The sequence below is a fragment of the Fringilla coelebs genome (genome assembly GCF_963513975.1).
Source record: "Fringilla coelebs genome assembly, chromosome: 7".
Taxonomy (NCBI): Eukaryota; Metazoa; Chordata; class Aves; order Passeriformes; family Fringillidae; genus Fringilla; species Fringilla coelebs.
The window spans coordinates 31,643,119-31,787,297 of NC_140035.1; the positions used below are offsets into that span (position 1 = coordinate 31,643,119).

General features: G+C 39.1%; 2 protein-coding genes across 5 annotated transcripts; both read left to right on the plus strand.

The window, feature by feature from the left end:
- The first annotated feature begins 9,434 nt into the window (after positions 1-9,434).
- TFPI (tissue factor pathway inhibitor) lies at positions 9,435-41,779 on the plus strand. Of its 4 annotated transcripts, none has more exons than XM_084209161.1 (9): positions 9,435-9,532; positions 19,272-19,391; positions 25,771-25,971; positions 31,248-31,286; positions 34,221-34,397; positions 35,343-35,462; positions 35,940-36,032; positions 40,891-41,111; positions 41,433-41,779. In XM_084209161.1, the coding sequence occupies exons 2-9, from the start codon at positions 19,277-19,279 to the stop codon at positions 41,466-41,468; spliced, it is 1,002 nt and encodes a 333-aa protein (XP_084065287.1). In that variant the 5' UTR covers positions 9,435-9,532; positions 19,272-19,276; the 3' UTR covers positions 41,469-41,779. The 4 variants fall into 4 exon arrangements, with proteins under 4 accessions (XP_084065287.1, XP_084065285.1, XP_084065288.1 ...); XM_084209159.1 differs by having other exon boundaries at positions 40,891-41,073; positions 41,433-41,778; XM_084209160.1 differs by lacking the exon at positions 9,435-9,532 and adding an exon at positions 12,381-12,401 and having other exon boundaries at positions 40,891-41,073; positions 41,433-41,778.
- A 5,357-nt stretch (positions 41,780-47,136) lies between these two features.
- On the plus strand, positions 47,137-109,925 carry CALCRL (calcitonin receptor like receptor). The gene is made up of 13 exons (XM_084209498.1): positions 47,137-47,350; positions 79,797-79,896; positions 80,905-81,049; positions 82,522-82,632; positions 83,569-83,681; positions 85,706-85,797; positions 90,833-90,959; positions 92,352-92,505; positions 93,690-93,750; positions 93,863-93,929; positions 99,329-99,547; positions 99,913-99,954; positions 105,833-109,925. The coding sequence occupies exons 2-13, from the start codon at positions 79,846-79,848 to the stop codon at positions 106,052-106,054; spliced, it is 1,404 nt and encodes a 467-aa protein (XP_084065624.1). The 5' UTR covers positions 47,137-47,350; positions 79,797-79,845; the 3' UTR covers positions 106,055-109,925.
- The last annotated feature ends 34,254 nt before the right edge of the window (positions 109,926-144,179 follow it).

Genomic DNA, 144,179 nt, shown 5'->3' on the forward strand with positions numbered 1-144,179 from the left:
GACTAAGTAGGAAATACTCTGTGTGCTATTACAGCTCATTGAAAAATAAAACTGTAAGGCACAACTGAAGCAACAGAGCCTTTTTAAAGGAAGCTGGTAATCACAATCTGTCTTTCTGCATATATAGTTCTTGTCTTAGTTTTCATTCCTGGCTGGAATCTATGCCAGTGTATTCCAGAACTTCAGGGTGGCAGGGGTAGGATGGACCTATCTATTATAGCTGTCCCTCAAATTATTTAAAATTGGAAATACTTAAATCCATCTATCAGTTACATGCTTTCTTCGCATCTAGCATTAAAGTAAGGTGCTGCCTCTATTTATTATTTTTGTTGTTGTTATTATTATTAGAAAGCATTTAAAGGAAAAAATTAATTTGGTCAAATTATATGTGAATATCTTGATAGGATGAAAAGCCCCCATGGACAGGTACCTTGTAACTATATAGCAGCTATTTCTCCAACAAGCAACAAATTTTTAAAATAGAATTTGAGGAAGGAAATCTGTTGGGGAGAATATTTAAACATCTTGAATATGGTCCAAAACAGCACTCTGATTGTAAAAAAATCTGTGTTCAGTTTGTATTTAGCAAACACACTGTTTCTGTATTTGATTTACTGCAAGTAGCTTGTATTAAAAGCTTCTTTGAAACATAAGTGCCAGCAATTGTAACTTGTTTTTGTGAGGGTTATTCTGTCAACGAAATTTATATGTGTCTATTAGAAGAGTTATCTGTGCATTAGAGCAGGGTGTATGTATTACAGTGTCTTAGATCTGGGCAAATTTTCTTACCCTGTGGTATAAGTAAGCAAAAAATATCACCCCAGCTATCTCCTAGGCTGGAAAGAAATCAAATAGGCTGACAGGCTTCTGTCAGAATCTAGTGGAGATTTGTGTAGTGCTAGAAATAAATTGCAGAGGATCAAAGAAAAATATTGAGTAATTCTTAATCTTCTTTTACCAATAGCACACAAGCTTTATGAAAAATCCTCCTTCACTGCCTGTTTTCTTATTAAAACAGGCTAATTCAGGAAAGGTGATGAGAATATTGCAGTGAGAGATTCTTGCCAGTTAAAAATTTGCCACTCAGCAAACTAGGATGTTACTATGACTGTTTGGATTTTCCCACGGAAGCCACACAGTTTTCCATACGTTGTGAATACAGCTGCTGTAAGCATTCTGAACAGTTCTGTTAAACTCTGCTTTCCTAAGGATGTACTTAGCACCCAGGAAACACCTTCAAATCCTGGGTTTCTTTCTAGTGAGGATCATTGCATTGTTCTCAGTCCTCCAGACTTCGCAGATTCCTTTCTGACTTATCCTCTGGTAGCACTGAGTAAACCCAGCGTGAGAGCCATCATTAGCTCATTTCTGTTAGAGCACTGCTGTGGATGCAGTTTAAATTGCTTCATTCATCCAGTTACTGAGCAGAGCAATGTGTCTGAACTTGCTGCATGAGAGAAGAATGCAGCAACCTGTTGTGTTCTTCTCCTTTCAAAAGCACTGCCTTATTCCAGAGTTATGTTTAGAATTAGGCACGCACTTGAGAGACTTTGGCTGCTCAGCATTCCGGATGTTTACTCCTTGTTTTGAAACCATCAAGCCAAAATGGAAAACTCCTGTGGAAGGCATTATATTCCATTTTCTGTTTCCTGGGAGAGGTGATCTTGCCAAGGATCTGTTTTGGTTTGTTGTTGTTTGGTGTGTTTGCCATGAAACAGTTGCATGGAAGAGATGTTTTGAATCCAGCATCTTCCTTGCAGTAATTTTGCTTCTGAAGAAAGGAGGAAATTATTTTAGCAGTGACTAATTTGATGGATATCAGCCATGTAAGGTGGCTCTTGCCTAATGAGTTGGAAAGGGCTTTCCCACCTGCAGCAGTCTGACAGGACCTCTGACACACAACTTTTATCATGTCATGAGTTTCAGTACCACAGTGTATAAAGTATTTCATGTTTGGCACAGTCTTCTCTTGATTGATTAGTTTTGGACTGCAAACGAGATTTTTTTCATTCATTTCTGATCTGGTACTTCTCCCTTTTTTGAAGTGCAATCTGGTGTTTAGTCTTCTTCCACGTGTCTAATCTCATTATTTATTACTTATTTTCTATTATCAGAAAAGTAATATTAAATACTTAAAGAATAAAAAAATTTTTCTCACTGCTAGACAATGTAAGCTTTGCTGAAGATGGTGCTCTGTCATCTGTGGAATAAAAATTGTTTCCAGTTTCTTGGAGGGCAGGAACTTGGGCAGGCAATTGTTCTGAGAGTTGCAAGCTGTGAGAAATTAATTTGTAAATAATTTTTAGAACTTTATAGAAAGTTTATGCAGTTTGAATATTTGTATGTAAATATTGAGATGAGGTGTGTTGATTTAGGAAGTAAGTTATTTATGCTATCATTCACTAATAGCAGCATTGTGTGGCATAAGTTAATAGGCTAAAGAACATTTACATAATATTGTAACCAAGAAATAAGTTAGCTTCTTATAGAATGGCATTGAGTTTTACATCTCTTGTGTCTCACTCTTCATCAAGACTGATAATGGAATAAAATCTTTTAAAAGACCTCTCAGTTTCCCCATCTCTAAAAAAACTAAGAAAACCAACAGTCAGCACTGTGTAAATATCTGTCCCCTGTTCCCTGGTGAGCATGTGCACTGCAGTAACTCTCACAGGAACAAGTGGCTGGGTTTAGCTGTCTAATGACTTCTTCTGAGCACTCTGGAAATGTTTGTTTTGCTTAGAGATGCTGTCTTAGATACTGGATAGCAAGTGATAAGAGCCAAAGTTTGCGCGGTGTTTTCCAAAGGACTTTGCTGTCTCTGATTCCTAGAGAAGCCTTTTCCTCTCCAAAGGGAAGACTGCAAGTCAGTGATCTGGGGAGGCAGCAGCCAGCCCCAGGAAGTGCAGATCTTTATCACAGTAGTTGTTGGTAATGCTTTATTTTGGATTTCAGCAGATTGGAAAACAGGTTTCCTGCTTGTGTGCCTGGGTTGCCTTCCTGTGTCTGGAGCATGAGCAGGCAGGAGGTGATGGAGCAGAAATGACAAGTGGGGCAGGGGTGCTGGGAGGCTCCAGGGTACCCTGGTGGGGCTGGGGGGAGCAGAAGGCAGCAGGTCTGGCCCTGTGGCAGCTGGGGCTGGGTCCAGCTCTGTCTGCCAGGAAATGCCTCTCACGGGCTGCTCAGGCTCCCCAGAGCTGGCAGCACGCGGTGGTGTCCTCAGTTGCCACCTCCTTCACTTAACCAAACCCTTAAAATACTTTGCTGAGAGTGTTCTGTGGGGCTCCTGCTGCTGCTCCTTATGGCACGGCTTGTGCATCTCCTGCACCTGATTTATTCACCAGCCACAGCACAGAGAAAAGCTCAGCCTGGGGGAAAGAGGCACAGTGCAAAACCCAAAATGACACACAAGGTGGCCTGGGTGCAGTCTGGAGGAGCAACCGTGACTAGTGCCTCCCAGTCACATCCTCTGAAAAGAAAATAACTTTCACTTCTGTTCATCCTGTGCCAAGACAAAACACAGGCGTGCTCACAGCTTTCTGAGAAATCAGTAGAAAGTCCAATGAATGGGAAATTCTGCTTGTTTTGTGGTTTTCTACCTAAAAGCACACTCTGTTTAATTTCAATTTGTTTCATTTAACCAAGAGTTAGAAACAGCTAAATAATACTGTCAGAACATACTTCTAATTGATGATTTTGGTGCTGCTAGAATACATTTCAAGGGGGGGTTGGAAAAACCCAAGTAAGGAGTCTTTGACAATGTAAGCTGCTTATATGCATGCTTAAATTAGTCAATTTTCAATATTCTGAGCATGTAGAGTTGTGTTTCTTGCACTATTTAGCCTTGTCTCAGTTTTGTTAAAGCAAGGAATAGGTTTTTTAGGTATTGCAGTAGTCAATCATTTAAATTTACAGCTCATGTGAACCTACCAGAAACTGTTTTTGAATTATTCAGGAAATATTATATCAATTTCATATGTGCATGTGTTCATAAATAAGTATATTATTCTGGTATAGTGTGTGTATGTATATAAGTAATGGCAGAAATATGTATAATGTGCATACATAAAAAGATATTCAGAAATAAATCTCTTATCAGAGCAGTGGAAATAAAAATGGGCACACAAATTAAAAAGGAAAGAGTTTTAAAAGTTTAATGGAATATTTTCCCCTGAAAGCAGAAATTATCCTCAGGCCTGAATACTTCTAAATATTTAACTTATGCTAAAACTCACACTGACTGCGGCCTGAGCAGGAATGCAAACCAATAATAATAATAATAATGAAGGAAAAAGTACAAGTGTTGTTGCTGGCTGTTTCCACATAGAACACCCGAGCTCTCAGTGCTGCAACAGTGACATCCAGTGACTGAGGCAGCCAGTGCTGGGCTCAGGCTGCGCTTGGAATGAGCACTAAAGGACATGGGTGGAAAGGGGTGTTTGTTTGCCAAGATCTTTAGTGCAACACTGGGCTCATTAAGAGGATAATTAGAAATGCCATGGGAGAATGAACAGGATGATAAATAGGTAATCAAGAAAAATGATGTATTGAATTAATCCATATCTGTTTCAGAAATAGGTATTTGCTGAGCCAAGTGAGGAATGTATTATTTTAAAACAAGTGCTTTTTCCAGTGAGGCAATTTGTTCCACGAGCCTACAGACACCCCCTCTTTTATTGTTTAACAAAACAGAATTCAGTAGGTAACACTTCTAATCTATTTTGCTGCAGATATGATCTACCTCAGATCTAAATGCAGATGTATGATGGAAAGTTCTTTCCATTTTTTGAATTAAAGAAATAAAAAGACCAAAAAGAAATAAGAAACCTGCCTTTTGTAGGGAAGGTAATAAAGTTCTTACTGTCCTTTTACATAAGACATCCCTTTCTCTGTTATCTCTCAAAGATATTGTGAGGTTTAATGAAATTCACACTTTACAAAGCTGCTGGCTCTAAAAATGAGTGGCATTTGATTTTGACCTGACCCCTACTTCCTTAGTTATCCTTTGTATTTTTAATTGGGTATGAGTCTTGAAATCTCCACGTTATTCCAAATGTCACATGATATCTGCTGTACTTTGATTCCTGTAATTGAACTACAGAAGTAGCTTATTTGTGGGTTTTTAAAAAAGGTAGTAATGGGAACTAATTTTTTAGGATTTCAACTTCAAAGCATGGTCCAAGCTGTCCATGTTTTACTTTTAAGAAATTGGTGAGTTAAAAAAAAAGTATATGAATTATATAAGGTCATAAGGAAAAAGAAATGCACAGAAAAATGAATTAAGAACTACAAGGGAAACAAACTGCCCAGATGAAAACAAGAAATGGGAAAGTTTCTCACATCTGTCCTCTGGCAAGAGGCAGTAGTTTGATTGTGATACAGGAAAATAAGAGAAATTAAATCCTTAGGGTTACATTGTTTCTCCCTGCTAGTTCTGAACAATATTCAGATTATTAAATATGCTGGGTATTTAACCTCCTTTGTTCATTTCAGTTTCAGTCTTTAGAAAACCCTTGAGTTAGCTATGGTTTTTAAACAAGATCAGAAAGTTACAGGAATGAAACAATAAGAAGGGAGAGAGGAGTGCATCAGACAGCTCTTCAAGTGACAGCTGCTGGATTCTGATCTTGCTTTCACTGAGGAAGGTCTTTCACTTTCACTTCCATTCATGTGTTTTTAGTCAGCATTGAGGTATTTAATACTACAGAGATCACTATAATGGAACAAGTATAAGCCAGTAATAGAGTCATTTGTAAAACTCATACTGAAAGGAAATGAAGCTATGTTCCTCTGTTAGAACCTAGCCAGGATTTTTTGTGCTGTGGTGACAGTGACTGCCACATCTTAGCTCTCACTTTTAGGCTCACTGGGCTGAGCCAGCTGCGCTGGTGGTGGTTCTCCTGCCAGACTGATCTCGGGTTTCTTATCCTTATGAGGATTCAGAAGTACCCGTGCTGTCCCATCTCCTAGCACCAGTAGGAGTATTAAGTTAGGAGTCGGTTTGTTGGAGGCAGGAGGCAGGCAGCTTTCGGCTCTGAGAACTAAGCAGCGGGAAAATCAAGTGGCATCGCTAGAGGGCAACAAGACATCACAGACTTTGCGTTGTTAAAGATGGAGCAATGTCACACCCTCACCGAGGAACAGCTGTTTGAGGAACAGCTTATGTAAGCCTTTGTGTTCTCCCAACTGTGTGACACTGCGAATCTTGCTTCAGAAATGATAGAGCTTAAAATATTAATTTCATTATGTCTGCACTGACAAAATTTATAATACAGTTTTGTGTTGCTTTATCTCTGTTCTGGTACAGTAAAACAATTACAAGATTGGATACTGGTGCAGCATTTTAATTTCTGAACAACATATATCTAGGGCTGTATTGAAGAATAGCATATTCTCCTAACAACCCATGGACTATACACAAATAAAAATGTACTGGTTAGGGAAATTTGAATTTGTAGTTCACTGTCTCACCCTCCATCCCTTTCAGTCAGCATGAGCACCCATCCAAACTGGTAATAGACATTGCAGGGGACAGTGACCCTGCCCCAGTCCTCTGCAGATTTTAGGGTAGTTATCAGCTCTTACCTTCCATTTCCTGCTGGCACTAACAATGTTGTCAGTGCAAAACCAGCTTGCCACACTGTGGTAAAAATGTAGGCTGTGTAATAGAGACACATGGTGGAGAGGAGGGTGGAGAACCTGGCCTTAAGCTACTGCTGTGTCTCAAGGGAGAGTCAGGTGTTTTTAACCTGTGTGTTGTGAGCATTTTGCAGATGCCAAGACTTTTACCATTAGTATTGTCATCCTTGCTTACCTTGTGCAGGCCAGCAGTCAAGACAGAGCTCCAGGCTAGGGATTTCCTGGCATTGCACATTGCCTCCTGTTTTGGCTCTTGGAAAAAGTAGGGCTGTCACCAGAAGCAGCTTCATTGTGAGAGCTCCCAGCTGACAACATGGAGTAAAGGGATTTTTCTGTGGTCAGAGGGTAGCTGGCAGTGTGCCTTTTTAAGCAGCGTCTGTTTGTTCATCAGGCTTGTAATGATGCTGACCTCTTACATAGACCTTCCTTTAATTCCCTCATCTCCCAACTTGTTGGGAATAAATCTGTGCACTTTCAGAAGACTAATCACATCAACCTTGGACTCTTCAGAGGCAAGTACTGAGTACTGCATACACAAACCATCTCTTTCATGGCCCCTCTTTTTACTTTGCTCTAGCTGTACTATTGTATGTGTCTGCTAATTGGTACCTCCTCAGGTAGTGACATTTTCCACTGTGGACAGACAAGAGTTAGCAGCAGGCTTCAGGGCAGGCCAGAGATTAGTGTGATTGTCTAGGCCAGGTCAGAGCTGAATGGAATTCTCTGATCACACTAAAAGGTTCAAATCAGCTCTGTTTTCATCTTCAAAGTCTGATTCCAGCTTCAACTGAAGCCTTTTATGTTGTAGTTGTAATACAAACTAAATTAGGAGGACAAGTAAATTGATTCCTGGCAATTGAATTAGGAAGACAGCGTGTAGGAGCTGGAGAGGCATCAACAGAGTAGAAAGCAAAACTGCTCATCTGAAATTGAAATAGTTTTCTTGGAATTTTTCTTTTGAGTATGCATTCCTTGAGCATATGGTGGCATTTTTACTCTCATCCCATTTTATTATTTACTAAAGATTTTTTTAGTCCAACTTTTAATCAAAATCAGGGTTTCATTCTCTTATATGTTCTTTAAAGTACTTTTCTTTATATGTTTTCCTCATCTTATTGACAATAAGATGTCAAATATGTTTTAAACTGTAGCTTTTCCCTTTTATTTTTTCATGTCTGTGTGGACTATATCTTTCAGAATTCCTTTGGTGTACATGAGTAATATCTTGTGAGAAAAAGACTGATGTTAACTCATTGACACAAACTATGAAAATTTTTTTTTTGTGTGTTCATTAAAAAATAAAATCATAAAAACAGCAACACTTGAATTTATGGCCAGGTCCAGTTCTTAAATTCGGAATAAATTTGCATGGATTTGTAATTTTAGACCAGTCAGCATCCAGTACAACTAAAACCAAAGCAACTTTCTTTGTAAATTGCTTGTAGATTGAAGCTATCCACACGGATTCTTGTCCATCCATCTAGATGCATTATCAAAGTGGAAAAGTATGTACATTTTTTGAAATCTATTGAGTTTTGTTTCTACTGTAAATGTACAGACATTTCTTTAAGTCATGGTGTAATTTTCATGCATCTGCTTTGGACTGTCATTCTTGTGACCCTCAAATAGATTTTTGGATAGCACTGATAGACACTAATTCTTAACAGAATGATTTTCATTAGCTGTGCTGTGACACAAATGACAGAGTGGCCAGTTCCTTTTCACTGACCTCTGCAGCTGGCTTGCCTCTTGCTTTATCTGAGCTGGTAATTAGTAACTGCAGGGTAGAACCTGGCCCCCAGCATTTGAACTGTCCCTTTACTTTGGAAGTGCTTCTACTCCATTTCAGCACAGTTAATCCATCTGATAATTGACCCAGTTAATAGTAAGTAAACTCAGCTGACTACTGGCTTTGTTTTGAAAGGTATTACAGACATTTTTACAGTCAGGAACAGCAGCCAGGAGATCCAAGGGACTGTGTCGGGAGCCCTTCTGTTTGTGTCAGAGATAGTTAATCCATTAACTGGCCAGGACAAACTGCCAGTCTGTTTCAGGATGGTGATGAGCAGCTGAATATAACCTTCAATGAAAGCGATTTAACTACCTGTTTGTCTTTGCCCAGAAATAATTACAATGAGTTGCAGCTACTGACTGTGTAGGTTATTGTGCTTCAGCTGCTGTTTCTGTTTCTCTTACTGTTTAGCTCCTTACCTGGGAAATTCCTATCCTGTGTGTCCAAGACTGAGATTCTGGACATGTGTCTCCACACACGAGTTATAAGGTTTCTGAGGGTCCCCATCCCTACCATCGGCCATGGTACTCTTAATGACGCTGAACTCGAGTTTTAGCTCCTACTGGTGTGATCTTTAAGTAGGTGGGATGTTGTAGCTGCAGGCAGAGCAGCCTTTGTGAACAGCTCCAGACAGCTGGGTGAGCGGCGTGGCTTCGTTTAAAAAGAACAAAACACAGCAGTCCATCACCCTGCATCCCTTAAACTTGCAGAGAATAACAGGGCATCCTCACGGGCCATGTCAGAGCCTGCCAGGGACAGCGACTAAACCATCTCACAGTCCCTCGTGCTGTCAAGGTGCGCTTCATTTCAGCCCGTGCTGTTTGGAAAGCAGCTGCTCCCAGCCAGATGAGAGCTCCAGGAGGAAGCAGCCCCGCCGCTGCCGGGGATCCCTGCCTGCTGCCCGCAGCCAGCCCGTGTCAGAGCTGCGGCTCCGAGCGGCGAGAGCGGAGCAATCCGCGGCAGGCAGCAGCCAGACCCGCTTGCAGCCCTGCCTTTGTAGCTTTACACCACACCCCTCCAACGGGGATTACTAGGGGAGGATCACACTCAGCTCTGATTCAGGAATTCCCTCTTTCTTCAAGAGCTGTTGCTAGGAGTTGGGTGAGTACTTTGCAACAGACTTTCTGTTTTAACAGAGTAATTCTTTTCCCTTTAGCTGCCGAGAGCAGTTCATCTGGTGGCTTTTCTTTAGATGCAGTAGCCAGACGTTTAGATTCAAAGTCCAGCAAAGAGTGCTGCAAAAAGGGAGACACTTCTTTTCCTCCGCAGATTTGAAACAGCAGGACAATGAATATACTTTCATGAGTAATGCAACTAACATTTGGTTGCCATAATCTCAGTCTCAGGTATTTTAAACTCTAAGTCAGTTCTTGGAAAGGAAGCCATCCTAAAGCTGAATAAGCTAATTCTGATCAATAGCTTGAGTTTGAAGAAAAGCTCTTGCTTTTTTTGAAGCAATTTCTCTTCTGCAGTGGATCCAAGAGGGGCTTGAAACAGTCTGCCAGGCTGTTTCAAATCAGTCAGAGGCAACTAACTTCTGAAGCAATTCATATTTTGAGGAGTACAGGAAGATTTTAGGAGAATCAAAATGAGCTGTTAAGATAGAAGCCAATTTAATTCACAGTATAGTTGAAATTTGCAAGAAACTAGTGAATGAGGAGTCCAGTCATATCAGTGTAACAAACACTGCACCCCAAAAAACCAGAATATTTTCTGTGACTTATGTAATATTTTACTTAGAATAATTAATGTAAACTTCAGTTTCAGTAACTTTGTAAAACAAAGAAGTGATACTAGCCTTTATTTTAAAATGTTGCTAGAATTGGCTAATATGTTTAAAAATTTGCAATTTTAATGAGGATAAAGCCCATAACAATGGGAAATTAGGGGTAGGGAGAAAACCAGCAATTTGGATTGGGGGAGGAGTGTGTGGATGGTCAGTCTGACTCAGTGCTCCGGGAATTAGCCATGAAAGTGTCATGGGAAACATGTAAAGATATAAACCTTCCTTCCTGAGTGTCTTATGGGCAGACACGGAGACAGGAAGTGCAGCTGTCAGTGCAGATAGGGACAGCAAGGGCGTGCTGGAGGAATTGCTGGGCACCTACTTGGGCAAAGCTGTCAGCCTTTGCCCTTTGGAACCTTCTGCCCATGATTTAATTTCACTAGGAGACATTTATTACTGTCTGTGAAGGCAGCAAGTATCTGTATCCACGTCAGATTCCTCTGAATTATTCTTTAAGCTGAATTTCGGAATTATAATCAAGTTTACTTTGGTGTAGTGTACACAGAACAGTGCTGAGGAGGTAAAGGTGATTAAAGCACATCCTGCTCTGACCTTTTCTCCTGTCATATAATGCCCCATGTGAAATGGCTCATTAAAAAGCAGCCATGTGGCCAATTGCTTGATGAATCCATTTATTTGAAAATTTTGTGACTTTTATGCCAGGGAGTCACAGAGTGCCCTTTAAATTGCCTTTCAGTAATCTGTGTGTTTGTCCTCACATTGTGCATTGCCAAGTTTGTAATTTTGGGGTTTTAAAGCGTTTCAGCTCTCTGGTGTAGCTATGTGACATTTAAGGAGCATTTAGCTTTTTATTGTGGTGCCCACTTTACTAATATTGCTCATGAAAACTTAATTGTTATTCATTTAGTAAAAATCTAAAAGCTGAATTAGAGTTTTGCTTCTGACTCAGGACAGATAGAAATTTAATGGCATTGAGTTTGTCTATTCCTAATTTCATTGGAGAGTAATTTTGAAAGCCCTTTGGTGAAAGACTCTTTGGTGTCTATTTTAGATCTAAAGGGAAGTGAGGGACAGCATTCAAAAAGAAGGCAGATTTTCTGGGAAGAGGAAATTTCAACAAATAGGAGGAAAAGTGATCTTAGAAACAAAGGGTGTAAAAGGAACATCCTAGCAGACTCAGAACATGTCCAGATCCATAGTTAGAGAAGGAGAATTACTCCACTCCTACCTTCAAGGACTGTCTGTTTCTCAAATAACTCTTCCAAGTGCGTAAACAGAAGCAGACACTGGTACCCAGGTGTTCACCTGCATAGGGACACTGATCTCCTTTATGCTATTCTGATTCTCTGCATCTTGGATCACTTTTAGGGCACAGAACACAGACTTTTCCCACTGATATATCAGTGGGATTAGGATTGCTTCTGGAAAAAAAAATTAAATCTCCTCTGGAAAAAAAACCAACCATTACACAGTCTTTCACATTCTGGAAAGTTGCTTTAATATCTACATTTACTTTAAAAAGGTGATTCTGGCAGTAATTTTAGCTTGCATTGTAAAATATGGTGGTATCTGCTTTAAGTGCTTTTTGACTTTCGTGATTTTGTTGGTGTGCATTCAGTTCATTCTGAGAATGTCTACCAGGAGGACTCAAAGTATTTGTGTAAGAAAAAAAAATGCATTTTAAAATTAAAAAAATAGAATATTAATAGAACTTAGTATCACTGAGGTTTACATGACTGCCATATCTCAATTTTGGAGCAAAGTGTTTAAAATCTGTTGAATTCCATTATTTACTGGTGTTGTTTGTTTGGCCTGCATTCTGAACAGTCATATTTTCTCTCTAGAGGGTCAGGAGAGGCTGATGGGCTCTTACCTATCTGAAGTTGTTCTTCACAGTGAAACCAGAGAAAACTGTCTTTAAAAGCAGGGACAAATTACTCACTTCTCTGTGTTTGTTTTATTAAACCAATTTAACTTTACAATGGGGACAGAGTACCCCTGGGGACAGAATGAAGCAAAACCATATGGAGAATTGTATAATTCCTTTCCCCTCGTAGTTACTTCACAGAAAAATATATTTCTTTTAATCCTTTTCATTTTCTCTCACAACTCTTTGTTCAGTTTCTTAATTGCTTCCTGTGCTGTTAATACAGATATTTATTTCTCATCCTTAGTATTGCTGCCACCTTCCCTGATGAATAACTGAGTGAAGCTCTGAATCAGGTAATTAGATTTACAGTTTAGTGAGAAATTAAAACTAGGCTTACTGTAGGGTATGAGTTGGATCACAAGAAAGTTCAACTTTCTTTCAGAAAATTTATCCTTACTTCAGAAAAGGAATAATTCCAAGAGAACTAATTTTAAAGTAGCTACACTGAAAAGAGTAGCTGCAGCAAGTTAGAAATACAGATCTTGTTTTTATGAACTTCAAGAGAGCATGTTGGCATTTGTTCTGTGTCCAGAGGAGCTGGCACTGTGGGGATGAAGGGAATACAATCCTTTCTTCTATGGCATTGTTATTTCATGTTGGTTTAAAGTGGCTGTAGGGTGATGATCTGAAGCAGTCTGAGCCCTGGGTGATTCCCACTGATGGCAGTTTCAGCATTTCTATCCATCACACATCCACTGCAGGAAAAGTGTCTGTGGTGTCCCCAGCTGGGAAGCCGGACCAGGTGAGCTAAACTTACCTGACAGAGCAGGGAAATTTGTGTTTTGAACCTCTGTATGTGTGAAAATGTGATTGATGTGATGGTGAGGTTGAAAAAGGTGAATGGGTGTGACCACAACCAGTCACAAAAGGCATCACTGTGGCAGCAGTTTCCTCCTGTGCCTGCCTGTGGTATTTTTAGCACCTGCTTGAGTAGTCATGCTTCCACAGGAAGTGCAAATGGGAAATTACACACCACTGGGTTATATATATATAAGATAGTCCTGAAATTACTCTCCCCACTAGAAAAGCAGATTGTGCTAAATTAATTGACATCTAAATTCACTTCTGTTTATCCATAAGGACAGCTGAGACTTAAACACGTGGGCTGGACTTTTCCAGTCCAAACTGCTAGGGAAAAAAAAACAGGTCAGACATTTTACAGTGCTTAGATGTAACTAATATTGCTGCTTGTTTGTTTTGCTTGTGGATCCTCTGCTCTGGAGTGGTTTTTATTAGGACACTGAAAGCACTCCCTGTTTGAAAATGATGGCCATTATCAGATGGCCAATATTTTTGCTACCAATGGGTAGTTTCTGTCTGAGCAGCTCAAGCCTGAGTGTAGTGGGTTTGATTTGTTTACTAAGATTTCTGAAATTATGTAAACAAGTTATTCACTTTACTCCACATGTAAAAATATTTTGATAGGAGCAAGAGATTTCTTTTCCCTGTTGAAAGCTATATCACAGTGAAAATCAGTTAGTTATGTGATTTGCTGCAGACAAACCCAGTGGTCCTGTGAAAAGTGCAGTTATTTTAATAAATCAGTCCTAATTTCAGAAGTTCTAATTCCCTTTGTCTGTTGCATCAGGTGCTCTGATGTCAGGCAGTTAGGAAAATTGTTTGCAGCCTTCTGTAGGCAAGGCTTACTGTCGCTACAGCTCTGCCTAGCTGATTACATCCAGTTCCCAGCTCTTGGGTTATGGATACCATGGATGGGACACCTGACTGAGCCAGGCAAGAAGAAGAACTCAGTGGAGGAGGAGATTAGAGTCTGGAGCTGTGTCACAAGAGAAGCTGGGTTGAGACAGGATGGCAGAAGTACCTAGTGCCAGATGTGAACTGACCAGCAGAAGGGAAAAAATAGGTCCTGGACCTAAGTTGGGGAAATGGAAAACAATTTTAAAGCAGGAATGAAAGAAGATAAAAAGGAAAATGAAATGGCAAGAGGTCCACAGGCATATAAGAAAGAAGGGACTTCTTGTGCTGGGTTTATTATTCAACTTATTTTTTTATATTTCCATTTCAAAATATGACAAGGTTTTTCTTTTCACTTATTTTATTAGGTGTTCTTGGAAAGCAGCCTTCATAACCTTCATAAAAGCAGAAAGAAGGTGGGAGGTTAAATCTGAACCAGTGACATCAGGTTGTGCAACTTTTCAGCATAAAAACTAATCAAAACATTAGTTTTTCCAAATTTTCTCCATAGTTCCCAGTTTCACTTCACTTTCCAGTTCTCACTAGGTAATTTCAGAGACTGGAATAGTGCAGCAGCAACGTATTTATGCTAAGTGGTGAAAGGTAGGTAACCAACCAAAATTCTCTTTCATGACAAGAAGGAATTTGAAGTTCTTGGAGGAAGCACCTGGAGTCCCTGGTCCCAGCACTGACACAGACTGAAAGCTGCTACAGCAGGGCACAGAAAAAGGGAGATGATTTGGAATGGGATTGGGATTTCCATAGCTTTGCTTTCAGTCTGTAATGTTTGCATGCTCATGATTCACAGTGCACTGCCTGAACTTATTAAGCTGCTGCGCCAGCACAAGGCTCTGGTGGCAGTCAGTTTAATTGACAGCTCATCACTGACTCAGGTACCACCATCAGAAGAGACATGATAGAATTCCTGCTCACTCCATTCTTCATATTTACAGCTGAGGGAATGAGACAACAGCTCCAAAAGGACACATACAATAAAATAATTTTTAAGGGAACACTGACTCTGCCAGCTGGGACAGAATGCTGCAAAAAAGACTAATGAAACCTGTGTCACACTAGTCCTGGTAGGCAGTGCAAGGTATCACTGGACAAAGGCAATGCCTCTGAACTATAGTGAACTGAAAAAGGTCTGCTTTTATATCAGAAGGGCTATAATCCTGCCTATTTAGACCTTTCAATCCTTAATTTTAGGCTGTGCTAAAATGGATCTCTGGCCATGCACATCCTACCTTCTGCTATTAATTCCTCTACTTAATTATATCCTGTGCCTTTTTGTGTGTTTCTGTTTCCTGGGCTGTCAGTGTGAATGAGTCACTTTTACCATCAATGCAATGTCACTTTAGGCCTATTTCTAAGGATGTCTTTTTTTGGCTACTATGGGAAATGCTGGTTTTATTTTTCTTTTTCCAGTTAGCGTGTTAGAGATAAATGCCACACTGAAAAAAAAAAAAAAAAGCTTGTGACTAAACATTTAAGGAACTAAGAAATTGGTGTTGAGGAGACTACTAGGTTAAAAAATAAAAAAGAAGTCCTATCTCCAAAGGCTGCAAACTGCATGAACAAGACACTCAGTTTTATACTTTTCTGGTTTTGGCAAAAAACATCTTGAGATCTTCCTTCTTTTTTTCTTTTGGGTGTCAGGAGGAAAAAGTCCTGGCTATAAGGCCAGGTAGTAAGGATCTGAAGGATCTGTAACTGGGAGCTTCCTTGATTGCTTGTGGTCTGCCTTGGCTACCTGTATTTCAGCCTGAGGGAAGCTAATGGCCCTAAATGAAAGAGTTTAATAAATCAGTAAACAAATCAGAGCCAATTATTACCCATAGACCTTTGATCTCCTTTGTCAAGTAAAATTCTTGTCTGTTATAAAATGTCTCATTAAAAGGTGGGGAGTTTGGGAGCAGTAGATGCCAGTTCCTAAGGAATTGTCCGTATGAAATATACATTAATGACACCCTGATGTAGAATACTAATGCTGGACTGACATCTGGCTGTCCTAAGATAGAATCCTTTTGAAGGAAAAGGCTTTATTTACTCTCAGAAATTTTCAGAATGTGGCTGAAATAGTCAGGCAGTTAAACATGACCTGTTTAAAATTGAAATATTTCCTAGTTATTCTCATGACACACAGTTTTTCACCATTGTATGCATTTGACATTTTACTAGTCAAATATCATAGTTTAAGTATTTTAAATTTTTCACTCCATACAAATACAACAAACACAAAACAAAACAAAAAAAAAGAGTGCTTTAAAAAAAAAAATTATGCCAGTATCATAAGAAGCTTTAAAGTTCTGTTATTGGGCAGATGGATATCCAGTCAGAAACCTGGACTTTTTCTAGAGGGTTTGGGTTTTAATTGAAAATCCAGTGCCAAGTATGCTTTGATCTGGGATTTTATTCTTCCTTTGGGAATAATAAGAAATAATTAGACTACGGAAGGATTTAAGCATTTTATTACCAAAACCTTCACCCCACTCATCCTACCTCCACCCAAACCTGACCCAATGTTCTGGGACTGTGTGACCTCCAGGGAAGGGCAGCAGGAAGATAAAGGAGGTTGTGTTTGCTCAGGAGGGTTTGCAGCAAGGCAGATATGCTGCTGCACAGCCTGCATTGTTCCTGTTGGGAACTGGCCCAAGCATGGAGATGCCCAGCTTTTGACACACTTTTGACCCTTCCTTTTAAGGGAAATGTAGGAGTTGAGTGGAAGAATAGAAATACTGTACCCTGGGAAGATTTTTGTTCTCTGTACAAAAGCAGTAATTTGTCCTCATAAACACACAGTGACAGTGCTGTATGGTAGCTCATGGTACACACAATTCTATTTCCAAATGGAAAAAAAAAATATAGGAACTTATTGAGGATTTCCATTTCTGCCTGATTGCCTCTCTTCTTCTTGGGGAAAAGGTTTTGAGAATATGGGATAGCTGACTAAAAAATGATAACTAAATTTTGCAGTGTAAATGTATACTCTGTGGATTCCTGGAAGAAGGAACCAGAGCTTCAGTTTAAGTGATAAAAACCCAAATTCAAATAGACTTTTGCTGAACTAGTGAGAGTTTTGATGGCATGCTTGGAAAAACTCAAACATGGAAAATGAGGGCTCAGGGACAAACATGGAATTAATCCATGGGTTACTGAGGTTGTGGATAAATAGCAAGTTCCTTTATGAAGAGCCACAATTGGGCCAATGATTACTTCTAAGGAAAACAACGTGCTAGAAATTTGCTCTTTCCCATGGAATTTCAAAAACAATAACTGCATTTTGTAATTTTTTTATTCCAGTGACCTCACTGGAGCCAGGCAGTTTGAAAGTTATTACTTTATATCTAAGTATCAAATCTGAATATTTGATGGTATTTCTGCTTTAAGTGAGGCTAGACAATGTCAAATTATCACCAGTTTTTTATATTGTAATGCTAACTGTGCAGTTCTTTGAATTTTTAAACTTAGCATTTCTCCCCTTACCATTTTTATTAGTTTGGATTCATTTTAATTTCAGTTTATGTCAACATCACAAATCAGACATCTCTCAGATCACAAAGACAGTCTTAGACAACTTCAGGATGCCACGTACATAGTTACTGTCGATTTTAAAGCATGACTGGACTTTTTATCAGGGTGAATTAAAAGATTTGTTGTAACTCTTTTTTTTTTTTTTTTAACATTTGGATACAAATGCAAAACTCCTCGAAGGTCAGGTATTACAAAACTTTGTATATAAAGGATTGTAAAACTGGAGTTCCAGTTAGAATTATGATAAAATATGCTACTTCTATTTCTTTGAAAAATGCTCTTGCTCATTTTTTCCATTTAAGGAATATTTCAAAACTGTGCATTGGTTTCTAATCCAAGAGAAGTTATTCTATCTCTGCTAGAAAACAATAATTTTCGAATTTGTTTGCAGAATTAAGGAACGGTATTTGAAGAAAGATTTTCAAATCATGATTAAAAGCACAAAATGACATCTGTATCAGTTTGCAAAAAGTTTTGCCAAACTGTATGTGGATAAAGACTTTTATATGTTCCTGTGGAAGTTAGGCTTAATAATTGAGTCTAGAAGGATTCAAAGGCATGCAATTTTTTTGTTTGTTTTGGCAGGAACACATTATAAATTTACCATGGTCATATTTTCTGGCTAAAAAAGAAATTCCTTTAAAACCAAAATTTTTGCTCCATTATAAAAGAAAAAGGAGAAAAAGGAAGAAGTCTCAGTGTTTTTCCCTACATTATATACTGCAGCCTTCTAAAGGGTATTGTTGAATTAAAGATACCTACATAGTTAATGCTGCTCATGATTTCACCAAGAGTTGTTTTTGAGAATTAATTTCCTTTTTGTTATGTGCTGCAAGCTGGGAAAACACTGAGTATGCAGAGGAAAAAATTGCAAAGTTTTCTAGAGAGAAATGAGAATTGTGGCTCTGATTTGGTGATGACCATGCTGTCTTCATAAGCGTGTAAACAAAAACACTAAAGGCCAAAGAGTGTCTGATGGTGAGAAACTTCCTAGCCCTTAGATCTATAGGTTTTATTTTCTTAATATTAATTCACATAGCAAATAGAAATTTAGTACTGTACTTTAAGAGAAGAGGGTAGGGAACTATGTTCTATTCCCTATTATGAATAGGGAATTGATCTGTTGGTAACAAAGACATTGGGTCTATTTTCTAATTAAAATCCAGAGATCCTTAAGAAACTTTTAGTTAGTTGGAAAATATGTATTTCTAAAAAGTTAAAGCAAAAGTTTTCTGGAGGTGATTTCATGTGTGCATGCATAACCTTGTCTTTAGTAACCTCATCATGACAGCAGCCATGGAATAAAAGTGTTTTTCTTCTGTCAATGATTCAAAGTGAAAAATAATAGCTCTGAACTTAAGTGAAGTTCTCAGTACTAAAGAGATGCATAAGATGCAAAATTCTGCTTAAGGCACTGAAGCCTATGTTGCGAAAAGTTCACAGATTCCTCTGAAATGCAGCTTAGCAACTTGGGAGCTTGGTAATTATAAATTGATTAAACATTTGTTAAAAAGTTTTGTGGTAATGAATCTAGGTTCTGCAGATGGAGTAAAACTTCAATGATTTGACTTGGCAAGCAATACTACATTGTGTAATTAATGCCAGGACATTAAAAGTACCAAGTGTTATATTTTGTGTCATGATGTGCTCCAGGAGGTGATTTCAGCTGGGGCTTAGAAGGAAAGCAATAGCAGTGCCTCTAACCTGGACTGGAGTTGGGACAGGAGACTTGCAATCTGCTGAGCACAACTGCAATCCTTGTCTTGTGTCTCATTGTTCTTACAAGAGGATTATACTAAAAGAGCTCACATTGTCTCCAAAGCTCCCAGTTTTTGTGCCTGCCCACAGGGCTGTGCATGGCCCTGCCAATAACTTTTGCAGAATGCTCGAGGAATCTGACTGTATTTGTCAATTCTCACTTTTATGTTTCACAGGAAAAATGAAGGGAAGAAAAGAGGAACATTCCTTATCTTCACCCTTTATCTTGTTGCTCTTCTGTGTCGCCAGGCATGCAACTGCTGAGCTGGATGACAGCAAAGAAGAGCATGTTGTGGGTAAGAGATCCTAGAAAACACCCAAAACTCAACCAACAAAAGCCAAACACTCAAGCAACAAAGCCCACTATGTTAAAATGCACTGTAAATCTAATTCTGTACCTGAGAACTTTTGTGGGACTAAGCTAAAAATGGTGTCTAACTAGGAGAGAGATGCTTATAACTATCTATTAAGCTTTAGCAAAATTGCTTTCTGCTGGGGCTGCTGTTTCCCTAGCTGTTTGGAACATCTAATCCTAATCAAACACTGGGTTAGATGTCAAGATGATTCCTTTAAAGCTCTGCTTCAGGCACATGGAAAAGTTCAACATTCAGGCAAGGAAACATAGAGCTGGTTACTCAGGCTTTATTTCCTCACACAGAAAAAGCAAAAATATGATTAATAACATTGTAGATTGATGTTGCTCTGTTCCATGCACAGATCTTTTGAGTCAGATAATTGGCAAAGTTGGATTTAAACATGATACAATTACTGTCCTGGTAGCTTTCCTGGGCCTTAAGGAAGGTCTTTGTATTGCCCAAGTGATTTGATATCACTGAATAAATAAAGAAATTGGACTTGATCCTTGTTAATCCCTTCCAACTCTGGATAGTCTACAATTCTATGACTAAAAACTCACCAGTTAAAAACTTTTGTTAGAAAAGCAGTGTGACTGTTAGAAAGGGAGATGTTCTTCCTTTTTCACCATGCTAAGATCATTGTTTACTTCACTGAAATTAAGATGTATCAGAATTCTAGGCTGGATATCATTGTGAAGGGTATTTCAATTTCTTCCCAAACAATTCTGAGAAAGATAAGGGAAAAATACACTGCTGGGGCCACAGTAAAATATTCCTTTTTCCTTTGAGGAAATGACTTGAAACTGTGATCACTTCCCTAAGCTGCAGAGGACTCTGAAGTGGATGCTTTTGTTTGACAAGTCTGATTTTGAAATGCAAATGGAAGTGAAGCTAAGGGGAACCTTTTTGCTGTGTTTTCTCCTATTTGCATCCAGATTATTGCTATCAGACTTTAGCAGCAGTATTCTTTGAGGCAGAAATAGTAGCTGTACAGCTATGGCTATACTAAGACAGGACCATGTCCCAATCAGTCGCTCCAATTTATTATATGTGCTGTTCAAGGTTAAGTGTATGACAAGAATGGCTTTGTAGTAAAGACTGGTTCATGCCCAATAAACTTGTTTCTTTTAAACTCTGAAATACAAAAATGCCATTTTGTTTGAGGGCAAAGCTACATTTCTGTTTGCCACACAACTCTTAGTTCTGTATAAATTCTTAGCCAAGCTTACAGGTCATGAAGGCCAAACCAGCTTGCACACTTTGTCACCAGAACAAGAAATCTGATGGCTTAATTTTTTTTCCTCTATTTGCTTTGTTTATGAAAGAAAATAAGTAAATAATCTCGAGGAAATTAAATAGTCATTTTACTGGGGATTATTTTTTCACTGGTTATTTTGCAACTCGTTGCTTAGGATTATGTGACCACTAACGGATTTAGCATGAGAAACAATTCTGAACTTCTGGCTTTAATTCTGAAGTAAAAAGCCATCAGATGTGAGGATTAGCTATTAAACTAGGATCCGGTTTTTGTGACTACTGAGAAGTCAGTTGCAGTGTTTACAATAAAAAAGCTTTTGCTGTACTGTTTTCACTAAATATTTAGATTGTTGTTAATTAAAATTTTATTAGTGGTTTCTCAAGATTTAACATCTGGACTCAGACTTTAAATGTCAAAATTTTGTGGGCTGCAATATCATTGATAACATTTGTTTTTGAAGTTAGATGATTATAAAGCAATAACATTTTACCCCAACATGCCATAAATTTCAGGTATAAAGGATAAAAATAATTGTGTGCATCCATTATTTTTAATGTCATACTTTTGGATCACATTGAGTATAAGTGCTTTGTGAATTTAAGAGGTGGGGTTTTGTCTTTTTTAATTACAGTAATAATCGAGATTGCAGGGTCAAGCCCAATCCAACAATAAAAATATTTTTGATTTGCTCTCTTCCAGCAAAATCTGTCATTTTTCCATCAATAGACGAGTGTAATAAGAAAAATGAAAGGTATAAAAATAACCAGGCTATGCATACTGTTCATTAATCCCTTATGTGGTAGGCAGCACTGTAGCTGATGTTCCAAAGCCTGAAGAAAATGACTCACAAATTGAATGTGCTTTTTATTCATATGGGAAAGCTTGCCAAGAATAAATGTGCCTGCCTATTAAAAAATGTAGGAAACACAGGGTAGGAAGAGCACTGAATAGTGTGTGGGTGGGAAGCTGTCATATTGACAAAGATTGAGAGAAAAGAAGCAGCTATTCATTAGTGACAAGGTGCTTAGAATTGATACCACTTATCAAAGGGAGACATTGCCAGGGAAGGCTGGAAAGATGACAGCATATCTTTATAATTAAGGATAACCATGGAAATTCTCATAAAGTTAAGAACACATAACCTAAGCAAACGAAAACAAAGTATTTTTACATAAAAATTCAGAAATATCTGTGATCTTTATTCTCCCAATTCATATCTCTCTGTTCTGAAGGGCAACTCCTCCATAATGCTTACCTTTCATATTTATTGTGCTGCAGGTGTAGTATAGAAATCAGTTCACTTCCTAATTAAAAGGAGATCTTTTTATCTAGCAGCCCTCCAGATTATCCACAAGAGTCTGAAAGACAAATTAGTCTTTTGTTATGTCTGCATCCAGAGGAGAGGCATTGTTTTCACAGGTACTATTGTAAGAGGATTAGAGGCATCGTTCACCACTCCTGCTTTTGTAGCACTGCCCTGCTTTCTAGTGAAGTGATAACAGAGCCTTGCCTGGATCACCTACAGCCCCTGTGCTCAGAGCTGGCTGCAGCTTACTGGAGCTCTCTCAGTGAAATGACTGCACTGAAATGAGGAGTGGTGTCCCCTTGAGTGGCAAAAGTGCCATGAGAGTGACAGCAGAGGTGAGAAAAGTGCTGTATAGGAACAGTCCCGGCCCCATCTTGTTTGACAGCTGCAAAAAGCAGGAAGGCTGAAGGACTGGAGGAAGAAAGTAATGGCAAAAAATGCCTGCAAGGAGCTCATTGCCACTGTCGCCCATTTCATGGTCATTACTTTAATCTTAACAAAGGCTAGGGGGTACAGTTGCTGTTAAACAGAGCAGTGGGTGTTTAGCGCTCACGTAGCTGATGTAAGGAAGTCATTACATTAAAAAGTTGGAGGGGGAAGAAAAAAGGGAGAGGAGATTTTGCTGGAGTTTTTTTTAGGTTTAATATGGGAAGTAATAACTTCTGTGTGACAGTGAACATCAGCTGTAATCATTATTTAATGTATTTATAACAAAATGTCTTGGTCTAGGCTAGTACAGTCCTACAATTATACAGGAATTCTTAATGTATTTGGACCAGGTGTCTAAATTGGGTGAGTAATAAATATCCAACAGAACCAGATCTAGCATGGGGGTTTAATTAATTTTTTTTAAAATGACAATTGCAACGTGCTATACTTTAGAAGGAGAATTAAAACAATCATAAATACAAGATGGAATATTAATGTTGAAGCAGCTGTATAACAAGGTTCTATTTGCTGAAAAGTCAATGCAAGTTACAGAGCATTGCAAAATCAATTCAATATTAAAGTGATTAGTATTAAAGTCAATTTCAAAAAGCAAGTGATTTTGTATTGGATTAAGGAAAAAACCAAAGGATAATTATTCCACTCTATTTGCCACCAGTAATGTGTCAGGTAGGGGATTATATTGAACTCTCAGCAGCACATTTTACCAGGAATCCAGACCAACAGGAATCATCCAAATAAGTTATGAGAGGATTAGAAAGAAAGGCCAATAAAAAGATGAGAAGAAAGGAGTTTATTTAGTATGGAGATAATTAAGAGGAGACAAAATATTCCAATAAAAAGAGAGTAGAGAGAGGTTTGGGCTAAAGAAGCAATGCAGTGAGTGCAGGGCAGCTGCTGCACCACCAAGGCTTCAAGCAGCCAGGGAAAACTTGGAGAGTCCAAAATCAAGGTTAAGAGTATAGGAAACAACCTTCTCTCCTGCAGCAGCCTTGAATTGAAAGACACAAATGGTGGATTGGAAAATCAAAACTGATTCACCATGTGTGTATATGTGGTTTTAGATTATATTGCCTATGCATGAGGTAAAAATTATTTAATATATAATAAAGAATATTCAGGCAGTATATTACCAAAAAAAAAGGCTCTCTTCCAAGAAGAGTAGTGACATCCTAGAGCTGACTGCTTCGGATTGTTTGGAATTTTACTTCACTTGGATGAGAAACTCCATTAACATTTGTTCAAGTGTTATCTTCCTCTGTTTCTGCTGAGGAATTTTCACTGACTTTCCTGACAGATATCTTCACTAAATGTCACATCCTGTGCTTTTCACACAGCACCTAAAATGAAATAACACTTTGTCCCAGTGTTCAAGAGCAGAAGATGAGTCCTTACTCTAGGAATTGGTTTTGTCAAGGTATATTCCACAAATGAAACAAGCACAGTCAGATATGTGTCTATGGGCAAATACTCCTGCTTGCCTTCTCATCTGCTGCTCTAATCTGAGAAGGAAAGCTAATTTTATATCATCTGTGTGAGTTAAGTGCTCCCAGGTGTAAAATAATGGGGAAGAATTCTTTCACTGTTTCCAGACAGAAGAATGATTCAGTTCCGACCAATCCCTTGGAGACCTCTTTCTTCAGAGTCACTTGGTTACTGTTTGGAGTTGGAGGGTTTGGCCCCTGGGGCTTTGACAGGGTACAGATTTTACTCAAACTATGGCAGCTTTCTAGCATTCCTAGGAAACTGAGTGATTGCCAAGAAGTGTGACACAGTTAGTCATTATGTTCTCAGCAGATGTCAGGACATCTGACAGTGGTTAACAGCATCCCTGTGACTGCAGGGGAAAGGCCTTAGGAGGTAACCAAAACAATGACTTTGTTCCGTGGGTCTGATGGGAAGTGGGCTAGGAGTGGAGAGCAGAAAGTTCCCAGGATGAACTCTGCTAAGCCATTTGTCCATCCTCTTGGTGTAGTTTTGCAACAATGCTCGCATGCTGTTTTTGTTTGGACAGCCCACCACACTGGGGTGGTGCAATGCACCAAGAAAATGAGCTGACATAACTCTGTGTCTGAAATGTCAGTGGTTAGGAAACCTGGGCAGTTTTCACAACCTCTTGTAGACTGAACTGGGTCACTGGCAGAGGTCACAGAGGGGATCTCATTTCTGGGTGCCAAGAAAATGATGTGTTCATAAACCAGCTGCCAGCCCTCACCCCGACCACAGCTGAGTTGGATTGGTTTCTGTGGAGCTCTGAGTGTTTGATTTTAGCATTTTAGGAGTGAGTTCATAACTTACTGAAAACTTCGGTGTTTTTAAGGCATTTTTTCCCCCTGGTACCGAGCAGGGGAAATCCAAAAGTTCATTTTGCAATGCAGTATCCTCTCAACTTTTTAAGTTGAGCCTTTTGAAGTCCCTTCCAAAGGATTCCTAAGCCTTTTGGAGAACTTTAGAACCTTTGAAGTCCAACTTAGCAAAACCCTCTAGGGTAAAATCTGACTTGGAAAACAGTAACATATAGTAAAGTATAGTAAAGTAAAACAGAAACATATAGTAAACCATATATTTGTAAGGGAATGGTATCTGGAATGGGACTGTTGGTCAATTTCTTTATAGACATTGACAGGGTGAAACTTTGCTAATGGTCTTCACAATGCTTATGAAAATTTATATAGCACATTCCCTGACCTAATATATATTGAAAGACAGAAATGACACAATTTGTTTTGCCTTGACTTTCTAGTTGTTTGCTGTTGAAAGCTGTAACGCAAGAACAGTGAGATGAAAAGAAAAGGAGTCTGGTGCCTGTCAGTGGTTCCAGCAGAGTTTGTGTCCCAGTGAAGTGCCATCTGACAGGAGAGGGATGCCCTCTGCAGGCCTCTGGCCATCCCACACTGCTCCCTGGCAGCTCCTTCACGAGCCAAGTTCTCCGGGAGCCCATGGAAAGGAGCCCAAGGAAACTTTTCTGCCCTGATGGTCTTCATCTCTTTGTGTGTTTTTGTTATTCAGTGTTGCACCCCAGCTCCTGTGACTAAGCCACGCTCCATAACTGTTTAGAGGTTTGTGATGAGGAGCTGAAGTTTATACTACGAGCTGTTTTGGTGGAAAATTGAAGCCACACATTTGAATTGATCAAATGGAATTTGTGTTCCAATGCAGATGATGTTTTTCTTTTTGCATCTGTTCAGTGTGCTGAGAGGTTTGCAGGCAGATGTTGTGCAGTGTCTCTCTAGCAGAGCACACAACCAACCTCATCTGGGAGTTACAGCAAACTAACTCAGCTATTCTGCTTCTCCTCTGTGCTCCAGGTGCTGGTTTGCCACCACTGAAGCTTGTGCACTCGTTCTGTGCCATGAAAGCAGACGAAGGTCCGTGCAAAGCCATCCACATCCGCTATTTCTTCAGCATCAAGAGCCGCAAGTGTGAAGTGTTTGAATATGGAGGATGCCATGGCAATGAGAACAACTTCCCAACGCTGCAGGAATGCCAGGAGAAGTGTGTGCCAAAAGGCCAGTACCCATTCTCTCACCCTCCTACCAGGTCTTCATTTGCAGCTGTTATTTCTCATTCACAAACCACTTGAATTTGGGAAGTAGAAGCCCTCCTCAGTTCCTATTATGACAGAAATAAGATTCCTCTAATTATGTTCCCAAGTAGGTTGTAGTGATCTGAATGATTTTATATGGTGCAAGCAGACATTCAGGGTGTGGAAAGACAGGTAGGTTTTGTAGTGTACCTGTGGAATAGAGGCACCGATGCAAGGAATCTTATTTTGTAGCTAGAGCTCTGTTTTGGATGAGTTCTTAAGTGAAATTGAGGCTGGGATAAGCTGGTGGGTAGCAAAGATGTTCTTTATTGCTTTTGGAATGTCTAACCCCAGTTTTGATTCCAGGTTTGTCCTTTACTTGAGAAGCTGATAGAAGTTGTCAAAGATTTTGGCCATCTTCTCTGTTTCAGCATAATTACTGCTACAGTAGTAGATAATTCTCATTAAAAATGCCAGTTATGGCCATTTTTCCATCTTTATTTTATTGAATCCTCCTCAGTTAATCACTGTAAAAAAGAAAATGAGATCTAACATATGATACACAGCACAATGTGCACCAAGGGCTTTGTGAATGCTGGTATTGCTATTAAAATTCATCCTTGTAATTAAGATTTTCAGCATTGTACATATTCCTCACACAACTGGATGAAAATTAGAAGACTTGTATCTTCTAGGATTAGCATAGGCTGCTTGCAAGCACACCAAGTTCTTATAGGTTACAAAAAATACTTCCAAGAAATTTCAGATTAAAAAATTGATTTCAGAAACTCCTTTTTGGCTTTTCTGGCCAAAGCTGGCTGCATATGTGACAAGGTAATTTATAGCTTCAGGTTTTGGCTGGCAACAAATGTAAATGGCTCTTACCTATTTTTTCCATCCCTTCCAGAATTTATGCCTACACAGAGTTTAGATCAGGCTTTAAATCTGTTGCATTGTCTGTTTTTTAACACATCTGTATTTCCTGATCAAAATTGCTCTGCATCTTGTTGGTAAATTTATTTAGAAATCAAAGTACCTGTCTCCCACTGCAGTGTTACAATAATGGCTGAAGCTGGTTACACATTACCCAAAGTAGTATTTCAAGAGTATTTGTTAGTTTTAATGCCTCTAATTTTACCAATCTGCAAATGTCAGTAAGTTATTTCCATATTCCTTGAAAGGATCCCTGGTCTTGATGCCTTTGGTCTTTCCCAGGAGGAGACTTCATGCATTTTATTTACTCATCACATATTTACTCAAGATATTATTTACCTCTAAGATCTATTTTTCTGATCTACTGGTGCCACCATAATTTCTGTTTAGTTAGGTTTTGCTTTTAAATAACTGTATTCTTATTAATCTCCCTCTTTCAGGATGGAGGGAAAAAAAAAAACCTGCAAAGTTTCACTAAGAACTTCTCAAAGTCAAAAATGTTACTCCATTTTTTGAGTAGATCACAGTTTTCTTGTGATCCACTTAAAAGGAAAAACCACTTAAAATCAAATTAAACTAAGGATTAATTTGAAACTTACCTTTTGATGTTTTCTGGACAGATCCTACTAATAAGCCTCAGAAGTGCTCCAGGGAAGAAGTGGCAAGGATCAGCCATATCCTTGCTCTGTTTTCAGGTGTAATACATGGGTAAACACAGTGGTAATTATATTAAAATAATGTTAGTTATTAAAATGGCATCCCATCAAGAAAGAAGTATATGGAAATCACAATTCTTTAGTTACTAAATAGCATCATCTAGCATTTCAAGTTTAAAAAAAGAAAAAGGGAAGACATGAAGTAAAAATTTTTGCCCTAAATGCAAGCACACACAAAGTTCATGAGCCTCTGTTCTACTTGGATCTGAAATGGATCTTAGGCAAACTTTCCTGAAGTGGCTGTAAGAAAGAACCTAATGAATTTCTTTTTATGTTGAAGTCTCAGGTACTTCCAGAAGTGCAGATTACTATTTTGGTGCTCAATTATCTGTATTTGGTATTTTAGCAATTGGTGAGGATAAAAGCTGTTTACAACACTGTTCCTTCTCCAAACAATACTATTTGTGTCTTTGATTCATCATACCTGAGTTTAAAAAAAATCCCAAAGTAAGATAGAATTTAAGTAATGGGTTTTAAAATCTTCCTTACAGACTATTGTATGGGAGCAGATCTCATTTCTGGGCAGAAAATCAAAGAAAGAAGGAATTCATTACAGATCATGAATCTGTTTCTAGTTATGACTCCACCAAGCTTGAAGAATAAAGTCTTTCATGATAAAAAATTGAAAATTATTGTTTCCTTGAATAGCATTCATTTTCAGAAAGGTCTGGAGTCTGGGATGTGAATTAGCTCTTCTTTGTCTGACACCAGGCTGGCTCTTGGTGGTTTCCAGCTAGTATTTGGTTTCAGCAGGACCCACAGCATCTTTACCATGCTTGGAGTGGGGTTATTTGCACCTGCCAGAATCTCATCCATGACTTGGCACTTCCTGCCACAGGAAATTTGGGAGTGTTTGACCTCAATTGCAGTTTAAAGGCTAAGACAGAGGAATAAAAGGGAAAAGTCTGGGCTGATAGACGCAGAATTTGGAGTTAAGTGTCCAAAAGTCATAATCAGGTGTCATGACTGAAGATTTATCACATTGTTTCTTCCATCTGATATTGCTGTTTTCACAGAATAAGCTAAGTTGGAAGGGATCCAGTGTTACTTTGATTCTGACACACATGTTGGATCTGGAACAGATCTTCTAGACCAAATCCTGTACTGGCATATATTTAGCATAACTCTATAGTATAAAACTGAAAGTTATTTAAAATGAGAACTGGCTTACTGTCTCCATCTTGGTGCTCAGCCCAAGAACACTTTTCTGTGTATGAATAACAGTGATCCAAGACTCTCCAAGAGCTGGGTCTGCTTGGAGGAAGAGGAGAAGCAAAGGCTCATAATCTCTGTATTCTCTGAATGGATAAGAGCGGATAAAATGATTTGGTGTAACGTACAGTGTGCTGCAGACCATCAGGCACAAAGCAAAGTAAACCTTTAAATTAATCCCTTTTGCTAACATAATACAGCAAAGCCCTGTGTAATTCTGTGAATTTTTATTAACTCTAACTTGGACTGTGAGTATTGTAGTATATATTTGTATTCATCTTACTCACATTTCCAGTATTTATTACTGTAGGAGATCACTATTTAGTGACTGTAGAAATGGGCCTGAAGAGAGAGTATGAGTGACACAAAAGTGCTTAAAGAAAAATCTGAAATACTAAATTATTACTTTGAAGAATGTGAAGACCAGTACTGATAGAAATAAGCTCAAGGGCAGCTACGTAATATATGTAGAAATTCAGAAGAAATAATGCGATCAGTCAAAGTTTTTGATTTTCAATATTCAGCACAAATAAAAGAATAAATGAGCCAGCATGAGGGACTTACCAGATCAGGATAACTTGTTAACAGTTTGGAATCAGTAAGCCACCAGGCAGAACTCATTGACCTCAGTTCAACAGAGTTGAGAGAGCCCAGCTGCAGGCTGGCCACTCTAAGGCTCTCCAAAACAATGTTCAGATTCAAGATGAGTACTTCTGAATCAAGCTTCCTAGAAATCAGCTGTATTTTATGTTTCTTGTGCCCAGTACTCACAACTTCAGGGAATGAAAAAGTACTTTCTAAGAGGAATTTGCCTATAGGTGCCATTGTTTACTGGATATGAATATAATCTCAAATGTCACTTTGTGTCACTACCATAAAGACCTTCATTTTCAAGTCATGAATATAAATTTTAGGCTACTTAAGTTTTCTACTATGTGGAAATACCTGCTGATAAATGGTTCTGGTCACAATTGCAATTCTAATGCCTATTATTTAGAGTGGATCTACTAAGAAATACAGTTTGTTTACAAAAAAGAAAACAACTCAGACGTGGATTTGGATTTTTGACTGAAACCAGAAGCAAAACCAGTGTTGACATGGTACTAAGATTAAGATATTCTAGGCCTGTATAAACTCATAATGAAATTTTCCTTTTCTCTGCCAGAAGAGTAGAGATCACATGCCAAAGTATGATTGCTGATTTTGCCCTGAAGGGGACAGCTGAGTGAGATTAGTGAAATGGCCTGACGTGCGTGTCCATGTTTAGGTCGTGGGTTTAAATGCTGAGGGCCAAGCCTCCTGCTAATAGGAAAAACTGGAAACCTGTTCAAAGAAATGCTACGTCACTCTGAAGTGTGTGCCATGCCTTTAATATTTTTTAAAGGGTAACAGCTGCATTGTCCCAGAGGTGGAAGGAAAAATGTGTCATGACGGAATTTCTACCCAATAGATCTGCTTTGAAAATATAACATCAGCACGTTTCCAGAGAAATCTAGGGCAGAATTATGATACAAAAGGGCAGTAAAGTACAAAACAAGAATTATGAAGCAATGCAAATAAGGTGACTAAGGCAGAGTCCAGAAGCTGCTGGCCACCTTTCTCTCAGCTGTCAAAATATTGTTGGCCTTTCTCAGACATTGTACGATCTGCTCTGCCCTTGGACTCCTTTGCAGTTTTATGATTAGACAGTCTCCTACAAGGAGAAGGTTTGTTTTCAATCTCTAAAAAGGAATTTGGGGTTGAATTAAGATACCCAGTTTCTTGAGCTGATACAATAAAACCAAGGCTCCTGCATTAAAAATGACAATAACAACTTTGCTGCAGGTCATGAACAGAGAGAACCAAGCAGACAAAGTTTTAATCTACAGCCCCCTGGGATACCTGGGGGTAATTGGCCAAAGGAGCTTTGATATCATTAACTGCATGAAGAAAGCTTCACTCAGGCCCTAGATGGCAGAGCAAAGGGAATTGTATAGGATGAGGGAAGTCTTACTGTCTCCATCAGCTCCAAAGTATGAGCAGTATTAGTAGCTACAGCAGTCAGGTTCTTCATCTGCTAATTATTCCTCTTTTGAGGAGTGAGATTGCATGATACAGAATCCTGGATGCAGTAGCAAGAGGGGTAATTTCCCTGTTCAATTGTAAATTGGCATAATTTGATTTCAGTACTTGCTATGTTGTCAAGTTTCCAATACAGCAGGTCTTTCTATACAAGGGAAATGATACTTCAGTTCTCCACAATGAGCTTTTGTGCTACTTCCCAAATAAAGAGAAAAAGAAAGAAATTCTGTATTCTTGCTTCTCATTGCTCACTGTCACTGCTAAACACACTGGTATCACAGGTGAGACTTAACATGTCTGCTTTTGCTGAATACTTTTATTTTTATTTATCTTGCAGAATTTCCTATGAAGATGGGATTAACAAAAAATAAGAAAGGTAATTATATTTACATCATAATTTAAGATTTCTCTACCACAATAAGGAATGTATTTTCTTCTTTTGTTAGCTCAGAACAATACATAATTTATCTTCTAATAAAAACAGCAATGTCAGTTTAAAATGAGTTCTTAGGCCGAATCTTCTTCTGTCTTCATCAAAGAATTTGAGGACAGTTGTGGTCACTGAAGATGGTAGCTGCAATCTCTTCTCCCCAAAATAAATACATAAATTCCCTTTTTTCTGTAAAAAGAGGAGCTCAGCAGACATTCAAGCATGGTGTAATTAGCCACGATGGGGAGCTCTTATCATGTATTTTGAGAACAAGATAAATGCTTTGTACTAATGCCTTTTTACTTATCTAAAGCAAGGAAAAAATTGTGGGCAGCCAGAGCGCCACAAACACAGACCGGAGTACGCTTTTTCACAAGTCAGCTCCTCTTTATCTGCTTATTCTCCTTCATCTCTCCTTCCACTCAGGACTTCCTGAATGGGTGTGCATTTAGCAACTTGCAGAAATGCAAATATTTGCACATACATTTTGAAATATGCTATAATCAAATCACCTATCTTTACAGAATGGTATTTGGAATATTTTTGTATGAGATGATGGTGTTCTTTTCCTGTTCTCTACTGTATTTTCTCTTCTTAATGTGTTACAAAAAACCCATGATTATACTGTGGAAGCTAAGGTTGATTTTCCATATATGCTGCAGACTTTGGCACTACTTCCTTTAAGGGCTGACCCTAATTCCCTGCTTTTAATGACAAACCAAAACACATCCTGTAAAATTCAGCCCATGGCTATCATCAGCATTATTGCACATGTATTGTACTTTCCACTAATGTAGTCTTGGATACTGAGTCCTTAGAGAAAGATGTGGCATTTAGCAGTACAGTACTGATTTGTGTGGTTAGGATTATTTTGCCTTCATGAACTCGCTCTTCAAAAGTGGCTATAAAAGTTAGCCATGAGCTCAGCTAATTTAGACTTAATTTCATTTGTAAGAACCATTTTAATATAAGAATATTCTAAATTTAAAACATCTGTTTTTAAGAAACTGTCATAATCCTGTAGCCTACTTTGCATAATCTTATTTTTACATGCCTTCTTTTTCCATTTACTATCTATTTAATAATCTCTTTGTGTTATTTCACAGTATTGTGCAATGTTTGATGAGAGAATTTCTTCTGTAGCTCCTGCTGTCTGTGAGCTCCTAGGAGATGGAGCAGATAAACCTGGTGCAGCCTTGCTGCTCCCTGTCCAGGCACCTGCCTCACCTCTGTTTCCAGCTGAAAGCACAGCACGTGCCTTGCACATATTTCTCAAATTGATTTCTCTGTGTGTGCTTAGCTTTCTGAATCTGTGCACATCAACAGGTGCTGCCTTTGCATAGTGAGAGAGGTGAAGCACCTGAACTGTGGATTACACTCACTGGCAGAGAATGAAATTTGTAATGAAAAATCAAAATGAAGCCATTCAGGAATGCTGAAAACAGTTGATTTGGTTGCTTTATTCAGTGATATTTTAGTGATTTATTTTGCATGTTGAAATTTTTTTTCTCTGTTCATGAAGTATTATAAAAATTGAAATGCAGTTTATTGCCAATTAATTCTTAGAAAAACACCCGTTATGAGCTATTATAATATTTTTTATAAATTCAACATGTGTATCAATAGCCTTTAATAATCACCTTGTTCTAGCAATGAATTTGAATATGTACCTATCTAAAATAGGTGTTATAGGATTAACTTCTTTGCAAGTGGATAACCTCCTTCTAAAATGTTAGGAATTTCAAAGTAATTGTTCTATATATTTTTTTTTTAATAACAGCTGGCTGCACACCATTTTAGTCTCAATATATTGTGAATTTTCATAGCTAAGCAAGGCCTTTATATGTTACACTTGCTAGAATTTTCTTATATGGTGTTTAAGTAGACTTTTCTCAGCAAGTCACCTCAGACCAGAATCATATTTCAAACAATCTGTTAGCAAGAATCTGACAATTCCTCCATTACTGTTACCATGATTTTATGCATACTATTTTAAGAAAAAACTGAATATGGTGAGGAGTTGACTTTTGGGGATTGTCATATGGCTGTGTGCTTTTCTTTCCTGCCAAAGGATATGATATCATGCTGTGATATTCAGTCAAATTATGCAATATTTATTTGTTAACTTTCCCTTGGTTGATATTGTAGTTACTGATTGCAAACTCAGAACTGGGACTGAAATAATGCAGGATAGCTGCTCTGCCTCCCTGTTCCCAGTATCCTCTTATAAGGATAAACTCCCCTAGACAAACTGCACTGCTAGATGTTTTTTCTGTTCTATTTTAAAATTGCTTCCTTTTTATTTCGATTTGAGCATTGTTTTGTGTTAACATTGAGGGAAACATAAATAACAAGGATGTGTACTTAGGTGCAAGTGATCCAGCTGAGGTTCAGGTCTTCTTTAAAATTGGAATAAAAACTAATTTTCACTTTAGAACGTCAACGTTTTGGAATTTTGAAGGACTCATTAGTTGAGTCCTTGTCAAGATGTAGTTTAGTGGCTACTTGAACAAAGCAATTAATACCCCTATAATGTTCCAGTTTAAATATAAATAATTAAATATAGAACAAAATAAATTATTACTGTGAATAAATAATAGATTATAATACAATATATTTAATCAATATATTTATAATTATATTTACTAATTATTATAATAACTATGTTTAATAGTTTATTCATATAATTATTAAATTAAATATTATTATAGTTAAATATAGAACAAAACAGCACAAAAAAGCAGTAGTTATTTTATAGTTGGCCTTTAGCCCAAAGTCACAGGTTTATTTAGTAAAATTCCTCCAGTTCTGCTGTTGTCTTGGGATGCATTTTAGTTTTTTTCTTCCCCCATGCTGTTCATCATTTTGCATTGTTTCCAGGACAGCCTGACTTCTGCTTCCACGCCCAAGAGCCCGGGGTCTGCCGAGGGTACTTTACCAGGTACTTCTACAACAAGGAGACAAAATTGTGTGAGGCATTCAAGTATGGTGGGTGCCTAGGAAACCAGAACAACTTCAGGAGTTTGGAGGAGTGCCAGAATACCTGCGAAGACAACTGTGAGTTGATGTTTTTAATCACACTTAGTTTTGCTCTTGTATAAAAACACGGCATGTTTTGAAGGTATTTTGAATGGAAAAAAGGCAATTTAGGGTGCCCTGAGGTGGCAGTAATTTATATATGAAATTTACAGTAATTATACATATTTTTAAATAAAAGTACCAAAATGTAAAGTATGGAGTAAAAAAATTGGTAGGTACTATTTATGGAATGTTACATGACTCCAACATTTTTACTTTTCCCATGGCAGCTTGGCAGCTAACCTAACCTAATCCAAAGATTCCTGGAACACCTGTGTGTCCCTTGGGAATGACTCGGCTGTGCAGCTTAGGCTACCAAAGCCTCTCAGACTGACCAACTGACCACAAGCCAGTCATTTGCTTCCTTGTCCTGCCCATTCCAACTAATTGTTCTACATCAGCATATACAGTAACCTTCAGAGCTCCTCTCCCTTCACCAGTGCCTCATTTTATTCATAACGTGAACACATTTTCCTATCAAGAGCCTCCAGACCTTTTTATCTTGCTTGTCTCTAGTGGGCATTTTTCCAGCACTGTTTCATAAGCTGTCATTTTGGCAAGGGGAACCCGAGCTTATTCACACTTTGAGTAGAAAAGACCACTATGCTTCTATACAAAGATTTTTTTAAAATTATAAATATAGAGTCATGTGCAGTTTCCCTACTTTTGCTGAAGCATTTCTTCCTGGACTGTGATTCCACTTTTACCTTCTAGTCTAAAAGCTGCAGAATATTCTTTTTCATGACTTTAGTCTAAAATAACACATTCATGTAAATTTGCATGAACACCCAAGAAGAGAGGGTTGCCATGGTCTAAATAGATTAAAGCTTTTTTTTTTGAGACATTGAATCATTGATACCGATTTTTGTTTGTTTTTTCTTAACAGTTTTTGCTATATTTTTAATTTAACAAATTTATTGCCAGCTGTTACAGGCGAAGAGCATCCCAGCAGTGTGAACAGCAGTTCCCCAGCAGAAGAGCATCCCAGCAGTGTGAACAGCAGTTCCCCAGCAGAAGCACCCAGCCAGCCTCCTGGGATTTTTGGTAAGAATTTGCTGTTTATAATCAAGCCTTTGATGCTCCTTGGTTGATCCACTGATTTTTCCCCTGTATTTGAAGACATGGATGTCACTGGAAGTACCTGAGCACAGGGTAGTCATTAACATTAAAAGCAATTCAGAGCCACTATCTTGCCAGCAATACTTTTTTTGCAAAAGGCTTGCAATTGCAAAGGTTAGAATGTCTGCTGGCAATATAAAAATAACCTTACCAAACTGTGTACAATCTAAATTTTACATCAGTAAATTTAAGGAAGAAAAAGGAACCCATTGCAAAGTTGTTTCAGCAACCTGAGTTTCCTGAGCCTTCAGACCTTAGAGATGTTGCTTGGCAACTGGCATCAGCAGCGGGTTTGAGCAGGGCCAGCAGGTACCAATCACAGCTGATTTCCAGAGCTTGGATTTGTCTACATATCCCACCCTTGACTGTTTCACACCAACTGTCTCTATTTTTTTCTTTTAGTTAATTCATTGCCAGATGCTCCAAATGAGAAGTCCAACATCCTGAACAGCAGTTCTCCAAAGGAGGAGCCCAACCAGTTCCCCATTCTTTTTGGTAAGAATTAGCTTTTGCTGTTCTTAGCTCTCAGTCTTTTATAATTGCATTTCCATTTCAACCCATTTTCTCACACACTGAGACTAAAGAATGGACTTTGATCTTTGCCAAAGGATTTGATAGGCAGAGAAAGTCAAAGCAAAAGAATACGTCACAACTTATGGATCTTTCACAAGTATCAGCAAGTGAAACACTGATCACTCTCTTTAAAGAGTGTGCACTTTCTAAAGGCCTGATTATTACAAAGAGCAAAAGCAGTGCTGCATAATTCTTTCAGTCTAAATATTTTTGTGAGGATCTAATAGGGAATTGATTTAAATTCTTTTCATCCATCAAAGAAGAACGACATTTGGATTTTAGAACATAGCATAGTATAATATATTTAATACCAAAATGTTTGTATTTTCACTCTGACCATATTAAACTCACTTTTGGGTTGACTATAATCACAGGGAGTAGAAATTAATTTTAAATACTTCAATTATTTAATTAATTTTAATTTCATTTATTTAAAATGTCTCTCCAAGGTATTTTTGCACTGTGTACTATAATGCAGATGGGACTCTGGACCTTTACTGAGGAGGGATAAGCTTTGACAGTATCAGCAGCTGGACACTGTCCACTGTACGTGGCTGCTGCTTGCTCACACGGTACAGGGTGATTGAATTTGAAGTGTGTCGTTTTTATGATCCACAGTTGTGCAAGAGGAAGCAACCAACAGCTGGAAAGAGCCTGAGCATTCTCACCAAGTATTCATGTTGGTTTTTTGCTTTTGCACTTGCTTGCACTTTTGAGGATTGAGTGATGACGTAGAGACTCACTAAGGTTTTTGCATTTTATATATTCTGTAAGATAACGCGTGTGGAGGTGGCATTCCTGTGCTCTTTGCTTAGAATGGAGTGTCCAATAAAGCATGAGTGTGTGTTGTACGCTGTTTTTTGCCTGCACTGTAATCTACAAGCACTGCTGGTTTGATGTAGGTTACTGTACAGTTGTGTTGTTTACCACATGCAAAGCATCAATGCACTGTTATTTAAATGAATGAATATAAAACAGTAAAGCTTTTGGCAGCCTATTTTACTGAAAACTATGTGAATTACATCAGGTCTGGTAATAAGTCTAGGGGCATTAAGGGGCATGCACGTTCCCTGAAGGTTTTTATTCATAGTATGAATGCCTGAATCCTCCAAACAGCTAACCTATACCAGGAAAGGAGCATGCTTTGCTATGTTTTCTCAGAGGAAATTTCTCAGAAGAAATGCTATTTAATCTTGATTTTAAGAAAAAAAAGTTTTTTTGGTATGTGTAACTCTTTAAAAATATCAGGTTTTTAGATTTACAATATAGTTGTAGATCTTCAGAAGATTAAACTGTTCTGTGGCCAAATAAAGCAAACCATGGATACAGACATGAACTTTCTGCAGAGATTGAAGATTGTTCTGGTCTCACTCTGCTGAAACATCTATAATAACTTTTACTCTCTGCAAAATAAGAAAGAGTGAGGCTAAGAATCAAAGCTTTCATTTTATGTGATCTATGGTAGAAAATTGCAAGCACTATACCTACATTTAATTTGTGAGATTTGAGTGGGAGACAAGATCAAAAGTCAATTTTCAGCTCAGTGAATTTGGAATGGCACAAGGATGCAGGTCTTGTGAGTACAGAGTCAGGGTCATCTTTTGCTGATCTAAATTGGCACAGTTCTGTTTGCTTTAATGGATCTGCACCAATTTATACCTGTGGATTACTGTCAAGTGCAGATGACTCATTATTTTTGTAATAGCCTGTCTGTCCACTTGAAGATTCTTTTATTTTTGCTTTGCTGCAACCAGAAATGAGGAGCTGAAGTCTGCAGATATTGAAAATCTGGCAATAAACCTGAAGCTTCACGAATGTCACACACTTGCATCTGGCGAGATACAGTGCTCACTGCATTCCCTTTCCCCCCAGGATAATTTCAAACTTGTTTTCTAGTGTGAATAATTAGCAGTCCATTGTCACACAAGCCCTGCAAAGCCTGAGGGATAAGGATTATTACTGCAATGCAGAATTAGGGTTGTTTCTGATAAATGTGAGTCTGTATCTAGATGTGCATTTTTCAGAGATTCTGAGATTGATTAATGTCTGATTTTTCAGAGGTTATGATCATGTCATCTGTTTATACCTCCAGGGGGTGGGATTCAACAAAGGGCTATATTATAGGAACTGAATCTTAAACCAGAAGTAGAGGTATACAATGTATACCTCTACTTTTTAATGTGGTTTTGTGGCTGGTGGGACTTTCACTTCTTTCATTTTCTTTTTTTCTTCATAAAAAAAAAAGCAGGAGAGAAAATTTTTCAACAACTCTCAGAAAAATGGGGCTGTAAAATAGAAACATTTGGGAGAGAAACTCAAGAATAGGCATAACAGCTCAATATTCTGTCCATCACATCCACAAATACAGCACTAGGAACTGGAGCTGAACAGAGAACTCACCTGCTGTAATGTCCTGGTGACATTGTTTACACACTGCCTCACAGGCTTTCATATTGTCCTGCCAGGAGACATGCTGGGCATGACACAGGGAATGTTTGCTGCTTACCTGTAGTAAAGTCTTTTTGTGACCAGTACACTCAAATAAATTCATAATTTTTATGATCTTCAGCATAGAGGAAGTTATGATAAGTTATTTAGTTTTTATTTTAAAATACTGTTTTGTTGGGAAAAAATGGGTCCAGGTGGCAAAATTAAGAGGTTTTCTTCATGGGCTGGTTGCTTCTGTGAGTGAAGAACATGCAGGTATTTTGAAGATAAACAAGGAACAGTGTTTGGTATTTGGGGCATTTATCTGGCAATGATACAGGCAAGGAATAACATCATTTTTGGGAAGAATACAAGAGGGGTTCTGAATAGCACCTGGCTCTCTCTGGTGCTCTGTACGTACACAGGCAGTCCTTGTTTACCTCATCACTGGCTCCATGGTTCCCCCAAATCTTGCAGTCATTGTGGGAACTCCTTCCTGAGGGGACTGTGGACTCCCTGGAGAATTCTACATGGCAGATAAGTAATTTGCATTACAAAGTGTATATTTGAATTCTCTGTTATAATTAACAAGCCTGTGCTGTTTGGCCCTTTGCTCACTGGCAAGCCTTTCTGCTCTGCTCTTTGTAGGTTCAGAAATTAGCAGGTTTAAATAGGCAAGCTATGCTGAACATATGCTTTGGGAACTAACCTCCTCTCCCGCTAGAGAGAGATGAAATTAGTTCCAGGCTCGAGAGTTCTCACAGCAGTACCAAAAGCATTGCCTTCGTTAATTTATCTACCTTCTTCGTTATAAAAAACAGTAGGTTTAATAGAGATTTTACCAATTGTGGACTTCTACTCTGGACCCAGAGTGAAATTTAGTCTTGCAATTATGAAAAGAAGTTGAGGTTCTTATTTTATAACTTGAAACTAATTTAGTCTGCCTCAAAAAAGCAACCCATTACTTGGTTTTTAAATTTCAGAATTATTTTTTTAACAGTATGATATTGCTAATGTACCATTCTATTTCTCTCCCAGCAATTTTTCATTCTTTTTCACCACACCAGTTCAGCAATTACACATTTCAGATGAACCTTTTTTTTTTAGCAGCTGTAGCATATGCAAGACACCTAAGATGCAGCATATGTCCTTTTGGATATTTTGTCAGCCTCCTACATTGCCCAGGTTTTTAATGCATAATTTCTTGCTTTCAGCAACTCATCTGCTTCCCACTTTTGTGACCACAGGATGTCTTCAGCTTTGCTGTAACCCGAATGATTTCCTCAAATTTTTACTTTGTTTTTCCACTGAACTCCTTCTGTGTGGCTTTGTATTTTCAAGAGTTCCTTCTGACTGGCTTCATATGTGCATTTATGTATTCATTTATTGCATTTATCCACCCAGTTCTGGTGCTTCCTGAGGAAAAACGGTGCTCTTTTGGGTCCCACATAACTGCTCCCATGATGGCTCCCATTCAGCTTCTTGCAGCCTGTGCAGCAATTTTACTGGTTCCTCTTTTGTTTATTAGTCACTCTGGGGTGATAGATGGTGGAGTTCTTCCAGGTTTGGGAATTCTGGCATGGATTTGCTTCTTGAACTTCTTCCAGTGTCCGGGTCCTTTGGCTAGCCAGGTTCATCCTCCAGTGTTTCAGTTCTCACTTGCAGCCACCCTGAAGGAGCAAACCACCAGCCTCTCCTTGGAATGATAAAATCCTGCTAGCAGCACTAACACACCAGCCTCCCCATTGATTTGTGCTCTTGCTCTTCACATTCAGTGCTTTTTTTATTCTGCAAATTGCAAGCTCTTGTTTTATAACTGCTCAATGGTTGCTGACAGAGACCCTGTTACTTAGGTCAAGTTTTCTGTAGTCATTCAACAAACTCAGCACTGAGGTATTGAATCTTACACTGGAAATGCTGGGTTCTTTTACTTTCTCCTTGATTCCAGAATGTCTAGCAGGGATTTGCTCCATTAATTATTAGAAATAGTTTCCATATTTTTTAAAGCTGTCCATGCTTAATTTATTTCACATCACTTTCTGCAAATGCCTCACTTGAAACTCCTCAAAATGAATTTTTGTGCTCTCTCCTGTGGCAGAAATGGCAATTTTATCACCAACAACACAAGTAAAGGTATAGCTTTCAGGTAAGCTTTTGCTGGCAATCCAAAGAAAGGATGGCATTTTACTGTGCTATTTTTCTTTTTTTGTAACCATAAAAGATGCTTATGCCAAGTATCTTGGATTTTCAGGAGAGCTGAAGTAAATTTGCCAGCAAAAAAATTTCAGACAATATTGACATAAAACAGAAACGCTGCAGTGTTGTCTCACCCTGTTTTCCTTGGTACTTCCAGAACCCCCTGCTATCCCTTCCTTGTGCACCACCCCCATGGACAGAGGGCTTTGCAGAGCCAAAGAATTGAGATTTTTCTACAACTTCTCGACTGGAAGGTGCCGCCCCTTTAGCTACAGCGGTTGCGGTGGGAATGAGAATAATTTCATCTCCAGGAAGTCGTGTTTGAGGATCTGCAAGAAAGGTATGGGAAGTGCTACTGCCCCCGGCTATCGCTCAGAGGTAAATATTGCGCGGGTCAAAGCATTCTCTTGCCACTTTTGGTAGTAAGGATTGGCCTGGTCAAATGTAACAGCTGGAAGTCTCAGGAAAGTGAAAATGGAAATCAAGAGAGATACAGAGCTAGAGAGAGAAGGAGGGACAGTAAGTGCAGTGTAAAGGAACAGCAATAATACAACTCGGCATTGGTCAGGCATATGAAGATTTTAGGTAAGACAATGGTTTTTTTCTTTGTTTTTTTAAGATTAATTGAAACGAGCCTCGTCTCTTATTTCTGATAATCTTGGATGTCTTCTAATCTTACTTTGTTAATTTTACCTTTAGGATTTAATAAGAAAAAAGGTGAAAGAAGACTCATAAGAATCAAGAAAAAAAGAAAGAAACAGCCAGTAAAGGCCCTGGGCATGGAAATCATCCCTGAAGCAATGCAACTTTGATTTTTTTATGGAAATGTGATGTAAACTGCTCTTCACCTGTGAATGAAAACCTTCAGCGTACACCATTAAAATATATTTACTGATTATTTTGATTATATATTACTAAGCTGCTTATATTTTTTATGTATTCCTCAATCATGTTAATAAACATTACCTCTTACTTTGCTAAAGGCTTTTAAAATGCAGTTTGCTTGTATATAATTGTCAGAGCTGCAGCAGGACAATAAACGGTGTGAGTGAATGGTTAAAATGCAGAAAAGATTCAAATTTAATTTCTTACCCCATTATTCTTTTTGAATTCTATTTTTGTATTAAGAAAAGAAAACATAATACTTGTGAAAGAATAATCACTAGTCAAGCATGATTGTTTCAATCATCGATTAAAAGATTAGGTGTATTGCTATAAAAAGGAAATAGGCACTGGAATTGTTTTAATCAGATTTATTTTAGGTTGTACAGGCCTAGATTTAACTCCATTGAAGTGCATATAATTACAGTACTGTAAAATGAATATGAAATCAGAATTAGCCCACCAAAATCCATAAAGGGAGTGTTAAAGCTGTAAAGGTGCAAAGCAGAGTGGCAAATTTTTGATAAGATTTATAATTGTATGTGTTTGGGTCATTGATTTTTATCCTTGTTACTCATCTAGACTCATGGCTAAGCTTTACTGCTGAAATTGTAAAAAATTATGCACTCTAAAAATCAGAATGAGAGGATAAGTGAAATCAGATTTTTATACTGAAATTTTATCCAAATCTGTTTTCTGGTGATTAAATCCTCTCATGGCTCTTTCAATCTAGGATACATTAATTCTTATTTGAAAGATTCTCAAGGAACGGGAGTGTAGAGCAGAGAGCGTTTTTGTAGAGCCTTGTCATGTAAAATGTGTTAGCACCAGAGAATACCACTGCAATAACCGCACAAATAAAGTGCAGTTCTGCCAGAGAACCTATAAACTCCACAAAATTAATTTGGCACATTTTGTCCCCCGGTTTCAGTTCCAATTTTCTATCTTCTTGTTCTGGTTCATCACTCTGCCCTTTCTCTCCAGGTTTTGCTGTCCTTCCTGCACCAGGAGTGGAGTCTGTAGGTGTGGGTGCCCTGCACAGGAGCAGAGCAGTAGGATAAATACTCAGACCAGCTGGAATCCCTCACTGCAGATAAGTGGAAAACCCATGGATTAAACTGCTCCTGGACCTCTCCACTTGTCCTGTGGCACCTGCCGGAGTGCAGCAGGTCGTGTGGCCTCCCCAGGGCCAGGGGATTTAGGCACATTTGGGGTGGGAGGGTCAGGATTTGCCCTTATGCCATGGTAACCCTGTTTGTGTCTGCCTGGCAAGGGATGCAGGTGAGGGTACAAATGTCTGCATCTTATGGTCAGGCCAGTAAAATATCTGATCTTCCACTCTTAGCTGTAAAAATTTCCCATGGGCTGCCAGTATTACAATTTACATGATTTCTAGATTACATGATGTTCCTCAAAGGGAGGCAGAGCTGAAGTGACTGCATTAAACTAAAACATCTAGGGCTTTCATGTAAAAGACAAGGAAACTCATTAAGCCATCCCACCAAGAACATGGAAAAGGATTTGTAAGCTTTGTGAGATTGATTAGATTACAAACTAGAACGATGAACTTTCTAAAACAGAAGGTTTTCATATGAGACAATAGATATAGAAGGATAGGAAAGAAAAGATGGATTTGTATGCAGATTGTCTTGTGATTCCTGTGTCCTTTCATGACAGTGTGTCTCCTTCATGCTCCCTCTTGTTCCAGCAACTTGTCCCTGGCTGCCTGGACTCAACACCTACAAAACCCACATAGGAAAAAAAAAAATCCAGGGAAAAATATCATCCTTTCTGTCCCAGGAGAACCCTGGCTGTGTGGCTGCCCTCCTTTATAAATTTCCTTCTTGCTGAGCTCTGCTGCCAACTGACAGGGCCTCCTCCCTGAGAGGGATCAGTTGCTCCCAGGACTGTGAGACTCCTCCAGGACTGCTGTAGGTAGGACAGGACTGACAGGTACTCTCCCATCCTCCCCTACCCCACTCACACTGTACTGAAGAAACTTCTTGTGCTGCTGTAGTACATTTTGTAATAACAGCAATTAAGGGATCCAGTGAGGTCTCTGTTGTGTCATTGTTGAAACAGAAGGGAATTTGTACCGCTAGCATCTCAAGAGTTCCTCTGCTTCAACTGACTAAGAAAACATTTCACGGTGATTCATCTGTCAGGCTTGTTGCTTAGTGCAACGAGAATCAAGGCTGCAGTGTCACAGACTGTAAAAACCTGATTATAATCAAGATTTGATCAGAGAGTGCAGGCTGCTCTCAGCTGTGTGTGCACTCAGATTGGCCACCACACCAGCCATCCAGCTGTTTCTGTTCTTGTTTAGTTCTACAGTACATAGAGCTATTTTTTCCCATAAAAAGTCCAAACTGCAGTGTGATATGATCTTCAGCATAACAAGAAGTTTCTTTTGTGCCCTTCTGCTTCATTCACTTCTTTTTGCTCCTGTACCTCCCATAGCTGCAGAACAATCAAATCCAAGACTAAGAAAAAAAGATCTACGCATTTCCCAAAGATAACTAAAGGATGAGCAGGGGCAGAATTGAGAAACAACACAGGAAAAGGTATGGACCAGGTGCCAGAATGCTGAAGCAGTCAGAACATGAGGCTGTGCTAAGCTGTTAGAGTGACTGTATAGTCCCACTTGACCAGAGTCCATTCATCCAGTCATTTCATTCCAGAACTTTCTCCAGTTCCTTTGGAGGGGAAATGCAGAGTGTTGTGAAATTTCTCCCATGCTGTATGAAAACAGCCAATAAGCTGAAGCAGTTTCACAGAGGTTTAATGAGTTTCCATACATCATCTGACCTGCAATAACTTAGTATGTGCCCATAGTCCATGCAAATGGTAAAACAAAATATGTTTGAGAAATATTTTAATTTTGTTCATTTTTTTGCTCACCATTTTTTACTGCTATGCCCTCCTTTTTCTCCTTTTTATTTTCCTGCTTCAGTTTTATTTCTGCTTTTCTCCCTGCATCTCCAATCCACTTATTCTCTCAAATCTGATAGTTTTTTATTCACATTTTGAGCAAGTCTTCATCTTTCTAGCTTCTGTCTTCTGAAACTTAATGAAGGGGATCTAAGGGTTACGTTTCCTAACCGGTTGTTTCAGTGTTTCTCCAAAGAAAGAGCGAGGTTCAGGTAAAACAGAGTTGTACGCGCGTGGTTAGGGGGTGTTCACACAGGATAATTAATTCCTGAATTAATTAATTCTTGCATTAATTAATTCCTGAATTAATTAAGGGGGTAAATCCGCCTGGGTTTATGCCCCGGGCGGCCGCGAGAGGGCGCCAGCGGCGCGGCGAGCGCCGGGCGGGCTGGCTCTGATGGAAAAGGGGGAATTCCCTGGATTTACCATCTTTTCTCGCTTTAAAGCGTTCTTTGGTCCCAGTGCAGGTAGCTTTGCATATTTAGGTCCCCTTGAACTGCTCCTTCCTTCGCTGTCGGCAAGTAGGACAGCCTGTACGGGTGTGATTTACGCTTCTCGCAGCCAGGGGATGGGGAGATGCCGGGGAGGCGCCTGAGTGCAAACTGCACCAGCTGAGTGGTCTCTGTAGAGTACAAGTAAGTTTTAATGTTACCTAAATCAGTAGAATATAAAACTTTGTAAAAATAAACTCCAAAACCCCCCAGAGCAAACAACGAAGTAACAAAAAAACAACCCACAAACAAAAACGCTCACACAAAACTCTATTGCCTTTGACCAGCCAAATCAAACATGGCCTGTGCAATATGTGTCTAGCTAATTCAGGTGCCTGTCTTGGAGCTGTGAGCTTGGCTGGAAAACGTGGATTATCCTCTAAGCTAGAGTGTGTAATGTACCCTGTTGCAATCTACAACCGAGACCTAATTTGTCTAAAGCAATGCTACCGGGATCACTCCTGGTGAAATTCCTGTACCTGAGATGACACCACTTCTTTTAGAGAAGTTAATTTTCATCACTGTTCAGAATCAGAGCTAATCCCCAGTTTGTATGCTTACATTGCCTAGGGGTTTAGAGTGCCAGTCCTTATTTTTTCACTGATTATAAAACTCAAACATTCTCCTGTTGATGAGGGATCTGAGAAGCATCAGTTCTCACATGTGCCAGATAAGTATCCAAGCCTGCTTATTTGGTAACCCTGGAGTGGGCTGTCACAAATTGTATTGTCTAGGGGACATTTGGATTCAAAGTATTCCTGGCCCTCTTTTCCCTCTTCCAATTTTTTCTCACCCTGGATTGGGACTGGGTTTTGTTTGAAGTTTTTTGTTTGTTTGTGGGGGTTTCCCCCTTAGCTTTTTGTTTCTTGCTGTTTTCCTTCTTGAGGAAAATGTTTTCAGTGCCCAGGTAAATTCCTTCATTCAGTTCGCTCCACAGTGTGTTCCACAAATGATGCTGCTGGTAAAAAAAAGTAGGTAAGTGACAGGTAGCAAGAACAAGCAGAACATTTTATGTTGTTTTATGAGCAAATGCAGCGGTATAATTTTGATAGATCCTTGTCACAATGTGCCTTTTGGGAGGCTCTTGTGGGGTTCCCTAAGGAGTGCTGGTGTTACAGGTGTTCATATAATTTGAGTTTGATGCTCCATGAACTCCCCCTTTGTTCAGCATAGCGTTGTCCTGTGCATACAGTAACTGGTTATTGGTTTAGAGGGCACAGATTCTGTCCATAGTACAGGGAATATAGAAACATTTTTAGTTTCTGGTACAATATTCTTTGAAGCTTGTAGAAAGACTGCTATTCATTTTGTTTTGTCCTCCCTCATGGCAGTTTTCAAACCATTCATACTTGTGCTTTCAAATCACCAGTGTTTAGAAAAAGATAGCACAGAGATCAGCAGTAACAATATTCCTGTTGCTTTTTTCCTACCCTTGATACTTCAAAGGCTTATTTCTTTAATAACAAATACTTTGTTTTGTACTCAACGAAAAAAAATACTGTACTGTAAATGATGTGCCTGCTTGTAATTGAAAATTGGAATCTGACCTTTGCAGCTGCTTTACATCTGAGGAATAGAGGTATTTCTGTGCAGAGCTTGTCAGCCCTAAAGGTATGGGGCGTCATGCAACCGCTGGCAGAGGTGCTGGGTCAGGTCAGTCACACTGAGGGGGAATGCAGCTCTCGAGTGCTCTTTGAATAAAGGTCCAAACTGATCTGTTTCTATGGATCTGGCTGGAGGAGGAGGACGAATCTCAGTGGCTCGATACGTGAAAGGACAGGTCCCGTGGTCTCCTCCTCACCAGCAGAGCAGTGAGTGTTTTGCGAGCGCCGCCCGTGAGCCCAGGCGGGCGAGCGGAGCCGCCCCGGGGCCAGGTGCGGGCAGGGGCCGGGAGCAGATGGCAGCGCCGGGGCTCGGATGCCACGGGAGCCCGGCTTCCCCGGGACATGCCATTCGGGAGAGAAAAGTAACTTAAGGCGGCCGCAGGCGGGGTCGGTGATGTAACAGGAAGCTCTGATGTTCGCTGCTGCCGCCGCCGCTCCGCGCTGCCCTCGGACACGCTCCCGGCGCTCCCGCAGCAGCGCCGCTCCGCCGGGACAGCCGCCAGCCCCGGCTCCGGATTACACCCACCGGGCACCGCTCTCGGCTGGCTCTGGAGGCACTGGGCGAGCTTTATCCGGGACAGCTCCGCACAGAGCTTTATCCGAGACAGCTCCGCGCTCAGCTTTATCTGAGACAGAACCGCGCTCAGCTTTATCTGAGACAGATCCGCGCTCAGCTTTATCTGGAAGCGCTCTGGCAGGAGCCCGGCTGGTGAGTGCGGTTTCATTGTTTCTTCCCCCACGAGCAGCGGCTCGGTGCCACCCGAGCGCAGCGGGAGCCACGCGTGTGTGTGCTCTGGCTTCAGCCTCGGCGTGGGATGCGGAATCCGCGCCGACACGGGCTGCGAGGAAAACCTTCCTTTATTTTTAGTGAGCGAGGTGTTGAGCTGATTTTATGACTGGTGGTGTCGTCTATGCTTAGTAGGATAGATAGATAGATAGATAGATAGATAGATAGATAGATAGATAGATAGATAGATAGAAAGAATGCCCAAAGCAGCCCTGCAAGCATTCTGCCTGAAGCCTCTAATATTAACTAACCAAATTTCTGTCTTTGCATCTGGAGAGAATTAGAGGCTCATTGGCTTGAAAAGGATCCTTAAGACTAATTCAATACAACTGCAGCTCTTTCAATAGATGCTGAATTAGGTGATAAAGTGGTGTAGGTTTGCTTGCAGAGTATTTCTCTAAACTTACTGTACCAGAAAGAGGTCATACTTGTGTTGTTTCATAATTAGGTTTTGTGTTGTAATTACACAACTTAAAAGATAAAGCTACTGTTTTGTTTGGGCTTTCTGTTTGCTTGAGGAAAAGTTGGGTTGCTCTGAAGCCTGTACGCGTGCCGGCGTGTTGCTGTTTGAGGTTTTTAACCGCAAACACCGAGCTGATTTATTGATAGCTGATTGCCCACTTTTCCTTTCCTCGAGAAACTATTGAACGGTGGCAAGTGTGTGATTCCGTGCCTTCGAGTGCCAGCTGATAGGCAGTTAAAATTCTTGCCACTCCTCAAGCTTTCCAAAACAGATGTGATACCCTCTGGTTTTGCAAATGCGGTTGCAGTGCTGAGATTGGTAATTCGAGTTATTTGCTCGTGTGTGGAAGCAGTGGAGCCATAGAACCAGGAAAATAAATCTTGTTAGGCAGCAAATCACACCTGGATTTGATCTACAATGAATCCTTCAGTTATCCATGCAGTTTGTAAGGGAAAAGAATGAAATAATTATTAAAATAACTGAGGTTTTTTTCTCTCTTTGCCTTAATAAACTTACACCAGGTACCTCGGGGGTGGACTTTGCTGCTCTTACAATTGTGTCAATGCAGTTTTCCCAGTCTTACTGTGCCTGCTGGGGATCTTGTCCTTCCCTTGAACTCATAATGCTTCTAACAGCTAAACCTGTTCAGGGATGTGCTCTGAATCTGGGCTCCTTCAGGTGCATTGGAAGGAGGCACTCCAGATCTAGATCAATATAAGACCACATCTGAAAACAGATGTGTTTTAAAGTCCACATATGTGGTACAGTCTGGAATTCTTAATTAAAAATAATAATCTGTATTAGCACGGTTTTTTCTTCCCTAGTTTGCTTAAACTCTCATCTATTTCACTGCATATAGGAGCAATCCCAAAATCTTTATCCAGCTTTGAAAATCTTCTGCACAAAAGGCACTTGCTGACACTAAGTCAATGGAGATGACAATTCACATAAAAGTGCTTATGTTGTTTTAATGATCAGTGCAGTGGGAAAAACTGTGTTTAGAAGTACACCAGCTAAATGATTTTGATTCTTATTTGTTGTTCTTCACAAGCAGCTCGTGTAGGTTGAGGTGTGTCTGCCTACAGTGGATGTGACAGGCATGTGCATGTTGGTAGGCTGGATGTCAGATGTTATTTGCAGGTTAAAGCAGAGACAGGCAGAGCATTGATATAGAACAGTGTGACTGAACTTTTCTCTGGATAAAACCAAGTGCCTGGATATCTAAGATAGATTGCAGGTTCAAGAATTGCATTATGTGTGTCCTTTCAACTTCAAATTCTGATCAGTTGGAGCCTTTCTCTGTGTTAAGAGATGTAGCACTTGTCCCTTTGAATAGGCTTTTCTTGATACAACACAACTGTTGAAATCCAGGCCCACTGAGAACCAGTGGGAACTTTTCCACCGACTGTCAAAGGGCAAGACATTCCTAAATGTGGGTATTTTTCTGTTGTAGGAATTATACATAGATGGTCATCCATCCAGGCACTTCACATTCTGCTCTCTGTTGGCAGCTGTTTTTTTTTTTTGGTAATTTCTGTAATTTTTGAGCACGTCAGTGGAAAAACATGTTCTGAAAAACAGTTCTGCATGTGTCTCGTTGGGTGACCAATGCCTTACCTGGGTCAGTAAAGGGATTTAATCCAGGAGTACAGGGTTGTTCCATGGGCTAGCTGGGAATTGCTGTTCAGATTATAGACCAAGATACAATTAAGAACAAAGCTGAGGGAAGAAAGCGCACTAACAAACTTCCTTTGAGACCCCTGTAATTACTAACTGGCTTTTCTGTTCTGTACATTTGGGGTAATCATCTCTCTCCAGTAGCATTCCTGGCTTGTGCAGGAGCTGGGTAGGATTGGACCCACAGAAGTCCATGAAGCAATGCAGTCATGCAATTAAAATGGGACCGTGGTCATTTGGAAGAAATTATATGTTTTATACTGATATGTTTTTAATAATAACATGTATTCAGTGATATTTCAAAGAAGTGTATCTAGTCACTGCTGTAGTAAATGTTGGGCAGAAGCGATCTATTAAAGCCATTGAGGGAAGTCCAAGTCTACAGTTAGGAAAACAGAGCAGGATTTCTCCTTTAGAAGTTGTTCCCATCTGTTGCCAACGTGTTTACGATGTTCTTGACTTGGTACCAAAATCCCTTCAGTGCTCCTGACCAGCTGCCACCCCTGTGGCACACACACAGCATTTGCCTTACCTCAGTGCCCGGCCACCTCTGCTCTGCAAGCCTGGGCAGCTCTGTCATTGAGCTCCATGGGCAGCAGCTTCCTCAGCTAAGCTTATTGAAAATTTATTGAAAACAGCCTTCACTTGCTCGTGGAACTGCTCTGTCCCTGGGAAGCATTTTAAGTGTTTGGTGTAGCAAATTGTCAGAGCTCTGGAATTAACTGTATCCTTGGTACTGCTGTGTTGAGGAAGGAATGAACGCTGCTACTATCAAAACAGATGGGAGTTGGCTAACAAATAACTTTTGGGCAGTAAAATAAGTGAGATTTCATATGTGGTTATGTGTATTAGACATATAATAACATATTTGGTATATTATTTGTGCATAGAACGCATGCAGGTCTATTTCATGCTGACTTCCATTATTGCCAATGTAGCAACTAAAGAGAGAACATAAGTTTACAAAGAAACTTTCAAAAGAAATTAATCCTAGACCTTATCCTTTGTTTGGAAAACTGGTAATCACATGTGCTAATATTCTGAATTGCATACATTTGAATGCTGCATCTTTCTAGTGTTTAAAACAAAACAGAAAAAGCTTTCTGCATGTGGACACAACCTGTTATTTTTACTTTTTGGATTCACGTTGGCAGTTCTGATGTTTTCAGTGTAAAAAACTTCCACAAAGAGCAGCAGAAAACAGCCTTTTTCTCACCTGGTACCTTAATGGAGAATTCCACAGTCAGTGTGGTAAAATAGAAGATCTTATGAAATTGAGTTCCATTAGACCATTTTTCTTTAGCCACAATTTTTGTTCTATTTTAGAATCTGGGCAGAGCCGAAAGGCTAAACTTTCCCATTTTTAAAGTTTTGTTTTAACAGTTGTCTCTCATGCTTCAGTCTCCCAAGTTTGTTTATACTGTTTACATTTTCCCAGCAAAGTCATCCTTTTTCTGCCCTAGCTCTGTGCAAACACTTTCAATCATTTCTGCAGTATATGCTGTCCTAAAGTGATCTATTTCGAGTTGCTTTTCTTTGGAAACATACATTTGAAATGCACTTATAACTCATTCTAATGCACTAAAAAACTTTCCAGGAGAGAAGCCACGTTCTTCCTTTAAGGAAAGAAATCAGACTCTTGTAAATTTGCATGTGTGTCACTCAAGCCTCTTCTGGAAATTTTGGCCATTTTTAAGTTGTAGCTGACCATTCTAACTGGATTTTAGAAAATAAAACAATGTTGCATTTCTGTATTTATGTCTGGGTCATACAGGCTGTATGTGGAAAAATATCCCCCCAAAATTGGTGATGATTTTGTTTAATGAAGCCCATACCAGTCTGACTTCCCCTGTAATACCATGAACAAAGAGCCAACCAAAGAAATTCGTAATTTTTTTCTTTTGATTACCATGTTCAAAGCACCTACCTCACACACTGCTGTTTACCATCAGCTGTGTTTAGGCTGACTGTCTTAGGTTCCTAAAAACTGCATCATCTTTTCCACCTGTTCTTTGATATTCTCAGCTTGAAAACTGCACTATCTGGAATGTTTGTATGGGCACAAAACATCACTCATTGAATTGCCATTTAGATTTTCTCCTTAATTTTTTCTTCCCCCATTACAGTGGTAAAATCTTGCCAATCAGTTTTCATAAAATTTGTGTTATACCAGTACTGGCAATTCTGGTAGAGTTTTAGAGTTTTATTAAAGTAAAACAAAGGATGTACTGAGAACATTCTTGTTAACTTGAACTAATTTGTTTGAGGATTTAAAAGTATTTTCTCCATATCAATATGTTCAGAAATTAATATAATTTGTCACCAAATGTTATGCTCTAGAATCCTTCCTAGATAGAAGTTTAAAAATGCACTTTTCAGAAATGAGTAAGACTTTTAGACATTATACTTCCTTTTTCTGTGGTTGCATTTGTGTGTTTATTTAGTACCCTAAATGAAGGGAAAGTATTCTACTCTGCAGCCTTTTTATTGTTCAAATGGCACATTTTTGCAATTATTATGCTGAGATATTCTATATAATTGGAATATCTGCCTTCTAGTTTCAGTTAGTGAAATCCAGCAGGTGTCACTCTGGGGATTAAATAAGAAATATTGCACAAACAGAGGTAATCTTTTTAAGAAGAATTTAAAAAATATTTTTTCTAATACATTTTTCCAGAACAATTTTTTGACCAGGCATGTCTCCTTAAGGCTGAAATTTGGGGGTTTTTTAGTTATATGATTTAATAGTTATATTAATCTTTCTGTGTGTCCCCTTGAACATGAAAAAGGACAGTCAGAATCTTTACCCACAGGTGACGTGGCTGAAACATTAAGAGCTGGGACTCAGTTCAATATTGCCTTGATATCAAAAAATGGTTTTATCATTTTCTTTGGGATCCAAAATTGTTCTTTTTGTTGGTGAACATTCTCTTGCACGAGTAATGTGTTTTCAGCTGTGATGAAGTCAAAGAGGTGCTTCTGCAAGTGACTTACATAGTGAGACAGTTTGCATACTGTTTGTGTTTGACTTACCTGAAATGGATATGTGAGGTGGCTGATCATCCAAACTCTCCCAGTAAAAATGTTTGGAGAAGAGAAATTTTGCCATGTGTCACAGAGTTTCAAGTAAAACTCAATGTTGAATTTTTTGGTGGGGGAAAAAAACAAAGACTAGTTTATTGCTTAGTGTTTAGGGAATGATGTATTAATGTTGTATTGTGGTGGATTTTTACTTGAGCTTGGAGCTCCATATTCTGAGAGTTTCATATTGTGTGGAATAGGAATGTGATCGTTAAAAATTTGTGGGTTTCTTGAGGGGATTGTTGTTTATTTCCCAGACCATGTTAATTCCACCTTAAACAGAAACAAATACCTCAGCAGACATCTTTGGAAGGCAATCTACAAATACAAGTCTCTCTTTAAATGGAAAGAAGCTTTTTTAATAAATACATGAATACATTCATGTTTTTATATATGCGTATATATTTTTACAGATATATATTTTATAGGTGTATTTTAAAAATAATCTCATTCTAGAACTTGTAACCTCAGCCTACTTTAAACAATCCAGTTTCCTTTCTCTCACTTCTTTCTCCTGTTTAAGCCCCCATCCTGTTCCGTTTTTGATTCTTTTCAACTTCCTTTCCTGTGATGACTCTGAGTGAGTCACTTTGCCAGGCATTAAGAATGTGGCTTGACAATATTTCCAACAGCTTATCCTATGCTGGCTCATGCAGATGAAATTAACCTCTGCCTTATCCTTCCTCTCAAAGAAATGTCTGTCTTCACAGGTCCAGTTTCTTGGAAGGGGAAGGTGGGGGTGGGAGCCCTTTCCATAAATGAACTTTGGAGCCATCACCCTTGCAGAGCGTGTGTACCGTAACATCGCCGTGGGGAACCTCTTCAGCATTGATCCAGCGTCTTCTGGGCAAAAAGTTAGCTTCAACAAGTTCAGGAAAGCCAAATTAAGGCTCTTTGCTGAGTGCTATTCAAGTGCTCTCTGCGTGGCTACCACTGCACATTCTTCATTCTTTATTAAATGTGTTGTTTATTGCATTAAAATGCGTGGAGGGCCACCAGGGCCGCGCTGGGTTTGTGTGTGGCTGGCAGCAGCTGGGAAAAAAGCACATGCTAAGTAGGCACTTAAACACTGAGCTGAGCTGCTGCCTTTCTTGTGGTTATGTTCCTGCCAGCCCAGTGTGGGGCTTGCGGGGGAGGGTTTGTTTTTTTCCTTTGTTTTGGTTTGGTTTTTTAGTCTTTTTTTATTTTTTTTTCCTCTCCAGTTTTAGAAGAAGTGGGTAAAGAGGGATTTTAAGAAATGGTTTTAATCTGTTAATTGTGTGTGTGTCAGGAAATGAAAGCCTTTCTGCTGAAAACAAACGGGAAATTATAGTCCTAGAAAAGAACAACTTTAGAAAGCAATATGCAAATAAGAGTAAGAATTCCCATCAAGTTAAACTCTGCTATTGCAGTCTTCTCCTTGTCCCACAGAGGCCAAGGATGTCACCCTCCATCATTTTTCCCTAGAGAAGGTGTGAAAGATTATATCAGAGGTAATTTTCTGTGTGTTATGTCCTAAGTGCAACTAACATTGCCGCAGATTACACGCTGGTGAAAACAGATTTCTGTTTCATGTTTGTTTGCTGTCACAGTGTGGGTTTTATCTAAAACACGAGTAATGGTTACAATTGGAAGCTCAAACAATTTTGTCTGGAGTACAGTCAGTCGTATTCGTTCGAATGGATTTTTAGTTTCTCATTCTGGAAATTCTTAATTTCTGACTAAAGGAGGTGATCTTGGTCCATCTTCAGCTCTTTAAAGTGTCATTATTGGGTTGATTATGGAAGTCACAGCATGGTCCTTTCCAAGCCTTTTGTTCCCCCAACCCTGTGTGCTGGATGTGCTATATCAGCATTTTGAGAGTACCTAGGAAAATCGCTCAGATGGTTTTTAACTTTTCAGCATGATCCACTGGCATAGCTTCTGGGCCTAGGTTTTCTTCTCCTTTTTCCCCTTCAGTTATTTCAGAAGAGCTTGCACAAATAGAGCTCTCTCTCTACAGAAGATCCCTCTTCTGAAAACTGTGCATGCAATCCAGGGGAAGAATTCAGACAATGTAGTTTAACTGGACACTTTTTATTTAGGGCTGCAGGGATAAAATAGTCTGCTGACATGCTAAGCTTTTCCTAGAGTCACATTACAGACCAGTGAAGGACATGGCAGTAATTCAGGGTTTGTTGGAAGGTTGGCAAAATGCTTGTGCTGTCTTTGTGGGGGCACTGGGGCACCGGAGCATGGCAGTGGCTGCTGCCACCTCCAAGGTACACAGCACCAAAAGAGCCCTGGTTCAAAGCTGATTTTAGGGACCAAAACCCTTTCTAAATAAGCATAGGCAAGGGAAGAGAAGTTTATATTGTCCAGTGACGACAAACTGGCACGACAGAGTTATGGGTGATAACTCAGCTTCCTCAGGGAATGCACGTGTGCCGAACCAAAGTGTTCAAAAATTGCTTCATACCATACAGGAATGTGGAAATTGTTAAGCTAGAGGTTTGTTTTGTTTTATTTTTACAATTTCTTTATCCCTTGTGTTTCATAGAATTCTGAGTTTTTATATTTCTAAACATTTACAGATTTTAAGCAGGACACTGTCCAACTCCTCCTTCTTTGAGTACTAATTAACAGTAAAACAATGAAGCCTGGTAGCAAGGAAGACAAAGTGATGGAAGGAATAACAAATGCACAAAGGAAAAAAAAAACTTGAACCTTAAAATGTTGTTCCCTTAGGAAAGTGAACTGAAGAAATCGGTAAATTGAGTGATGTTGCCTTTAGCATGACTTTTACTGCAGAGACAAGGCTCAGTCAGGTGTCCTGTGGCCAGCCAGACTTTGATAAACAGCAAGATTCCTTCAACTGGTGAGAAACCACTGCTTGTCTGTGAGATGAATTCACAGAATGGTTATGAAATCAGTTGTCTATTCAGTATTTTAATTAGGCAGCAAAACCAGATGCTGGGTTTCAGTCCGTGGTGTAGTTAAGGTGTCAGTAACTGCAGTGCTAAGCTAGCTCATCTTTCCTCATACAGAGAGCAGGGGAAATACCCAGTTGTCACACTTGGAAGATCTTTATTACCACCTTTCCTCTTCATCTATGGAACAGAAGGACACCTCCTGTTTCTTCCACCATGTACTGTCTAAAAGACTCCATGATCTCTCAGAGCTTAAGCCTATGAATTTTCCACTGTTCATTTTTGTTGTTCCTGTGATTTGCCCTTGACAAGTGAAAGGATTCTGATCTCTTCTCAGTTTACAAACCACTCAGGCACTTAGAGCTGAATATTTTTATTTGTACCATTCGAGTTCTGCCGTGATGTGGGGTTGTTGTACAGATCTCCACATGCAGTGAGCAGCACCCAGGAGTGCCAGGGCTGTCTCCTCACCTCCAGGATGGGCAGGATTCGTGCACGTGCAGTCCCACGTTGCCTTGGTTCCTCCGCTGCCACGCATCCGCTATTAAAAAAAACTGCTGAATGACAGTAATAGAGAGGAACAATGGGCTATTACAGGATGTTCAGACAGGGTCATTGCAGTATATTTTCTTGTGCAATCTTGTTATGAACAAGATTCATATTTACCAGCTTGTTTTATTTGTCAGCACCCTGTTATTAATTGGTGTTGTAAGGCTATGAGCTTCTCATTTTCTAGCAAAGGTCAGTTTGATGAAATGAAGGGTTTTTTTCTAATAGCTCTGTGGAAAGATGCTTTTCAATATTTATGAAAAATGTATGGATTTTTAAAGTATGGGGTATTTATTTAGCATCATTGAAAAAGGAAAGAAAAAAGGAAGTTTTTTTCACTATCAAACTGCAAATTAGCCTTAAGGTACTTAGCAAAATGAAATCACAGAATCTTGTGATGGGGCTGTTGTATAGGAAAATTTAGGTAGATCATTTAAAAGAAAAATATGTTGCTTTTGAATTTTGAATACAAACCAGCTTATTTGCAGTGGTGCTTTTTGTCATATAGGATATTTTCTACAGTTTGCAAAACTTGGAATCTAAATGTTCAGTTTTATTTAAAAGGCAAAGATGAAAAATAGCACCTAGTTGAAGCAACAATTGTGGACTGTTTCTGTGGGCAGTTGAATTAACTTTCTGCCTGAAAGACACCTGCTCATGGGCACAGTTGGAAACACTGGAGAAGGTTTCCAGCTAATGTGAAATAAGGAGCTCAAGGAAGAGGGGATTCAGACAAACTTGGGAAGACATTAATTTGGCATAGAGATCCAGAAATTAGTAGAATAGACTAGAAACCAGTCCACAGGGATTTGGGATGCTGATGAAAACTGCATTTGTTTTCGGCATTGTATGAAAACGTCTCAATTTTTTATCAAGACGCGTCACTTTCTTAGACGTGAAAACGCGTGTCTTTGTGTTCCTGGAATAAACACAGCCCAATTTGGAATCCTGGGCTATATTTGCGTAAGAGAGGCTGAGGAATGGAAAACTGAGGGTACTGCAGGTCAGGGCTGAGGTTAGCAGGGCTGAGAGGGGAAGTCTGGCAGCCGAGGATCCCTCGGCGTGGCCATGGCTGCGCCTTTGCATGCGAGCTGGCTGCGGCAGGGACGTCCCTGCAAGGGAACTAGGGACGTATCCCCAGACACGAGGTGACAGTGGGGGACACTGGAATTAATGCTGCTCCTTGAAAGCTTTTGTGAGCTGTGCAGCTTTTGTCCACTTTGGGAAAGGGCTCGCTAGAGACCCATTGTTTTTCCTCAGCTCTCTGACTCCTTTTGAGTCTTCAATCCTACAAAATCCTTCGAGTTAGAAGAAGCACACTTACAAAGTCCACATCTTAGTGAGACTGTGTGGATGATGCTCAGAGCACAAAGCAAGATCAAAGGTTTTCAAATCATTTAAAAGTTAAAAATGAGGGGAGAAAAAACTAGGGATGAGCAGGAAATATTGAAGAGTAAGTGTGTGATGCTGAAATTTTCTTGTACGCTGGGTCCACAGGACTCCTACTATTGAAAAGTGAGATACAGAGGGTGCTCACTAGTTATTTACTAGTGTTACTTCTATCTGTTCAAACAAAAAAAATGATGTATCACTTGGAAGGGCCATGTGCCCAGCTTAGTGTAAAAAGCATCTAATTAATGCAAATCAACAGTGCTTCTGTCTCAATTAACTGCAGCACAATAGTTAAGGTGTTCCTCCTAAAATACCACATGATCTTATGTGGATGAATGCAAGCAGTTTTATTGAACTTTAAAAACTCCAAGAAATGCATGTCAATTTCCAGAATCCACTGGTAACTTTTTAAAGCAAACATTTAACTACTCAGAGCATTGAGCATGACAAAAGGATTGTGATGATTTTTTACATCAGCTGGGTTTTCCTAGATGGTGACCATTTCAAAGGGCACTAGTTTTTTTGGTGAATATCATTCCAGTAATGGGACCACAAAGCAGGTTAAAACAAATTTCTTTTGGGTTTCCAGAGGGGTAACCTGCAAGTGACTGCTCAAAATGGTTCTTTTGATAAGAGAAGAGAGAGAAAGGTTGTAAGCAAACTTTGATAGAAAATAAATTAGTTACAGTCCCAGAGAGAGGGAAGAACTCAGTCTGTCACAGGCAGATAGTTGTTTCCTGACATTGGGTATTTGGTTAACAACTTCCAGTGTTTGATGATGTCATGGGTCATATGGATTCTGTGTGTTTGGGGCCCTTTTGGCTTAACAGGAAAGGCACCAACTTATCTAGCAACTTCTCTGTTTGAAGAGATTCAGCTGCCCTTACTGCCCCACTTTGCAGAAGCTGAGCTTTCAAAGACAAACCAGTGCTGCTCCTGGGAATTTAGATTATCTAGACCTTTTTTCTGAGCTGAAAAGATAAATACCCCAAGAGATGGAAGTAATTATTTTCATTCTGCTTTGTGCTCCTCAGATCCTATTGACTCTTCATCCACCAGAATCACTGTGTAATAACCAAATGTGTCTTCATTCCTTCTCCTACGCTCCAAGACTCTTGGGTTTTCCAAAGCTGCATTTCCAAAGCTGTCTGTATCCACAAATGTCTAGATAAAGGATTTCCACTTTTCTGCAACCCTCTGGAGGAACTTACTGTTCTCTCCCCCTAAAACTAGAGAGTATGTGTTGTAACAAAACAAAGCATAGAAGCAAACCTATGTCAATAACAAAAAAGGTGTTTGAGCCAGGAATCTCCTCTCCCAGAAGAACTTTTAACTTATTTTGTCTTGACTGCACTAGACTGTGGTTTTCAGAACGCCTGTTTCGAAGTTGCATCTCTTGCAAAGAAGTGCAAGAGATACAAGGTACAAGTGTGGAAGATACATGTGTGGAAGTTGTGGTTATATCATTGTTTTCAGGAATGAAACTGCCTCTAGTTTTGTTGCCAGCATTAAGGAGTAACAGAAAATCAGTTGTTGTGTTGGTTTTTTTTTCCCTTCCAAAATGTAGTGTGTTGTTGTTGTTGCTGGTGGAAGATCCCTTTTCACCATCTCCCAACTACTTCAATATTTTCCTTGTTTTGTGTGAGGAAGGTAACCTTTGCAACATCCTGTTTTATTTACCAGCCATCCGTAAGGTGCAGGATTCCTTCCTGTTCAGCTCACAGCGCCGTGCTCCAGACAGAAATCCTTGGTCTTCATTAGAAAACCATTTGGTAACAAACTGAATAACAAACTGTGAGTCCTGTCAGGGGTTTGTTTTAAATAGCGCCAATTAATACTTTTTTTTCCAAAACCAGAAAAGGCTGAAGTGGGTTGAATGAAATCAGAGTTCTCTTGAGTTTTTCCCAAAATTCAGGCTGTACCATATTGTGCACTGGTCAGGAAAATGGAAAGTTTTGTGACTGATCCCTCTCTAAGTTTACACATCTCTGCACTTCCTCCTCTTTTGATGCAGTTGGAGTCCAAGTACAAAACTACTATGGAAAAAGGCTGCTCTTGAGTTTTTTTCTGGCAGACTTATAACCTGGGAGTATCTAAAATATCATCAGAAAGCCTGTTCTCATGAGAGTCCTGTCCAGATTTCCAACAAATCTGGAACATTATCCAAGGAAGTGTAGAAATCTACACAATCACACAGTTACAGCAGAGCTTGTGGTTGAGTTTCTCTGATGTGGTGTGGCTTTGTTGGGTGTGTGGTTTTGTTGGTTTTCTTTTTTGGCTTTTGGGTTGAATTTTTTTTTTTTTTTGGTTGCTATTCTTCCTTTATCACTTTGCATAAAGGGACTTTTGTATAATTTTAGCTTGTTTCTTTGTCCCCTTCATATTCTTTGTCCCCTTCAATGTACATATTTCATAGTCTGACGTGGTGCACTCCTTAGTTCTAGTGCTGCTGGAGATGTGCAGTGCATGCAGAGCTAATTCTGGAGAAGCTCTGCATGGAGGCAGTGAGCACCATAAGCAAAGCAGGCTGTCTGCTGGGCAAGGTGAAGCAACTGTCAGTGCTGTGGCTGAATTAATTACTCACCAGTAATTAATTCCATGGCCTGAGCAAGAGTGCCCTGAGACCGTGTTATCATTCCAGCACAGCCCTGCCAAGCAGCTGGTGCTGCTCCTTGTTTTTGTTTTCTTCTCAGGGAAGTAGGATTGAGCTCACTGGAAATGTTTGTCGTCTCTCACTGATATAAATCAGTAAACATAATCATTCAAAGAAAAACAGATTTTATACACATTACCTGTGTGGAAAAATAGATGTTTTCTAGTGGTGACCCCTATTTATGGTTCTGTAATAAGTAAACTAATATGATATGTGTGGTTTAGATGTTATTTATTTATTAGTGTCCATATTCTCCTTAAATAAAGTTTGATAATCTGATAAGTTTAACTTAATTACCCTTTTAGGAGAAAACCTTTATCTATGTGATGAATCTGGGGGGGGAAGCATTGGTCAGCATAACTTGTGGCTGCAGAATGGTTTAGGGTGCTCCTTTAGAATTTATCATTATTTACTTACAGGCCTTTTGCTGGGGGAAAAAAATGCATTTTTCTAGCACCTACATAGTGTTGCAGTGGCTCATGAAGAAGTGTTAACAATATTCCTGCATTGGGTGAGAGACAGGAAAATATATTCCTTTCTGGGGGAGGAAAATCCAGCTCTTGGTAAACTGTTAAGTGTTTTTGCACTGAGACCTGTATTGGCACTTTCTTATCAGCCTTAATTCAGCAAACATTCATAAGCTTAGTTTCAAATTGCTCTTATTAGGTAAATTATTGTGCCTCTGTGCACTCTGTTCTCAATATGATGGGGCTTGGAAGAACATTAAATATGCACAAGGCTACTTGGCTTATCCAACTATGCAGCTTCTTATTTGAGGAGCTGAATTTGTTCATCCATTCCCCATCTTTGGGCACCAGCCTCAGCACAATCTCACCCCACCTACTATAAATTTGTACAGACTTTTTATGTCCTGATCTGCAGATCTGCAACAGTAGAAACAGCACATGGAAACCACGGGTCTCCAGAATAAGTCAGGTCATAGAGGAATTGCTACTAATGATCTGGTCTCAGGTCAGAGGTGGTTGTATTTGCTGATAAACTTGATTTTGTTTTCCTTTGCTCCTAATTTGGGAGTTGGCTCCTGCCTATTGCACCTAACTAAGTCGTTTAACTTTTACAGATCTTAAGTGGTTATTAGGTAACTTTTATAACATAAGGGCCAGAAATTTTCAGGCTTAAAAGGTTCCAAGAGGTCTGTATATGATCATAGATGTTCATACCATGTATATGATCATATATGTTCATACCATGTGTATGATCATATGTGTTCATACCATGTCCTGTGCATATTTGTACCTTGCAGCTGTAGCTGGAGAATGTTGTAAAACTGACAAATGTTCCAGGTTTCCAATGAGCTGAAGAAAATGTGCCAGTTTGTTTCCAGATACTGAGATGGAGCTCTTTTCCCCACTGTTACCTTCTGTCCCATCCTGATGATTTATTTTTTTTTTCCTTAAGTTTTTAAAAGTTTGTCTCCACAACAAATTGCTCTTAAGACCAATTAATGTTGTGGAAACAGATGTTTTTGATTTGTTAGCAGTGACATGTTGTTTTCAGGGATCAGAATATTTCAGGGGTCAGAATATTATATTTTTGTAATGCAATTCATGCTTTTCATTTATTTTAGAATACTTAGTGTTGTTTCACAGGTGTAATTGAATTGGAACCTTTATGCTCAGGACATAGGATTTCCCATCTTGAATCAGATACAGACCAGTGAGCTTTAGTAGCCTGCTTTTAATTTCTGTATATACCCTGTGCATGATGCTTCCTGAAATGGAAAAAAAAAGTATATGACACCTTAAGAAACCAAATTTATTTTTCAATGTCTTGTTGACAGAAAAAAAAATTTCTCCTTAATGGTTTTGGGAACTACTTAGTACTTTGAGACTCACATATTTTTAATCTCACTACACATTTGGCTAACAAAGGTAATATATAATATTATCCAGACTTGACTGAAGGAGTGGAATGAAACATCTTTAGTGTTTATGAAAGCTATATGCTGCACTATATAAAGTAACACAGTATTTTTATAATTATCAGCCATTAATTGTGTTGACTTCCTTCTCCTAGAATTAGCACAGAAAGGAAGGCATGCTTGTGTTTGTTTGGAGCCTTGATCAACAACAACTCCCTTTCTTTTTTACTTTATTAAACTTGTGGCTCAAGCAGAGTCAAAGTGCTTTTGTCAAAGTGACAAAATTTTTGTCAGAGTGACAAAATTCTTATTTGCCCCCTAAGCATTTGCTAAGAGTACAACTTCACTTCTGCAGGAATGGTGAGGAACTGCACCAAGGCCATTTGAACATCTGAGTTACTGAGGGCAGGATCAATACTCACCACCTACTCAGACTTTGCTTCTTCCTTCATCCACAAGAAATTGGATTAATAATGTCAGCATCAAGCATTGTGCATTTTAATAATTTTTGATGCCCTCAATAAGTTAGTCACTCTTCAGTGCCTGTGTTTTGCCTCATGATAGTGCAAAGGCCAATGAAGTATGGAAAGCATAAATGAAATAAAATCACAGTTTTTGTAATGAGGAAGGTTATCGGGGAAGAGCCAGGATTTCTTCTGGGCAGGGAGGGCTGACAAGCCACAAGGCACTTGAGGGGAGTAACCCTGCAGAAATGTCATGGAGCAGTCAGTTCCCAGTGTGCCATCAAGCTGTGAGAAGTATCCCAGGGAGAATGATAAATGTGTGAAGATTCACATTCGTAGGTGTCTCAACAAGTCTGTCTCTGCAGCTAAATTAAAAGACTTTAATTCAAATTAACTGCCAGGTGTACCAAAAACTGAGAAAACTTAGAGAATTTCAGAGTTTTAAAGAGTTTGTAGCTCTTTAACTGTTGCATGGGACATAAATTTGTCTTAAGAGTGTAAAGATTTGCCTTCAGAAATTTTAGGGGTTTATAATTTAGGCAGTTCTGCTTTCTTACTTTTCTGAGCTTCAGTTCAAATAAGAACTGAATAGTGTGCAATAATGCAGAAGTTACTGAAGCATTTAATCCCTTGGACATAAATGCAGCTAGTTCTGAGACCCACAGCTCAGACACTCAGAATTATTTCTGCAATAATTCTTCAGTTGTCCCTCTGGGGTGTAGATCCAGCTGGGACAAGGAATGCTGACAAACCTTGGGATGGAGCAGCAAGTACGTCATAACCCCTTCTGCCAAGAAACGGATCCAGTCCCACGGTGATCATCTCCACCTCTGTCACAGTCCTGCAGGAGAGGGGATGTTGCTGAGAGAAATGCATTTGAGCTATTTCATGGTAGAAAACAGCAGGAGATGCATAGGTTTTCAGTGAGAGTTTAATACAAACTGGGTGGGGTTTTTGTCTTGTTTTGTTTGAGTTTTGTTTTGGGTTTGGAATTTTTTTTTTTTTGCCTCGAAACCTAGAACAGATTGTCATAAAGAAAATTTCAAGTTACACTAGTCAGAGGTCAAATACAAATGAAAGTGAAGTTAGAAACACACTTCCCACAGCCTAAATTGTGAAAATTGTTTTTCCCAAGAAATATATTAGAATTACACAGTGTACCTTTCAAAGCTCACTACCTGAATATATTGAGAAATAAGAAGTAATTAAAATTCATAGTTTGATTTTTATAGAGTAGGAACCTACTGCCTAAAGTGTAGTATCTTTCATAAACAGAACATTTTTAATTGCTGAAGTGGAATTATAGGAAGGCTCCATGAGCACACAGGGCGATAATGAGTGATGTTCCTAACACAATCCCCACAGTCCTGGCTGTTGGAAGCTGCATTGGTAGACTGGTAGCTGGGACTCAGGATATCCCTCTCTGCTTTCCCAAAAATCTCCTGGGCCCTTCCTTTCCAGCTCAACAGTCACCAAAAGGCCCATGGAAGAGACCTTGAGCAAAACTTAGACCTCACAGAGCAATGTGGGTGTGCTTCATTTATTTATTTATTATTTAATTTTTAGTGCACATTCTGTTTGAATTTTTCAGCTCTTCCAGATGTGGTGAAAATACTTGAGAGGACTTTTACTAATTGTTCAGGGGACTATCTGGATTCACAGCCTGGTCTTATTTCAGTGCAGAATAGCATTTCCCCTTCAGTGTATAAATCTCTGTGTCAAATATTGTCTCTACAAAGATTCATTTCTTTAAGCTCCCTTGGGTAGCAGAGAAGGGGGCTCCTGTACTGCTTTTGTAAGGTTATACTTTCAGAGCTGCTGGTTTTAGGGCTGCTTGACAAAGCCCTTCAGTGTCAATTACAGCCTCAGAAACTAGAGTCTAAGCTCAACAGGGAAAGATATTTAAGTAAAAATGATCTTTGATGGGAAAGAATACCACCCTTTCCTCCACCTCCTCTCTGTACTTCAAGATCACTTGACTCTTTTGGTCCCTTCAGCCCTGGGAGGAGCTGTTTCCTGCAGAAAGGGCTGTGTAAACAGGACAAAGTAAGGGCAGTCCCCAGTGCTCCTCTGTCCTGGCGCTGGGACTCTGCAGTCACTGCAAAACTGCTCCAGTTGTGTTCCGGATGCTGACAGCCCTGCTGAGGCAAGCTGGCAGCTCTGTGGTGGGAGCTCACCAGAAATTTTCATCCTGCTCTCCTGGCTCTTGCTGGGGTTTCTCTAAGAGTTGTACTTAGCAAGGTGCCCTTTATTTGCAGCCCTTGGAGGTGGCCCAGTGTGTGTGATCCCCTTTCCTCAGGACCTTTGGTTCTGACTTGTTGGGTTCTGCTCTGGGCATGTAATGACTCAGTGACTTCAGTGAAACTGAACAGAATGCAAACATGCTGTGTGGGTGTTTTATTCTTCATCAAATTTAAATTTTGATTTTTTTTCTTTTTTTTTTTTTTTTTTTTTGGTGTGGATTTGATTAAGAGGGGCTTTTTTTTTTTTTTTTTTTTTTAATTATTATTATTATTCCTGTTCCTTCAGCTCAGCTGTTGTAGGGGAGGAAGGGTTTGTAGTGTTGCATGTTTGGGGTGGGACAGGATGACCCAGCACTCAGGCACCTCCTGTTTCCTGGGAAGCCCACCAGGCCTGGCTCAGTCCATCAGGATACAGCAGATCCATCAGGGCCAGGTCTGGCAAGGGTCTCTTACACCCTCAGGGCATCCCAGAGGGCACAGGGAGCTCTGTGACAGGCAGGGAATTTAATTTAGCCTTTGGTCTTGATCTGTCTCCTGACCCACACAGGCGAAGGGCAGCATTGCCAAGATGTGTGCAGCTACAACTGAGGGCAACCGTGGTGTAAATGGGGGCTGTGCTAGAGACTGATTACCCCACCTGCAGATTGGAGCAAGCAAAATGAGACACAGAGGTTTATTTCTAATGGTTTTGGGGTCTCAGCATGTGCTGGTCACCTTTTGCTATTGTAAAAGGTCAATTAAAAATAAAAAGGATGATGCTGATTAGCTGGGCAGGTCCATTTCCACTGCACCAGTGTTGTGGGTGTCTCTGGGGTATTTTTTGGAGAGCAAAATAGTTGATGGTGCTGGTACTTAAAAAGTTCAAGTTAGCTTCTGAAGTTAACACCCATTCGGTTCCTTTGTTTTGTTTGGAGTGCAGAGATTTGAGAATTCCTTGGTGTACTTCGACCACTGTGAATAAATTTCCCCAACTAAAAGGACTGTAGAGCTGGTCAAAATCACTTTTAGTTTGAGTGTTTCAAAATCTAAGTGAAGGTTTGACTCTGATGTCTGCAGATTTTTAAATTGATCCTCAATAATGGTAATTATCAGGTGCTGGATTTTGAATGTGCTGTGGTGTTAAATGGATACCTAGCACTAACATATTACACATGCTGTTTTAAGGTGAGTTGTATTCTATTTTACATTGTAGTGTTTTTCACATTTTTGTCTAGGAATACATTCTCTGGCAAGTAATTTTCTCATGGTTCCTGTCCTTCCTTAACATTCTTGCCCTCTATCAGTATGGCCTTCTTCAGAGCTGTGATTGCTTTGTGGTTATGTGTAAAAGAGATTTCCAATTCCTCTTAGGTTTCTATGGGAGTAATGAAGGAGTCAGGAAAATCAAATGTGGCTGATGAGCAGATTACCAGGATCAGACACTCCAGCCACCTTTACCAAAGCCTGTCTGCTGCAGGGGACTGCTGCCCGGGGGGAGGTGGTGCTGGAGTTTCATTGCACCACGTAGGTCATCTCCAGCTTCCAGCTGGGAATCTCAGGTGGGACATGATGGGAGGCTGTATCAGTGTGGTTCAGGGGACAGAGCCTGTGGGTCATTGTTGAGGGGGCTGAGAAAACTGGCATGCACAGTGCTGCTAATGCAGTTCAGTCTGTGGGGCCAGTGCTGGGAATGGGCGGCAGGAAATGAGAAGGGGACAGAGCTGAGGCAGGAGCTCACCTGAGGCTGTGGTTCCTTCTCAGCATGGGAAGAGTCTCCTTCATGTTTCTTAGGAGCAAAGTGAATGTTCAGGTGGATTGTCTCACTTGAGTCCCACTTAGCCCTGGGAATTCCTTGTGGGAGATGTTCCTGTAAACTCAGGTGTCCCTAGTGAGAGGCATTAATGTCCAAACCACAGCCTGAGAAGGGATTTTTGTCCTGAGATCATCTCAGAGGCAGTACTTCACAGCTCCAGGTGAAATACTGGTGTAGATCATAAATGACTCCTAATTTATTAGCAGAAATATTGGTTTATATTTTCCTGACTTCTCATTTCTCTGGATTTTCTCTTAACCCAAAGAACTTTACTCTCTATTTGCAGTCCTTCTGATGACAATCCCAACAGAAATGAATGATAAATCCGTTGCTAATTTCTGAATGGATGTTTAAACCTCACTTGTGACACAATGTGCAAAGTGGTGGTGGGCAAATTGCTTAAATTCCTTTTTTTCTTTTTTTTTTTTTTTCCTCCAGCACGTTAAAGGTTTTATTACTTATGGCCTTCAAAACAGTCAGTTTTTGTAGGCTTCTCAAAAAACTGTAAATCCAAGTGGACTGATCCTAAACACACTGCATTTCACACCAGTATTCACTCCTACAGAGAATGAAAATTATATCTGTATTAGAAACTGAAATTTATTTATATTCCACAGACTGTCTGTCAGACATGAAGCTGGTTAAAATACCACCCACAGCAGATATGTCTGTAAGTGCCACACATGCCTTCAGAATTCTTTCAAAGCCCTTACTGAATATATCAACTGACTCTTAACTCTTTGATTTAGCCATAGTTTTTCAGGTTTTTTTTTCATTCTCTTGCTCTTGTCTTTCCTTTATATTCTTTTTTGGTGTTTCTATTTGAGCTTACAGGCAAAACTGCATTGAAGGGCTATTTTTAATGATTTTCTTGCCAGATCTGAAACAATTTTCTTCACAGGGTAACGATGCTGCATTGATAGCATTATGTATTTTCAGTAGCTGGCTTGGCTCCCACATTTGGATCAGACTGACTTCCCATCAGTTGGTAGTCTAATTCCCAACAGATGTCATGTTCCATGTAATGTCTGACCCTCAGAGATCACCAGCCAAGTGGGGTTCAGAGTTCAGACCTCTGGGTGGTGACCACTCCAGACTTAAATTCTCTGTTCCTTAAAAACCCTCATCAAAAATCTCTTTCTGTTCTCCAAAGCCTTGTAAAGAGCTGCAATGAAGCAGCCTGAGCATCAACAATGATTACAAAGATAGAAGTCGTCTGGTGGCAATGAGTGTGGATTTACTTATTCTGGTGGTTGCAAATGATGCTTTCTGGTATCTCAACATCTTACTGAATTAATATTTGGGAAATTATGTCTTTTAGAGTAGAAAACCCAAATACACATAAAGTGTTCAGTGTCCTTCTTGATCAGGGTTTTTATCTAATCCATTCTTGGCTTAGACAAAGCTAAAAGTACTTTTCTTCCTGCTCTATAAGACACTTGTATGATATCTGGAATAACTAATGCCATCAGTAAAATGCCACTAGTTTTGGAATGACATTCAGGAAGTTTTTGGCACTGCAGAGTCAGTGAAGGCTTGGGAGCACCACAAATAAAAATGATTTTGTGGTTTCTCTACCCTATACTCATCACTGAGTGTTAATCAAACAGACTTGTGCAGTACTTGTTTTCTACTTGAGAAGGGGAGATGTATTTACTTGTTGGGGAGGAAACCAACCTGGCTTCATTCCTGCAAATTTGTATTTCTTTTGGAATCCTGGAGGAATTATGGCATTGAGAAGTTACCTCAGGAAGTGTTACCTGTTCTTGGTGTGGTGTAGGCCTGTATCAATTGCCAGGCGTTTTTGCTTCCATAAAATCACTGACAGGGTCAGTAAGCAATGTACCTGTGATGGAATTCACCTGCCAGCAAGACTTGCATCCAGTTAGAATTCAGTACACAAATCCTGTGTCCGCGATCTCCTTTGGAAAAACACAGCCAGTTGTTCTTAGAGCTTCAGAAGAGAACACCATTCTCTCTCCAGCATATATGCTGATTAATTCAGAATATCTCATTCATCACCTGCCTGTTCCAGCAAATATCCTGCTCTATCAACAGCAGGAGGAAGCCAGTGCAGGAGAAATCTGGATTTCACCAAAGGAAGCTTGGCATAGGCTACCATGATAGAAATAAATGCAGGAGATTTTTATTTGTGAATGGTTCCCTCGCATGGAGTCGCTCGGGCGATGTTGTTTCCGTTGGCTCCAGCAATGTCAAGGCCATTGATGATGAAAGTTCTGAACTGTTTTTCCCCATTGCTTGGGAAATTGTCTCTCCCTCCTCCCTCCCTCCCTCCCTTCCCTCCCCAGCCAAATCTCTGCCAAGCAAGCAGCTGGGAGCAGAATTTCTCAGCAAGATGGATTTGAGTTTTCACATGCTCTGTGGGACAGGATACACAAATACAGCTTTGAGAGGGTCTCAGCTGAGGGGTGCAAATCCAGAGTTTCTGCAGGTGCATGAAATAGATGAGCCTTTGAGGTGTCTTATGTTAAAGAATACAGGGAAAAAAAATTAAAAATGCATGCCAAATGCATGCATTTCTTAGTGATTTTTGGTACCTCAGTCTGAGGGAAGTAATGCCTGCAAGTTTGATGTCCCAGCTGTGCATCAAAGCCAAGCTAATGCCTGTGAGTTCTGCACTGGTGTCTGAGACACTGACTTAAGAATGGCAGGATCTGCTCTCTACAAGTACAAACTCAAATGATTCTTTTTTAACTTAATTTGGGTAGACATCCTTATTAAAGCTTCCCATCAAATTCCATGGATTTTGTTTCTGCCAAGGTTTTTTTCTTCTGGAGTGTGAAATCAGTCTGAGGCTTCTGTGAGGTTTATTTTTCTCAAGGAAAATAAATGCAGGATGTGATTATGCAGAAAATATGGGCACCTATTTAAAGCCATATAATATTTTCCATGCTTGCAGGGAAAATGTTCATTTGCTTGCAATTTTGACAAGCTCAAAACTGAGATTTTTCCATTACATTTCCTGCCTTTTATATTATCGTTAATATTACATCTGGAGGAGAGAAAATGTGCTTAAATGCAATTATGTGCAAATAAAATGTGTATGCAATTCATGACCAGAATAGCTGTGCTTGATGCACGTTCCTCTGCTGTAGTGCCTGTAATAGCTACATTGTAATGTTTTATTACAAATTATTATGAACTTGTAATGTTTTATTACATTTGATATGTAGTATTTCATCTCTTGTCCAAGTGAGACTCCAGTTTATCAAGGAAGAGATTTTTGTGTCTGATTTATGTGACATTTTTAACCTCCACAGCACTTTATTTTGGTTTTCATTCAGGTAGGAGAGGGCGGAATACTGCAAAAGGATATGGAAAAGTCTGTTTGCAATTAAAGGAACACTAATTGGACTTCAGGGACCGTGTGTAAGATACACTGGTCTTTCCCACGGCCACACCCTGAGCATATGATCTTCAACTGAATTCATGGAAACATTCACACTGCTTCCTACAGATTGCAGCTGGCACTGTCTGTGAGCTCTGCCTGGCAGGGAGCGCAGGGGTTTGTGTGTGATAGTGTGGGACGCAGACGGGATGTGCCTGAGCAGAGCGAGCACACAGAGCCAGCCTGCCCAAGTGAGGGATGTGGCACTGCCCAGGCGTGGCAGGGAGGGCTGTGCTGGCCCCCAGATGTGTGGCTGGGGCTGTCAGGCTGTGCCAGCCAAGCTGGCAGCTCCCCCAGCCACTGCTCCTGCTAGTTCAGACTTTTCACGGCAGCAGGGGCTCTGCAAGCAGGATTGTTTCAGAGGCACAGGATCGCTTCTCTGTTCACAGCATGAAAATGGAACAGGGTGTCAGCTGAGGTATATAGGCTTGTGCCTCTCCAGTTTTCAGCATGGTTGCTCTCTAGTGTTTCAAAATGTGAATTTAGGCTTCAAGATGCAATTGCTGGACAAATTTGAAAATTAGAAAAGGCTTAGCTTCTTACTTTCAGGTAAGGTTTATATGCAATTTCAGCTGGAAGAAATTTTGCCAAGGTGGTGCTTCAGAAAAGATATAGAAATGTATTCTTTCACTTAGTGCTAAAGATTTCTACTTAGTGCTAAAGATTTCTGCTTAGATACCAAGACTAAAAGACTGAGCTCAGGAAAAAAAAAAAATTACTCTTTTAAAAGTAAGTGCACATTGACAATGATAGTGCATGAAGATCAACACTCAAATATGTTCCAGGTGGTTGAAAATGGCATTGCCTGTCCACACAGTCTTAAGTGCCCTTTGGGGGTTTGTATGTAGCACAACAAGCTGAGACTCAATTTTATTTATACTGGTGCCAGTTATTTTTTGCCCCCTGTGTCCAGATCAGAATGAGGAACACTGAGAGGGGTTACTGCAGGCACTGGGTAGCAGTTTGCATCTGTTCCAAGGATCCCATTTTGTTAAGCTGGTTAGTTAGTTGCCCTGATCCTTGACTTTTAAACTGACAACATCCCTAGCAAAGTGTTTTTTTCTCCTGGATGCTTCAGCCGGTGTCAGAGTTTTGCTTATGTCGCGATTCCTGTGGGTGTGGATGGAGCTGAAGGTAATTCCCATTTAGAAGACTTAGAAACAACCATGGGTGATACTTTCCTCAGTTTGGCAGAGCTAATGTTAACTCAAATTGACAGAAAATAATGTTAATGCAAAATACCACTTGCTTTAGCAATATCTTGGAAGGAAATGTGGGTAGAGGATGGGAAAACCTTCTATCACTGCCTACTTTATGGCTTTCTTAAGATGACTTCTGCAGCTAGTCTGTGAGGAGAAAGATCTCCCTGTATATATGACAAAAAGGAAGGCTCTGATTCTAAATGTAAAGAGAAAAGCTTTGATGTTGTTGTGTTCTTAGTCTGCCCTTTGGGGATGTGCATCCATTATTTTCTCCTGTTAGAGGTCATTCCCAAGCCTTTGCCCTCCTCTGTGTGGACACCAACAGGTGCATATACCAATATGCAGATAAAGAAAAAGGTACAGGAGGTAATTTCCTTCCATACCTTTGAGATTAACTACCTCTGGTTTAGCTTTCTTGGGTCTCACAGACTCCTTTATGGGCTGTGTGAGCCCAGCTTAAACCATTTGCTGTTAAAGTGCCATTTTAGTGATGCAAAGACATAGGAAAGACAGGGAATATCTGTACCTAATTAAAGCAAAGGAGGAAAGCTGCACACCACTAGAATTCAAAAGTTTGGTTTTGGCTGCTGCCTGTTCTTGGCTTTTCTACAGGATGGATTAGAGGTTTTGATAATTTAGCACAGTATAACATGTATTGTCTAATATTCAAAGGGTGAAATATTCCAGAGCTTGAACTTTTGACTTCTGGCATGTGAAATTTTAAATTTAAGAGGAAATGTTCTGAACTGTGGTGACTTAACTTGACCTGGTAAAGGCTTTGAAGTAGCTGGTGGTTTATTTTGTTTTAAATAAGTACACCAAGCTTAATTTTTCTAAAGCTGCCTTAAATTTATCTGAAGGTTTTTGCCTAGTGAATGCATCAGAAATATCTAATGAGAGAAAATTTAAATATTTGGCATAAACTTTCCATCTGAAATTTTATTCCTAGCCAGACTAGAATTATTTCCAGTGAAAGCTGCCTTGGGGATATTTTTTTCTCTGTACTGTGTTTTGGGGTTTTTCTTGGTTGTTGTTGTTTGGGGTTTTTAAGTTAAAGAAAGAAATGAAGCACAAAATCAGAAGACTATAGTGCTTCTGATATTTCCATGAGGAGTTTATTGCTATACTTTGTTCATCAGTTCTGGTCAAGTCATTGACCAAAGGTGAACCCAAAGCTGGGACACCGGTTCTGATGCATTGGCTGCACCAGCACTTTGTTTATCCTGGCAAAAGCTGTTCCCTTTCCTGGCCACCTGCTCCCTCCCCATCCTGCTCTGGCTGCTGCTGTGCCACTGTCCACCTGAAAATTAAATATTTCATTAAAAATCAAATTTTGAAACTTCATCACTTTATTTAGAACTGAATGAGAATATATTTGTGCATAAATATTCACACTTGTAAATTTACTGAATTCACATTTAGATTCTAAATGTGAGTCCAATGGAAACTGGTGTAAAACCTGTGAGCTTCATGGGATGTGCTCAGCTGCCAGACTGGGCTGGGGCCAATGAGAAAAAGCTGGAGTGGCAAACTGAAAGAAACAAAAGTCCTGGTACATTTTGCTTAACCCATTTTCCCACTGCCTTGTTCTGACCTTGAGAAAAGTCTTTGGACTGTGGCAATACTGTTCTTGTAAAATTAGCATGTGTCAATGAAGAAATAACAAAGAACTTTTAAAACTCAGCCAGTTGAGAAAATTCCTTCGTGTCGTAAACATTTTCACAAAGAAACCTTTGGATCTCTTTTGGGTCATTACTTGGTAAACAGCATCAAACAGAGTCATTCAGATAAAAAGGCACTGCCTGGAAGGGGCACACAGAGCAGCTGTAGGCTCTGCAGCTTTTAAACAGCAGTGGCTGGGGAAAAAGCCCCATTTGAGCATCTCAACCAGGGGTGTTACACAAGCCCTAAGGTCTGTCTGATGAATTCATAAATTCATACTTGTCTTTGCTTCAATTCAAAACAGAAGTAATTTTGCTTGAAGGTGGAGAAGTTTTTTTTGGAGGAGTATACTGTTTTTCACATATATTGTAGGATTTCTGAAGTTGAAAGGGACCATGAGGCTCATTGAGTGCATCTCTGTGCTCCTGGCAGGACTACCTGAAATTAAATCCTATGGCTAACAGTATCATCCCTGTATATAAATGTGTCTAGGTAACTTCACTTACATACCTAGTAACAAAGTGAGAGCTCTCCAGCTTGTTAATAGCATGAAATCCATGGAAAAGAACTAATGGGCTGTTCCCTTTTATTTAAAATAGCATGTTAATTGGAACATCCATGGCACATCACAGCAGTTGTTTTGAAAGAAGTAAAATTTCAGGGAAGTTTACTTTGGATATATTTCAAACCCATTATTTAAATTACTGTAACAGGAATATAATACAGTTTTAAAAATTTTTAAAGGGAAGTGCCAAAACCAAATCACCTTGATCCATCACCTATTAGAATTTAATCATTCACAATTCTGCCATCCCTTCCTTTCTGTTAATAGCTGTTTCTAGGATGTTTGATAGTGGATTTTTACAGATGATAACTTCATTCAGCAGAGCAGCCTCCCTTCAAAGTTGCTTTGTGCTCGAGTGATTGCTCTGAAATTTCAGTGGCTCCCAGAACTCCGAGGTGAACCTGGTGAGTTATGCCTGGCTGCGTATGTAGTGATGCTGATGGATTTTAGGCATCAAGATACAGCTGGGTTAGGGCTATGGGGTGAAAAGGGTTAAGCTTGTAAAATAAGGCTCACAATGTGCTTACACAATAGTAGTCAAATAGCACTGGAAACTGGAGGCATTAAGGACATAAACTGTTGGAAATCAGTTGCATCTCTTGACAGCAAAGCCCCCAGCAGTCTCTTGGTAAAGATTTTATTTTGCCAGAATCTCTCTTGCCTTACTTTAACAACTAGTTCCTCAGGAGAGACAAATAATTTTACTTTGCATCAATATTTTTAAAATTCCTATGCTGCATTTCTTTGGCAGGGTTAGATACCCTGCTGACTTGTAACTATGACCCTCAGTGAGTCCTTGCCATTCTTCCACATGGCATTGCACCATCTCTACTCCTGGATTCATGTGTCCTGAAGTCAGTAGGAAGTTATCATTTTAGACAAGGAGGGACAGAGCCTTCATAATTTATGGGGATGGAATGGAAAGCACAAGGACCAAAAGAAGACTTTTCAATGTAAAATCAGGGAGGAAATACTCTGTTTTTATCAGTGGAAATCCTGTTTTAAGGAGCCAAAATTGGTGTGATGGACAAAACCACAAAAAATCTGCTCTGCAGTCTGCTGTGTGGAGAGGAGTAATGTTGACCAAGGGCAGAAGTTGCAGAATATGCCAGGGGAAGAACCCTGTAGACATTCCCTCCTCCAAAACCTTATTTGGGAAGCTTTGTTGTGGTGGCACTTCTTGCTCAGGTCTGGGTTTTGCCTGGAACCCCTCAGAATAACTTGCAATGTCATCCACACCTGTGAACTGCTCAAAAGAAGTGTCAGGAAATAGAGGAAAACTAGCACCACTATCACTCTGTCATAGGTTCTTGCGGCTTTAGGTGTTATTGGAACTGGCCACGAGTGTTGCCAATTAGTGCTAGTAATTTCTGTTGGGTGCAGGTGACAAAACTTATCTGAAAGGCTGCCAAAAGCTATTCATGGGAAGAAGCACCCAGGAGTAATTTAATCTGTGTAATCTCATATGCAGATGGTTCTGCAATCTCTGCGAGGCCTCTGGCATGCAGCCAGAGCGATGCAAAAACAAAAGCAAAAAGTGTGCTAATAAAGAGAATACAAGATGTGGAACATCCTGGTGAGCCAGTCCAAATTTCCTTCTTGCACAGACCTGCACCATGAGACCAGCACAGCACATGGCCCAGGAATTAAACAGTGAGGACTTTCTCCAGCTGAGCTGAACTGCCACCTGCACAAGGAAGGTGCTGTAGAATAACTCAGGGATAAATTGGGATATGCCACTGTGTCTTTATTTCTTTTAATCCCCAAGAAGACTGTAAATGCCATTATGCCACAACTTCTTCCTAGGGAAACTCCTGGCAAGAATGGTAGAGAGAGAATGTTTGTGTTTTATGAGGGAGAATGTTGTATTTTATTTACCTTTACTTTAAAGCTCCGTATTAACAGGAGAATGGAGTAATTCCCACACATACAGCTGTGAGCAATTATGGGATACCATTCAGCAGTTTGTTCAAATCCTGGCAGAAGTGATTCCCTCAGAAAAAAGGCAGATTACCCAAAGAGGAAGATTTCCAAACTGCCTTGCATTGTTCTCTAATGTAAGTGTGGAGATTTTGCAGCCCATGTCCAGGACTCAGTGGAGCTGGTGTGTGTTATTGCTTGGCTGGTGCTGCCCACTTGTGAAGCCCTTTTAGTCAGAGAAGTATTTCCCAGAAAGTTTGTGTGAGTGAAGATACAAGTGGAGGCTCTATCTGTAATTCCATTTGAGGCTACTAGTTTTGTTGGTTTGGGGGATTTTTTTATTACCACTGCAGTTTGAACAGAATTTCAAATTAGGGACATTTTGAAAAGTATTGGGCATTTTCCAACTTGTTGTTTTTGCCTTTATGTTGGGCTGAAACAACCAAACACTGCCCGAGGTTTTAAATACTTCAAGTTGTATGCCTGCCTCCAAAAAGAGCCAGAAGTAGCAAAGTGTCAAGAAAATACCCATTCTGACCCCTTTTTCAGATGAAGGAATATATCTGTGTGCAAACCTGTTCAAGTCCAGCGTTACAAGGTTACAGCACACTGCAAGGTAAATAATTTACGCTGCAAAGATTTTGTGGCTTTCTCTTTGTTGTCTTTGGGAATGGTTGTTTTGTTGGCTTCTGGGCAAATTAAAGATTACCAGTTGGTGAAAAATGGTTGGGCATTTATGGATGGGCCTCCAGTGCCATAAGTAGGCTCTCCCTCCTGTCCCACTCCCACAGAGTTGCATTCTCACTTGAAGTCAGATTTGAGAACTGCTTGAGGTGGAAGCTGCCTGTGTTTTTTGTTTTTCACAAAATGTGGTTTTCAAGTTCAAAAAAAAGATTTTCTTTTTAATGACTGCTTTTTACTGTATGGTTGAAAGGGCAAGTGTCTGGAGCTCAGCAAGGGTGCCACTTACTCCTGGGAGGATGGGGAAAAGTTAAAAGTAGAAACAGCTGATGAGGCAGGATGGCTCTGTAGAGAAAGCAGGAGGAAGAGAAATGGGAACATCTGTTAAAGCTATACTAGTGACTATTTTGGCTAAATCCAGCTTGCAGTTCCTTTTAATTCCTCATTCTTCAGTAGGTGTCACTGCTATCAGTGGCAAACACAACCTAGGCTTTGGGAGTATCATTGCTGGCAGCTCCTTTTTTGTTGTTGTTTTGCTTTGTTTAATTTATCCCAGTCTTCACTAAATGCACAAACATGCACCAGAAATAAAAATGTTATTTCAAAGCTTTGGAATATCTGATTTACTGTTACAATTCCCCATTCTTTTCTCTCTGATGTTGCCTTTTAGTGGGAAAATACTTCAGCCAGAGGACTGCCAGACCCAATGTCAGTCAATACCTGCCATGTCAATCCCAGCCCTACTGGCCTTTGTGCAATGCCCACTGTCACAGAGTGGAGTCAAGGCCTTTGTGCAATTCCCACTGTCACAGAGTGGAGTCAAGGGATTCATTCAAGACACTCAGGTTAATCTCAATCCAATACAGTTCTTTTCTCTGCCCCATGATGGATTTGTCAGATTTACAAGAGCAGAACAACTGGGGAAGCATCATTATTTAAGGAAACCTAAGAATGGTCTCTTTTCACTGTTAATTTCTTGTGTGCCTAATACCTCCCAGCTTTGAGAGGGAAAGAACTTCCAGAGAATTAGGTTTGCTTTGTATCTCATCAGAGCAGATGATTAATAAAAGCAGCCTGACTTTCTTAGCAGCACTGGCTTGCTGCCTCAGTCAATGGAATATATTGCTGTCCATCCCTGAGAAAGTTCTTAATTTTGCTTGGAAAGGTCTTGTCCCGACCAACTGGAATAAATGTTGAGTGAATGAATTCATTTAGTGATGCAAGAAATGCTTTCCTGCAGTTCAAACAGGCATCTGAATGACCTTCACCCTGCATTTTGTAATTAACTCCATAAGTAGTGATGCTTAGAAAAGGGCAGTGGTTGGGGCTTTTTTTTCTCTCTGTATGTTAGCAACTGAGAGAAATGAGTGGAAAGCAGAGTGCATTATAGGCTTGACTTAACATTTTATGTCTTGGGAAGAGTTAATAATTTAGCAGCAGATACTGGAGCAGTTGATAGGAAATGTCTACAGAATCACTAGGTTTGAAAAGACTTGGACCATTAAAGGAACTGAGCTAAGGGATGACTTTTGATATTGTGAAACAGAAATAAACTTGGACTCTGAATCAAAGCAGATAATTTCTGCCTTTGTTTATATGATGTTGTATCTTCTAGATAAATTAAAATAAGCAAGGCTAAGTGAGAGCAATATACAAACATGCATTTTAAATTTTTCATCCAACATTTGTTTTAGCATAAGGATTTTTGGAACTATTGCAGAGAAAATTATTTTGAACTCTTGTATACATGTATAGAAAAAGCATACACTAAATTATTGTTGCTATTTTCTACTTGTGGTTCATCTCTTGGCTTGTCCTGTCTGCATCATTTGTGGGTTTTAACCCTGCACAGATGTGCTTTGTCGTACTTGGGAGAGAAAATATCGTTGAATTACTTTACAGTAAGTTATTAATTCCAATTTCCTTAGAAGGTCAGGGTTTTTTCCCCCAGGAAAACAGACACAGCTGTAAATGAATGAAACATGTGATAAGATTGAATTAATCACACTTGCCCCCAGTTTTCATGCAGAATTCAGCTCATATTGCCCTTCTGTTAATTTGGATATATTTTAGATATCTGGTTTTAGTCAATTCTTAGTCACTGCACGAAGATGTTTAAATTTTTCTTTAGCTAGCAGATCAAGGTCTTTAAAGTTATCTATTCACTTTAGTTCCTATCATGTGGATTTTGCAGGCAATTAGTAGCTCAAACCAAGGATGTATTTCATGTATGGTAATTGGTCTTCTTCTAAGTGCCTTAAGATCCTTCAGATTTGAATTTCAGAGCCTCACCTGTGCAATTTGCAGCAGTGTCCAGGATTGCATGCCACTGGTAAAAATAGAAGGAAGATTATGGATACAACTTTAGTTTGGGTTAAACAGGCACAGCTGATTTTACAGCACATTTCTTGTCTTTGCAGCAGGCTGTGCAATAAACAGCAGTGATTTCATATTTAGTAGTTCATATGTCCTACAAGAAGCTGGTTATTGTACTCTAGTTGTATTAGGAGGACCCAGTCCCAGCATAAAAGCTGAAGAGTTTGATGTTGAATGTTTGCTTTTTGTGACTGGGACAGGGGTGAAATGAGCTTTTTGTACCATAATCTCTGCCTGCCAGTGTACAGCCAGTTGTTTGTCCTCCCCCATTATCCCACAGCACATCACTGCTGGAGAAGAAAACTTCCAGAGACAGAGCAGGTGTGCTGTGAGGGGGATGCAGGTCTGTGTGTGGCACAGCTCCCACTGCCCTCTGGATGCTCCAGCAGTGGGCTCTCTGAGCTGGGTGAGGACTCTGGGTATGCAAGGATTGTGTCCTAAATCACATTCTGAGAGTTGGAGTGAATTCATCTGTTCCAGGGAGCTGAGCTCTTGGACATGTTATTGCTTCTCTTTTAGCTGAGAGTAGCTTCATTAATGCTGCTGCAGTGAGTTACCTGGGTTTTGAAATGGGGTGTAGCTGTATAACTAAACTGAGTATGCAGAGCTCTTTTGTCACAATGCAATCAGAAGGGGTCTTATCTCAGTTCCAGGCTCAGCTTTGTGATCTTCTCAGGACACTGAAATGTCAAAAGACAAACCTCCTTGACATTTCCCTTCCTTTTGAGGCAGCTGCCACGGCAGGGTCACACTGAATAGACGGTCTACGTGCTTCATAAATAATTGTGCATATTTTATGCTTGGGGTGAATTTTTCACTTCAAGAATCAATTCCAAGAAGAGTCTGCAGTGCAAGGTGGCCATACCTGGCTTGGGTATTTGTGTTTTCTTCCAATGACAGATAAAGAAGCTACAGGTACTACAGACACAGAAACTATTTTACAGCTCACAATAAATTCTTGCATTGCTACTATCATCCTTGCAAAGCTGGAAGTTCAGGATGAAGTGGCTTCCCACTAGATCAGTTATTCCAGAAATGGCAAAATTAATTATCAGGAGGTGGGAAGAAAATGGGAAATAAATGTGTGTGTTTGAAAGTCTGAGTGTATTTGAGGGAGCTGACCTGCAGTTTGCTCTGGGCTCCCAAAGGCAGAGATGGCCAGAGTGCAGTTTGTGTCTGGGGCTGTTTGCTGTGGGGTTGGCAGCAGGGTACAAACCCTCTGAAGGTGTTGGTTGAGGCGCTGGAGGCAGCAAAGCAGGAAAACCCTGCTGCTGGAGCTCAGTGCTGAGGAACTGAGTGCCTTGTTTTGGTGCATCCCTGTGTATTTCACATGGCATCACTTTGCATGAATAGAAATGGAGAGCACCTCCATCAATTTGTTTTAGTTCAGAAATAAAATGTGAAACTCTTTTATCAGTGTTGCCTTTCATTAATTGCTATTTTTTAAATTGTTTTTTCTTCTATTGCAGTTTGAGTTCATTCAGCTACAACATAAGATTGACTGCACCAGATATAAAAATGACCAAAATCTGGATCACATTTTTGCTGCTTTTCTCATTGGTTACTATGGTGAGTCTTATGAATTTTTAAAATCACTTCCAGCTTTAACAACCCTGTAGAGGGTACCATAGAAATTATTAATATGGAAGCACAGAAAGAGCAGATCTTATGTTCAGATGTAGCTCCTGCACAACAGGATCTTTATCTATCTTCTGGTATCTGTTAAATACCTTTGGCAAAGGAACAAAAATAGTTTTTAGCTCTGCTGAATCCATCATATTCTCTGCTGGCTCAGAACAGTAGCAGTGAACAAGTGATGCAGAGACAGTACCCTGCAGACCCCAGGAAGAACAGGAGGAGACAACTAACTGAGATTCAGAGGCATCCTCAGAAACTGAAATTTCATCCCTTGTACCACAGTGGTACAGTATTTCAATCTGCAGCTTTGTTTTTCTGTGAAGCTTAGTAGCTTCCCATAAAATATTTAATTACTATTAAAAATGCACTCAAAAGGTTCAGGTTCTGGTCAGCATCAACTTTCCGAAGATTTTAAAAATTTTTAATTTTAATAACTGGCAAATTGGATGTCTTGCCTTTTGAATAACATTCTCCATTCTGAGGGTTGACTTTATGGTTCACCTGACTAGAGAGAAACCAAATAGCTCTGGACAAGCTAAATGCTTCGGCACAAAAAATATGTGGAAGGTTTTTTTTTTCATAAAAGATCATTTGGGGCCTGAATGAAATGTCTTTTAGACTGAACTTTGATATATTTCACTGGGTTTTACAAAAGCTGTTCATATGCTTCTGACTATCTCAGTGTTTTTTATGCTCATTGCCATTCCTATTTACAAATCTTGCCAATTGTTCCTACCCTGTGCTCATTCAGGAGATATTTATCAAGATTCAGTAGTAAGAATTGCCAAAAAAACATAAAATCATATTGTCAGTAATAAGATTTAAAGATCACTCTCTTTCAGTAAAATAATATTTAAAGTACAATATTTGAAAAGATTGATGTTGAAAATGTTGGAGCTTGTACTTGTGATTTGCTAAAAGTAGTGTTTTTCCTCTTAGTTTTTTGCCACTGCTTCTCCAGCTGAAGGACACCAGAACTCCACAATGGACATTGCCCAGCTGAGTGTTACCAGGAATAAAATCATGACAGCACAGTATGAATGCTACCAGAAGATTATGCAGGACCCTATTCACAAGAAAGAAGGTAGAGATTGCTTTCTCATGAGCTTTTACTAATGTAAGTGGTCAAGAGATATTATTACAGTAATTCAGGGTCCTGTAGTTATATTAATTTCTTATCTTGCTAGCAGTTATTTTTCAGGTTGTAACAATATTTTCCCAATTTTTTATAAGCATCTCTTTAGGATACATGAAGAAATATGTTATACTATCTCTCCATAGCACCACTTCAGATATAACACAAAGATTTTCTTTCTGATGAAAGAAGAAAATGTTAGTTTAAGTAGATATCTACATTAAAAAAATATGCCTGATTAATCTTACTACGTTATTTCATTTCATGCTCTTTTTATACCTCTGTCTGCCTGGTCACATCTGTCTTTAAAAATTGTAAGTATCTTAATCCACACAGTTTCCCTGCCCTGAGGTTTGTGCTGGTGTCATTACTGCTTCTCCTGATAAGTCACTCAGAGCTGACCTCAGCCACTCCACCTGTTGCTGTATTTACTTGGAAGCTTCTGGAAATGCTGAGTGCCTTTTGAGGCGAGGAAAGGTGTTTGTGTTCTTCTACAAAGATTTTTCTTTTCTGAAATGGTTCTTTGGAGATGCTGAGTGCCTGGAGGTCAGGAATGGATGCAGATATGGCAGTGTAAGCTCATGCCCACAGCATAAGGGGGCCTCACAGCTTCAGAAGGATCTGCACAAATTGGAAAACCTTCAGATGAGGAGGAATTAACGCGATGTTAGAGAGCTGCAGCCTTTGAGAGGGGGACATTAATCAGCCTTTGAAAGAAAACTGAAGCGAGATAATAAAAACATCCTGAAATTTGTAGGGAGGCACACAGTCATTCTGTGTGCCTTTTGGGAAAGAAGCTGTTTGTAAAATGCCAGCTCATTCTCAAGGGAGGTTTATTTAGATGTTGAAATGTGTGTGAGCAATGAGGCATTGGGACAGGCTCTTGAGGGACACTGGATTCCCTGTTCCTGGGGCACTTAGGGAAGTGTTTGTCCACAGTGGCTGCTGCAGGCTCAGCCCAGCCTGAGGCAGAGCAGCTGGGGCTGCCTCCCAGCCAGGCTTTCTCATGGCTTCTGGGATACCACTGTGTACTCTGTGGACGAGCAAACATATGTACAGGCTTGGTGTACATCCAAAATAGAAATAAATTCAGGAAAGCTGTCTTTGAAAGAGTGAGGCTCTTTGCTAAGGCACATTATTGAGTATGAATCAGTTTAGGGGGTTTTGCCCACCATGTTCTAGATCTGAGGTTTGCCAGTTGTAGATGTAGGCCATTTCAGGGTGAAGGAGGAGGAAAGGTTTTGAAATGTGTTCAAAGAAATGTATGTATAAGGAAGTGAAGTTTTAATCAACCACTGCCAAATCTATTCTCTTTTTTCCCTCATTGCTGCAAACCTACCTTACTCAGTCCTACATCTTACATTTGAAAGACCATTCTGAAGCAAGAGTTATTTTATTCCCAGGTCTCTCTCTGTTTGCAGGTCCTTACTGCAACAGGACCTGGGATGGCTGGTTGTGCTGGAGTGATGTTGCTGCCGGAACCGTGTCAGTGCAGCGTTGTCCTGACTACTTTCAGGATTTCAACCCATCAGGTATGAGTGCAGGGACTTCTGCATCACTGTATTTCTCACTGAAATGAGGGTCTGGGGACTTGATATCTCTTGTTGGCCTCACTGAGATCATTAGTGCTCCAGGATTTCAGAAACTCAAGATTCGTTATTTGCATTTTCCTTTTATGTCATAGAAAACTGACAAGTTACTTGTTTTCTTTTCTGAGCTGTGTCCCTGAGGGATTCTGTAGATTAGGCAGTAGGAATTGAAGTTAGATCACACCTTTTTCTTCTTAGAGATGAGCTTTTCTGACAGACAAGAAGAAATATGACTTACTCCTTTACCTCACTTTAACAGTTGAAGTTGACAAAGAGTTTCTCCCACTTTGAATCATTTCCTGTTTCTGTGGGCTAAGCTTTGTGAGCATGTGGAAAATGTCATGGATTTCTTTGTATTTCCCAGGGTCTTTTCATTTCTATTCTATTCTATATCTACTTTTTTTCTATTTGATGATAGAAATCATTGTGTTTCCTGCAATTTTCCAGTTTGGTTCTTTGAGAAGTTTTGCTATTTATGTTTTCCTGCCTGCCCAATGCTAATTTATAGTGGTAGGATGTTAGTTCAGTTTCCATCTTGGATGTTAAGCAAGCCATTTAAATAATCTTGTCACTTCATCTGGTAGTTCTCTAACAGTTCAATGTATTTTGATACTTAATGGATTGGAGAGAGAAAATCTATTTGTTTTCTTAAGGAGAATCACATCATCACTTGCCCTTGCCAAGCAAAAGCAACGGCCTCAAGTTTCTCAGAATTCATAGTAACAAGCAAAGTCTCTCTAGTCATATTAATAAAGCTGTCATTTGTTTGCCAATCTTTATTAAATACTTGGCATCAGGGAAGAGAATCTCAGTGCTGACTGTTGTGTTTTTCTTTCACTTTTCTCCTTTTGTTTTTCGTTCCGTCAACTTTGATTGCAGAAAAAGTTACGAAGATCTGTGATCCCAATGGGAATTGGTTCAGACACCCAGAAAGCAACAGGACCTGGACAAACTACACCCAGTGCAATATCTATACACATGAAAAAGTGAAGGTAGGGGAGGAATGAGTGCATGGTACTCACATCAAGAAACTGAGCTGAGAATCTTTACAGGTTTCTATATATCAAAAGTAGGCTCTGTACTTGTGTGGCTCTGTGTATGGATGCTATTTCTATAGACTTCAGTTTATCTTGAACATGCCCATCCACTAAAAGATTTAGAAAAAGAAAAACAAAATCTCCAAATGACCTCTTAATTTGTGATATGTGAGGATACAATGGGCAAAATTGCTTACTTTGCCCCATTCCCCAACTCCATGTCCACTAATATTCCTTATGTTTATGTAACATTCTGTCATGGGAGGAAGCAGTAAATTGAAACTGTAAATTCCCAAGAACCAGGAATACAAACCACAGACCAGGACAGGCTGTAAATTCATTTGAACCTCATGTTAAAGGGCTCAGTAGTAGCAGACTGTGTCAAGAAATCTGACCTGTAATTGTTTCTGCCTGCACCATTGCTCTTGAATGCCTTAGGGTACTCACCTAAAAACCATATTGGGCAAAAGATGGTTGCAGAGGACAAGGCACTTTATTGTTGCTTTTTCTCATATCATGAGACTTTGATTTTGCTAATGGCAGTTTAATATCTATTAGCAAAATTGGCATAACTCATTGATTCTTGCTAATATTGGGCTGGGAATGGAGGATATTATTCAGAAAGGAACAGATCTATGGCAGTCCCTCGTTATGAATAGTGAGGTTGTACTGTCACAAATCTGAACCCCCTGTATGGAATGACAGCTCCAGAGACAGCCTTGCTGCAGTTGTGTGTTTTGCTCAGCAGCATTATCTCCTCTCTGTGCCTGGAAGGTGAGTGGGGCACTGCACAGTAACTGGGGCTGTTGTGCTTGTTGCTGCCCTCAGCAGTGCTCCCTGCCACACCACGCTCTTGTGCCTGTTCTAAAGCGTGGGGCAATCTCTAAATCCTTAAAATGCACCTCTGCCTAGGTTGGCCACTGAGGGAGGGGGTGACACAGAATATGGACCTGTCCCAGAACAGCTGGTGTCATTTATACATCTCAAATTTTAGCATTTTGGGGTAAACCTCGATTTTTCTCACTCACAAATTGTTCACTTTCCAAATTTCACAATAAGTTCCATTTATACCTATTGTATTGATGTTTGTTTTTTTTTCCAAGGAAGCTATCTCATTTAAAAAAAAAATTGTAATTTGAAAATTTCTAGCACACATCAAGAGTTGCCTTTGTGTCATCTTACAACCTACTTAAAGCTTTACCTCTAATCTTTTTATCATTTTTTTTAATCTCAAAAGTCAGTATATATAGCAAGCTGCAATTACTCTGTTCTAACTTGGAATGGAAAGTTCAGGGGATACACAGAGTTTGCAGTATGTGAGCATTTGTATGTGTGCTCTAACTCTCGCTATGGAACACAAATAGTTGTGCTTTATTGTGTGAGTATAAAGTTCAACCTGAAAATCTTCATTTCTTTATGTGCCAAATGATAACATTACTTTTAATGCAGCAAGGGTTTTTCTGCAAGACTGATTCCATGACTGAAAGCAAAGGTTTGTTACCTTCTGATAAAACTAATTAGTTAATTAATATATTGGCTACAAGAGTGAATTATAACATGAACATATTCCAAATATTAAATCACCCTTTCCTTTTTTTAATCTTTTTTACCTACCCAGATTTTCATAATTCCATAATTGTTAGCAGGCTTATTTAACCTAACATATTATTGAAACATAATTATGACTATTTACCATAATAATCTTCGCTATTTTTGAGTCATTGTCAATTTTTTTCATGCCCTTCCTGAAATGCTCAATAAAAACTGAATTTCCAGTACCATAATCATAGCTCACTTTGAAGGAAGTGTCTTTAAATGCTGAGAAAAGACTTGTTCCATCATTACCTGAAATGGCTTTGGGTTGGTTTCTTTTCCTTGTCAGTACTCAAGTCACTTTCACTGCAAGAAGAGAGGTATAAATATGTGCTTTATCAGCAGTAGCTCTGCCTGAATCACTTGGCTTTGTTTTTGTGTTGCAGACTGCTCTGAACTTGTATTACTTGGCCATCATCGGACACGGACTTTCAATTGCATCACTTCTGATTTCTCTTGGCATATTCTTTTATTTTAAGTAAGTATATTTAAAATCCATCATCAAATCCCAGTGGTTGCCACAATCCTGGTTTCAGTGCTTTGGAACACCAGCCATCCAAATAAAATTAGATGGAGCAGGAAGGTGAAGAAAGCCTGTATATAGGTTTGCCATTGGACTTTATATTGTTATAGAAATGGAGGTTTCTTTTCTCAGAAATCTAAAATCAAAAACCTGCCACCCCAAAACTGTAAAACATATTGAAAATAGGAAATGGAAAAATGTTTGTTCATTTTGGGTTTGCGATGTCTGGATTTTTCAGTGATAAATTACAGTATGATACTGGGAATTGGACACGGTGATCCTTGTGGGTCTCTTCCAAGCCCGGATGTTTTGTGATTCTGTGTTATGCCAAGCATCAACTGAACTAAAGACGAGTGGAAAACAAAATAGTGATGACATTTGATAGGTAGAGTAACATTCCAAAGTGGTACTCACAAAATATGACAACTGTAAGGGAACTAAGGCTAAGAGCTACAGTAGAAATGGAAATAAGAATAATCCCATTTTTTAATTCACAGTATTGTGTATGGCAGGCTTGCCATCTGCTGACTAACAATTATGTCACCTTCTTGAAAGGAAGTTTGAGCAGTGTGTCACCATTGTCCCAACAGCTTGTAATACAATACACAGGCCTTTTGAAATTAGTCTTATTACTTCATATTTGGTGAACTTTCTTTGCTTCCCTATGAAAGACTCCTTTTCTTTTCTTTTTCCTTTAAGAAGCTGCTGCGGCCTGGTGGAAAGGTGAACGCAGGAGTGTTGCCACATGGGCAGAGCTGAGAAAGACAAGTTGTTCCCTGTGCCCAGAGCAGGCTGCCCTTGTCAGCCTGCTTTAATCATTTCATAAACACCTTCTCCTTGGCACTGCACATCTGCTCCTCACACTCTCCTGCTCCTGACCCAGCTGCCACACTCCAGCCTCCATTTCCTCCTGACATTTAAATAGCAATAGCAGGTACTGCCAGTGCCAGTGGATGCTGCTCTTCTCATGCTGTGGGCTTTGATTAGGTGGAGGCAGCTGATAGCTGATTAAAAAAAAAAGTTCTTTTTAGTCTGTCTGAAAGCAGTGCTCCTATTTTAGCTGTGCATTATTTCCCCAGGCTTCCACAGCATTTCTGCAAATCCCCAACAAACAGGAGTGTTTCAACTTTGTAGCCTTTCCTTTGAAAATCCAGTATTCAAGATGGCATTTCAGTTTTTTTCTGATCTCGTTTCATGAGGAAAACACATGTAATTGGTTTTCAATCAATTTCTTTTTGTACTGTCTGTAAAAACAACTCTTCTCCTTTCCAAATTCACTTTCCTTCCACAAACTCAATGTGTGAAATGGCTCTGAGTCATTATAAGAGCTTTGATTTTGCATAAAAATCGACAGTACTATTGCAATAAATGTCACAAAGTTTAGCAGACTAAATATCTAATGTGACAGGAAAAATGCTTTAACACATGGGAAAAGAAAAGGATTTGGAGGAGGAGATGATTTTACAAGTTCACAGAGAGTCAAGCATGATTCTTCTATACCATAATATGAAAATCAAAGTAATTTCATCTTTGCTTGTGGCACTTACTGCAAAAGCAGGTGATCTGCTGTGCTGCCATCCTGTGTCATGTTTGTCTCACCATCCAGGGATTTTCTTCTCTGAGAGCAAGATCATCCTTCCTCAGAGACCACATGGAATGAATCCAGACCCACAAACCACATTTTCTAGACTGTGGTTATGTTGGGATATAAAAGGAAATTACAAAATTCAAAGGAAGCTTAAGAAAGTCCTCTGCAAGCTGTTCTCCTGGGATGTACAGTTCCTCTAAATTATTTTTAGTAGCAGAAGGGTATTTAAGGACCTAGATTAATACCAGGATGTATTATGTATCAGCTAAGGCTGGGATAATTATTCATAGCTTTAACAGGTGGACTTTTTTTTTTCCTATTGTGGGGGGTGCCTTTGAATTTGTCATTTCCAAAACATTTAATCTGTAAGTCAACTGACAGTTTCCAGACAACATTTGCAGGATTCCTGATCATTAGGATATCTTTAGATTTGACTAGAAATTTGGATCTTTTCTCCAAAGGAAATATCAACTGTTTTGGATTTGAATTATTTTTTAGGACTAAAATTTTTCTGCATTTTAAATTTTTTTTTTCTTCAGAAAACTTTCTCCTTGGAAATACTTGTCCAGCTTGTGACTTGTGCTCCCCCAAGTGCATTGGAGTTCTTGGTTTAACAGAGTGAAATGGGTCATAAGCCTGGAACTCTGAACATCTCTGAAAACTCATCTATGAGACATAAAAGTAACTTCTTGCAGTGTCTCTGCTTTCTCGTTGTGACATACTCGAGATCATGCATGTGTTGCAAATGTTAAAATAATTGTATGGTTTTCATAAAGAATGAAAATTGAGGCAAGAGAATACTTTAAAAAGCAGTGATTTAAGATAAAGGGGAGCTGCAGTTTCAAAGTTGCCCCCACCCCTCCCCACAAAAATCAAAGCAGCCAAAAAAAAAAAAAAACCAAACCCCAAACAAACCCACCCGAAACAAAGGAGTTTTTGATCAAGTGTCACATCAAATCCCATGACAGCATTCACAGAGGAGAGTAGCCCTGTGTTAAAGAGAGAGTGGGCAAAGCACTGATTATGGGATTGCTGTGGAGACAGAGCTACCTAAATCACCCAGTTAATGTCATCTGAACTGATAATTCCCCTTAGGTGCTTACATGAATCTCACTGGTTGAATTTTGCAGTATTGAAATACCTTAAAAACTTAGATCTCAAACCCACTTAGGGGCTTTTGAAAATATCACCCTTTTTTCTTTTGGAGAAATTATTTTTTCCCTAGTTCCCAAGATTTACAGGAGTCAAAAAAATAAAATAAAAGGGAAATAGATAATAGATAATATAGTAGGAAGTCTCTTTTTATTTGAGGTTTAATTGAGGGGTTGGTGATTCAAATGTTCTTAGATCATAAACATGAGAAAAAAGTGATTAAAGGATATTATGTCATTAAGAAAAACGGTCAGAAAAAAGGACTATAGGAAGGATAACAGAAGAGAGAGGGTGGGGAAGCTTAGGAAAAATCTTTTTATTACCAAAAACAGTCTAAGTTTTTAAATGTCATCAGTCTTGCTTTCTGTTTCTTGTCCGGTGATCCCTTCAGTTCTTTCAGGCATGGGTGGAGGTGGGTGTGGATGGGTGTGTTTGAATATTCAACAGGAACAGCTGCGGGATGACCCGGAGCGATGGCCCCATTAGCTGTACGTGCTCTTCCTCGCCTGAGCCTTGAGCCTTAACAATAAGCAGACAGAATTCCAGAGCTGTTCAGGACTTGTTTACACAAAGCCCTCCGCTGGAATCTAGCATTGTCTCTCTTTTCATATATAAAACATACAGGGGAAAAAACCCATAGAAAAATACATTTGCAAAGAATGTAAGACCCTGCATGTTATAATAATTAAATTTTATCCTTTTGGGGCATTAAAACAAGACTCAAATATAATGTTAAAGAGCCTAATGGAACTTTTTTTTTTCCCTCGAATTCATATGCAACCCTGTTTTCCATATTTTCAACCTTTTTCTTTTGTGTTTTCTTCAGCCAAATGACACGTGGCAACCAAAGTTTCCTGTAGGTCCCTGTTAAATGGCAGCACTGGTTTCTAGAGGGGTTTCCTTTTCCTGGCCCTGGTTTTAGTGCCGTGGGCTTGGGCTGTCTCAGGGCTTGCACAGTGAGAACTGTGAGCTCAGTGCAGGGATCTGTGGGTGCTTGGTACACTGCCCTTGTGGGAGCTGCAAGGATGCAGCCAAGCTCTGCCCTGTGGCCAGGCTTATGGGGCTGTCCTTTTTCTCCTTTGTGTCACCTTGGTTGTTGTTTCATCTGTCAGCAGTTTTCAATATACTCCTCCAGCCTTTGTGAAGATTCCATACCTGCATTTCTCTGAAAAAATGTAAAGGTCTCCCTTCTAGCCTCTCAAATTAAAAATGAATCACCAATGTCCCTCCTTTATCTTTTCTTCCAGGCATGCTATTTGAAGAGGCCAGAAATAATGATTTACTTTTTTTTCTCCCTTGGGTGACAGTTTAGACACGTCCCCTGCTGCCCTTTTGAATGTGTTTCTGATTTTTCTCAGTGGCATGTGTGTAAGTGGTAGATTTTCTCCCCCAGCTGGTCATTCCCAAGGGTCAATTGGCTGCACTCCATCTTTCTGGCCATTAACTGGAGACAGACAGGTGTGGGGGCTCTGCAGCAACTCCATGCTGCCTCTGAAGCAACCCAGGAGTTCACTGAAAAACTTGAATGAGAAGCAGTCCCTCCTCCTTGATTACACTAAGTTATTCCTGCTTCCTCTAGAATGGCAGAAAAACAGAAAGTTGCTGCACCTAAGTTCAACGTTCTTTGAGATAGATGAATTTCTGTTGGGGTTTTTTTATCTTCCAAAGATATTCTCTCTTTAATTTTATTGCAAGATTACAAGCAAACTTTAGAAATTAACACTGTTAAATGCAGTACTCTAGGGATTTTATGATTGCGTCCTATAAATTTTTATAACTTAGTTATACACGAAAGTCAGGGGGAGATTTGCATGACTTTGCTTATTTAGATCTTTCTCTAGCTTTGGGCTGAAGGAAAGAGAACAGCAAAGATGAGAGTAACAAGATTTGCCCTCAAAAGACCTGAACAGATTTAGGTAAATGGAAGCAGGGTAAGACAGCTTCATCAAGCACAGGTGTGATAGGTAATTAGGTACTAACCAAAAAGAGTAAATCCTCTGAAAATTATTATCAGCATTTAAATAATTTTCAGCTGGCCACTAAAAAGCAGATCTTTCACTATAAGCATATTGGATCTAAATGTACTTTCTTCCTTTTGCTGTATTAAAGTTGCTCTGGACATGAAGAAAGGGTTGATGTAGGACTTGTTAGTAAAATCAAGAGCTCTAGCATTTCCAAATGTCAGAGTTGTCCCCAAGTACACATAATTGTCCTCCCATGTACTCATTTGTTCTTGTTTCTCTTTTCCAGGAGCTTGAGTTGCCAAAGGATTACCCTGCATAAAAATCTGTTTTTCTCTTTTGTTTGCAACTCTGTTGTAACAATAATTTCACTGACGGCCGTTGCCAACAACCAGGAATTAGTTGCAACCAACCCAGTAAGTGAAAGTCTGTTTGGCAAAGTCTGTTTGTTTGTAGGTGAGTGGCTCAGAGAGTGGTGCAGCCGAGCTGGGAGTGCACAGCTGATGAAATGCTGTGCGCACTGCTCCTGACGCCTGTCCGTGTGACAGCAGACGTCTCTCAGTGCCTGGCACGCTGCACTTTCCAGGCTGTGAAATAGGAAAAGTGGGACTGAGCTCACTGGGTGCCTCTTCCCTGCTCTACAGAATAGCTTTTGCCCCAAAACAACTGCAGAAAAGCCTATTCTAGATGGTTGTGCTTTATTGTGAGAGTATAAGGTTCAGGGAGGCTGACAGCTGAATTCACCAAGGAAGGGCAGGAAAAAAGGTTTTACAAGGTGTTTTGGATCAGTCTGCTAGTTTCTTATGGCTTTAACTTGGCCATCTTCAGTTAAAATAAGTACAATTTATATTTTTGCAACATTGTATTCTAAAGATGAAGTACATAAATAAATCCATAGCTCCGGGTTTATTGTTATTTAGACATGGAAGATAAATCGTAATTCTGTGGAAATTAGGTTAAACACTGCAGAAGCTGAATCGAGTAAAAAGATAATTTCCTTTTCTCCTGTAGAAGCAGTCATCAATGTGCTGGAAAACATACCTGAGATAGCTGCTAATAATCATCATCAAGTGAGTTAGGTAGCAGAAAATGGTAAAACAACATCGGGGTTTGGTTTGTTTTAAGCCAAGTGGCAGAAATAGAACAATCAAACAGGCAGCAATACTGGAAGAAGGGAGAAAAAGGATTTAATGTGATCAAATCTGCAAATTAGCTGTTGCTCCTTGTTCACAACCTCACATTTTAGACTTCCAAATAAATTATATTATAGCATTTGAACTGTAAAATATATTTTGAATTAAGCTAAATACAAATAATAAATGCCAGGCTTCTCCAGAACCTACTGTGAGCTCTCAGTCCCTATGTGCAGTTATAAATAGATTAAAACTGGAAGTATTGTAAGCATTTTAAAAAAATGAATTGTTCTCTGGGGTAGTTATATGTTGTGATGAGTAAAAACTGAGAGGGGATTACTGTCACACAATTTAAGGATTTGGAATGGTTAAGTGTGGTAAGGTTTCCCATAAGGCAAAATATCATAGCAGCATCCTGTCACGCTGGAGGATCTCAGGGTCCTTGTGTTTGAAGAATAAAAATCCAGACTCAGTTATTAGTTTTATGTCACCATAAAGTAGGGTGTTTTAATGTCATGAAAATTCTATTTTAAAAAGTAAATAAATATGTAATTGTAGTGCAAAACAGAATAAACATTATTTCAAGTATTATCTTTTTTCCACTTTGCAAATAAAGCTCTGAGATTTCTGCAAATTAAAAATTTATGTTATACTCTTTTTTTTTTTTCCTTGCAGGTTAGTTGCAAAGTGTCACAGTTCATCTACCTGTACCTGATGGGTTGCAACTACTTTTGGATGCTGTGTGAAGGCATTTACCTGCACACACTGATTGTGGTGGCTGTTTTTGCTGAGAAGCAGCACTTGATGTGGTATTACCTTCTTGGCTGGGGTATGTGATTTCACCTTGTGCATTTTCAGGTCAATGCAGCCTCTTCCTCCTTCAAACACCCTTTGCCTCTCTGAGCTGTAGCTTTGAGTGAAGATGGCACACCCCAATTCTTTGTCTGGAGTGTTTTAACAAGCTTAGAAATATTAATGTAGGAAGTTGTGCGTACCTCTGCTGAGAGAGAGATTATGCATTTGTGGAGTCAGGAAGTGACTCCTCCTTTGTATAGAGAAAATAGTCTTCTATTATAAAAAAGACCTTAAGAAGTAATTATTCATTGTTCCTCACCTCAAAGATGTTTATTCAGGAGTGAATGTTTGTTTTCAGAGAAGTCTCGCCGTGCTGAGGGTGGAGGTCAGAACTGAGTTAGAGATGGCCAAGGATTTATTTTTCCAGCGCTTCCATTTGACCTGTATTGCTCACCAAGCAAACACAGAATAGCTGTAGCTGAAGATCTCAAGTAGTATCAGTATCAAAACCAACAAGCCAAGCCCACTCACTTCAGATAATGCACAAGGGCTTGTTCACAAAGTGAAAGTGAAGGCTCTGGCAGCCTCCCTGCATTGGCACACTCAGCTCCAGTGTGATGGGTACCTGGGTCACTGTCCCACTGCAGGCACAGCTGGAAGGTCACAGGTGCTCAGCAGCTCCTGAAGATCAGGCACCCCCAGAGGGTCAAGGGCCCCAGATGACTAATTTGCTTATTCTTTCTTTTTTTTTTTTCATTTGGCTTAATTTCCTGAGTCTAATTTCAAAGTTTTTTTTAACTACAGCACGGTGTTGATACTTTGTCCTCATCCCAGTGAGAACATGCTCACCACTGTTAAAGCTGTGCTCATGAATGCACCCACCATTTTAATATTACCTTCCCATTGCTGTAACTGCAGATTGCAGCCTGAAAAGCATCTGTTAATGAAGATCACTTGTTGTATTCTAAAAAGTTGATTTGCCTTTCCTGTGTGTTGCTGTGGATTTCTTGGCAAGTCGGTGGGAATAAGGTTTCACACAGCCCTCAGAAAGAAATCTAAGGAAAGAAAGTTTAAATTGGTCCATGTTAGTTTATTTTCTCTGCAGGTATATAGTTTGGGTGAGGTGAAAATACAGAAGATTCCTACAAAATATGCAAGTTTGCTTAGTTATTAACTAGGTTTTACTAATGAAGAAAATACTGCCTTTTTTCTCCACAGGTTTTCCCCTGATCCCTGCCTGCATACATGCTGTTGCAAGAAGCTTATATTATAATGACAAGTAAGTGGCTTCAGCTTACTTTGCAAAACTTTATTTTCTTTAAGGTTAAAAAAAACCAAAACAACAAAGCTAATAAATGCCTTTTTTTTCTTTCCTTGTTTGTTTTCTGTAGTTGTTGGATCAGCTCTGACACTCATCTGCTTTACATCATCCATGGCCCTATTTGTGCTGCTCTCTTGGTAAGCATTTTTCAAATATAATTTTGTTTTCTTGGGGGTTTTTTTCTGGCTGTTCTTGATGAGCTTACAAAGGTAAGAGACTTAAGCTAACATTTAGAGGTCACTGTCACTTGTGAGCCTGCTGCTTGACCCAGCAGGTGTCTCAGACACACAAGATACAAGAACTCTTGGCTTATTAAGGATCTGTGTTTCTGGTCCTTGGAGAAACTCAGGGTTTGCAATGTTGATTATCATTCCACTTAAATGCCAGCAACAAGGAAGGACTAAACCTTACCTGGAGTACTGGATGGGAATAGCTGAGAATGCCTCTCATGGCCAGATTAATTGCCAGGTGGACCTGCTAGGGACCTCACTGTGTCATTGTGCTGTGGCCAAGCAGCCAGTGGCTTTGGATGCCAGGACTGACTGTGGCTGGGAATTTGGGATGGAGGGAAATCACAGCAGGCACTTTGTGAGAGAACCAGTACAAATGGTTCTACCAGTACCCGTGACTGCCCCTGTCCTGATACTAATTTAGCACTGTCTGCTTTGGCCACTGGGGTATTGCAGCTCCTCTGTTTCTGGAGTGCTCAGGAAATCTTAGAGCACAGTGTTCTGTCTGACACCCCAAGCCAATGCCAGCTCTATTCAGTGTTCACTACTAAGTGAAATTCTGGGTGAGTAACTGAGGACATTACTGCATAAAAACCAATCTTGTATGTCAGTTGCACTAGGGCTGGATTTACCCTATGGAATTCAGGCAGTAGACTGTTGCTAAATAGAAATAGGTATGCACTTAATTAGCATAATTAGCATAATTAGCCTAGAAGCATTCCATATGTCATGAGCCCCTGACTGTGTATGACAGTAACTTTTTTATTGTAGCAGAAACCTCAGGCTGATCTGGCCAAACTGCTGAGTCCATGTCTGCTGACTTTCCTCCCCACTTTTTAGTTCACAAAAAAAAGTTGATAGGAATAAAAACCTTGATGAAAATCCCTTCCTAACTTCATGGAATGAATTTCAGTTTCTGATCTACACTTTGCCCTTCTGTTACCTTGTTAATAAATATCTGTGGAGGGCATTCAGTGAATAGAGAATTCTCTCAGAAGACGGTTGTATAAACCCTGGGATTCTTGTGACTCCCTTTTTCATTCACAGTGAAATTAACTAGTGAACTTAAATTTTGAAGACTGTGATGATACCATGACACACCTGAGCCCCTCTGTGTGGGCAGCCAGAGCAATGCCCATGAAGTTATGGAGAGCTGTGACCCTTGGGGTATGGATTATTGCTGGTAATCTCTTGTCCTGTCAGATAGGTCTGCTGTATCTGTTCATGTAAGGATCAGCTGCATTCTAATCGGTAAACTTAGACCCAGTTCTAAATCCTTTCAGTCTTTATTCTCTCTACTTTACACAGAAAATGAAATCCTGTTTTCACAGAAAAGTATAGGGGTTTTTTTTAGTGGGTTGTTACTTCCATTGTTCTGGTGTCTCTTCACAGATCTATCACTTAAAACTCTTTCAAACACAATTTTTATTAGAATTTGCTTTAAATAGCAATGTAAAAATTTGTGTAAAATCCATAAGACTGTAATATCTCCCATGAAGTGACCTCATTTTAGGATGTAAGGTCATTTTTTTCTCCTTCTAAGCAGTGGCCTCCACAAAATCACACTGCAAGTGGCCAGACTCCTGTGGGATTCAAATGCTCTGGATCCGTCCCAAATGACCAAGTCTTGTTTCTATTCAAGGCCACACTAAGAATGTTCTTTGATTTTACTGGAGGCATAATAATCATCTCTGTAGGGTTGGTCTGGACAGTGTCTTTGTCCATCCTCTTTGCAATTTACAACTTTGTTCACCTGATATTCCTATATTTTTCATGACCTAACTAAAAGTATTTCTCTTGTATTTTTCTTGCCTCAGTACAATGAGTAAATTTATTTGAAAATCATGCAGGAATAATAGATTACACTGTACATCTTGCCTGTAATGTGAAAGTACTTTAAAGGAGTTGCTTTCCTTTCTGGAAGCAAAAAAAAAAGGGTTTTTTTGTTTCAATTCAGAAAAGACAAGGCAGGGCTAAAGATGTTAGATTAAATGCATGTGTTTAGGCTTTGTGAACAGAACCCTCATTTGCTTAAGCAGCTTGCTTGCCAGATACAATTTCCACACTTTACTAAGCATGACCTGCTTTAGTAGACATTTAAGCAACAACATTAAACTGCAAATTAGATAACGAGGGGGAAGACACTGTTTCTATTTGCAGGAGCAGATCTCAAAGAACGTGGAGGGGACTGTCAAGTGGGTGCCAGGGAGAATTGGCAGAAACCAATGGGAATTTAACTCTTGTACACCACTGAAAATCCTACAATTACATAAAGTTAAAAACAACGCTGCTTTTATGGTCCTGTTGTTACGTAACTGTGGTCAGTTCTTCTGCCAAAGAAACAGGAGCAGACATAGGTTGCACTTTGATTGGAATTGTCTTCAACTGACCATTAAATTACAACTGTCTGCCTAAGCACTCACAATTAAAGAAACAGAGTGGGAATGAGACAGCAGAGGGGGATGTTAGTTTGTGTGCTAGACAAATATTGATCAAAATTTTGAGGGGGGAAGGGAAAAAGAATTGGTTTGAACTTCAGTGAGAGCAGTAGTGACTTCCATGTAGACTTCAGATGTGCCAGTGCTCTTGTGGTTTTGTTTGTTTGGGTGCCTCTGGATTATTTAGCTATGACATTTTTTATATGAATATTGTCACAGGGATGTTCCTTTCTCCCTCCCTGCAATAATGCTGTCAGACTGTAATACCAATCAAGTATTGGTATTGCAGTCTGACAGACCACTTCAGATGCAAGTTCTGAGTGAAGGTGTGCTAGAAGGAAGTTCAGGTGCTCCCGGCTTTGTCTTTCATGTTCTTGTGTTTAATGACTTTAAGCTGAATTTGGTGCCAGGCTTAGGAGTTTAGATATTGAATGCTCAATTGTGCAGGCAAAGATATGGAGCTGAACAACTGCACTAAAAGCCAGGCAGTGGCTACCAACTGATATCTAAAAATATCTGAGTGCCTCAAGTGAGAATGGCCTGTTTATGTCATCCTAAGGAAGAATTGAAATAGAATTTAAACCTACAAGGATTACTATACTACTTGGTGCAAACTCAGTATGGAAAAAGTAGAAATATCAGGGACATGAGGAGAGTTTAATTCAAAAACTGCAGCCCCTATTGACTTAGGAACTCGGCTTCAGTTCACTGCCACTCTCAAGCCAGACTCTAAATGCTCCTGAGTTTCCAGTATAGACACCAACATTTTTTTTGTGTCTAGGATTGCCTTCTCTGCCTTTGTTTCTATTTTTGCTCAGTTGCCTTGTTCAGTTTTCAGGTCACTGTGGGGCTGTTGCTATTTCACTCTGTGTTCATTGTGCAGATAGCACAACAGAGCTCCTTTGGGCTTTTCCAAACCATCACAGTCAATTTGATGATAATGTGCGTGCGAGGAGTTCCACTGCCCTACTTTGGCTTAAATGTAAAAATCTACTCAGCACCTTACTTAAAACCAGAACTGCTTTCATCACTTTAATTAAAAATTCAGTTCATCCCGATCTCGCTCATATTTTCTGACAGAAGAGATATTCATCAAAAATTGGTGCTACATACTTGTACTGACACTCATCCTGTTCTCCTCAGCTCTGCCCTCTGCTTTGCCTCCTCCAGCTTTCTCTTTGCCCTTTTTGCTATTTACAAACTCTTTGCATGCTTAATTTTGTGCATTTTGGTTTTGGTGGATGAAACAAATAGAAAACCAGCTCATTGTGTGCTGCTATTTATGCCTGGCTGCTGCAACTTTCATCTTCAGCTAGCACTTAAGGGCAGTGTTATAGGAATTGGCCACACTACCAGAACATGAGAGGACAGAAAGCTCAGCGTTTGAGACGTGCTAATGTTGAACAAATAGATTTGAGAAGGATTAAATTTAGAAATGGAGGAAAGGCTCATTGTCTGCACATACTATAGGAAGTTGGATAGGGATCGTGGGCTACATAAAATCTAAATAAATCCCTTGAGAAAGACTCAGAAGACCTTGGCTGTTTAAACAAAGCTTAAAGGTAGCTGGAGGCTTCCAGGAGAACTTCATGCAGTAGTTTCCTATGTAAAACAGCTTCCTGTTAGAGTTATTTAAATAGCATGTAAGTAGAATATAAATAACATCCCATATCTGTAAAGGGCCGTGTTGCTATAATAGCACACAGCTATTTATTCTGAAAGCCTGAACTGACAGAAAGAATTCTTCCAAGGCTGTGGAGCGTGACACCCATGGTCTGAAATGCCTTCCCTGCTTGCACTTGTGCTACAGCAAGACAGAGAATTCCTCCTAGACCAGGAATTCTGATGTGTTTTAGAAGGGATTTGTCTGTCTGCCAGCTTCTTCCCCTACCCCCCTTTTGTCTCTAGTTGTTGGCAAGGGCAGACAATCCTGCTGAGGCAGAGATAGGAGCAGAGCCTCTGTCCCTTCCATTGCAGCTCCCCAGAGCATCTCTGTCCTGTCTGTGCCTGGGATAAGGGCAGGGACTGGCTGAGCTCCCAGGGTCTCATCTGCCTGCAGCTTCCACCAGGGGCTGCACAGGAGGTGAGGGTGGGCTGGGATCATCCCTAGGGCTGCTGTGGCCCTGGTTCCTCATCTCTGGGGGCTGTGTGTGTGTCCATACACATACCTGTGTGTGTGTATCAGTTTTGTGCTTGCTCACAATGACAGTTTGGGATTTTTTTCCTGGTCAAACTAGGAAAAAAAGCAGAGATAGACCACTTCTAGCAAAAGAAAGCCTTAGTAACTATGGAAATAAACAAGTTCAGTAGTGCAAGGGAATGACATAAAGCATCATCTCAGTGCTTGCCCCATTGGCAGCTCTGCTGAAAGAATAAAAAGTCCAACCATTGGCTACTGTAAGAATGCCAAATTCACTGTTTGTCTAGAGGAATATACAGTTCTTTGTAGCAGCATTTTGGTGATTTTTTTTATTCTTATTCTGATTTTACCTTCTCTATAAGTTTACCAAATTCACACTTGAAAAATAAAAAGTAGCTTTTTGAAGAACAGTATTTAAATACAAGGAGGGAAAAGCATCATTGTCTCTCTTGACCAACTTGAAAAGAATCAAACCTTCACCCATGCATTGTTACTGGCATCAGAGAGAAAGGTGTGTGGGTTGTTACCACTGGGAATGGGTGTGGATACTGGAAGTTAGAGCCACTTCTCCGTTACTTGAAGGTGCTTTAAAAGATGTTTATCTGGTATCTCTTGTATAATCACAGGGTGATTATACAAGTTTGTGTTGTCTGGTTTCCACTCTCCCAAGTCAATGTGTGGGATTATTTTCCAGACCTCTTTCTCAGTATCATTTCCTTTTCTGACAGGTGAACCTTTTCTTCCTGCTGAACATTGTTCGTGTTCTCATAACCAAGCTGAAAGACACCCACAAGGCTGAGTCCAACCTGTACATGAAGGCAGTGAGAGCCACCCTGATTCTTGTCCCCCTCCTTGGCATCGAGTTTGTGCTGTTCCCATGGCGACCCGAGGGCCGGATTGCCGAGGAGGTGTACGACTACGTGATGCACATCCTCATGCACTACCAGGTGGGAAGCAGCACCCAGCCCTGGCTGCCCTGAGCTCAGAGCAGCTGGCATGGCAATCAAATAAAAGAAAAATGGTCATGTTATTGCAGTTTTTAAAGGTCTTCATCCAGTAATCTTTGATTTCTCAGTATGCTGGATTTTCATTTACTTGCCTTCCAATTTTCAAAGGAAGGAGACATCGTGGCAGAAAGCTGGCCCCATGTTTTTAGTGGTCTATTTTTAGAAATAGTTCATCATGTTTAGATTTGTCCTGCATTGTCTGTGCTATCTGTATCTGAATTTTATCAGAAACTTTTAATTATCTCACACCTGAAGTAGCCCAAATGCATATGAATTAAAGCAGAATCTTTGTTTTTATTTTACAGGGTCTACTGGTAGCTACAATTTTTTGCTTCTTCAATGGCGAGGTAGAGTAACAACTTTTACTATATCTATAGTAATTATTCTTTTTTGTATGTTTTTGTTTCAGCAGTTAAGGAGGTGGTACTTTTTTCTTTTTGTTTTTTAATTTTATGTCTAAATTTGTCTAAATTAAAAGAAGAAAACAAAGTATCAGGATGCCAAAAGCAGACCTTGGAAAGGGCTGTGGGTTAATTCATGGCACCATTAAGTGTGTTAGGACTGATTCTTGGGTGCTGAGCTACACACATTTGTATTGATTAAGAAATTGAAAAGAGTTGTCACTTTGCTATAAAGTCCAGATAAGTATCATAACAATGAAAAGCAGTTCAACACTCAGAAGGTTTTTTTGTCTAGAAAAACCCAGAAGGTTTTTTTTGTCTGTGTTGGAAGCTGTACAGGATGTTATCCTGGAGAATCACTGCTTGGTCCTTCTGTAGCAGGAACAGGACCACACTGCAGAGGAGTAGCTGGGCTGGGGTATGGCTGTACCCCGTGGCAGGGGGCTGGAATTAGATGGTCACTAAGGTCTCTTCCAACCAAACTCCCTCTATGAGTCTGGGATTGTTTTATGAGGCTCTCTGAGAAAATTTTAGGCTGAGGTTTGGAAAAGTATTTTTTAGCACAAGTGCAAAGCAGCATTGCAACAGTCAGACTTTAACAGCTTGGTGCACTTAGGGCAGGAGTTTGTGTGGGTCACAAGTGCATGTTTATGGCACCATGATCAGCCAGTTCCAAGCACAGACCTTATTCTGACATGAGAGGATTGTGCCAGGTTTCAGCAATAGATGGTATTGATCCGGTTGAAGCTAACGAGCTGTTATCTTGGCTAGCTCAAGGTCCCCGGAGTGCACAGGATGACTTTCATGTAGAAACTCTTGCCCCAGGCTGTAGAGAGTACACTTCCAGAGGCTTAGTGTCAGAGATCAAAGTAGTAGGAAGGCTAAAAAAATATGTCTGAAATTGGTAATGTTGCTCTTGCTTGCAAAAAACAATAAAATAAAATCCCAGCAATCCCAAAACAAATGAACAAAACTACCCCCACCGAAAAACTGACTGGTAATTTGCCAACACTTTTGGCAGAGGAACAATTACAATGCTATACTTATTCCTACACATCTGTTTGCTCATTTGTTCTACATTTAGTGTTGTTACAGTGTAGGCTGTAAGCAGAAATTTGGGAGTAACCAGATGTTTTCCTCAGACTGAACCCTTAGGGGTTTTTTATCTAAAATTGTGCCAGTGTGTTTCTATAGTGTTCTTGGGCAGTAATTTTTACTCAAAGGTAAATATTTCACTAATGCTAGAATTGATTAGTGTAGATTGCCCTTCCTTCTCTTCCCAAGTCCAAAGCTGACAGAATTGCAATGAAATTACCATGGGCTTTGAAGGTTTATTTGTGTGTCTTTGTTGTGTGTCCCCCACCCACCCAAATGCATGAGTCTCACTGATTTTTTTTTTTCCAAGGAGGTAGAAAATATGAAGATAGGCTTTGTATGGGGCAGGGGCCTTGATCTGATTTTACCATAGAGTAGATGCAGGTTCAAGTCCCTGCTCATACATTAACTTCAAAGCAAGAACGTCATTAACTGTTCTGGATTGGATCTGATCACTGCCCTCACTCTGCATTGGCATCTCACACACTCTTTCCCTTCTGCAGTGCAGAAAGCTCAGGATGCCTTCACAATGCCATAGTATAGTTCAGAATGCCTTCTAAAAACAGGTGTTTTGAAAAAAATCAGTTTGTTCTGCTCCAGTGGAAAATTAAGGAGGAGGGGTGGAAAACCTTGAAATTTCTACAGTTTTTATGAAACAATTTTGTCCACTGCTCAGTTCTGTCTTCATCCTTGTGCCTCTTCCAAGGCTGCTTTTCATTTTAAATTATGATTTATTTTGAAATCTATTCCTGTATCTGTTAATATTTTATTGTTACAAACTCATATTTTTTAACATATCCTTTTCTGCTGTGTAAGAAAAACCAAAACTGAGTCATCCTCTAAATTCACCATGGGCTCATCAGGGGTAAAAGATGAGCTCTTCCACAACTCCTACAAATGCTAGTAAGTGAATCACTGCTTGAATATCTAGTAATATTTAAAGAATATATCAGAATAATATTTAAAGGAGGACATAGGTATTTTAACATTTACTAATTTAGGCAGTCAATTTTTAGACCATAGACCTTGACTCATTTAAACATAAATGTCTGTACTTGCTCTCTAGAGAGTGGAAATTTATCCTTTTTAAACCACTTTTGGGTTCAGTGCTTAGGTGACCACTATTTGCTTTTTTAAAATGATTTTCAGTACACCTTGCTCAAGAAAGGACATAGTGCTTTATAAACAACTGTATCAGTAAGAAAATGCAAGGGGGGAAATTGTAGGTAGGGAAAAATGCCAGCACAGAAAAAATATCTCTCCTTTGTCTCCTAAAAGGTTCTAGCCCCAGCAAGTGGGGTGAAGAACAGGGGTATTAGCAACTAAAAACTGCTAAAAGCACTAGTTTCTTTCTAAGTCTTAGCCTGTTACTGTACATTTTAGTGTGTTCTGCACCAAATATCAGGAGCCAAATCCTGTTCAAGCAAGACACTTCTGGCCAAAAAGTGAACAAAAGTAATCTGCTAGGATAGAACTTCAGTGAAGATGAATTAAGAAATGTAAGAAAAATAGTTGGTATGTGCTGCTGACTGTAGCCAAGGAACATCTCCAGTTTGCTGAGCAGAGCAGCCAGGGATGGCCTGTCAAATCCAGTTCTTACAGGCACTGCAGCTGCTGGCCACAGAGCTCCTCCAGACAGGGTGGATGTGCAAGCCCTTCAGCTTGGATCCTCTGTGTCAGGGCTTCCCCAAGGACACTCACAGTCAGTCTGCTCATGGGCCAGCAGCCCACAGTAGGATGCTCTCAACACATCAGGTTTGCCAGCTTCAGATGGCCTGGAGTGGCTTTTGGGGTCATACAGGCTGTGGTCAGAGGAGAAGCTTGCCCCACATCTCTGATCAACCAGTAGGAAGATTCCTGTTGAAATTTTAATAGCAGGTGCTGTAATGACCTACATGATCTGTGTAAGCCTTGTGGGGTTTGTTTGCTTTTTTCTTTTCATTTCACTGCTCCACAGAAATGTTGCCATGAAGAGCATAGTCTCAGGTTTGTAAGGTTATACAATCTCTTGTACAATAGATGAGATACATGAGGCCGTGTTGTGATTTGGTTTTTTTGGGTTTTTTTCTCCTGGTTGGCTACTGAGCTGTTTAATTTGTCTGATATCCAACATCAAGCTAGCAGTCTTATAGGGCTGGCTGGAAGGAGTCCTTCCTGCAAACTCATCAAATCCAGCCATTATTAAGTTATAAGGTGAGAAAGAATGAAACATTCTTCCAGCTGGGACCAGCATCTCTGTTAATGACTGAGAAACACAATTACATTATTATAATATTTTTCATTCAATGCTTTAATATCCTTTCTTGTGACAAAGTTACAAAGTTCTACCCCTCCTGAGCTGAATTTACAGCTCCATGCCACTGCTCAAAGCTGAGGAGAAAGTGGTAAAAGTTCTGTTCTCACTTTGTGGGCAGACACACGTATTGCTAAACAGAGGAATTGTAATTGATTTTTCCTATCTTTTTTCTATAAATGATTGGAAGGTTAGAGAAGACTGAAAGCCACTCACAACAGATGAAAGGATGTAAGACCCTCCAAGAACAGACACACAGCAGCACAGGGGTGCAGTCCTGATTCAGCAGGGATGGAGAGGCTTTGGGAAGAATGCCAGGAATAATGGCTCAGTTAGAAATGCATGAAAAGAGCGTGATGGGCACTGGGGCAGGCAGAGAGGAAATGCCCTTTACCCATAGAGAAACCCTTTATATAGCTCTCTGTCCCTGGCATGGAGCAGCTGGACTGCTTTCCCCTGGAACTAGCCCCAGGACACTTGCAGGGATGCTGGTGGCTCTCAGGAGCTATGGAATCCTTTAGATTGGTCAACGAATGCTATTACCAAGCAAAAATAAGATGAACAATTGTTACTGAAGGAACCAGGAGAAGTGTGGGAGAGGAGTGGAGTGTGTAATTTGGCAAGCCTAGTTAATCTCCCAGCTCTGCCAAGAGACTACTTTGACCTTGTTAAGCCATTTAGTTCCAGTTGCTGGCATTTTCCCCACCTCCAGCCTGTCTTGTCTAAAGTGAAAATTGCTCAATGTGTAATTTTTTGCATGTGTGTCTACGTTAAACTCTGAGCTTATTGAAGTAACTGACTGTGAAAGGAGAACAAATAGCACATAGCTTAGTGATGAACACAGATTGATTGATTCCAAACTAAATTCCAAGCTTCCCTCTTGGAAAAGCTGGAATTTTGAATATGCTCCTTGTCTTGGCTTTATGATAGATTACAGGAGATGGATTCAAATTGTGCAAAGACTTAAGGTGCTGTATTTGCTTTATTCTAAAGTTCTATGCAATGCATGTAATAATTAATCAAAAACTTCCCATGCTGAAACAAGAACTCAGCCTTTAGGCTCTGAAAAAGTGCACAATTTTGATATGGAAAGCAATAAGATATGAAACTCAAAAGTATTAAGATCATTGATTTCTCAGTGTTTGAAGATTTGTTTTTAGATGTTTGGATTGGATTAGAAAGTTTTTCTGAACAGTAAGAAAGCACTTCTTTTGCCCTAAAATGCTAATTTGTTATGTTAATTGGTTGATACTTCTTTCCTTACTTTAACATTTCCTTGTGAAGGATTTGAGAAACATGAAGTTCTCCTTCAAACAAAGGTTTCTGATATCAGACTGCAGGAAGTCTAAAAACTACATCCCTTTTCTTGTATTTATTTTTATTTTTCATGATTAAAGCCAGAGTAAAATTAGACAAAAGGAGCCATTGTGTGAGGGAAATGGAAAGCAAATATAAACCCTGAAGACATATGGAAAATCCTAAAAATATTTACTCACAATATAAACAATTAACTGGGGCAGTCACTGTTCACTGGTTAGCAGTTAGGACTGCTTTCTTTGCAAAGTTTGGCTGAAAAGGAAATTAAATATTCATGACCCGTAGGCAGTTTTTTTTAAAGTAGAAAAATGTTTGAAAAAGCAACAACAGGAGCTATTACCATTGTTAGATTCCCCACTTGGCATCTGCCCTAAAAGACTAATTCTGTGGGAATTTCATGAATGTGATACTTCGTCACTCCACTCTGCACAGGTGTTTAACCATACTGGAGGGCAGGAAGGCCATGACAAACATCACATCCTTTCAGTGGACATGTGTAAACCAGTGGGGCCTTCAGCTATTTTATCAGCTTTATTTTTAACTCTGCTAGAAATGTGGAGTTCAGGAATTTGCCCTTCTAGTCATTTGCTTAAGGTATGGCCAGAAATTGGGAAAGACTGACTTGTTCCAAAATCATGTAATGACTTTTGCCAAAAGACCAAAAGACTGACTTGTGCCAAAATCAGGTACTGATTACAGCAAATGTAAATTATGGTTTGTTGAGAGTAAATGGATTTATAGATGCTGAGGATGTGACCTTTTGAAAGTAAGGATGAACAGAAATTACTTTTTCCACCTCTGTTTCTGATCTCTCCTACCCTGGACTGCAGTTCACAGGGGGGGAAGCAGAAAATTGTGTGGCTGCTGTTCCTCCTGTAGCTGTGCTTTGTCTGAGCAGCTAGTGCACTACAATTGTAAAATGCCATTCCTTCACACCAAATTTGCTGAAAAATGATGCTTACCTAAGTGGTGAATAATTCAGAACGCCTCAAGTGCTAAATGGCGTGTAGGTTGGTATCCTTGCCCGGGATTGCTGAGCCTTGCTGAGACAAAGAACGAAGGGACAAACAAGGCTCCTGAGCCGTGGCTTACGTGCTTTCTGCTTTGTCTGGGGCACAGGTGCAGGCAGTGCTGAGGAGGCACTGGAACCAGTACAAGATCCAGTTTGAGCACAGCTTCAGCCACTCGGATGCCATGCGCACGGCCTCCTACACCGTGTCCACCATCAGCGACGTGCAGGGCTACGGCTACGGCCACGACTGCACCGGAGAGCACCTCAACGGCAAGGGCTACCACGACATGGACAGCGTGGCACTCAAGACTGAGAAGCTCTATGGCTGAGGGGCTGCCCCTGCCCCGTGCCTTGTGCCGATCCACAGCTGATCCAGTGACTTCATGGCCAGAAGATCTCAGCTACCTTGGGATGTGTTCTTCTCCTGGATGATGCAAACTAAACCAACGCGCTTCTCATGTATATATGCGTGTGTGTGTGTATACACACGTGCGTATATACTTGTGTTTGTGTATCTGTACAGTATGGACATCTGTACATATATATATCTATATATGTATGTGCATTTATATAGGGATACAAACTTTGCCTCTTCAGTTTCTACTGTGTAGACAAAGTTGGCAAATTTTTGTACAAAGGGAATCAATGAAGGATTTCTTATTTTCTTGGAAGTTTGTATAAGACTGTGCTGTGTTGAAGCCACTTCGTTTGCCTATAGAACCTTAGAGTGTAAGTACCATACTCTGTTGTCTTAATTCAACCTAAAATAGAGCAAAGCAAAATGGTTTAAGTAGGTGCAATAATAACAAGAAGTTTTCCAGGTTCTTTTTTTGGTCCAGCATTTGTTTGGCTGTCAAAAAAGCCTGACAGGTAGTCTAAGGTAACAGATACAAAGATAGATACTGCTGTTTTGGTTAAAGAGATTGATGTTTTGCTTTGGTTTGGCCAGTTCATTTTCTTCCCACTGTTTTACACCACTTCCAGTGTGAGCCTTCATGTACTTCTGTACTGCTATGTACTATCTTGCACCAAGATTTGAGCAATTTTATTTAAGCTTTTTCAGGATATTCAGAAGTGTCTCCTTCTCCTGAATTGTATGGAAGTTTCTTCTGGATTTAACAAAGACAAGACTGATGAGGCCTCACTGCCAGAGAGCAAAGGAGTAACCTGAGTCACTGTAAGTCCCTCCAGACACTCATAGTAACTGCAGCTGGTGGAACTGCATTGTGTGCTTAAGGAATTTACTCAGCTGGAGAAGATCATGTACAGAATTCCTTGTGGCATTGTTCTGATTTTACTTTGATGCATTTCCCTGGCCATATGCTTGATAACTTATTCCTTCATTCTTGGGGCAAAGTTTGGGTTAATTTTGTGGCTGTTTTTGCTGTCTGAGGTGAGTGTGCAAGACTGAGCACAGTGCACATGATATACTACCTTTAATGCCAGTATAAGAGACTCAGACTAACCAAGCAAACCAATGATAGTAATTCTCATTATTTGGAAAATCCAGTATAAGTTTTGTATGATAAAGGTTAAAAACTTCATGAATTGAGAATTTCAATATCGCTTTGGATTGGTTGATTCTGAATCTCTGTCTCAGTTAATTAGCTAAGACCAGTAATTTATATGTTGTTTCTTGGGTTCTGCTGGTGCATAAAGGTCTCACTGAGAACTTGGAGGTTGTCAGGAAGGTCTTGAGAAAATGTGTCTTTATAGAAACTTATATTTTTCTTAAATCTTTATGCTTTAAAGAAATAGTAGTTTTGTTAGGTGAAATGACAAAAATGCTCAAGAATGAGGGCATGAAACGAGTGAGTTCACTGAAAATTAAAAATGTAAGAAAAAAAATTTATACATTTCCTTTGCAGATAAGTCTACTTGAAGTGGGGAAAAGCCAAAATTAGGCAGAAGAAAAAGTAGATGCTGGAACTGTTTTGCTAATGAACATATTACTGATGAATGTAGTTCAGTGAAAAAATTGGAAGACAATTCTTTCTGAGACCAGTTTGAAATAATTTTGCATACAAAATTATTGTATACAAGCCATCTTGACTTTGACATTTAAACATTTTTGTCAGGAGCTTCTCTCTATGCTTCAATAGTGTCTAGGTAATTTTCAGTGTTGATTACTTTGTGACTTCATAAGGTGTTTAATGCTTTGTACTTACAAAGAAAACATTAGCAGGATGGGGCAAGGTCCTGCCACTTGCACCTTTCTTTAGGTTTTTTTTTACAGTTCTTATGTCTGGAGTTTGAATATAGGAAGTGTTTTATTATTGATACAGTTTCACAATATAGAATTTCAGCTAGGATGCACAAATGAAGATCTCTTCTGCAGGGCTGTCTGGTCAGTTGATAGGGATGATTTGAAGAATCTGTTCGATTGTGTAGAGTAGTGGGAGATCTGGCAATCAGATGTCACAGTCTCTCAAAATTTAAGAGTGACAGTAACAATGTCTGCTACAACATTACTAGAGGTTATTACAACTCTGCTTGCTGATCTTTGGTGTAACTTAACATTTGTGCCATGTTCTGAAGATAGCAGTGGAGCAGAGAATCCCTGCTCCAGTGTAGCAGCTTTACAATTGTGGGACCAGATCATCAGCTGGTATAAATAAATCTGTCTTGAGTTTCCTTTACACAATCTGCAGGTACCACTGAGGCTCAAAGCCCAGACAGGTGTCTGTCCATTTAAATGTGCTGTAAACCATTTATGGCACATTATTAGACAATTATTTCATGGTACCTGGTGGATTGTTGTTTTAATTAACAAATAGATGTTGGTTTGGAGTGTGATACAGTATTTGACTGTAATTAAGCTTCATTCTCAGAGAGGCAGTTCAAATTTAACAGACTGCAGATTTTGTCATTTAATATATATTTCTATTAGAGAAATGTAGTTATAATTTAGGAGAGAAAATTGTTTTTACAGAAATTACCCTGATTCTAGGTGGACAATCACAGTTTCCTTCTAGGCACATACCTCCCCATCTTCACTTTGGAAAAGAAACACAGCCAGCTGGATGTGCAAGAAAAGCTTTCTGGCTGTGAAGGGGCATATGGTATAGCAGAGCTGTATTTCCCCTCTCCTGCTGAGCTTAGATAATCTGTTTTCTAATTTGCATTGGAAAATACCAATTCCTTATTTTGTCTTCCTACCTCACCTTTTTTCAGTTTCTACACAGCTAAGAGAAGGGTCTGCTTCTTAAAATGTTTTTCTGTCACCATAAGTTAAAATCAAATTTTTATGCTGATTTCTCATGGCTCTTTTCTACTTTGTTATAGTCTATAGCTGTCTTCTCTGGGATGAAAGTAAACTCTCTCTTGGTTGGGCCGTGAGATTCCTTTGAACATGCAGATTATTTGTTTATTACCTGTTAGTAGTTGCTGTTTCTTTTTTTTTTTTTCATTTAGTGAGGATTTATTGTATCAACCTACAGGGGCTAAAGCAATAGTTGTCTTATATTTTTTATCTGTAACACCAGCATGTTATGATTCAATGAGAGAAAATGTCTATTTTTAATGCTACTGTCTTCAATTAATAGATGGCTGCATTGCAGGGTCCCTCAGTTGGTTGTTTAATGTTGGCATTTTATTATTCAGTTTTTCATGGTGGTGATCTACAAGAGTATTTGGCTGTAGAAACGCTGCAACATATACTCCTTTTGATGTCAAGAAACATTTGGGCTGGCAACCAGGCAACATTCATTTATTGTACTATGTAAATAAGATTAATAGAAGCTATGGCATTGTATTTATTGCTTACACTAAGAAGAAAATGGAAAAAATGTGAAGTTATTTTTTTGGTTGTTTCATTTTCACCTTGTTCATATGAATCATGCATTTTAATTGCTGAGAAAAGTATTGTTTCTGATCAATAAAATATTACTCCATTTATTCATCTCTCTTGTGCTGTAATATAACAAAGCTGATCTAAATTGGCTTTCACAGATGTCTTAACTCTGTGGTAGTTAAATATTAACCCAGGGAGAAAGTAATTACATAGAGTTACTAACAATTATTGTGGTTTTAAGTGTTTTTCAATACTTACATTTAATACTAGAGTGCTGAATTTCTGGAGGAAGTTTGTACAGATAATGTAAGATGACTGGACATAAAATTATTGACCTGAAACTTTCATATTCCTATTTCTTATCTTCTGAATCCACCTTTTAATAAAAAGTTATTAATACTTACTTACATTAAGCCAAAATGTCTGTTTCATCAGGAACTAAGAGCAGAGACTAAATTGAGTGTATCCATCTTCTTCATCCCCTCAGCTGAGGTGGAGGTAGATAAGCAAACCTGAGCTCAAATAAAAACCCAAGGAATATTTAACACCACCAGGGGATCTTAAATACTAGGTGTTAATACTGCTGTCTGCCTATTGCCCCTATTTAAAGTGTACCCATATCCATCCAAAAAATGCACTATCTCCTGCCTCACTTCATGACTTCTAACCAGCAACCTGTAATTGCAGGTAGGTTTTTTTTAACTCCAGTTGCTGGGACTGGCAGGCAGTGGAAATTGTTACAGACTCTAAGTTACATCTGTTCCTTCAGTTCTCTAATAATATTCCCACTTCCTGATTCTCTGTATGTACAGAGTTAAATCTGGTCCATTTAACAATTATTCTGTACTGTTATACAAGGAACTGTAGAGAAGAAGTAAATCCAATCCCCCAAATCCAAAAGCTGCTCCTTACAACATTTTATTGTAACTCACACACAGCAGTAGAGAAGGAACATAAATGATTGACAGCTACAGTAGCATTTTCCAATGCAGCATAGGTGGCCAAAAGCAATTAAACAGCAAAATGAAACCCAGCATCCTAACCCCCTCAGACTAAACTGTGATCCTTACACTTTCTATATCATTTTAAAAGAGGAAGTGTTCTTATTCATAAGTAGCCTCACAATAATTGAAACAAGCTTACCTGTATCCCATCAATATTGGCACAGAATCCTGATCCACTCTCTGCAAGAGACAAAGATGATGGCATTTGAAAATATTCCAATTACTACAATAGTGTATGTTCTTGCATGTTCTTGTTGTGACAGTCACCATTGATGTCAAAGTTCTAAAGCAAGGTTTTAGCTTTTGAAAATGATCTGACTCTGAAAATCCATGTGCCAAGAAAATACAAAATTCATTTTGAACTAGAAATCCATTCCAAAGTGAGTCTGACTGCAAGTGCAGCAGTGACAGACCCCTGTTTATAATTACAATTGTCAGTAAAACACCCTACAGCTGGAGCTCTTTAGCATCTTTTAAACCATACTCCCTATATGAACAACTCCAATTTATCCACATGGAGTTCGAGCTCCTTTTGAGGTAAATGAAATACAAGATTCTTTTTAAATTAAACTCAGTTTTATCACTGCTCCCTAAATTTTAAATATATTTTCAGCCTGTACTTCTAATGACTACTTCAAAGTTTTCTTCCCCTCAACAAGATTCACCACTCTAAATAAAAACTCTTACAAAGAGAAAAAGATCATATGATTATTGCTAATTCCTTTGATGCTTAATCCATTGCTTTATGTGAATTTAACAAAATGCAAATACAAAAAAAAAATCAAAGCCTGTTTTCTGAAAAGTGCTTATACACTATTGTTAACTCCTGACTTAAGATGAAGGATCTTTCCTGGAAATTCAGGTTTCACAATCAGTATCAAAATGAAAAATTGCCACAAGGGAAAAAGTGCCCAGAGGTGCTGGTGCTGTCTGGTGAATCCAAGTTTTATTGGTGGATGCAGGCAAGGTAAACTGAGTTCTCCCAGTGAAGGAGCAAACCCTTCTATGCAGAGATCTGGTTTGGAGCCAGTGGGCCCATGGCCAGTGCTTGGGGCAGAGTCCAGCAGGGAATCCCAAAGCTGTACAGCAAATACATAATCATAAGCCATGCACAATTTAGCAGAGGAGAAAAACTGGCTTGAACACAAGTATTCATCTATTTGCTTGGTTCCTTACCTTGATATTTGCAAATGAAAGGTGACAAACGTTTGCCTGTAGCAGAGAAACTCCTCCCAAAGGTTCTCCATGCATTGGGTAGGGATCACTGTAAAGTGGTGGTGTCTGACACAGTGAAGGCCATAGACAGCTGTTCCATTTTGTCACAGCCCACTGTATCTTCAGTAGCTTTGCATATAAATATTTAAGAAAACAAAATACTGAATTAGTAGGGAACAATATTTAGATGCTACAAAAAAATAGATTGCGCTAAACAGTAATGGCTATCAGAGAGTTAACACAATAAACATGATGATAAAAAAACATTGCTAGATATGAGGGAATTAGAGCAAAGGGGACAAAAAGCAGAATGAACTGTAATGTGCCTAATGTGTTATAAAAAGTTTTCAAAGCAGAGCATTGCTACCTTTCAAACCACATATTTATAGTCTTAGAGAAATTATAATGACTTTGTCCCTTACACTCCCCTGGATGTAGACCTGAAACATCAGAGAATAGCTAGTAACACAAATGCTTATTCCCATTTTCCTTAGCTAGCCTTGAACAGGAGCCAGATACATGCACATTTAGTAGAGATCCCCAAAGTGCATTTAGCACTGGTGTCCTGGAGGCTTTTGCAGCCACAGAGCAGGGCCCATATCTGACCTGTTCCTGTTACTCACAAGGAACTCCCATCCTGGTGTGCCAGCTGGACTCCAGCAGCTGTCCTCAAGCACTGGCTCCTTCTGGCATAGTTTGGGCAGATGATTGCAGTAAGAATTTCCTGACTCCAGGGTTTGCTTCCAGAGCCTGCAGGCATTCAGCCACCAGAGATACTTCAGGATCTGCAACAAGAAAATTCACAGCAAGAGCTCTCTGAGATGACCTGAAGATTCCTCAAGTTTATTATTTGTTTATTTTTACTATTTTACTATTTTTTTTAAATTTTCACTATTTCTTTTTACTAGTTTATTATTTATCTATACTGTTCCATGTGTTGTAGCACATTGCAGTGACAGTGCCTTGTTTTTCAATTCCCAACCCTCTTACAAAAAGCATCTCCATTTAAAATAACTGGGATACTCTTTATCCAGATGATGCAAGATGATGACTTGCTACAAGAATTTCGAAAGTTAGAATATCAATGCCTTCAAAGTTTTCATAGCAAACACCTGTAGTCAAACTAGTTAAATTTCAGATAAATTCAAGGTATGGACTCTGAGCAAACAGTCCTTTCCAGTCCAAGTGTGTATTTGCTGTGAGATGTAGAAATTGTTTCCTTTTCCTTCTGTCAGTGGAAAATGACAGCAGCTATTTTTCATGCAAAGCTAATTACCTCCTATTTTTTCCCACACGGACTTGTTTCTAACAGTCAGGAGTGCTCTAAACAGTCTTCTCTAGCTGTAATTAAAAAGCTTATTAGAATGATCTGTAATTCATGTGTAAAAAATTCTGACAGAAGAAGGTTCAATCAGGAAGCTTTCACAGAAATAATGAAAATATTGAAAGCAAAAATAGAAACATGCTAGTAGCAAAACTCTCTAAATATGTTTTTGTCGCAGGCAACAACAGCACTACTTATAATTATGTTTTCAATTTATAATTATGTTTTCATTATATAATGGAAAAATATTTTTATCTTTTAAGCCACGTAAAGTGAGGTTTTTTTAGAAGTACAATCATTTAAAGTGGTAAAATATACTTTCTATTTAAATTTCAGCAAAACATTTTGAGTTTTACATCTTACTGTCTGTCCCATCACCTCAGGTCTCAGTATTTCTCCAGCACTTTTTTATGATTTTTATTATTTCCAATAAAATCTTCCTCCCATTTCTTAGTACTTACCAAAGGCCAGGCCCCAGCAGTAATCTGTGCTCTGCAAGATGCTTTCCTTTCCAGCAGCCATCTCCAAAGGGGCAAACTGGAGATGGAAACTGCTCCAGCCCAGCATCCTTTCCCAGCTGTGCCAGGAGCAGTGCAGGGGGGCAGTCAGCAGCACTCCCTGAGTTTCATGGCACAGGGATGAAGGAGGTGCAGCCTCAGAGAGCCTTTACCTCGTTCATTTCCAAGGCAAAGTTGTTCTGGCACTGGGGGATAACTGGCATTGCTCCTTCCTGCAAGGAAGAATTCACAGAGCTGCTGTCTGGCTGGACTCTCCCTGCTGAGCTGTGGAATCTCTGACTTTCTCCTCAAGCACTCCTTGTTTTTGCCTTTTAGTGCTGTTGAAACAACTGATGGGAGCAGGAATCCCCATCAGTTCCTACATGCAGAGGCGGTTGCAAATTGAAAGCCAGACAAATCTAAGAATTTATCCTATTCCCAATTCTGCAGAAGCATAAAATAAATAAAGCATAGAATTACTGAAATACAGAGCACACTGAGAGCAAATAACACCAAGGTCATGGGCTCAATCCCTGGACAGACCATTCCCTTTGGAGTTGGACCCAATGGTCCTTGTGGATCCCTTCCAGCTCAGAACATTCTGTGATTCTGACCAGAGACAACGTTAGCATGCAAAGCTTATAGAGCAGTGTTACAAAAACAAACAAAACAAACAAACTGAACAAAAAAAGCACAAACCAAAGAGAAAGTGAATAAAAGAAAAGCTTGTACAGAAAGGGACTGTCTCTGATTGAAGAATTCCAAAAACAGTCTCTCTTCTGTCCTTGGAAAAGAATTGTACTTTAGAATGAAGACTTTAGAATAAAGACAAATTGCACACCCATCTATTTGCAGACCTTCCCCACTGGTTTTCCAGACATCGACATGCTGATGAGGGAAAAAAAAATAAAAAAATTAAGAGGGGGCCTGGGGCTTCCTCCATTAGCAGCAGTGGATACAACCCACTTAGCAGAAAGGAAGGGGTAGCAACTCCACATATCTCTTTTGCCTTCTCTTTCTTTAATTTCCCTTCTTTTATGCACAACATGATACCATCTGGCCTTATCTACAGTGATTCTACACGATGAATTCCTTAGCCATCCAGCCCAGTTCCCAACAATGAGTGCCAAGACAAAGAAACATTCTTATTTCTGTTGAAGGAATACTTACTGTCAGAGGTATTGAGTGTATAATTAAACACTGCCTCCTTTGTCTAGGCTAGATAGCAAAGTTCCCATAGATTTAAGTGGAGCAGTTTGGATAAGACATCCAGACCATCCTAACAGTCCTGAACTGAGCATGACCTTTTTAAAGGTTGAAAATTCTTTCTTTCTCAATAATAAAAAAAGAAAATGCTTTCTTTCTCAATAATGTCGCCCTTGGTTGCATCTGAAAGCAACAATCTATGGAATGATTAGCCTAGTAGTGGTTCCCTCTGAACTGGAACTAAATTATAAAAGACTAGTGTGAGTTTGGGTTAAATGCAGGTGGGTGTGCACCATTAAATAAATAAAACTTAAGAAGCAAAATTTCCCTGCTTGCTTCCACCTACTCCTTGAACTAGGACTTGTCATTTTCACAAACCAGCAGCATCCAGGCAGTCTGCCCATGGAACACCTTTTTGGCATGTTTCATTCACCACTGGGAAGAAGAAAATTACTGTTCTTCTTAACAACCACATGTGAAGTCAGCTGGTGAAATGCAAAATGAGTTGGAATCTGTGTTTTTTCCAACTCACTTTGCATTTGAACAGCTGACTCTCTGTTCATTGTAGCTCTCCTGTATGGGCTCTGTGCTATCTTTGCTGAAGTCCTATACATTTCTTTCTTTTCCAACACTTATTTGAAGCAGCCTCTGAAAGTGCATTATCACCTACAGGCAGAAAAAACATCCGGTTTTAAAACTCTTGATAGGGGTGTGTCCTCTAATCAAGGGCAAGGTGGCTGTGCACTCTGATGGACAAGCTGTGTGTTTAGCAAGGAACACTTAGAGAATCAAAATTTCCTTCAAGTCTCAAATAATTGACATCTACAGGAGAATGTGAATTACAACAAAGGGAGAAAATATGCTCTGAAGTACATTAAAATACACAATTTCTGCCTTCAGAAAACTGACACTGAAATTATTACCTTTTCCTGGCCTTTTGTGCTATGTTCTCAGGCCCACAGTGAACTGAAAGGTGTGATGCACTGAAATCACTGCATGTCCATCTGGCTTCATGGCACAACAGGAAAGAACAGGGGGTACCTGGCAAAAATGGTTCCCTTGTTGATAAGATTGAAGGGTTTTTATCACTGCTGCTTTATTGCCATCATCATCAGGGTACTGCAGTGAATATCCTTTCCTAGATCCATTGTGATTTTGACCAGCGCAGATAATGCACTGCCTTGATAATTGCAGGTCCAAAATGATACTTCCTTGCATAAGAGAGATATTTAAATTTAAAGGAGGATGGTGGCAGGTATTTCTGTATCACCATTTTCATACTCCATTTTTCAAACAATGCAGCCCAAGGGACATACTAAAGATACATGAAATATCATCTAGTACGTTCTTTTGACTGCAGAGAAAGGCCCAACAGACTTTTCCTCATGTGAAGTGTAAATAACTGTTTAAAAATTGAGAACAGGAGATCCTCTTACTAACAAATGCATGGTGAGAACAACATGTTCTCATAGAAAACTCAGCAAAAAAGAATTTTGCTTCTCCCCATTTGCTTTGAGCTTGTCACTATATTTTTGCAAGCTCCCTATCTTATCTGTAAATACTCAGCATGGTCATGTGGTAGGAAATGACAATATTTTATCCTCTCCAACTATGTGTCAGTAAAATCACTGCACTCTGCTTTGAGGCTCAGAGTTGATTCACCTGCAGATGAGCCTGAGTGCCTCTGAAGGCTGCACTCCCAAGGAGCTGTGAGCCCCAGACCCACCCAGCCTTGCAGAGCTGCATCTGCCCTGCCTGAGCTCAGAGAGCAGGAGCTGAACTCTCATGACAAGAGCCATTTTTACCTGTCACTTCAGTGCAGGTCTCTGACCACCCCGCCATCCTGGAAGTTCAGGGGTCCTTTTCCAGCTGACACTGGATTATTCTCTTCTTTCCTGTAAGCCATACGGGAACAACTGCAAGAGAAAAGCTCCTCGAGACCTTCACCTCTCCTGTGAATTTGAACAGGGCGAAACATATTCTGATCTTTCATTGTTTAAATATTTAGTTTATTTAGCTATCTTGCCTCCTTTGAATCTATCTTGGCTCTGTTTTAACAGCCAAGATGTCCTTTTCAACAGCTAATATAATTTTAAATGTTTTGGTTTGTTTTTTAAGTCTGTAGCAGTACCCATCAACAAGTGCTCCCTTCATACACTGGCAGTTTAGCACAATAGCTATTCCAGACTAGCTACTCCCATTGAGATCACTCTTCCTCCAGAATAAAAATAGGTTTGGGGAGATTGCTTTACTTAAATTGCTTTATTTATGTTGGAAGAAAATATTTTAAACCATGAAGTATTTTTTCTGGAATATCTACTTCAGTAGATGTCCAAGCACAGTTGTCCCATCAGTAGCAAATGGGAAAGTAAAACAAAGCTCTCCAGCAGGCCAGGGCATATTTTGAATCTGTAAATCAGCATCTTCTAGTATTAAGTCCTTGTTTAATAATTTTATGGTAAAAATTACTGTTCTTTTCTACTTGCAACATGCCTCCATATCTGGTATGGCCCACCATTCAGCAAAGAGTCACAAATATAATTTTTCTAGGCAAAGAAAGTGAAGATATCTGGGTTGCTTGAAAGAATAAAAAAAAAAAAAAAGGTGCTACAGAAAGCTTATAAGCCTTCAAGAGTTTTGTCACTCCAAAACTGTGTGAGTGGGTGAATGTGTATTTTACAAATGCACAAGAGCACAGACACTGGCAATAAAACAAATGCTGCAGACTAAACTCCATTTCCACCATGAAATACAGTAATTAAACTCCCTTCTAAGAAAATCAACCAGCTACCTTTGTTTAAAATTCTTTACAGAATTATAGTTTCCAAATATTAAGGAAATAGTGAAGGAAAGAATTGTTTACTTTTACAACAAGTCAAAATTATTAATTAAAAATTATTTTGTAAGTTAAAAGCTCATTATTTTTAAAAGGCTATGATAAAATACAGAACAGGCTATCAAAATATTTTGTACACCCAAAATATAGAATATGAAAAGCAAAACTCTTAAATGCTAAAATTTATAATATTATTTTCTCTCTGGTCTTTTGTCATTTAGCCTAATATATGTCATATGTCATTTATACCCATATATATAGGGTTTATTTATCCCTAACATTTTCCTTTTGTCAACACATAGCATCATTTCAAGCACAGTGGATTAAATTTACTCTCATCACCAATCACTGGTGCAGATCCCAGTTTTCAGATCCCTGCCTTGCAGTGTGGCTCTCCCTGATAAACAGCACAGCCCTGTCTAGAACTCAGATCTGCTCTAACCCAAACTCCAGCTGCCTCTTTCAGCTTCCAGAGGCTCTGCCTGGTGCTGTGTCCTGCCCTCCCTTCCAGCAGCCTGCTGGAGCTTTAGGAGCAGCCTGGAACAGCAGTGTTGAGTCAGCTCTGAGGTTCCTCTGTGCCTCAGTGGCTCCTGTACTGCCCATGGGCATGGGGCAGCCACAACTTCTCTTCCTAATATCTAATCTAAGGATAAGACATTTCTTCCTAATATCTAATCTAAATTTCCCTTCTCTCAGCTTAAATACCCTTCAAGAGATAACAACACACTGATTTAATATCTTTAATATCTTTGTATGTTCTTACCTTGAATAATAATCCTAGACTTTTGAAAATTCATTACCAAGGCATTCATATTTGGGGCAAAATAAGAAAGTTGTAGGGTTTTTTTCATGTTTTCTGATGTCACACAAAGCAGAGAGATGCTTTGGGCTTTGTCCTTTAGTCAGTATATTGAAATCCTTAAAACATTCCAGGTTTATATTCAATTTGTGAGTCATGCTTTATATCTAAAACACTCATCTGTCTACTCTTGGAAATGAGAAGAATTTGCCAAGATAATTTTTACGAATTTTTTTTTTTTTTGTCTTTTCAGACAATTTCAAACAATGTGGCCTATCCATGACTCCAGACTTTCTTTCCCCCAGCCCAACCCAATTAGATTACAAATATTTTTCTCCATCTGATCACAACAGCACTAGGATTTGTTTGTGTCTGTGATGCACAAGCTGCACGAGTCCAGTTCTGCTCACAGCTGGACTGTACCAGTATTCTCCTTGGAAAGGTCTGCACACAGCTGAAGTTTACCCCTGTTGTCCCAGTAACAAAATCACTCAGCCTGCTCACCAGGAGCTCGGCCCAGCTCTCACCCCTCCAAAGCAGCAGTGGCAGATTGCTGATTCATGCAGCTCCCTTGGGCACAAACCTCCACCAGGGCTCCCTTCCAAGGGAACCGCTGCACTGGCAGCTGGGGCAGAGACACCGCTGGGACCCGCCACAAATCTGCGTGCTGAGAATCCTGCATGCTCAGAAACCTGCAAATCTGCATGCTGAGAAACCTGCCCAGAATGATCAATGTCCAGCTGTGAACACAGAAGTTCTAGGCCCAGCTTACAGCTTTCTTCATGTTACCTGCAGCACAGCTACTTCACAGACACTGCTGGCCCATTGCTGAGTACACATGAAAAGCACATTGGAGAGGTAATGTAACTCTTAGCCACAAAAACCACTAGAGGGTTGCTCTGCTATAAGATGATATTAAAAAAAAATAAGAAGTTCTTTCCTACTTTTGCAATACAGTGATCTTCCATCAGGTAGTTGCATGTTGAAGCCATGCACAACACTCAAAGCAGAGTGAAGATGTCTTGTCTTCCTGAATAAAAATACAGCTGAATTTGACAGTGGTCTTTTCCAGCCCAAACCATGGATAGTTCTTTTTTGTGACTTTATATGTGTGAAATAAAGACAGTAAAAACCATCAAAAATTACTCACAGACATCTGAAGTTTACTCCAAGGCTAGATTTTCTCTTAGGAGTGATAATTCTGTTGCCTGTCATGCAATGTTGTGAATTTAGTCTTATATTATTTTTTTCCTTCTCACTGAGAGCAAGAGAGTATGAACTTTGACCAGTGACTGTGAAATGCTCTGAACACTCTCCAATCCTTATCATTATTTCCATTTCTTAAAATGTATTAACAACAATATTCAGAGGGCACATTACAATTTCAGCAATCCAAATGGACTTTTTCACAAGGAGCAGGAGCTGCCCTGGGGGCAATATGGTTCCCAAGCTGGAGATTTTCTAAATTACTTGTCTCAAGGTGATCATGAACAAAGGGTACAAGGCCCAGGGGCTGGAGGAATTTCCTCCAAACAGATAACTGAGCTATTCCTCCTGGAAATGGTCTAACTGCCTACAAGGCAATGATATGTTTTAGGTGGTGTTAGAATTTTTCACTCTCCTCCTCCCACCATCCATGACAGATAAGCATTCTGGGGTGAATCATGCTGCATGTAACATAATGAGTTATCACAGTCAAGAAGCTGCAAATAAATGTTTTTCTTACATTGAGTTCGTATGCATTTTCTTGGAAGGCTAAGAAAGGGAGTGCTTGATAATTGAATTGCTGTGCTTCCTTACTGAAGTCACTTCCTGATAAGCAGCCAAACTAATTGGCTAAAATGAATGAGAGAGCTTGAATAACCCAGTCATGGCCAGTCACAACTAAGCCAACATATGTTATTTACTTCTAAACAATAGGCACCAGCCCAATAAAACCATTATGAATTTTTTGTAGCATTCATACTTCTACATTCAAAAAGGTAAAGCCATTTACAAGAAACCACTGTCAAAGATGTTAACACTATCTTTAACCTCAACTTTTGTTTTTATTTTCTTTCCCAGAATCAAGTGCTCATATGAGCAGCTTTTACACTGTATTTTCATTAAAAATGTTTTAAACCATGTGTTTATGAAAACCCCTAGAAACACAAATTTTCATCTGAAACTCACAATGAAAGAAGCATAAGAATATTCCTATGGAAATTAAAAAGAGTTCTGTTATGCTATTTATAGACTATAAGTCTATGTAGTACTGAATATTTTTACTGAATATATTTGCAGAACCTTTTAATATACCTTAAATCAAGAGAACATGCAAGTTCCAAAAATCCCACAAAGCTTTTTTGAGAGTTCTATTAAAGTCATTCCAGCTGTGTTATTGAAAGTAGCTCCAGTCCTCAATGCAGTTCTTTCATGTCCTGCCACCATGTCAACAACCCTTTGTAATCAGTGCTTTGTCTTCTATAAGAAACCAAGCCACAGAAAGCAGCTTTCTTTCTTCTACTTTTCTAGTTACTACTTTTTCAGTGTTATGACCTTAATTCAGAACATTTGGTTGCATTTGAAAAATGCTCATTTAATTTAGTGCAACAAACTTGAAAACATTCTCAATAGTTCTGCTGACTAGAAATTGTTCTGTTTCTGCCTATTAGATTTCTTAGCCACACAATTAGGACTGATAATTAATCTAATGCTTAAAAGTTGCCTATCCTTTAGTGGGAACACCCTTAAATTAGCAACTTTTGTGCTGCTAGAATTTATGAATTCTAGAGTGGAAGAAATAAGATTTACAAATATTCTTTACCAAACCTCCTGCCCTCTTGGCCCTTTCCTGCTGAAAACGTTTCAATGGTTACCTGAGTCCCTTTGGCACAAAGTCTGAGCCTGGTTATTACACAAATTAAACTTCTTTAAATTTACCTTTGTTGAACAAGTGACCAGACTTTGCCATGAAGTTCTTGAAGAAGGTATCCACATGAGCAGATTGCTCCATGGAGGGGCTACAACAGCAGCAAGTATGGCAACAACATATTTCATTCTCATTGCAATCTGCAATGCTGGAAATCTTCACAGTGTAAATGGGGGGTTTTGTTAATGAAAATAAAAGCATAAGAGGGGCCTCTCCATGGCATCAGGCACAGCAACCAAGCTGCAGTGAAAACAACTAGGGGTCATTGGTCACCAAAGCCCCTAAATGATTATGACTCAACAGTTTTTATACAAATTATTCCCTACTAAACAAGTGTTTTCCTGAAGTAAAAACTGATATTCCACAAAGGAGCTGGTTTCACTAACATAAATAAATTTTAGGCATAAAGCTCTTTGAAAACCTAAAATATTCATGCTATTTGGTATAGTGGACCTGATATCAAACAGTGCATGGAAACAAACACAGGCACTGAGTCTGGTACTAGAAACTGAACTCTGAAAGAGGCAGCAGCATCCAAAGTCAAGTTAGTTAAGCCTTATCCTAAAATAGCACTTACTTTTGGTGATCACTTTGAAGGATGGAAAGCTGTTCCCAGCTTCTTCATGGGCTGTATCCTGGACCTGAGCAGCTTGGTACTGGAAGCTGGATGATTTGGATGTAGAGTATCTCTGCCTTTAGCACTAATTTCAGGTCATCCCCAGCTGCCTTGTGCTGGCTGTGCCTCAGGGGTTATGGTGAAAGCCTGTGGGCAGCTTGCAGTGATTGGGGGATGGTGTCAATGGGGTTTTAGAGAGAGGATGACCCTGTTAGGGTGCTGCAAAGTAATAAAGCATATTTCAGAGAACGTAAGGGAATGAACAAACCCGCCAATCGATTTCATGTACAAAGCTCTGTAGAAGGAATTTCCTTCCTAACCACATGTGGAAGTCTTAATGATTTCCCTGTGTATGAAACAGTGACATTCCCAGTTATGAAACAGGATAGAAAAAAAATCTATCAACCAAGACCAACATCCTTCATTAATGGCAGCCAAAGTGCACAGGGAATTCTAAACCATCAAAAGTTAAAATATTCTGCAACCAAGTTCATGCTTTAAAGTAGATGAGCACTTAACATCACTGTTGTAATCATCACAAAATTATTACCCTTGAATTCATTACCTTCTTATCTAAATTTTAGAGCACTCTAACACACCTTCACAAACCCTATGAATTTAATTTAATTTAATAAGACTGCGAAGTAGATTTCAACATATAGAAAGTGCAGGCTCTTTATGGCAAATTTTAAATGATTTTTCCATTCAGTTGAAAGTACAGGGAGTAAATTTCTGTTTATAGAATGCAATTTCATCTATGACATCGCTAATAGTCTAGTGACCACTCTGTCACACTGTGTACTGTGACTAAGAAAAAGGAACCAACCCAAAAATGATACAAACATCCAGTGGCAATTTTCAAAATTACACCTACATGTGATATCTGAATTACTCTGAGACTATTTCAATGACTATTATACACATATGTCTGAGCAAAAGAATCATTGCAAGGTAATACTGTGCAATAAGTAATAATTCCTAGGCATTTCTTGTACTTTCTCCTCTTTCCTTTACTCTCTTTCTTCCTGGGGCAAAAGTTCACAAACAGGACTGTCCCATCTGTTTGCAAGATGACTGTTACCACTTACACTCTCAGCAACTTCACTTTGCAAATATTGGCTGCTGTAAGAGATTATGTGCTTTTCATTGTTCCATCTTTTTTCACCCAGACTGAACTCTCACACAAAACTCTGCCTTAGGAGTGATAATCAGTGCTTAAATAAGTAGATTATTTAATATAATGATTTCTTTTTATTCTTCAATGTTCAAAACTCCATAAAGGATCAGGACTAACTGCAGGAGCAATCTGGAGAGGCACTGTTGCTACACTGAAGGGTTTACACTTTTAACAGAAAACAAGCTTCCCTCAAACACCACCCTCTCTTAAATAAAGAAAATAAAGAAATAAAAACCAGCCAGCACAGAGCCTTGAAGTCCCACAGACATTAATCTAACTTGGAACAGAAGATTTGAACCCTGAGGTTTTATTTTTATCATTTTTATAATTTTCAAGTCTTATAAACCAATGTAAGTTTTTAGTGGATAATCCTAAACAATGAAAACATCTATTCTTAAATAACACAGAAAATATCTTTGAGAGGGAGCTGATGGAACAGGGGAGAAATTGAACATAAGAAACTTCATCAAAATCCAACTACTGCAAATAGATTCCTACTGTGGCATAATTTCTACACAGTGGGCAGGCAGGAGGGAGGGCTCCTAACTGGCAGCACCCAGGCTCAAACCACAGAGACTGGTTCAGAAAATAGTCTTTACATCTGTTTTTCAAAGAGGTGTCCCACATCTGCCCTCTTCAAACCAGCCAGCACACCAAGGACTCAGCTTTAACACCCTGATTGTCTTCTCCCTCCTGTTACCTGTTGAGAACCTCATTCTACATCTTTTTGCACTGGCTCCAAAACCAAGACTCCAGGCAAGCACCGAGTGGAACTCCAGCTGCCACAGGATAACTTCTCCTCTCAGTGCCAGCCAGCACCATGAGGAATGGCCAGAAGGGTGTTTGAAGTAGATTGTTTCATGGCAGTAACATTAAAGAGCACAGAAAAAAATCTCACTTCTCTTCCTTACCCTCACATTGTACGAAAACCTTTTGAGCTGTATTTAAATGGTCAGGGTTGTACAGACCTGCACACACAACGTTCAGCCAGCAGTGCCTGCCTGACAGCAGCTGAGGAAGCAGAAAACCCAGAACATTCTGAAACAGATTTAGGTACAGATGGCCAGGGTAAGAGCTTCCTTACATATCCCAGTATGTTAAAATATCAGTTTATTATCCATAGGCTTGTTACACTTGGATATTAACCTAATGACCTTAAGCTTGACTTTTTCAATGTTAGTTTTTTTAATATGGGATTTTTTCTTAGATATAAAGAACTATGAAATTAAGAAAGGAGTTCCAGTACAATATTAAATTTTGCATTATTTGTATTAGACAAATATGGTCATACAAAGCCAGACTAGAAGCCAGATTTGCTGAAATTCAGTTATTTTACATCCCACAATATTTAAATTGAACTCTTTTTCCTGGTTTATTAGAAAAACAAACTACAGAAGTATGGGGATTTTTCTTGTTTTAAAACCAAAGAAAATCCAGAGTTGTTCTAATTTTAAACATTTTTAAAGAGGTCACTACACTGCTGATTTTGATGCACAGAGGTAGAAATTCATTAACAGATGTTACATGTTCATATCACTTATTCTTCTAAAGGAGAATAAGTGATAAAACATTCTGCTAAAATATTTCAAAATGTTTCAAAATTAATTCCTATTCAACCATTTCTCTACAAGATTGATATAAAATGCCAAAAAAAGCAAAGCCAGCTAAATTCAGCTTCCACAGAGGTAGAAGTTCTAATCTTGAGTTCATAATGCTTTGGAGCAATCTCCAACAAGGAAGCAGACAGGTTTTATGGTTTCATATTAAAGCCTCTGAAGTTCCCTACATCTAAAAGTTTTTACTGAAAAATATTTCAAAAAAATATTTCATGAGCTGCTTTACAATGCTGGGTCGCTCTCACATGTCTGCTAAAATGGAAATTAAAGGTGACAGCAAACTCAGGATTGAATCCAGGGAAACTGTTCAAATGAATGAGGAGAGGCAATCCTCTGCACAAAGCCAAGTTTTGGAGGGCAGGTTTCCTAGTAACAAATAGGAAAAATTCCTGAATTCACCAGCAGAAGGAAGAAGGAATTTTTCTCCTTTGCTATAATGTCCTTGAAATGATGTATTACCTGCATTCATGTTATAGTCTCCCCAATGCTCTTCCTAGTGAATTACTGTGGTCCCTTAATTTATTGCTCCAGAACTTTGTTACCCTTAGTGCTGTGCAAGGACAGAACCAATGGAGAGCTCTGCCCCAAAAGCTTTAATTACCATGAAGATGAAATCTCTGCTGGAAGACAGTAGGCCTTAGGAAAATAAATTTCTAGTCCTTAAAACCCACAGTTACTTTTCTCCTTTAAAGAGCAGTGAGCATTTCTCTTTTCTTCCCCTACCCCCACTCCCCAGTGCTGTTAAATGCATCTCTGAAAATTCATATCTCTGCCTTGAATTTAACAATTTATAGCTCTGCTACTTCGTGTGGAATAACCAGAGAGCCTGATTCTAAATTAAGAACTTCTTCAATTATCTTATTGCTAGCTGCATGTTAGTAGCATTTAAATTAATGAGAAGAGCATTCATTAAAGATAGCTCAGGGACATGTCTGGGAATGCATAATGTGCAAGCTCCAGCTTTTGTCACAGTTACTGTACTAAGTAAAGAAAGTTCCACTTCAACCCCCATTTCTACAGATTGTACTGTTCACCCTTCTACACACCATTCATGGAGTTAAGCAACATATTTCTTTTCTTTTAGGAGTCCTAGTTTGCTCTAAACATTGATTGGTTTAATTTTAGGTAATTTCTTTTTACCAAGTTGTGTATCTCTCAGGCTAAAACCTACCCAGTTAAGCCTCCAGCAGGGCTGGGATTCTAATTTACAAATGAAGAATGGATTTTATAGAGGAAAACTGTGAGAACATTTCTATAGGACATGCATTATCACTGTGGTTGGTTTTAAAGGAGTTTTCTGCGGTACACACTAGATAATGCTAAATCCAAAAAGACGGACTTTTGCAGATATATATAAAACCATTTTAGAGGCAACAGATTTATTTTTGCTCCTTCAGACTTAGACCATGTGTTTTGGGGTTAAATGTCAACAAGGGCTGCTTAGAAAGAACAGAAATCCTGTGCAGCATTTTCTGGTGCTTATTCCCTGAAAGATAAACACCAGTGTCTTCTGACATGATGCAGTCCCTTTGATTAGAAAGAAATATCATTACAGTAGTGACACACTGAACCTATAAATCATTTATAATCAGCGAGTTTCACTATAGATTCTTTTAGAAAACACCAGCATCGTGGTAAAAGACAATTCACTAAATCAAATATACAGTGTGTGTTTCACCAAATCCAGGTTGTTAAACAGGTAGTCCTCACTTATTTCTCCAGGAGGAGAGAAAGGCAATCTGTTTAATGCTCTGCCTGGGGAGTCAGGCAGTCTGGATTCTGTTCCCAGCTCAGACTTACACCATTAATCAAGTCACATCATTGCTCTGCTCTTCATCCCACATTCTTAAATGAGATAATAACATTTCTCTTATTATTTGGTCCCTTCCAAGTATAAGTTCACCATGACAGAAGCCCATTCCTATTATATATGTCTAACTCCCCTGTTCCTTGGATTTTGTTTGGGTTTGCTAAATGTTTCCTTGTTTTACTAATGACAATGGAATTCATTGCAGTATTCATTTTTAAGGCTAAAACTTACAATAAAGTCCCTAAAGCTGCCTAAATAAGAAAGATGTAGATATCCATAAAAATAGGTAAAAGAAAAATAAGAGAATTCAAACTTAGAGGAAAATTGCCCTCTTATCAGCAAAATTACTCACTTTCTGTTGCAACTTGGCAGCCAAAAGCATCAAAGAGAAGGACAGTAAATCAGTGTAATTATGATCTGGTTTTACAGAACAATGAGGAAACAGATTTACTTTCAAAATTTAAAATGTTTAAATAAACTTCTGGGGTTTTTTTTTCTTTTTCTGCACCTGCTTTCCCTTTGTTTCTTAGTTTATTTTGGTTCTTTAGTTGTTTTTTCCTATTCTGCAGTGAGTTTTGCTTTTGCTAACAATAGCTCTCATTCAGGCCTTTTATTTTTAATCCCTTCATGGTTACACATATTACAAACAAACACAAAGTTGTATTCACCCAAGAAGACATTCTCAGAATTGTCTTCATCATCTGGTTTTCTTCAGAGCCTGCCTACTTTTGCTTCATATGAAGCCTAGTAAGGCCTTCCTGCCTGCACTGAGAGCCTGTAAAGAATTGAGGATCCCTCAGGATACATGGGAGTCCTAATTCTGCTTGCAGTTAATGTATCTCCACTATGGATCCTGTCAGTAGCCTTAAGAAACATCAGAGTGAGCACACAAAAAATACCAGTGTCTTCATGGGCTAACACTCTCAATGGGAAATCTCATTAGAATTAGGGGAAGCTCCAATTAAGATATTTCATTAGAGTCTTGTTCAGGGGATTAGTAGAGGTGTATACATCAGCTCTTTTTGCAGCTGACACACTGTTCACAACCAAAGCCAAAGCAGTGGAGCAACACCTGATCTGTATTCTGGGCCACACACTCCTATCAAGGATTAGCCCTGCAAGGCTTCAGCACAAAGCCACTCACACAGATTGTGGCTTTCAGACAGGAAAAAGGTCTCATGCTGGTCCCTCTGTGTTGTGAGAATATTCACTCAGTTTCTCAGACTGCACAAGCACACAGGCAAGCTTACCTTTTGATGAAGAAAATGGAGTCAGTCCACCTTCACCACTGGGATTTTCAGGTTGCAGATGGACTGGCTTTAGTTTATATTTTACTGCTTGCTCTGCTGTCCTACTGAGCCAGCAGCTTTCTTACCTGCACCTCTGTGCCTGAGCAAGGTTCATGCCTCTCAGGACACAAACTCCCTGTCTTTAGGGACTACAGCTTGGAGCAGGGAAGATTTGACTTTTGCTCTCTCGTGCCAATTAAGCACTGCCAATGCAGCTTCACTACCACACATAAAACATTAAACGGAAATTGAGATGAGATCAGCACATAAAATGACAAGATACAGCCCAGTGCAGGAACAAGTGAACTGGCCTGCAAGAAACTGGTTTTAAATACAAGCACAACAAATTTTCTTTGTCCAATATCAGTCTAGGAGAAGGAGGTTTTTGTCTATGAAGCACTGTTTCCCAACAGGATACTGTGTTTATCCCTTATTACCCCTGCCTTTCCCTGGCATTTGCAGTTATAGCATACTGTATAGTGTGTGTGCCACACTGGGAAAATTCAATCAGAAGGGAAAAAATGACAAAAGCTAAAATCAGCCACAAATCCAAAAACAATGGTTGCATAAAAATTGTTGGAATTTGTTTTCTGCAGCAATAAAATCATTAGCTCCTCTTACAAATCTTAGAATACAAACCAAAAACCACAAAAACAGAGCGCAATAAATAGTACAGAAGAAAAATCTAATTCTGGGGGAAAAGGATTCATTCTACCTAATGCAATGAAGAATTGAGAGCAGCACGTTTTCTAATAAACAGCTCTACCTCAGGATAACTTGGTGAACTCCAGTAGGGATTCCAAATTTAATGTCATTTTTAGACCATGAGTGGTCTGGTCTAGGAAGTCTCCAGAGTGAGGAAACAGAGCATGAAAAGGCGAAGGAAGGAACTGTTCCTTCCACAGATTAAATTCTGTGTCTGCAACTAAAAAGAAGATTTAACTCTCTCCCCAGCTTCTGCATTGCCTTTGCACCTACCCTACATTTAGATTAAAAAAGATATTACAATATTTAAAAATATTAAAGAAAAAAAAGGTATTCATAAAACTTGGTCTGTTCTATTTGGGAAGTTCCGGGCAGTATGTACAGACTGGTTTAATGTGCAGCACCATTCACTTCTGAAAATTAACTTCTCTCTGCAATTCCAGTTTAAAATTTAGGTTTGTATCCATCATAAGAAAGTTGGCAATATTATTTCAATTTAAACCTACATTATAAATCCTAAATTATTTGCTCGGCCTTCCTAATGAAGGGGAAGGTGTCATTTTCTTTATAAATGATATTTTAATGGAAAAGTACACTGTATTATTATTAATCATGCTATGTTATTTTTAAGGCTTTAGAAAATGTAAAACAGTTTACTTCACTGACAGTAAACTGCTGTAATAAGCAGTTCTGAATGAAATAGATTTCCCTTTATTTTGGTCACAAGTCAGACTAAACCTGCGTCCTCTAAAAGTTGCATTTACTTGGAATAAATTTATTAATTTCAGGAAATTTTTGCTCAAATAGTAGGATTTTCACAACAGCAAAAATAAAGACAAATGTTGCTATATTTTCACATATTTGGTTGGACCAAATATACTTTTCTCCTAATCTTTAACGTAAAAAATGCCTTTAACATTGAAATGATGCAAATAATCACATGAACTTCTAGTAAGCCTAGAAAAATTGCAATGTTAACATATAACTTAGAACAGTGGAAAGAGATTTTCTGAAACAAGTGTTCAAAGTAATTCTCTAGGCACCAAGAGAATTTCTTGGAGGAAATATTTCTTCCCTTGTTTTTAGCACAATATCTATGCATACTTTGGGCAATCTCAAAAACTACCCTGTGGCAATAATTTATGCTAAAAGTACAAGTGGCATGGGAAACTCTCCTCTTTTTCTGTATGAAGTACAGAAAATATAAAAAGAAGTTTAAGAAGGGCAAATCATTTCTGGGTGGGTGTTGGAGAAAGATAGAAAGCCTGGAGCAGGATACAGAAAACTTTGCTGGAGAAATAATTTGAAAAATAAGTTTTGATTAGATTGATTCCCTGGGTATATTTAAAACTTAGTATACTTAAAGCTCATGCTTGTCCTGAATCAATTGCAGCTGAGGTTAACATCATGTCCAGATGTAACATAATGTAATAAGAAATGCTAGAAACAGAGGAATACAAAATCCTAGAAAGTGACTGAAAAGTCCTAATTGTGTGCAAGCCATTAAAGGGAATTCTTAATACCACTGCAAGAGGGCTGTACAACTGAAATAGCAGGAAAGGAACTGGCACAAGAGGAAAATAAATCAAAGGCTAAACAAAACCTTTACATAGAAGAAGAAAAAGAAATCAATCTAGAAGCTGTCAAGGAACTTGGAGAATGTAATGTACTGAATGAGGCAATGCCACAAGGAAACAAATGTGGAAAGAGATAAGAAAAGTGATGAGAATGCAATAGGAAAAGCGTTGAAGAGTGACATAACTGATGAAGTAAAACAAGAAAACATGGGCAGTAGGATGAGACATATGTCAGCTGTGAGATCATCAGTGAATGCTGCAGATCCTTTTCATAGCAAGAAAGAACCTGCCCTAAAAGCAAAGATTTCCACTGCTTCTCATCTAAGTTAGTCACATACATTGTATGTATTTGTCAAAATACCTGAGAAGTGATGGTCTCCAATTACATAATTGTCACACCTTAATGGAAGTCTCTACATTCTGAATAAGTGATTAGTTATTTAGAAACAGAAATATTATCAAGGAGAAAAAGTTTAGGATCTAGTTTGGGATGAAGAGCTGCTACTGATGTTTTATAAAGCCAGAACAAACGAAATAACATCAAGAACATGACAGTTTCTATGCTATTTAAAAATAGCTCTGTAAACCCTGTGAAGAACTGTATGCAGTCAAGTCATTCAAATTTCAAGCTGAGGTAGGAAATACTCACTTTTTGTTGCTGAAACCAGAGGGGTTTGTACATTGACACAAGTGAAAAATTTCTGTGTCCAGCTCGAGAGCATCCACAGTTCAGAGCAGCTTCCTCTTCACTTCCAACCCAGTGGTCACCTAACAAAAGTCAGGAATCAGAAATTAAATCAGAGTTCCCTAACCTAATCAGGTTCCCTAACCTCTGACATTTAGCTTTCTTTCTGTCATTTCTTAAAGATGTTTTTATTTTGTGGTAAGTTTTCCTTATGGCTAGAGTCTACTTTGAGAACTTAATTCTCAGGCAGAACTAGTGCCACGATTACTTTAGCCCTTACACGTGTAAGTTAGCACTAAAAGAAAGTCTCAAACTTTTTATCTCCTCAGACATATTGTAAATTTTTCACTTTGAACTAAAAGGATAATTTAGGAATGTGAAGATTTATTTCTGCTTGTTTTATTTCCAGTGAGATTAACTTTGACGTGCATATGCGTCCCCATAATCCCACATGATAGAGCTCCAGATTAGTCCTGAAGTTTTGTTAATACATACCATTTGTCATACAATAAATACAATGGTGTTTTGGAAGGAGGAAGGCTACTGCTTGGCTTTGTTTAAAAGTCAGAAGTAATACCAGACAATTGCAATTGTCTTTATGCGAGCAGAGTTCCTTCAGACAAGAGTTAAGAATAGTAGATAAAAAAGACAGTGGAATTGGAAGTCAGCAAAAAAGGCAGAGTAATGAAAAACATATTTAATTTGCAGAAGAGCAAATTATTTCAAGCCACAGAAACCTTTTTTCTAATTATTAGTATTCTATACATTAAAAATGTATAAAAATACTACCATTCATTAAAAATGGTTGGCTGAATTGAATTTAATAAAGCATTATATTATTTTCTTTTAGTACCTGCAATTATGCCTTGACGTTGTCTTGACAACCTGTGCAAATGATATGTTTGTTCAGGCTGTCTGGTTTACTGATGAAAACAACACAACCCATCACTTCCAACTCTTCAAGCAGCCCAAGATCTGAAACTCCAGCTGTGTGCAGCCTCACGTCTTTCAGCGCTAGTAAAGGTGCTGAAGATAAAAATGTTTTTCATAGAAATATCCCCAGTGTGTTCTGATTGCTAACACTGTAGATTCCAATAAAAATAACAAAATCTGAAGAACTATCAGCTGAAATTTGGCACTAGAGTGAGCTACGCTAGAACAAACTCCACATTTGTTTCATCCTGCATTGCCTTGGATATACACAACACACACTGCTCTGCGTAACTGCATTATTTTTTATATATATATATTTATCAGCACAGGCCTACAGTGGAGAAGAGATAATGGGAAAATTCAAAGACCTGAGATGCTAGGTCAATTATTTTAAAAGTGTAATTATTCTTTTTCTCTGGTTTTTGGATAGGTGTAGGAGCTCCCAGTATTAGATAGACATTAAAGCATCAGCATGAAATTAAGTTTCATAAAAATGCTTTTATTTGAAATATATACTCTAAGTATGTGCCCTTTACCAACTATTAAAAGAAAAAAACAAGCGTTGTGTTGCATTTATCATCATTTATGCTAGAGAATAAATACAAAAGCAGGTGGTACTGGTGAAGAGAAAGTCAAAGCTGAAAAATCTTAATAAAGATTCTTAGCAAAGGTATGTTTAAAGAAAAAACAGCTTAAAAACTCCATATCCACAGACTTATTTCAGTGCCAGGGCAATTTGCACCAAATGTACAATTGAATGTACAAAATCAATATGATGGGAAAGGTACTGAATAAGAGTAGATATAAAAAATGAAAAAATGTTCTCATATTCCTCCCACACAATTACATGGGAAGCTGAAGTTTCCCATAAAACCCCCACATTATATTTGCAAGCTGAATCATAAAGACTTAATTGCATTACAATGAGTATAATAAATAAAATCCACATATTATCTAATTTCCTAGTAAGCTTCAGTGTGCAATAATGAAATAAAACGCTAAGACAACCAAGGGAATCTGTAAGAACTCCAATTCTAAGATTCCCATTAGCACTTTGAGGCCTTTTGGAGTTATTGCCTCAGCAAGAACTCTTCCTGCTCTAGCAGTAGCTGTAAGTTACAAAGCATGTCTTTCTACACACTTTTTTCATCCTCAGAGCCTCACACACTCAAAATAGGTTTTTTATGTCACAGTAAAATCATTATTTGCAAACTTAAGGACATCTTCTAATCAGAACTTCTGCTGGCAAACCTTAAGGCCATTTTTGCTGAAACCAAGTAATCAGGGCATCACATACTAGTCACTATTGTGACTAGAGCCAAAGCAACTTTAACAAGGAATTATTAAAAGAAACTACCTACAAAAAACTTGGGGGACTTATTTTTCTGTAATACATAACATAATACATTGCCTTGAATTAAGTTGAACAATTAATTATTTTTGATTTCCAGTGGCATTCAAACCCTCTCCTACATTTTCTAGGAAACATCAAACTTCAAATATTTGGTCAGTCTTCCTCATTAAGAATTTCTTTCAATTACTCTCCATATGAACTTTTAAAGGTAGTTTCCATCAAAAAATCAAGTTTCCTAATAACTGCATTATGTCAACAACTTTGGTGATTCTAAGATTAGGACAAGGCTATCAGCAGTTCTGAATTTTAAGCAATGTTAGCTTTCAAAGCAGAAATATAATTTAGTTGTCTAGCTGGAAAGAAACATGTCTGTATCTTTTGAATGGGATTTGGTTGCAGACAAAATCTGCCATCTCATCTTCACTTTAAAAAACTAAGTACACTGTAATATTTCCTAGGTGTGTCCCACAGGGAAAACAGAGCAATAAAATACATTCTTTTCTTGTCCTTAGGTTTACATCTGGAAAAAATAGAAATGTTCTTGTATTCATTGTCCCATTGTATCTCCACTAGATCAGATAAAGTGGGCATGTTCTTTCTGCCTTTGAAGTTCCACCACTCATCTCAGTGATAGAGGGATTTGAGCTGTTTATTTAGACAGCCTCTAAACAAAGAGCTTGAAAGGCATTGTATTTAGTTTATGCAGTAATATCCACCCTTCATTTATAAGTACAAGATATCTTGTTCTGTTATGAAAGTACATGAATTAATAGAATGATCATGAAAAGCTCACAATCATAAGATCTTTACCATTAGACTGCATTGTTTCTTATCAGCAGTTTTTTCCTGTCCCATGGGAACACTCTTTAAATTTAAACAACCAGCCATTGAATAACCATGGCAAGGGTTTTTAAGATACATTAGAATTCCTGTTCTTCCTAAAGGCAGTAAAATTTTGCTGAGACACAGCATCCTGGGGAAAAAAAAATCTGATTTATTTTATTAAAGAAAAGGCAAAGTGGCTCAATAAGTTATCTGAGCCTGGCATCAGCTGATCCTCAAGGGTACTTAAAATTGTAACACAAGTCTGGCCAAAATGAATGTGTGGGAACTCACTCATTTAACAAATATAAGGAAATGAGCTACTTTGCTGTACACTTCCTACAGTTCCCCCTTTCTTTCTTGGTCCCATTTGAGTCTCCACCTTCTGCAACACCACCTAAAGGATTTTGCTATCTCTGTACACATATTCTCTTGAAAATCCAATGATGGAAAAATTGCAGGGCTCACCCACCAGGTATTGATGCTGTCAGGAAGTGGAAAAAAATTATAGCACAGCCTGGTGAAGAAAAGCAGTGGAAATGTTCCTTGGCTAAAGCAAGTTCAAATGTTCTGTCAAATCTACTTCTGAACAGTATTAATGCTCTTTGTACCCAAACTGAGCTCACAAAACCCTCACCAAACTCCAATTTTATGAAATCAAAATTTATGTGAAAATCCTGAGTATTTAGAATGTTCCTGTTGTCTTAATTACACTCCAGGATTTGTTGTACTTAAGATAAGTTTGTACACACTAATGGGAAATTTAAAAATTGGAAAGAATTTTATCAGTATAGCTGCATATATACTTTCTCCTGATATGAAATATATTAGGGATTATTAGGTTTTTCTCTTTAGTAACCTTTATTACTCTAACTTGAAATAGGTTTGGGCTCCCAAAGCATCTGAAACACTGAACTTTGATTATGTGCTTGTGAGTATCTCCCAAATATAACTCTCAATTGCTGTTGAAGGATGGAAGAAGAGAGAGGAAATCTCCTTTGACAATTACAACATTACCCAAAAATAAATTTCAAAAAAATAGTGAATTGTGACCTACTTCAAAATACTCAGGTAGTCAACAAACCATCCACAAAAGAAAAGAAAAATCTTTACAGAGTTAGAGATAATATAAAATGGCACCAGTTCTCAATTTTATTTACCTGTGTTTATTTTCACTGGAAGGATGACTCTGCTCATTAGAAAGAAACTAAAGCTGCCTCTCTGGGCTTTGTCCTCCTCTCACTTGGACTTGTGTGAGCAGAAATAAATGTATTCCAGAATCATGAAATCTCCAAATCACATGTTCACCACACCTCAGACTAAAGATTCTATTTCAATGAAAAACAAGACTTCTCTTGGTTAACAATTATATAAACATCTCAGGAAAGGGAGTGTTGGGGGGTGGGAGGAAATCAGGTTTTCTCCCTTTTCCTTTGATATATCGGAAAATAATGGAATAATCAGAGTGAAATAGACATGATTTGTTATCAAGGACTACCTATTCTTTTGTCTCCATTAGTAAAGCAATTTACAGTACTAAATGAGCAACTTTAGACTGCAACATAAAAGAAGACAACTCAGAGACACACTTTAGCAACCTGATATCCTGCAACATGTTTTGTAACCTAGTTTTATCCTGTGTGAATGCATGTTGGGGGGAAGCCACTGCCTAAACATTCCTAGACCGTTCAATAATACCTTTGCTTTGAGGCATTACCAAGCCTAACTGCTCTCAAATATGAAAATAAAAGCACTGCCCTGCTGGAAACGCCAATCCTGGTTACAGCAGTGCACACTAAACCCAGGGGCACTGCAAGTTCTGGTTCTGTGTCCCTGAGCTGTGCTGGTCACTAGGACAGACATGGTGGCCTGTTTGTGTCACTGCATAGCCCCAGTGACTGGACACAGCTGGGGCTCTCTACTGGCTTTGTGCAATACACTGCCTGTGTTATTTTGATTTCTTTTCACCTTTCACAGTTTTACGTGGAATACAAGCCTAATGACCCCCTCCACCCGAGCCAGGTATTTCCTGGTAATTAATTAATGGCAGTTAAGGGATTTTAGATTTTCTGTTGGCACTCAACTTAATGAATTATCCACCATCAGGAAATACCCTCCCTACTTGTCCTATCTGCCAAATCACTAATTAAGCATCTAATGCTGAAAAGCAAACAACATTTTTATGTTGTTAGTTTCATGCATTTCAATTAAATTAATCAATTAAATCTTGTAGTGCCTAAAATCAGAACAATAGACAATTTGAACTGTGTAGCAGGGCCCACTTGTATTGGTGGAAACAGACTATAAAATAACATAAAAATATAAATGAAGTAATAAAAGAGATGGGTGACTCTGCCTACAATGCCTGTCTTTATTAAATTAACTATTTGTTATGGGTATGTATAATACACTAATAAATATTACTTTTATCCAGCTTCTCACAATAATTTTACAGATAAGTAAAAATGCTAAAAGGCCAAAAATTTAACTGAAAATATTCAGGTGTTTGATTTTCACTTGATGAATACAGAGAAAGATGCAAAGAAAATGAGAGAGAAGAAAGAAAGGAAGGAAGAAAGAAGAGAAGGAGTGCGGGGAAAGTGTTGAAATGTGTCTCATTTTGAAGAACTAAATTCACAAAACTATTTTAAAAAATGAAAGCAAAGTGTCGCTGTTTACCTTGCACATTACAACTCAAAGATCAAACGGCACAGCCAGAATATTTGGGACCTCAGGTCAGTGCCTCTCAGCACATGAGTCAGAACAAATATTTCAATAAAATAATCCTCTTGGGCTGTTGGTCTCCTACAGGAGATTCTTATACTCTGAAGTACACACTCAAAGAAGCAATTCCTCCTGCAGAATTTTTTCTATTTTAGATAAAATGAAAATACATTCATTACACCAAAGAATGAAAGCATGTGCATTAATGCAGACACTAAATCTCAGGCAGCCCAGCCATCCCATCAACATCTTGTGTACCACGTTGAAGACAGAGGGAAGAGCCCCTGACTGCTCGGTTTTGAGCAGCTTCTTCATTTCTATTGCAGCTGGCTCAACTGGGCATTAAAAAAGATAGAAAATTGAACAAAACATTAACAATTTTTGAGAAATGAACTTACTTTTTTTGTTAGATATTAAAAAAAATTGCTTTCATTAAAACAAAATCAGTCCATGAAGGACTAAGTGTTATTTTTACAGCCCATTCACTTAAGGGAAGCTACTCTCAGGTCTCACTTGTAAATGCCCAGCCCACTTTACTTAGGCCCTGTATTTATGTCTCCTGCAGAGATCAAACCTATTCTTAATTCTGATTGCCCAAGAGATGTGCTCAGCCATGCTGGGCACCGGGTGTGCAAATGCTCAAAACTTCTTTGCATTTTCTTATGACCTTCCAGTCTCTCTCACAAATGTGGGGCTCTTGAAAATGGTCAGCCTGACAAGCCTTAGTGCCAATGATCACCTGACATCAGCAGCAGAGCAAGAACAATGGGAGCAGTTTCCGGGAATGCTGAGGAAGCTTTTGTTTGGATTATCCCTTGGTGCAGTGGCTGCCATGGCACAGCATCTTAAGCAGTAGGTAATTGATCATTTTTAGCTTCTTTAGTTCTCTACAATGCCATTACAAGAAATTAAGCTTTCCTAGCCTTAAAACAGACACCATCTCTTGCTTCAGCATTAGTTTGGCTTACTCCAAATCAACTGTTAAAAGAGAAGTTAAAGAAAGAGGTATATTTTTCACATTCTTTTTGCAGAAATGGATAAGAATTAGGCTTATCGAACATTACTCATTTCCCTTAGTTATCCAACATTTCAAAAAGTGAGATCTCCTGCTAGAAAAATTACACTTTTTTATAAGATTGCCTTAATTAACTGTTAAAAATACTTCCTAAGCAGAAATCACGTGTTCTTTACATGCTTAATTAGTAGGAGCCTAACACAATGCCTAGGCAGTCAGTGAAAGACCTTGAACTGAAGGCACTTAATGAACCAAAGCTTTTGTTATTTTTTATCAAGTTTAATAGGTTTTTCAAGTTGCAAAGGAAAAAATGAGGGGTTGACAGAACATACAATTCCATTTCTTTTGAATAATTTTCTTTTTCATCTTTCCAGAGAGATTTTCAAAAGCTGTTGACAAGACACTTTTTACATTTCAGCTGAAGTAGGAGACAAACTTCCTTTCAGCTTCAGTAGTACTGTATTTTTATTAACCCTGAATTCTCTTCAATATTCTGCCTGTAATTTTATATTTGTGTCTTAGCTACAGGTCAAACAATGTTTTGCAGCTGCAGTAAAATCTCTGAGTCAGTGGAATTGAATCTTTTGGGGCCAGCAGGTACTTAACACATGTACTGTAATAAGAGCCAATATTATGTTAAGAAACAAAGTTGATCTATAGGATATAATATTTAACAATATTTATAGGACTAATATTTAACAATTTTGTGCTATAAAGACAAATAGGCATAAATGTTAGTTGGACTGCAGTTAATTTTCCTGTTAAAATGAATTCCTGTGTTTCATTCTAGAGTAACTGAACCACAGAAAATGTCTTTCTCAGATCTTTTTTTGTCAAAAGTCTGCATCTATCTACTTTTTTTTAAGAACCACCATGTCCTTCTAGATACCAAGTTTCACCTTTAAAACCATCATATGAAAGTAAAACTAGAATTAACAGAAGCCAAGTTTTAAATTATGCTAGAACTCTACAGGCTTCTAAATGAACATTCTTACTTTCAAATGTATTGAAATTCATCTTTGAGCACGTTTTTTTAATGCATACTGAGCAGCAAGGTATTATCCAAAGCATTTTTATTATTAGGTACTCTACTACTCATTATGATGTTATGATGACTCATGTTATCATTACGATATTATGATTATCATGTTATTATGATTCAAAGTATTGTCATTATGACTAGAAAGTGGAGCCATACACAGAATAAAACAAATATCTCCTCTATTTCACGTGACTACTGTCCTTCTATTTAAATCCCAAGACTACTCTGATTCCCAGCAGCAGTCAATGGCTCCAAAGAGCTGAAACTGCAGGAAAAAGAGGATAAAATATCCTTGCCATTTTCCTTCTGAAGATTAGCAAGGCAATGAAGAGAGTATAGGGAAAGGAGACACCACTGGTAAGGTAGAAAGAACTTTTCTCTGAGGCACAAATACAAAGAGAAGAGAACATTTAGCTCCAGAAATCCTCCCATTTAAATCAAGGTTGCATCTGCCTCTGCATCTAGTATAGGGTTTTATACTAAAATACATCAACGCCAGAACTGACAGATCTAAATTCCTATGTTAAACCAACTTATGTCCCAGTGCAGCCATGTGGATGAATCCAGATTTTGTTTTTCCTCTCCCAGCTTTTGAGAGAGCTGTCAGAAGCAAGTGCATGCAAGCAGCACATACCTAAAGGTATCCCACACTAGGTGCCAACATTAAATGTAGTGACCCACAGACAGTGCTCTGATGAGGCTTCCACTGCCTGCGCACTTGCATGCTCCAAGCTCAGCCTTAAGCCCTCACAGGGAGCACCAAGTGCATGTTCTCAGGACTGGGTAGGATGGTTGTGCATCCACTCCACCCAGCCTGTGGACTCTGAGAGGGCTCCCAAGGGAAGCAGCATTCCCTGGATGCTGAGGGGCTCATGCCACACAAGTGAGGTTACACAGCTCCTAGCCACAAGTGCCTCTCATTGGCCCGCTGAGCACTCAGGGAGGGCAGGTTATAACAGCTTGTTCTTGTACTCTCACACAGGTAGACTATTTCAGGTTTTCTCAGAACACTCATATAACTTCCATATCTCTTCAGGCTCTGAACCTGATAGGAAGATGTTTTTAGGCAGGGAGGAAGTAGTTTTAATGAGCAATAATCCACTTTGTCATCAATAAGGGATCACAACACTTGTTCAACTACTTGAGTATCCACTGAATGTTTGCATAGGAAACCAGTGAATCAAACATTAAACAAACCCAACAATCAAAATGAAATACCTAATCAAAGGCATCTAGATGTGGTAAAGCACATCAAAATGCATATGTGTATATTTTCAATTCAGTTAATTGCCCATAGTATAAGTTCAACACATGATCTCCTGTGGCTGCAATCAACAATTGTGAGTTCTAAGCCCTATGATCGCATAACTTTCAGACGGGCAGAAACACACAAAGTCCATATAGAAATAAGCAGCAAAGCAGTGGGACTAAAAACCTGTGAAGTAGAGACAGATATTCCCACAATATTTGTTGATTATCCACTTGTTTTTATAAGCATTTACCAAGTATAAGATGTTTGCAAACAAAAATCATTCAGCACCAGAATTCATGAAGGTGCTAGTGGGCTGCATAAGCAGTCTACGGCACTGAGCCAAATATTACATGATAAAACATTAAAAAAATACACAAGTAAAAGTGTACACATACACACAAGATTCTTTGCTGAAAAATGTCCTCATGTTTCCAGCCTTTCCAGAAAGTAACTTAAAAACACGGTCCCAGATCTTTTGGATTGGCCTTTAGGACTTCAAGGTCAGAGAAACAAGCTGCAATTGGAAAGGGTGTAATGAGGTAAGGTCATGAAAAATGAATAGGAAGATGACCCAGCACCACAGAGCAGTGAGGTACAAAAACAAAGGGGATGGGAAGGCGCCAGCCAGCAGGCTTTCCTATCTAATCAGCTGTGCCTCTGATAAAGGAGGAAGTAAGTTAAGGGAGGGAGTCTTCAGCACTTAAAACAATCCCCAAGATTCCATTTCTGCGCTGGTAATGTAGTGTCTTTAGGATGCAGGCCAAAAGCATAACTAAAAGGAAGCTTAGCAATCACAAATTGTCAGCTACATATTTGTTCATGGATAATAATGACCCGTTTGAACCAGGACAGCAGATATGGCTTTTCCCAAGTTGCTCGGCACTGCCAACACAGAGCTGCAGTCTCTGAAGCCTCACAAAATAACATGATACCCATCTCTACCCTGGCAGGGCTGTGCAGGTGCATTAGAGCACCCACTCCTGTGCTGATTTTCACACTTTAGTTCTCATTAAACATCCAACGACATTTCAAGCACGCTGTTCTCATTCGTCACTTTTGGTAGCATTCACACGGTCACTCTGTTCTCAGAGAAATCTGGCTGAATCTGAGCTGTGAAGAAGTAATGCTTCTTCAGATTTCTCCAAATGCTGTGAAGAGATCTCAGATTCAATTAATTAAGAGGTGATGAAGCCAGCTTACTGCAGCTATGCAGGTTAACTAAGACCTGCCATCCCCCCTGCATGAGGATGCACAGGCAACAGAGCCTACAAGGACCAGAAATACATTTGCTATTCTCTGTGAGCTAGCTTTTAGGGCAAACTGATCACTAACACATTGCCATGGCTGACTACCTGCAGTTTTACTTTTGTGACAAGAAAAAGTAATTTCCAACAGAAAAAAATCCCAGTAAGTCTTGCACTGTAGAGACAAGTGAATGGAGGAATCATTACTTATATCATAAGCTATTTCATTCTTCCTTGCTGTTCCTAATTTGCATTTAATTTCACTATTAATTTTTTCCTTGCCAGCTACCAGATGTTTTGCTACACTTATCTCTTATTTTAGTGTCTTTACCCTCCTGTGTTCCAGACAATCCCTGATGTTATTACTTCCATACCTAAACCCAGGATAGTTACAATTGCCTTCACTGGGCTTTCAGCAATAAGCATATATAATATTCAAATGATGGCAAAGGTCTTCAAGATCATTTCTTATTCCAATTATGCCATAAAAAGCACAATCTACATAAGCCTGCCTATGTGCAACTGAAAAGAAGTGTTTCTAGACTGCTACTATCAAAAAAGGAGGAGTAATGAATGACAGAAAAGTTGGGGTATTTCAAAGACTAAATCCTCCTTTCTTGTGAACATGCTTGCTTTTTCTAGATATGACTTGTTTTAAGACTCCTTATCTCTTTCAATATTGCCTATAAATCTTAAAATGTATGAGTTAATCGCACATGTTGTTGTTGGGTGTCAGTTTCTGAACTAGCTGAGTGCTTTGGGAGAGGCTGATTTCTGTTGTCAGGGAGCAAGTTGTTTTGTTTCTTGGATGGAGAGGCATAGTTTTCTATTGCTGTACAAATTAGAGAGAGCAGTCTAAAAGAATGGTCCATCTGTGTCCTCAACCTTCTCTTCCCATCATTTTAAAGGTTTAAAATCCCTTTGCTGGGAGCCTGTGCCTATTACCTGGCTGGTTTTGAAGAGGAACAACAGCCAATTTCATTCCATCCCTCACAGTGATGTTTTCCTGTCAAGTTGTCTGCATTCAGCACCTGAAGTAATTTTACCTGAACTGTTTTAGTTTGCTCTGCATCTCATCCAAAGAGACAGACTCATTCCCTGGAGTAGACAGCGGGAAACTTTCTTGCTGCATGGCCCTCCAGGATCTCTGTCTCAAGGAACCAAAGGTGACCAGCAAAGGAAGAAGGGAAATTGCAAACAAACACAGAACTCCTGCCCAAATGTCCTTATACCTATAAGGATTCTCCAGGCAGCCTCCAAATTCTTTTGAGAATTCATTGGTAAGTACATTTCAGTGCTCTGCTGCATTGATTCTGAGCAGCACACCAGAGCAGAACTGCAACATATTTGAAACAATTGCCTTGGCTTTGATTCAATAATTACTTTAATGAGAAAAGTGAGCTGTTTATATTAAGATAGCTTGCTTACATAAGACAAGCTGCTTCACCATAGCCAGAATTCATTAATCATTATTAAAGCTGGTATACAGAAAATTACAGGCTCCAGCTTCCCAGGATTAGGTATTTTTTAAAGGCTTTTTAGCAAAGTAGCTCATTCATTTACATGCAGAGCAAACAACATGTTCACGATCATGGATTTGAAAAACACTAATGTATTTGCCTCTTCACCTCTAAAAGCAAGTGATTGAAAAAAGCTATTTGAACATTTCAAAGTTAATGAGAAAGGTGGCTCAACTGAATATTACACTAAATTCCAGATTATGTTCACATTCCAATAATTATCTTCTGTTGTAGCCTGGATGAAAACATTCCAAGATGAGTTCTGTGGTTTGCTCAGTTCCATGTGATCCATTATTATCATTAAGTGTAAAACATCTTCTGAAAAACAATCAACCTGACAGTATTCCATATTTCAAAATAGCTTAAAACATACTAGAACAACAACAAAAGTAAAATCCAGACAAGAAAAAACTTTCAAAAGTTTATGATATGATGAATAAAAATGTTAGGAAAATAGTTAAATACGTTATTTTATTTCTAAATTATTTCTAAGTCTCAGTATGAATTTTAAGAAGACTTGTTGTAAATATTTACTTGAAGTTTAAAGGCAATATTCATAAATTACTAGGCTGCATGTGAGGCTGTTCAGCCTAGCTTTTCTCCTTCAGCAAACGAGCCTCTCCTTTCACAGAGAGGATTATGAGCTGGGAATTATCTTGGGAAAGGCTTGCTCATGTGTTTTTATTTGTTGCTACAGTCATTTTATTTATTTTTCTTTGTCTTCCCAGCCAAGTAAATGACTGCCTTGATATTCTCTGGATCACTTCACGACTAGAACGTCTCAAAATATTTCGACAGCAAAGCTATTTTTTTCTTTCTTCTTATTATAGGGAGAGGAGGAGCCCTAATATTCCTTAGGAACAAAAGAGAAATTTCATAAACTGGAAGAGGAAATTTCAGATTGTCATGACATGTCTATACAAAGGATGTTCTGAACCAGACAAAAGTCTCTACTGTTCATATTTTGATGTCCTTATTATTTCAAACTAGGATGGAAAACACACAAGAAATGATAGTTTCTTTCTCTGAAGTGAGATTCCTGGAGAGTAAAAATCAGTCAGTGAAGAATGGCAGCTGTAATTTCCAAACTTCAAGCACATGGCATAAATCAGCTGACATGCTGGAAAGCCAAGCTCTCCACTCTGGGCAAGGAGAGGACCAGGCAGGAAAATAAAAATCAGTCCCAGACCAGGAAACAGACTTGCTTTGTGCCTCTGGCTGGATCACAGGATGGGGTTAATTGTGTCAGAAAATGTGGGACTGTGAGGCACTTCCTCACAGGGTAAGAAAGGGAATCACTTGACCAAAGAGGGAGGCAAAAGAGTTAAGTTGCTTTCATAGCTGCTGGCTTCTAGCACATGTGATACAGAACCCAGCCCAAAAGAACAAAGTCGGCTGGATGACTGAGGCACGGATGCTGGGGAAGCCTTTTCAATCTGTCTCCTACTCACTAGAGCACCTCTTCCACAGTTCCTACAGGGAGACACG

Coding starts and splice junctions, on each gene's coding strand:
- TFPI (XM_084209159.1), top strand. CDS start 19,277: ATGAAGGGAAGAAAAGAGGAACATTCCTTATCTTCACCCTTTATCTTG. Junction 34,398..35,342: donor GAATACCTGCGAAGACAACT/GTGAGTTGATGT, acceptor ATTTATTGCCAG/CTGTTACAGGCGAAGAGCAT. Junction 36,033..40,890: donor CCAGTTCCCCATTCTTTTTG/GTAAGAATTAGC, acceptor TGGTACTTCCAG/AACCCCCTGCTATCCCTTCC.
- CALCRL (XM_084209498.1), top strand. CDS start 79,846: ATGACCAAAATCTGGATCACATTTTTGCTGCTTTTCTCATTGGTTACT. Junction 90,960..92,351: donor AATTAGTTGCAACCAACCCA/GTAAGTGAAAGT, acceptor TTTTCCTTGCAG/GTTAGTTGCAAAGTGTCACA. Junction 99,955..105,832: donor TTTGCTTCTTCAATGGCGAG/GTAGAGTAACAA, acceptor TCTGGGGCACAG/GTGCAGGCAGTGCTGAGGAG.